At 47.7% G+C, this 104,043-nt stretch overlaps 2 protein-coding genes and 1 pseudogene across 24 annotated transcripts; all 3 read left to right on the forward strand.

The window, feature by feature from the left end:
* The first annotated feature begins 19,962 nt into the window (after positions 1 to 19,962).
* On the forward strand, positions 19,963 to 21,068 carry LOC100396393 (nucleophosmin pseudogene; annotated as a pseudogene).
* A 1,101-nt stretch (positions 21,069 to 22,169) lies between these two features.
* L3MBTL1 (L3MBTL histone methyl-lysine binding protein 1) lies at positions 22,170 to 79,031 on the forward strand. Of its 17 annotated transcripts, none has more exons than XM_078371710.1 (22): positions 22,170 to 22,236; positions 28,406 to 28,551; positions 28,747 to 28,970; positions 29,545 to 29,686; positions 29,925 to 30,075; positions 30,208 to 30,331; positions 30,992 to 31,076; positions 43,066 to 43,154; positions 43,670 to 43,774; positions 44,700 to 44,835; positions 45,220 to 45,311; positions 46,877 to 47,028; positions 47,442 to 47,518; positions 48,107 to 48,192; positions 48,384 to 48,494; positions 48,925 to 49,039; positions 49,911 to 50,010; positions 50,171 to 50,368; positions 50,444 to 50,514; positions 54,535 to 54,692; positions 55,141 to 55,203; positions 62,819 to 65,618. In XM_078371710.1, the coding sequence occupies exons 2-22, from the start codon at positions 28,416 to 28,418 to the stop codon at positions 62,951 to 62,953; spliced, it is 2,550 nt and encodes an 849-aa protein (XP_078227836.1). In that variant the 5' UTR covers positions 22,170 to 22,236; positions 28,406 to 28,415; the 3' UTR covers positions 62,954 to 65,618. The 17 variants fall into 17 exon arrangements, with proteins under 17 accessions (XP_078227836.1, XP_078227837.1, XP_008994202.3 ...); XM_078371711.1 differs by having other exon boundaries at positions 62,855 to 65,618; XM_008995954.5 differs by having other exon boundaries at positions 50,465 to 50,514.
* A 47-nt stretch (positions 79,032 to 79,078) lies between these two features.
* On the forward strand, positions 79,079 to 102,675 carry SGK2 (serum/glucocorticoid regulated kinase 2). Of its 7 annotated transcripts, none has more exons than XM_035298648.3 (14): positions 79,079 to 79,141; positions 80,545 to 80,603; positions 81,173 to 81,222; positions 81,753 to 81,810; positions 82,003 to 82,086; positions 83,461 to 83,592; positions 84,992 to 85,104; positions 85,390 to 85,426; positions 86,401 to 86,487; positions 89,163 to 89,258; positions 90,472 to 90,627; positions 93,490 to 93,579; positions 98,546 to 98,751; positions 102,477 to 102,675. In XM_035298648.3, the coding sequence occupies exons 2-13, from the start codon at positions 80,568 to 80,570 to the stop codon at positions 98,708 to 98,710; spliced, it is 1,104 nt and encodes a 367-aa protein (XP_035154539.1). In that variant the 5' UTR covers positions 79,079 to 79,141; positions 80,545 to 80,567; the 3' UTR covers positions 98,711 to 98,751; positions 102,477 to 102,675. The 7 variants fall into 7 exon arrangements, with proteins under 7 accessions (XP_035154539.1, XP_078227849.1, XP_035154540.1 ...); XM_078371723.1 differs by having other exon boundaries at positions 83,464 to 83,592; XM_035298649.3 differs by lacking the exon at positions 102,477 to 102,675 and adding an exon at positions 101,203 to 101,599.
* The last annotated feature ends 1,368 nt before the right edge of the window (positions 102,676 to 104,043 follow it).

The raw sequence follows: 104,043 nt of genomic DNA on the forward strand, positions 1-104,043 counted from the left end.
ATCAGAAACCTGTATTTAAGAGTGACTGTCAGGAAAAAAAAGTGCTCGTCAGGGTCTTTTTCACTTTTTCCATGAACCTCCTTGAAGACACAATACTTTAGGATTTTACTTGCTTGAGAAGAGTTTTCGTTTTATGTTTATTTTTTATTTTTTTGAGACAAGGTATCACTCCATCACCTAGGCTAGAACGCAGTGGTGTGATCACAGCTCACTGCATCCTTGACCTTCTGAGTTTAAGCCTCCCCAGTGGCTGGGACCCACAGGCATGCACCATCACACCTGGCTAATTTACTTCTATTTTTTGTAGAGAGGGGATTTTCTTTTCTTTTCTTTCTTTTTTTTTTTTTTTTTTTTTTTTTTGAGATGGAGTTTTGCTGTTGTTGCCCAGGCTGGAGTGCAGTGGCGCAATCTCAGCTCACCGCAACCTCCGCCTCCTGGGTTCAGGCAATTCTCCTTCCTCAGCCTCCCGAGTAGCTGGGACTACAGGCGCGCACCACCACGCCCAGCTAATTTTTGTATTTTTAGTAGAGACGGGTTTCACTTTGTTGACCAGGATGGTCTCAATCTCTTGACCTCGTGATCCACCCGCCTCGGCCTCCCAAAGTGCTGGGATTATAGGCGTGAGCCACTGCGCCCGACCGAGATGGGATTTTCCTATGTTACCCAGACTGGTCTGGAACTCCTGGGCTCAAGCGATCCTCAACCTTGGCCTCCCAAAGTGCTGGGATTGCAGGTGTGAGCCACCATGCAAGTCAAGAACTTTCAGAAACTGAATCAGAATTAAGCAATTAACTATAGAAATGAGTTAATTGTCATTGTAAAAGACACAATTGACAAATAAATTTGTTCATTTCTGACAGTAATTTAACATAATTATAATTATATATAAAACCATATATATATATATATGCAGTATATCAGAATTTGGGAAATCTTCCACAATTTTGGAACATATGTTAATAACACTCATAAAAACATAACTCAAAGAAAGTTAAACATCATTACTTTTTCCTTTTTATTTATTTATTTAAAATAGAGACAGGATTCCCCCATGTTGCCGAGGCTGATCTCATACTCCTGGGCTCAAGCAATCTGCCCGACTAGGCCTTGCAAAGTTCTGGGGTTGCAGGTGTGAGCCACCATGCATGGCCTAAACATTATTTCTATTTATTTATTTATTTATTTATTTTCAAGACAGAGTCTTGGTTACCCAGGCTGGAGTGCAATGGTGGGATCTCGGCTCACCACAACCTCCGCCACCTGGGTTCAGGCAATTCTCCTGCCTCAGCCTCCTGAGTAGCTGGGACTACAGGCACGCGCCACCATGCCCAGCTAATTTTTTGTATTTTTAGTAGAGACGAGGTTTCACCATATTGACCAGGATGGTCTCAATCTCTTGACCTCGTGATCCACCCGCCTTGGCCTCCCAAAGTGCTGGGATTATAGGCTTGAGCCACCGCGCCCAGCCTGACATTATTTCTTATTTGACAATGTTTCCCATGTAAAGTAGCATATGAAATAAGCCCTTGTGTTTTCTCTCTTCTGGATGCCACAAGGACCCTATGATGCTTCCCAAAGTTAAAGGTAAAAAAAAAAAAGACAACACTTTTTAATCAAAATATGCACCCAGCCATTTTTCTTTTTTTATAGAGACGGGGTCTTGCTATGTTACCCAGGCTGGAGTGCAGTGGCTATTCACAGGCGCGATCCCACTACTGATCAGCACGGGAGTTTTGACCTCCTCCGTTTCCAACCTGGGCCAGTTCACCCCTCCTTAGGCAACCTGGTGGTCCCCCGCTCCCGGGAGGTAACCATATCGATGCCGAACTTAGTGTGGACACCCAATCAGCATAGCGCACTACAGCCCAGAACTCCTGGACTCAAGTGATTCTCCTGCCTCAGCCTCCCGAGTAGCTGGGACTACAGGCACGCGGCGCCTGGCGAGACCCTGTTTTTATAAAGAATAAAAAAATTAGCCAGTGTGGTGTTGCATACCTGTAGTTCTAGTTACTCAGGAGGCTGAGGCAGGAGTATCACTTGAGCCTGGGAGTTCAAAGCTGCAGTGAGCTATGATCACACCACTGCATCCCAGTCTGAGTGACAGCATGAGACTCTGTCTCCAAGAGAGAAAAAAATCACATTTTTTCTTTTTTTTTTTTTGAGATGGAGTTTTGCTCTTGTTGCCAAGGCTGGAGTGCAATGGCATGATCTCTTCTCACCACAACCTTTGCCTCCTGGGTTCAAGCGATTCTCCTGCCTCAGCCTCCTGAGTAGCTGGGATTACAGGCATGCGCCACCATGCCTGGCTAATTTTGTATTTTTTGTAGAGACAAGGTTTCTCCATTGGTCAGACTGGTCTCGAACTCCCAACCTCAGGTGATCTGCCTGCCTTGGCCTCCCAAACTGCTGGAATTATAGGCATGAGCCACTGCCCAGCAAGCCTTATTTTTAAATGCACTTCTTCAAGTGCAGTGTTGAAACAGGAGAGTTCCCTGACACCCCTCACAGGATGTGCAACAGGAGTGTGGCTCTCTGTTCAGCCTCAGCAAGCTCAAACCCCTTATGGGATGGGGCGCACAGATGGGCAGATGCAGGACCTGGGGTGGACACTTTTGGGCTCTAGCCCCATGGCAGCGTCTAGGGGTGACTGTCTGCAATTCCCAAGGCCCAAGTGGGAGCATGTTACACTGCGCTCTTTTAGCCTTGCTGTCCACAGATGGCTTAAGTGTTAACCAGCTGAGTGGATCCTCTGCCTTTTTGCAGGGGCAGAGGGCCAGTGTGCCAGCTTTCTGTATCCTGAGCTCTTGTCCAGCTTCTTGGAAGAATCAGGCCATACATGGACTTAAAGGATGAATGCAGGGGTTATATTGAGCAGTGGTGGTGGCTCTCAGTAGGATGAATGGGGAGCTGGACAGGGGATGGAGTGGGAAGATGGTCTCCCCTGGAATTTGGCCATCCAGTGGCCAATTCTCTGAATGTCTGAAGCCAAACTCCTCCAGAGGTTCCTTCTCTTCTCTCCTTCTCTGCCACACTGTTCTGCTATTTGTCTGCTTGTCTCCTTGCCTCCTCGTCTCCTCCCAAGTAGCTGGGATTACAAGCATGTGCCACCACACCCAGATAAGTTTTGTATTTTTAGGAGAGACAGGGTTTCACCATTTTGGCCAGGCTGGTCTCAAGTGATCTGCCTGACTCAGCCTCCCAGACAACTGGAATGACAGACATGAGCTACCATGCCCAGCCCCCCAGTGCATTTTTAACAGACCTGAGTTATTCTAAAGAGCTTTGATGTACTGAGCGGTGGCTGTCACACCATCATCTGTTTCTTTGATTCCTCTGTTCCTCATTCATGTATCCTGTACTACACTAGGCAAGACAGATAAAGAGCAAAGATCTCAGGCTTCGCTTCAGCAGCCTGTGCTTTCAAACAAGGCAATACAGCATCTTTTTTTTTTTTTTTTTGAGATGGAGTTTCACTCTTGTTACCCAGGCTGGAGTGCAATGGTGGATCTCGGCTCACCGCAACCTCTGTCTCCTGGGTTGAAGCAATTCTCCTGCCTCCACCTCCCAAGTAGCTGGGACTACAGGCGAGCACCCCCATGCCCAGCTAATTTTTGTATTTTTAGTAGAGACGGGGTTTCACTATGTTGACCAGGATGGTCTCGATCTCTTGACCTTGTGATCCACCTGCCTTGGCCTCCCAAAGTTCTGGGATTATAGGCGTGAGCCACCGCGCCCGGCCGGCAATACAGCATCTTAAATTCGAGGGCAGGCTCTGGAGCTAAGGTCAGGTTTTACCACTCACAATGACTTAATCTCACTACTTTTTTTTCTGATACAGAATCCGGCTCTGTTGCCCAGACTGGAGTGCAATGGCACAATCTCGGCTCACTGCAACCTCTGACTCCCGGGTTTAAGCAATTCTCTTGCCTCAGCCTCCCGAGTATCTGGGATTACAGGCGACTGCCACAATTCCCAGCTAATCTTTTTGTATTCTTAGTAGAGATGGGGTTTCTCCATGTTGGCCAGGCTGGTCTCAAACTCTTGACCTCAGGTGATCAGCCCACCTCAGCCTCCCAAAGTGCTGGGATTATGGGCATGAGCCACTGTGCCCAGCCTTAATCTCATTATTAAATGAAGTTTGTGGGAAGCAATTATTTTGGACTCAGCTTCTGCACTAGGCCCCAACAGAAAAGATCAAACCAAAATGAAGTTACTCACGCGAGGTGGCTCACACCTGTAATCCTAGCACTTTGGGAGGTCAAAAGGCAGATCACTTGAGGACAGGAGTTCAAGTCCAGCCTGGCCAACCAGGTGAAACCCTGTCTCTACTAAAAATACAAAAATTAGGCTGGGCGCGGTGGTATGCGCTTGGTTTGTCACCAAACCAAACAACTAAATTGGTTTTATGATCTTCAGAGGAGTCGGGAGAGAAAGATGAAAGCCAAATCCCTAAACTGGCCAGTTTTATTCTACATGACAAGGAAATTCCCTATGCTTTAATCCTTATAAGGAAAGTAACCTGAAGTAACCTTACGGTAACCAATCTACTTTTTGTATTATGCTATTTCCTTGTTTCTGCTCAAACTATCTTATAAAAACTAATCTTTCATGCCCAATGGAGCATCTTTTCTAAATCTTTAGAGGAGACACTGCGCAATTTATGGTTCACTAATAAAAAGCCAATTCGATTTTTTTTTTGAGACACTCTTACTCTGTCACGCAGGCTGGAATGCAATGGTGCAATCTTGGCTCACTGCAAGCTTCACCTCCTGGGCTCAAGTGTTTCTCCAGGCTTCCAAGTAGCTGCGACTACAGGCATATACCACCATGCCCAGCTAGTTTTTGTATTTTTAGTAGAGACAGGGTTTCACCATGCTGGCCAGGCTGGTCTCGAACTCCTGTCCTCAAGTGATCTGCCTGACTTGGCCTCCTAAGGTGCTAGAATTACAGGAGTGAGCCACCACGCCTGACCACATCTTTAAACTAAATTTGTTGAAATTTTGTTTTTTAATATCACTAAACTGCAAGAAAGAGAAAACCAGGAGCTGGCCTGGCAGTCACTGCTAGGCCTTGGTGTTCTGTTGAACGTACACGTTTTCAGAGCATACCAACATCAGGCGAGACTGCCATAAGACGACAATGGAACAAGACAAAAGCAAGTGTCTTCTGCAGTCACATCTGAACACAAACAAAACCAAGAACGTGTCTAAATCTCAGAAGGACCAAATATACCCTTAGGTTGGCTAGTATGAGTCACAAGCTGTCTTTACCAATTATAGGTGTGTCTCTACTCTAGATTGCCTTCTAGCAAAAAACCTGTTATGATTCTACATCATAGTACTTGTACCTTTGCTTCCTGAGGCCACTCAATGCAGAGCAAAGCTCTGCTGCCTGGAACCCTCTCCAAAATCACCTTACAGAAGCCATATTTCCCATTTTTATTAATTTTTTTTTTTTTGAGACAGAGTTTCGCTGTTGTTACCCAGACTGGAGTGCAATGGCACGATCTCGGCTCACCGCAACCTCCGCTTCCTGGGTTCAAGCAATTCTCCTGCCTCAGCCTTCTGAATAGCTGGGACTACAGACGCGCACCACCATGCCCAGCTAATTTTTGTATTTTTAGTAGAGACGGGGTTTCACCATGTTGACCAGGATGGTCTCGATCTCTCTATCTCTTGACCTCGTGATCTACCTGCCTTGGCCTCCCAAAGTGCTGGGATTATAGGTGTGAGCCACTGCTCACCTATATTTATGAGACAGTCTCACTCTGTGGCCCATGCTATAGTACAGTGGCATGATCTTGGCTCACCGAAAACTCTGCCTCCTGGGTTCAAGTGATTCTCCTGCCTCAGCCTCCTGAGTAGCTAAGATTACAGGCACCCAACACCATACCTGAGTAATTTTTATATTTTTAGTAAAGACAGTGTTTCACCATGTTGGACAGGCTAATCGCGAACTCCCAACCTCAAGAGATCCCCCCATCTCGGCCTCCCAAAGTGCTGGGATTACAGGTGTGTGTCACCATACTGGCCAGTATTTGCCATTTTTAATACCTATATTTTGCTGGAATATGCCTCACACTGAGGGAGGAGACCCTTAATCATCTAAAACCATCCTCTCCTTGACTTCTACACTGCATTTCAGTAGAAGGCTGGCAGACCAGGCGCTACCGTAATTACCCTCCTACAGATCGCAGGTGTGATGTGGAGGAATCTTTCTGGAAGGCATTGTTTTTACTTAAACAGGATCAAACCCCCACCTAAGTCACTATACCCCACACCTATTCCTAAGCCCAAGCCCCTTTCACAAGTAAATTATAGAGTTGAAAGACCAAGACCTGTTCACCTGTAAATTCTAGAGCTGTAAGGCCAAGACCCTTTCACATGCAATTTCTAAAACTATAAACCCAAGACCCTTTCACATGTAGTATCTAGAGTTGTAAGCCTATATAAAGGCAGAGATTTGCCTTTATCACCCCTTCGTTCCCTGTTCTTTGTTCAAGAGGTCTGTTTCTGGAGGCTGCACCTGCTACAGCACCAGCTAACCCAGGATTTTCATGTTACTGGAAGTCCTTGAGAAGAACCTTCGATGTGCTGTAATCCTTTGGGTAACTCGTCTTCATTGCTCCCTAATGATCTCAGGTTTCAGCCGAGACAGTGAGGGTGGCGTCAGAAGGGTGTGATGGTGATGGAAACATACCTCCTGTAGATCAGAGGCAGCCGAAGAGGGCAGGGAGAGAGTTGAGTCCTGGCTTTGCCGTGTACTAGTTTGTAAGGCCCTGACCAAGGCTGGTGACTTCTCTGACCTTGTAGTTCTCAACTCTAAAATGGAGCTTCCGGGGACTAGTAAGAATTAGAAGCACAAGGTACATAAAATGCTTTGTAGAACTGGACTCTTTTCCCTGGATCCTGGTACCAAGGCAAGATCATGACTTTCCCAAGACCCTTAGCAAACTGTCCTATTTTACTTTTTAAAGAAAATTTAAACTGATTTTTAGGCAGGGTGTGGTGGCTCACGCCTATAATTCAAGCATTTCAGGAGGCCAATGTGGGAGGCTTACCTGAGTCCAGGAGTTCGAGACTAGCCTGGGCAATATGGCAAGACCCTATAAAAAGTGAAAAAATTGGCTGGACACGGTGGCTCATGCCTGTAATCCCAGCACTTGGGGAGGCTGAGGTGGGTGGATCATCTGAGGTCAGGAGTTCGAGACCAGCCTGGCCAATATGGTGAAACCCCATCTCCATAAAAAAAAAAAAAGAGAGAGAGAGAGAGATCAAGACCATCCTAGTCAACATGGTGAAACCCCATCTCTACTAAAAATACAGAAATTAGCTGGGTGTGGTGGCATGCACCTGTAGTCCCAGCTACTCAGGAGTCTGAGGCAGGAGAATCGCTTGAACCTGGGAGGTGGAGGTTATAGTGAGCTGAAATTGTACCACTGTACTTCAGCCCGGTGACAGAGCAAGACTCCGTCTCAAAAAAAAAGAAATGCTGCTTCAGTCCTTGCAGTGGCCCTGGCTGCCACAAGATTCAGCCTGCAATACAGGGTGGTCTGCAAAACCACTGAGCCTCCTGAGCTGCCAAGAGCTTCTGGGGCACATACTTCAGAAACATCCTGATGTGGTGCTTTGCACTCACTCCCTGCTTCTGTTGTTTTGGTGATTGCTGCACATACATTCCAAAAAGAATCACTTACATGAGTTACAGGAAAGGGATCCTGATCCAGACCCCCAAGAGATGGTTCTTGGATCTCACGCAAGAAGGAATTCAGAGCGAGTCCCTAGAGTAAAGTGAAAGCAAGTTTATTAAGAAAGGAATAAAAGAATGGCTGCTCCATAGACAGAGCAGCCCCGAGGGCTGCTGATTGCCCATTTTTCTGGTTATTTCCTGATGATATGCTAAACAAGTGGTGGATTATTCATGCCTCCCCAGTTTAGACCATAGAGGGTAACTTCCTGACCTTGCCATGGCATTTGTAAACTGTCATGGCGCTGGTGGGAGTGTGGCAGTGAGGAGACCGTCTTCTTTACTGCAAACTGTTTTATCAGCAGGGTCTTTATGATCTGTATATAGGCTGACCTATCTCATCTGTGACTTAGAATGCCTTAATGATCTAGGAATATAGACCAGTAGGTCTCAGAGGCATGTTACCCAGCCCATCCTCAAGATAGAGTTGCTCTGATTCAAATGCCTCTGACACGTGAATTTACCTCTCCCAGTTGCCATCTGTAACCCTAGGATCAGTATTATGACATTTACATGACCGACCTTCCCAATGCCTACACAATTTGCTTATTTTGGAAAAACTTATTTTAATCTTTTGTTTCCTGTGTGGTTTTTTTTCTTCCTTCTTTTTTTTTTGAGACAGAGTTTCGCTCTTGTTACCCAGGCTGGAGTGCAATGGCACGATCTCGGCTCACCTCAACCTCCACCTCCTAGGTTCAGGCAATTCTCCTGCCTCAGCCTCCTAAGTAGCTGGGATTACAGGCACACGCCACCATGCCCAGCTAATTTTTTTGTATTTTTAGTAGAGACGGGGTTTCACCATGTTGACCAGGACGGTCTCGATCTCTTGACCTCATGATCCACCCGCCTCAGCCTCCAAAAGTGCTGGGATTACAGGCGTGAGCCACCGCGCCCGGCTACCTTCTTTTTTTTTTAAGTGAGTGGTTACTTCTAATGTATATGTATCAATAACTTCTATCAGCTTATCTCAGTACACAGTGACACCATGAAAGTGTATGTGAAGCCGAGGCACTTCATCAGAGAATCAGTTACTTGACCAACTGTATTCGGGTTCTCCAGAGGGACAGGACCAATGGGATACATGTATATATAAAAAAGAGTTTATTAGGGAGAATTGGCTCATGTGATTACAAGGAAATCTACCATGGGCTGTCTGCAAGCTGAGGAAAAAGAGAAGCTGGTAGCATGACTCAGTCCAAATCTGAAAGCCTCAAAACCAGGGATGCCCAAGTGCAGCCTTCAGTCTGAGTCTGAAGGCCTGAGAGCCCCCAGGATGCTTGCTCGTGTAAGTCCCAGAGGCCGGTTAAGTTTTTCTCACATCATATCACTGCAACACTCACCCTTTGGCCTCTCTTTTCTTTTTTTATCTGTAGAAAGTGATTTATTTATTTATTTATTTTTTTTTTGAGACAGGGTTTCACCATGTTGGCCGGGTTGGTCTCAAACTCCTGACCTCAGGTGATCGATTACAGGCGAAAGTGATTTATTTAAAGGGAAAGAGAAACAGAAGAAGGAGAGAGAAAGAAACAACTAACTCTCACACTGAGTGAGATAATCCAGAAAGATGGAATCCAGGAGAGGAAAGCAGCTTCCACACTGAATGGAAGGGAATAGAGAGAGAGATGGAGTTTGGGAGGGGAAGACAGGCTTCCATGAGACAGTGTGGAAGGGGTTCTTTCTCTATTTTTTGAGACAAAGTCTTGCTTTTGTCTCTCAGGTTGGAGTGCAATGACTCAATCTCAGCTCACTACAACCCCCGCCTCCTGGATTCAAGTGATTCTCCTCCCTCAGCCTCCTGAGTATCTGGGATTACGGGTGCCTGCCACCATGGCCAGCTACTTTTCTTACTTTTAGTAGAGATGGGGTTCCACCATATTGTCCAGGCCATTGATAACTGAGACAATGGAGAAAGGGGCCACAAACCAATGAATGTAGACAGCCTCTAGAAGCCAGAACACACAAGAAACTGTATTCTCTCCTAGAGCCTTCAGAAAGGAATGCAGCCCTGCTGACACCTTACGGCCAAGTAAACCCATTTCGGACTTCTGACCTCCAGAACTATGGCATAATAAATGTATGTTAGGTGTTTTAAGGCACTAATTTTGTGGTAACTTGCTATAGCAGCAATAGAAAATTAATACAGCTCAATATTTTCCAACGGGTTCCTCAGCATCATCATAAGACATGAATTCTAAGGTTATATTGAGAGCAAGTTTCAGATATTTAGCAGGGTAGGGGAAAAGGAAATAATTGAGACTTTGGCCCTCACTGACGCAAATTCTCCTAGTGGATATAGACGTATTTTTTCACAAATGTAAGTGCAACAGTATATTTCCAAAGCCCAGTAGAAAATCTATCAGAGTTGCTGATGTTCTGGATAACATATAGCCATATCCACACTGTAAAGTTACTTATCTCCCTCCCCATCCCTTGCCATACTGTATACTCTTTCGAAGGAAGTCACTATGTGCAACCCACACTTGAGGAGTGGTGCTACGGTTTGAATGTCCCCTCCCAAACTCCTGTTGAAATTTCATTACCAATGTAATAAAGAGGCAGGACCTTCAAGAGGTGATTAGGTGAGGAGGATTATCACTGTTATCTCAGGAGTGGGTTAACTAACACAAGAGTGGGTTTCTGATAAAAAGGATGAAGCTGAGCATCAGTTGAGTAAGAACCTATAGTCCCAGCTACTTGGGAGGCTAGGGCAGGAGGGTTGCTTAAGCCTAGGAGATCAAGACTGTAATGTGCTGTGAATCTTGTGAACAGTAATTGCATTGCACTCCAGCCTGGGTAACATAGTGAGACCCTACCCTTTTTTTTAATTTGAGAGGAGTCTTGCTCTGTCGATTGTCCCCAGGCTGGAGTGCAGTGGTGTAATCTCGCCTCACTGCAACCTTCGCCTCCCAGGTTCAAGTGATTCTCCTGCCTCAGCCTCCCAGGGATTACAGGTGTCTGCCACCACACCTGGCTAATTTTTTTGTATTTTTAGTAGAGACGGGGGTTTTACTATTCCAGGCTGGTCTTGAACTCCTGACTTCAGATGATTCACCCAGCTTGGCCTCCCAAAGTGCTGGGATTACAGATGTGAGCCACCACGCCCAGCTGCAAGACCCTATCTTTTAAAAAATGTTTGTAAAAAGTTGAGTTCAGCCAAATGTCCTCTCTTTATCAGTGTTTGCTTTCCCTTCTGCCATGTTATGATGCCACACAAGGCCTTCACTAGATGCCCCTGGACTTCCCTGCCTCCAGAATCGTAAGCCAAATAACCGTCTACTGTTTATAAATTGTCCAGTCTGTGGTATTCTGTTACTGCACCACAGAACAGACTAAGACAAGTGGGGAATTATGCTTTCTTTTTTTTTTTTTTTTTTTTTTGAGACGGAGTTTCGCTCTTGTTACCCAGGCTGGAGTGCAATGGCACAATCTTGGCTCACCGCAACCTCCGCCTTCTGGGTTCAAGCAATTCTCCTGCCTCAGCCTCCTGAGTAGCTGGGACTACAGGCATGCACCACCATGCCCAGCTAATTTTTGTATTTTTAGTAGAGACAGGGTTTCACCTTGTTGACCAGGATGATCTCGATCTCTTGACCTCGTGATCCACCCGCCTCGGCCTCCCAAAGTGCTGGGATTATAGGCGTGAGCTACCGCGCCCGGTCTATGCTTTCTTTTCTTTAGGGTGGAGTATCTACTCTATTCGCTCTGCATGGGAATCCCTCTGGATGAGAATCCCTCTGAATGGAAAATTTGTCTCATCTCCCTGTTTATTAATTTATTCAATCAATCGTTGTTATATCAGTATAGACTCCTAGGTATTTATTTATTCTTTTTTTTTTTTTTTTTTTGAGACGCACTTTCACTCTTGTTACCCAGGCTCAAGTGCAATGGCGCGATCTCGGCTCACCGAAACCTCCGCCTCCTGGGTTCAGGCAATTCTCCTGCCTCAGCCTCCCGAGTAGCTGGGATTACAGGAATGCGCCACCATGCCCAGCTAATTTTTTGTATTTTTAGTAGAGACGGAGTTTCACCATGTTGACCAGGATAGTCTCGATCTCTTGACCTCGTGATCCACCTGTCTCGGCCTCCCAAAGTGCTGGGATTACAGGCGTGAGCCACCGCGCCCGGCCCTTATTTATTCTTTAGCTGATAATTTAATATCACTTTATTTTGTCGTGCAAATTATTCCAATGGTAGTCATTTGCAGCACATGTTTCCTTTGCCCTTTGATTAATGCCCATCAATGTGCTTTGCTTTGTTTTTCTTTTCATTTTTGGAACTATAAGATGAATCCTGTATATTTCTCATCTCAAACATTGTATTTTTTATCTCTATAAGTTCAATTTGGGTCTTTTAAAAATTATCTTCTGGCCAGGCGTGGTGGCTCACGCCTATAATCCCAGCACTTTGGGAGGCCCAGGCAGGTGGATCACGAGGTCAAGAAATCGAGACCATCCTGGTCAACATGGTGAAACCCCGTCTCTACTAAAAATACAAAAATTAGCTGGGCATGGTGGCGCATGCCTGTAATCCCAGCTACTTGGGAGGGTGAGGCAGGAGCATTGCTTGAATCCAGAATGCAGAGGTTGCTGTGAGCCGAGATCGAGATCGTGCCATTGCACTCCAGTCTGGGTAACGGCGAAACTCTGTCTCAAAAAAAAAAAAAATTATCTTCTATGTTTCTTTTTTTTTGTACTGACTTCTGAGTACAGATATCTTCTATGTTTCTGTTTAACATGTTCAATTCTTCCTCTAGCGTCTTGAGCATATGGAGTATAGTTATAATAACTGTTTCCATTTATTTATTTATTTTTGTTCATTTCCTTTTTGATTATATATAATAACTGTTTTTAAATCCTTATCTACCAATTCTTTTATCTCCTCCTTATAGATCATATTTTCCTGCTTCTTTGGAAGTCTGGTAATTTTTTTTTCACAGGGTCTCACTATGTTGACTAGTCTGGCTTTAAACTCCTGGGCTCAAATCATATTCTCAGCCTCCTGACTAGCTAGGATTATAGACATGTACCACCTCGCCCAATTTATGCCTGGTTATATTATTATTATTATTATTATTATTATTGTATTAGAGTCTAGCTCTGTTTCCTAGGCTGGAGTGCAGTGGTGACATTATGGCTCACTGCAGCCTCCACCTTCCAGCCTCAAGTAATCCTCTCACCTCAGTCTCTAAAGTAGCCTGGCTAATTTTTATAATATTTTTTAGACACAGGGTTTTACCATGTTGCTCAGGCTGGTCTTCAACTCCTGGGTTCAAGTGATCTGCCCACTTGGGCCTCCCAAAGGGTTGAGATTACAGGTGTGAGCCACCACCCCTGGCCAATTTTTTTTTATTTTTTGTGGAGACGGGGTCTTGCCATTTCCCAGGTCTGGTCTCAAACTCCTGGGCTCAAGCAATCCTTCTGCTTTGCCCTCCCAAAGTGGATTACAGGCATGAGCCACTGTGCTCTGCATGCCTGGTGATTTTTAATTGAATGCCAGATGTAATTTTTACCTTGTTAGGTGCTGAATATCTGTGTATTTCTAAATATTTTTAAGGTTTTTACCTGGGATGTGGTTAACATACTTGGAAATAGTTTGATTCTCTTGGGTCTTGTTTTGTTTTTCTTTTTGGTTTTTTTTTAAAAGATGGGGTTTTACCATATTGGTCAGGCTGGTCTCAAACTCCTAACCTCAGGTGATCCTTCCGCCTCAGCCTCCGAAAGTGCTGGGATTACAGGCGTGAGCCACCGCTCCCGACTGGGTCTTGTTTTAAAACTTTGTCTTTTTCAACTTTTTAACTAAGACTAAGACCAGAGTGGTGTTTTTTTGTGTAGGCTTAATTTTTTCCCTGCTAGCAAGCACTCAGAACTCCCTCTGATTGCTCATGAATCGAGATTTTTCACTGGGGTGGTGGAAGCTGTAGAAATTGTTTTCTCTAACCCTTTCGGCCTGTTCTTCCCTTAGGCTCAGGTATTTATGTCACATGTGCTGATTAGTACTTAACTGATACTCAAGGCCAGGGCTGTCTACAGTTCTCCAGCATCTTCTCGTACATTGCTTTCCTTTCCAGTACTCTTTCCTGTCAACTCCAGCTGTCTTGCCCCCACTGGACTTCTAGCTCCATCTCCTCAATTCAGTGAGGCTGCCAGGCTCCACCTGGATTGCCTCAGCTGCCAAAATTTCTCCAGCAATCATGGGGATCACCTTGATTATTTCCCATCTTTCAAGAATTTCTATTCTACCAGCCTAGGCAACATAAAATAATTTTAAAAAATAGTTGGGGGTGGTGGCAAATGCCTGTAGTCCCAGACATTTGGGATACTGAGATGGGAAGATCGCTTGAGCCCAGGTGGTCAAGGCTGCAGTGAGCTATGATCATGCCACTGGATTTCAGCCTGGGTAACAAAATGAGACTGTTTCTGGTATGGTTTGGCTATGCCCCCACCCAAAATATTATCTTAAATTGTAATCTCCATAATCCCCACAATCCCCATGTGTCGAGGGAGGAGAAGTAATTGAATCATAGGGGTGGTTTCCGCCATGCTGTTCTTATGATAGTGAGTCAATTTTCATGAGATCTGATGGTTTTATAAGGGGCTCTTTCCCCTTCACTTGGCATTTCTCCTTCCTGACACTTTGTGAAGAAGACCTTGCTCCCCCTTGCCTTCCACTGTGATTTTAAGTTTCCTGAGATGTCAGCCATGCTGCACTGTGAGTCAATGAAGACTCTTTCCTTTATAAATTAACGAGTCTTGGATATGTCTTCATAGCAGTATGAAAATGGACTAAGCCTCTAAAAAGAAAAGAAAGAAGAATATGTCTTTTGTTGGCCAGTGTCTTCAGATTGTTATGCGATTTCCCTTTTCTCAGTTTCAGTAGAAAGAGTAAATCTAGTCCCCTTTATTCCAGCTTTGCCAGAAGCTGAAGTTCTTGACCCCCAGTCCTTTTAAATGAGTGACTTCTTTTACATATACTAATCACTTTCACCTTTTACATATACTAATCATTTTTTATCTCTGTATATGTTAAACTATTAAGGTGACTACTAATTCTAGGCACTTTGTAAGAGGTCCCTCCACCACTACCTCCCATCGTGTTTTCCATAGCAGCTACATTTTACATTCTGACCAAAGTGCACGAGGGTTTCAGTTTCTCCAAATTCTTCTGTGATTCCCATTCCTTTTAAAATAGTTTTAACATATTTGCTTTTGTTTCTTGTTCTTGTTTTTGAAAGACAAGGTCTTGCTATGTTGTCCAGTCTGGTCTTCAACTCCTGGCCTCAAGTGATTCTCCTGCCTTGTGGTCTCCCAAGGTGCTAGGATTGCAGGCATGAGCCACTGCACCCAGCCCACATTCATTTTACAATCTCTATGAATTGTGCATATTGTCTTGAGTTATTGTGGGTGCTAATTTTCCTGTTTATTGGGTCTGCTGATGACTAAATATAGTAGATCATTTCCTTGACTACTTTATTTATTTATTTTTTTTGAGACGGAGTTTCGCTCTTGTAACCCAGGCTGGAGTGCGATGGCACGATCTCGGCTCACCGCGATCTCTGCCTCCTGGGTTCAGGCAATTCTCCTGCCTCAGCCTCCTGAGTAGCGGGATTACAGGCACGTGCCACCATTCCCAGCTAATTTTTTGTATTTTTAGTAGAGACGGGGTTTCACCATGTTGACCAGTATGGTCTTGATCTCTTGACCTCGTGATCCACCCACCTCAACCTCCCAAAGTGCTGGTTTGAGCCACTGTACCCGACCTCATTTCCTTGATCACTTTGTGTTTTTCTTTTTTGTTGTTGTTGTATGTTTGTTTGTTTAATACTTCGTATTTTTCTATTGTGAGCATCCCATTTGGCTTGGGTTGTAATGATGTCTTTATACAGGAGTTGTGCATGGCATGGGTATTACTTGCCCAGGACCAATTTTTGCATTGCTTTCTTAGCTGAAGATATCAATACCAGGAAGGCAGCACAAATCCCTACAAATCTAATCTACAAATAGGGTTCCCAAACCCATTCACAGTGTAGGCTTAGGGTTTTGATTTTTTCATTGACTAGTCCTGATCCTCACTTCTGTGCATCCCGGGCAGAGACAAGCTTCCTATTTCTCTGGACTGTTGTACTGAGTTTTTCAGGAACTCTCTTCAATGAATATATAGTTTGGGAAGAGTATGCAGTCTTTTATTTATTTTATTTATTTTTTGAGATGGAGTTTCACTGGTGTAGCTCAGGCTGGAGTGCAATGGCATGATCTCAGCACACTACAAACTCCACTTCCTGGGTTCAAGCGATTCTCCTGCCTCAGCCTCCCGAGTATCTGGGAATACAGGCATGAACCACCATGCCCAGCTAATTTATTGTATTTTTAGTAGAGACGAAATTTTTCCCTGTTGGTCAGGCTGGTATTGAACTCCCGACCTCAGGTAATCCTCCCACTTCGGCCTCCTAAATTGCTGGGATCACAGACATGCGCCACTGCACCTGGTCACCCTTTCCTTAAGACAGTGCCTCATTCTTTTGCCCAGGTTGGAGTGCAGAGGGGCAAACATGGCTCATTACAGGCTTAAGCGATCCTCCTGCCTCAACCTCCCAAGTGACTGGAACCACAGGAATGTCATCATGCCCGGCTAATATTTTTACTTTTTATAGAGACATGGTCTCACTTTGTTGCCAAGGCTGATCTCAAATTCCTGGACTCAAGCAATCCTCCCGCCTCAGCCTCTCTCAAAGTGCTGGGATTACAGGTGTGAGCCACTACACCTGGCCGTCCGGTGTTTATACACCAGCTTCAGTTCCGACTCTCAGGACCACATGGACCCAAGATTCCATTTGCCGTCATTATGTGTGTGGTAAAACCTAAGTCTCTAGCAGCTGGGTCCTGTCTGGATCCAACAACCACCTCCAGGACAAGAGAGAATCAGGCCACATCTTGTTGCTCTGGTTCCCTTTCTGTTTTTGACTCCTGATGATTCCTCTTACACTTTCAGCAATGAATTTACTGTCTTTCCCTGTGTGCTTGCTTGCTTCCTTTCTTGTAATATAATAGGGAGGGTTTTTGGTGTTTGTATTAGAAAAGGTTCCCAGCCAGGCATGGTGTCTCATGCCTGTAATCCTAGCACTTTGGGAGGCCAACGCAGGAGGATCCCTTGAGCTTAGGAGTTTGAGACCAGCCTGGGAAACATAGGGAGACCCTGTCTCTATTTTTTTGTAACTATATTTAAAAGATAAAAATAGTTATTATTAATTTTTTTTAAAAAGCTTCCATACTAGCTCAGTCTGACATTGTTGCAACCAGAAGTGTTTTTATACATAAAGAGCACATCCTGATAATTTCCCTAAAAATCTGTAGACAGTCTCAATGGTGAATTAAACTCTACTCTAGGAACAGAATGGTGTGAGTTCCTTAGAAACAACAGTTTTGTTTTGTTTTGTTTTGTTTGTTTGTTTGTTTTACAGAAAGGGTCTTGTTCTATTGCCCAGGTTGGAGTGCAGTGGTATGATCACAGTTCACTGCAGCCTTGACTTCCTGGGCTCAAGCAATCCTCCCATCTCAGCCTCAAATCCTCTCATTTCAGCCTCCCAAGTAGCCAAGACTACAGGCACATGCCATCACACCCAACTAATTTTTAAATTTTTTGTAGAGACAGGAGGAGGTGTCTCACTGATACAGGATGTTGGCAGGGAAGTGCTGGGTAGAGAAAGGCAGGGTCCCTGGCAAAGGCCCCACCCACAGACTTAGATGAAGACAAGCACTCCTGTTTTTGCACCCAAATGTTGCATTTTCCAAGACCACTCTAGCCCACCACACCCCCCATCCTGTGCCTGTAAAAACCCTAAGACCCTAGTGGGCACACATACGAGTGGCTGTATGTCAAGAGGAACACATCAGAAAAAGAACACACAGACCCTGACAGGCCATCAACTGCAGAATGACTCGGATGCCGAGGGAAATTCAGCCGAGGGTGGTCCAAGGAGAGCCTGGCCACTGAGTGGTGCAACTCCAGGGGAAGACCACCTTCCCACTCCAACCCCCTTCTTGCTCCCCATCCATCTGCTGAGAGCTACCTCCACCATTCAATAAACCTTGCACTCATTCTCCAAGCCCATGAGTAATCTGATTTTTCCAGCACCCTAGGGCAAGAACCCAGGATACACAACACCCTCTGTCCTTTCGATAAGGCAGAGGGTCTAACTGAGCTGATTAAAATAGCCAACGTCTAAACTGAAGAGCACACTGTAACACATTCCTGCTGGGGCTTCAGGAGCTGTAAACGCTCAACTCCAGATGCTGCTGTGGGGTTGGAGCTCAGGCTCCCTGACCTTCCTGTTTATATACTCCCCCTAGGGTTGGAGCTGCAGGGCATGAAAGAAGCCAGTCACTCTCCATGTCACACACCCTTCTAGGGTGATAAGGGAACTTTTTCTGTTACATCACTATGTTGACCAGGCTGGTCTTGAACTCCTGGCCTCAAGCAATCCTCCCACCTTGGCCTAACTGCTGGGATTACAGGTGTGAGCCATTATACCTGGCCCAAACAGCTTTCTCAGTGCTTTGACTCATCAGCATTTGAAAATTTTGGGTCCACGCAGGGGGTTAACATGGAGAAGACAATGGGGGCTGTTAACTTGTAAAAGAGGGGGCTGTCACTTGAGGGGAGGATTGGAATTGCTTACTTGCTCCTGAAGGCAGACTGGTACTGGAAGGGGAAACTGGCTACCTGAGGCAGAAACTTCCCCAGATCATATTAACGTGGGAGCAGCTCTTCACCCCAGTATTTGGTGGTCTTGGTATCTGATTCGTTTGCACGACTCCTGAAGGTATCCAAACAAATAAGCCAGGTATCAAGACCGCCAAATGCTGGCGTTGTTGTTGTTGTTTCTGGAGCGGGTGGGGATTGTTTGTTTGTTTGTTTAGACAGGATTTCTCTCTGTTGCCCAGACTGGAGTGCCGTGGTACACTCCTGGCTCATTGCAGGCTTGATCTCCTGGGCTCAAGCGATCCTCTCACCTCAGCCTCCCGAGTAGCTAGGGAGGACTACAGTTGTGCACTCAGTTAATTTTTTTTTTTTTTTTGTAGGGACAGGATTTTGCCATGTTGCCCCAGGCTGGTCTCAAACTCCTGGGCTCAAGCAATCCTCCCACCTCAGCCTCCCAAAGTGCTGGGATTGTAGGTGTCAGCCACAAAAATACTGTCAATAGGCAGAAAAATAATGTCTTAGTGACTCACATCCGTGTTAGTTTGTTTCTAGGTCTTGCTAGCTCAAATTCCACTTGTCTGTCTTAATCACCATCTAAAAGATGCCTTTGTTATTGAGAATCCATGTGTTTGTGCAGGTTCACTACTTTCTTTTAATCTTCTGAATACTTAAAATAAACCTTTGGAATCTAGATCAAACACAGTCTGGGTTGAAATAAGAGAAAAGTGAGCGGATGGTTGTGTGTGTATCAATGTGTAGAAAGAGGCATCCATTGTTATGGCAACCAGCATCCTTCACTGATGCAATCCTGTTCCCAATAATATGAGATGTGATTAAAAACTGACATTGCAGCAAGGAAGAACACATGCAATGCGTTGGCGTGGTAACCAGAATAGTTAAATTCTGCATAAATTTAAACCTGTTGATCACAGCAATTTGGAGAATTTGCCTACATTTCTTTAGGAACCCTTTTCTCACCTGGCCTGGGAGGGAGTCAGGAGCCTGAGGTCTGACCCCTGGCCATGACTTAAAGCCAAGTAGATCTCAATTTCCTTTTTTGTAAAAACAAGGGATTAGTTGGTGGGGTGGGGAGTGCCTGTAGTCCCAGCTACTCTGGAGGCTGAGGTAGGAGGATCGCTTGAGGCCAGGAGGACTGGGCTGTAGTGTGCTATGCTGATCAGGCGTTTGCTCTAAGTTTGGCATCAAAATGGTTACCTCCCGGGAGCGGGGGACCACCAGGTTGCCTAAGGAGGGGTGAACTGGCCCAGGTTGGAAACGGAGCAGGTCAAAACTCCCGTGCTGATCAGTAGTGGGATCGCACCTGTGAATAACCACTGCACTCCAGCCTGGGCAACATAGCCAGACCCCATCTCAAAAAAACAAAAAACCAAGGGATTAAATTAAGTCATTGGTGTGGGGAAGGGGGCTGGATGGTGGACTGTACCAAAAGTCGCCCATTTTCATCTACATACAGTGCATCATTTAGTCACTCAACAGATATTTATTAAGTATCCACTCTGTGCCCTGGTGTGAGTCCGTCCTGAGCGGCTGTTCTTTTGAGCAGTGGTCGTTTATCTCCGTCCGCCTTCTCTTCCACGTAAGTGCGTGTCGCCACCCGATGGAAGATTCGATGGACATGGACATGAGCCCCCTGAGGCCCCAGAACTATCTTTTCGGTTGTGAACTAAAGGCCGACAAAGATTATCACTTTAAGGTGGATAATGATAAAAATGAGCACCAGTTATCTTTAAGAACGGTCAGTTTAGGAGCTGGTGCAAAGGACGAATTGCACATTGTTGAAGCAGAGGCAATGAATTACGAAGGCAGTCCAATTAAAGTAACACTGGCAACTTTGAAAATGTCTGTACAGCCAATGGTTTCCCTTGGGGTCTTTGAAATCACACCACCGGTGGTCTTACGATTGAAGTGTGGTTCAGGGCCGGTGCATATCAGTGGACAGCACTTAGTAGCTGTGGAGGAAGATGCAGAGTCAGAAGATGAGGAGGAGGAGGATGTGAAACTCTTAAGTATGTCTGGAAAGCGGTCTGCCCGTGGAGGTGGTAGCAAGGTTCCACAGAAAAAAGTAAAACTTGCTGCTGATGAAGATGATGATGACGATGAAGATGATGATGATGATTTCGATGATGAGGAAACTGAAGAAAAAGTGCCAGTGAAGAAATCTATACGCGATACTCCAGTCAAAAATGCACAAAAGTCAAATCAGAATGGAAAAGACTCAAAACCATCATCAACACCAAGATCAAAAGGACAAGAATCCTTCAAAAAACAGGAAAAAACTCCTAAAACACCAAAAGGACCTAGTTCTGTAGAAGACATTAAAGCAAAAATGCAAGCAAGTATAGAAAAAGGTGGTTCTCTTCCCAAAGTGGAAGCCAAGTTCATCAATTATGTGAAGAATTGCTTCCGGATGACTGACCAGGAGGCTATTCAAGATCTCTGGCAGTGGAGGAAGTCTCTTTAAGAAAATAGTTTAAACAATTTGTTAAAAATTTTCCGTCTTATTTCATTTCTGTAACAGTTGATATCTGGCTGTCCTTTTTATAATGCAGAGTGAGAATTTTCCCTACCGCATTTGATAAATGTTGTCGAGATTCCATTGCCAAGAATGTGTTGTCCAAAATGCCTGTAGTTTTTAAAGATGGAACTCCACCCTTTGCTTGGTTTTAAGTATGTATGGAATGTTATGATAGGACATAGTAGTAGTGGTGGTCAGACATGGAAATGGTGGGGAGACAAAAATATACATGTGAAATAAAACTCAGTATTTTAATAAAGTAAGAAAAAAAAAAGTATCCACTCTGTGTCCGGCTCTGGGATAGATAGGTACTAGGAATACAAAAACTAATGTTTCCTTCCCTCTTGGAGCTTGAAACCTCTTAGCCTCATGAATTACTAAAATCTATGTGAAGTGATATGTGGTACATGTAAGTGAGACAGGTATCTTGTGTTACCAGAACCAATAACAAGGAGATTTGGTTAATTAGAGAGATCAGGTGGAGGCAAAGAGATCAGTCAAACTGAAGCAGAGAGGAGCAGTGACTGCACAGCACCCCAGGAACCCAAACTGAAAACGACCATACGCCATGAAGCAGGTGATGGTCTTGACACAGGTCGAAATGGAGGACCAAGGGGATAGTGGTGTTCCCCGGCCCGTGGCAGTGGGGTCACCCAAAAGCAGACACCGCTAACGCCGCCCTTGATGCCGGGCAGGGTCAGGTCCAGAGCCCTCGCACGAGGGTTCCTTCCCTCCGGGCGCAGGTGCCCTTCACCCTTCCTGAGGCAGTTTTCTGAGGCTCCTGAGCTCCCCTCCTTCAGGAGGAGGGCAGGCGCGGTGGGAAGGCGTTGGACAGAGCAGACACTCAGCTGGGGTGCGTGCCCGGGGGCAGCCTCGTCTTTGGTCACCAACCACTCAGCTCGGTAGCCCTCCTCGCTCTCTCTTAGAGCTCCGAGGTCCCTGCGCCCCCGCCCCCTCCGCGCTCTACTAGCTGTGATACAGGAGTTGCGGGGCAGGAAAAATCTCGACGCTCAAGGCCAGCGCAGCAAACCGGTCCTAGGGAGAGGGGGATGAGGCGTGCAAAACCAGGGCCTCGAAGGCAGGCAAGGGGGCGCGGGCGCACGCGAAGCTTGGGCCTGGGCCCGGCAGATGTGCCCGGCGCGCTGGCCTCGCGTTCTGCGTCCTGCAGGGAGGCGGACCCGCCCCCCCAAGCGCGCAGGCGCGCGGCGCCCGGCTCGGACCAGAGCTAGGCGCTGGGCGGCCACCGGCTGGCGGGACAGGTAAGCACCCCGCGGCGCGTGGGCTCGGACCCTGCGGTCCCTGGGCACCGCGCCACCCTGCTCCGCCCAGGGTGGCGAGGACTCGGGTCTGCAGCCCCGCGCCTCGATCCTTCCGAGCGCCTGGATCCTTCGGAGCGCCTCGGACAGGCAGCGCGGGCTGTGGAGGAGGTTCGGGAAACGCCGGAGGGAGCGGTCGGGGCGGGGCGGAGCGCGGAGGGGGCCGGGCGGGTGCGGAGCTCCCGGCCCAGCTGACCCTGCGGCGTGGCTTCGGGCTGCTATCCAGAGGGCCGAGGAGGGCGGAGGCTGCGTGTTTGGAGATCTGCAATCAATTAAGAGTTTTTCATTAATGGAAAGGAAGTGTGGAGGGCTGGGTTTGGTTTTCTTGTGAAGTGGGTTATTTGGCAAACTTTCCTGTCATTAATTTTCGGTTTTTATAATGGAATTTTTTTCTTTCTCTTTTTATTCCCCCCCTTTTTTGTCATAAAGAGAAAGAATAAAAAGAATTCCGCCATTTTGGCGTTTTAAAAAGTAACCGTTCTGCAGAGCTGTCGGATCAGTGACCGCCCTGCCCGCCTTTGCCTATACAGCCCCGGGAGGCGGGTGGTGGAGCCGGATCCAAGAACCCAGCCCTCAGGGCCTCTTCGGTCCCCTCCCACGTCCGGGCAGCAGCTGCGGCGAGGGGCGCGGCCGAGGTCCCACGTTTTTGGCGCTCAGCCTCGCAGTGTGTTGTTTTTTGGGTGTCTGTCGAGGGATCTACTCGCCACCCAACACCTATAGTGAGGGCATTTATTGGGCATTTTTGTACACAAGGCCTTGGAAGGCCAGGGATTGAGGAAACCTTGTCAGACAACAAGAGAAAATACAGATGGACACACTCAACCAATATTTATTGAGCATCTGCTATGTGCACAGCTCTGGGCCGGGGCTGCAATGGTTGTTTTAGGTCCAGTCCCCTGGAAACAGACTCCAACAGCAAGATTTGAGTAGGTTTTTTGGAGTGCTCTTGCGAATATCACCAGTAGGGGAATGAAGACGGGTTGGGCGGAGGAAGAAGCCAAACTGCTGATGTCGTCTCAGCAGAGGCCTCTGAGAACCTAGAGGCCTGAAACTGGAAGCTTTGGAACCGAGATAGCCCTGCAGAGGTGTTCCAAAGTAAGGCAAGGGCGGGGGGAGTCTTTATACCTCAGAGCAACTCGTCACTGGCTGGCTGTTTCCAGGAGAGCCTTCAAGTGAGGTAGCTCCCTCGGCTCAGAGCCAAGAGAGGCCGACAGCCTAAGACTGAAAACTTTCTTCAGTGTCCACCAGAAACCCAGGTTCTTCTGAGTCCCCTCTTACTTCATGGCAGACTCCTTCTCAGTTTCTTTTGCTAGACCCTCTTCCTCTTCCCAACCTGTAAATGTGGGTGTGCTCCAAGCTTCCCAGTTTTTTTTTTTTCCTCCTGCTCCCCACTGTTTTCTTTATACTCAGTTCTGTGGTTTCCTTCCCTCCCTCCCATCCTCCGTTCCTTTCTGCCTTCCTGCCTGCCTTCCTTTTTTCTTCCACCTTTCCTTTCCCACTGTTTTCTTTATACTCAGCTACATGGTTTTCTTTCCTTCATCCCTCCCTCCCTTCCTCCTTCCCTTCTCTCCTTTCCTTTCTTTCTTCCTTTCCTTTCCCTTCCTTTCCTACAAAATTTTTCCTTCTCTAAAAAATTTTTTGTAGAGGAAATGTCTTACTATGTTGCCCATGCTGGTCTCAAACTCCTGGGCTCAAGTGATCCTCCCACCTTGGCCTCCCAAAGTGCTAGGATTATAGGCATGAGCCACCAGACCTTGCCCCAGGTCTGTGGTTTTAAATGCCAGCTATACATGCTGGTCTTTAAATTTATACTTCCAGCCCCGATCTCATCCATTATCTCCAGAATATAAACTTTATGAGAGCACTTTGTCATGTTTGTGACTGTAACCACCCCAGAGCACAGAATGGTGCTGACACGTACTTGGTCCTCCAATGTTTGCTGGAAAAAAGGCAGCAAACCCAAACAGAAAGGCCATCTTCAAATCCAGCTTCTTCAAAAGACCTGAAATGTGATAGGTTTTGACCAGAGTAAAATTCTTTCAGAAGTAACCACATTCACTCTTAACTGCCAGTGTTTAGAATAAAAAGACTAACTTAACTCTATTTATTTTTTGAGACAGGCTGGAGTGCAGTGGCATGATCTTGGCTCACTAACCGCTGCCCCTTGGATTCAAGTGATTCTCCAGCCTCAGCCTCCTGAGTAGCTGGGATTGCAGGCATGTGCCACCGTGCCCGGCTTTTTTTTTTTTTTTTTTTTTTTTTTTTGAGACGGAGTTTCGCTCTTGTTACCCAGGCTGGAGTGCAATGGCGCGATCTCGGCTCACCGCAACCTCCGCCTCCTGGGTTCAGGCAATTCTCCTGCCTCAGCCTCCCTAGTAGCTGGGATTACAGGCACACGCCACCGTGCCCAGCTAATTTTTTGTATTTTTAGTAGAGACGGGGTCTCACCATGTTGACCAGGTTGGTCTCGATCTCTCGACCTCGTGATCCACCCGCCTCGGCCTCCCAAAGTGCTGGGATTACAGGCTTGAGCCACCGTGCCCGGCCGCTTGTTTTTTAGGACTCACTCTGTTGCTCATGTTGGAGTACAATGGTGCGATCTTGGCTCACTGCAACCTCCACCTCCTGGTTCAGTTGATTCTCCTGCCACAGCCTCCTGAGTAGCTGGGATAACAGGCGTGTGCTACCATGCCCAGCTAATTTTTTGTATTTTTGGTAGAGACAGAGATGGGGTTTCACCATGTTGCCCAGGCTGGTTTTGAACTCCTGGCCTCAACTGATTTGCCCACCTCAGCCTCCCAAAGTGTTGGGATTATAGGGGTGAACCATAGTGCCTGTCCTGCCCAGCTAACTTTTGTACTTTTTGTAGAGATGGGGTTTCACCATGTTGGCTGGTCTCCAACTCCTGAGCTTAAACTGATCCACCCACCTTGACCTCTTGAAGTGCTGGGAATTCAGGCATGAGCTACCACGCCTTGTCTAACTCTATGTAAAGGTATTTAAAATGGTACAAGTACCATTCAGCTGTGCAGAGCAAACAAATTGGAATTGATATTCAGGGAATTATGTTTTATAATTTTTACTTTTTTTTTTTGAGGTGGAATCTTGTTCTGTTGCTTTGTTACCCAGGCTGGAATGCAGTAGTGTGATCTTGGCTCACTGCAACCTCCACCTCCCGGGTTCAAGCGATTCTCTTGCCTCAGCCTCCCAAATAGCTGGGATTACAAGTGTCTGCCACCACGCCTGGCTAATTTTTTTGTATTTTTAGTAGCAATGGGGTTTCACCATGTTGGTCACACTGGTCTCGAACTCCTGACCTCAGGTGATCTACCCACCTCAGCCTCTCAAAGTTTTGGGATTACAGGCGTGAGCCACTGAACCCCGCTAATTTTTTTCTTTCTTTAGAGACAGTATCTTGCTCTGTCACCTAGACTGGAATACAATGGTGAGATCATGGCTCACTGCAACCTTGGCCTGCGCTCCAGCAATCTTCCTACCTCAGTCTCTGGAGTAGCTAGGACTACAGGCATGCACTGTAACACCTGGCTTCTTTTTATTTTTAATTTTTTTAATAGAGACAGGGTCTCCCTGTGTTGCCCAGGCTGGTCTTGAACTTCTGGGCTCAAGCAGTCCTCCCACCTCGGCCTCCAAAGTGCTGGGATTACAGGTGTGAGCCACTGCATTGGGCCTATACAGTGTTTTTTTGTTTGTTTTTTGAGATGGAGGCTTGCTCTGTCACCCAGGCTGGAGTGCAGTGGTGCGATCTCGGCTCACTGCAACCTCCATCTCCCGGGTTCACGCGATTCTCCTACCTCAGCCTCCCCAGTAGCTGGGATTACAGGCACATGCCACCAAGCTGGCCCCATGCAGTGTTTCTTATTAACAAGTTCAAGTTACTGAAATCCAACACAAGTACTTATTAAGCACCTACTATGTGCCAGGTACTAAGTGTTGGGGATATAGCAGTGAACAAGACAGTCAGCATTTATGTGAAGATGACTGATCAAACACAAAAATAAATGAAGATCACTGTTGATTATAGTGAAGGATGAGCAAGAAAGAAATATATAATAGTAATGAGACAGAGCGTAGTGGGATGGGGAAGGGGTGTGCTACTTTAAATTCTTTGGTCAGGCTGGGGTTGATGGCTCACGCCTGTAAACCCAGCACTTTGGGAGGCTGAGGTGGGTGGATCACCTGAAGTCAGGAGTTGCAGACCAGCCTGGCCAACGTGGTGAAACGCCATCTCTACTAAAATACAAAAATTAGCTGGGCTATGTGGTGTGCACCTGTAATCCCAGATAGCAAGCTGAGGTAGGAGAATTGCTTGAACCCAGGAGACAGGTTGTAGTGAACCAAGATGGCACCACTGCACTCCAGACTGGGCAACAGAGTGAGACTCTATCTCAAAAAAAAATTTTTTTAATTGCTTGGTCAGGAAAGATCTCTTCTGAGGTGACTATTGAGTTGAGGCCTGGAGGATGGGAAGGAGCCAGTCAAGCAGAGAGCCTGGGGAAGGGTATTCCAGGGGGACAAACAGCAAGGGCAAAGGCTGTGACATGGGAATGTTGGTAAAGCAACAGAAGGAAACCAGAGTCTGTTGAGTTGAGAGAACAGGGGAAGAATGATGAAGGATGAGACCAGAGATAAAAGCAGGGGTCAGATTTTCTAGGGCAAAGCACTTTAATTTTACTGTAAGGGCAATAGAGAGCCACTGAAGAATTTAGACAGGGAAATGATGTGATTTGGTTTATGTTTTTAAAGCCTTTTCTTACTGGAGAGTAGATTGTAGGGGTGCAGGAAAGGAAGCAGGGAGATGGGTTAGAAGGCAATTTCAGAAGTCCAAAGAGAGCTGACGTTGGCTGGGACTAGCATGGCAGCAATGGAGAGGGAGAGAAGTGGTTAGACCTTCAGTGTTTTGGAGGTAGCACCGACAGGCCAATTTTAATACGTATAAAGCTGTGCTGTCCAATACAACAGTCATGGCTACTGTCGTTATTTATTTATTTATTGTCAGAAACAGTGTCTCGCTATAGTCATGGCTACTGTTGCTATTTGTTTATTGTCAGAGACAGGGTCTTGTTGTGTTGCCCAGGCTAGCCTCAAACTCCTGGGCTCAAGCCGTCTTTCCATGTCAGCCTCCAGAGAACTGGGACTACAGTCCTCCACCATTGTACCTACCTACTGGTCACTATTTAAATTTAATTAAAATAAAATAAATTCACTTCCTCAATCATAGCCCATTTCAAGTGCTCAGTAGCCATATGTGACTAGTGCCTATTTTGTTGGACAGCTTAGGTATTAGACATTCTCATTATCACAGAAAATGCCAGACAGTGCTCAATACATTTTGACAGTGGTCAATACATTTTAGGCGCTGAATAAATAGATATTAAGTATATTCTTTGTATCTCTAGGTCTTTGTCTTTACCTATTGCATGAACTCTATTAAATGCTTCTTCTGCCTTTGCTTTATTAAAACAAAATCATATACTGACTTGACTGCATTGTCATACACTACATTTTTATGCTCTTCAGATGCATACATTTGTTCAACAGATGTTTGACTGCCCGCCCTGTGCTTGGGGTTGGAGGGAGTGGTGGACAGGGCCATAAAAGAACATGATCAGGAAAGATCCCACCTCCCAGGAAGATGAACACTGTAAGGATGAAGGAAAACCTGATACTTAAGGTCTCTGAATCCCCAGAGGGAGGATGGAGTGATTCTAGTGGGGAGAGAGGTGGGGTCAAGAAAAAGGTGAGTTTGGATGTGACCTGGGCTATGTTCTGAAGACAATTGCAGACAGAACCTTGACCTGAGTCATGCTTCCCAGAGTCGGTTCTGTACATCACAGTTTACTAAGTACCCTCACATATGCCACCCTGCCCATCCTTACAGACACTGGGGAGGTGCAGGGCCTGGCCAGAACAGCAGCCAGACCTGATGCTGGTCTCTGAAGGACCCTACTTCCCACAGGGCTGAGGCCTTTCTCTGCAGGTTACAGATTTGAAGGTAGCCAGCTTCTCGAAGAACCCCATCCCTTCATGTCACCATTGCTTCTATAACAAAAGTCCCCATCTGATCGCCCTGGGGGCTATGTTTGGCTTGTAGGCCTGACAGGATGGAGGGGCATGCTGAAATGGAGATGCTGAGGACACTGAAGGGGCCTTCTACAGGGGAGGTCAGCGTGCACTTGGTGGCCAGAGACAGCCCCGGTTCTGGTCCTCACCTGCCCGCAACTGCCTTCATCATTCCAGGTGGGTCAAGGTAGGGTAGGAGTCTAGGGAGGAAGAGCATGTCTGTACTTGTTCAAGCAAGTGTGGATCCTGGAGAAGGGATGACCGTTTTCACTCTCCACCTGCCTTCCTTCACATGCCTACACATGCATGGCAGGACTGAGGCAGGGCCACTAGACTCACCCGTGTCGTGTTTATTTGTATATCTGTTTACAGCCAGCTCGGCCACCCTCAGCCTGCCCAGCAGTGCCCTGGATGTGTCTTGCTTTCCCCGGGAGCCAATCCACGTGGGCGTCCCGGAGCAAGTGGCCGGCAGCGAACCAGTTCCTGCCACCGTCCTGCCGCAGCTTAGCGCTGGACCAGCCAGCTCCAGCGCCAGCACAGTGCGGCTTCTGGAATGGACAGAGGCTGTGGCCCCGCCCCCTGGGAGCGGCCTGCGGGTCAGTGTCTGTGGGGATTGGCTAAGCTTTGTAAACCACCGCCATGGGGCGGGGCTTGCAGGCCCGGAGGCAGGACCTAAGACGGAAGTTGGGGAAGCTGGCTAAGATGATGGACCCTAGGGCTGGGCTTTGAGTGAGGGACTCTAGGGGCAAGGCTTGAGTTGAAGCATTCCGAGGCCCTAGGGACCATGGGGGCGTGGCTTGGAGTGAGGTACTCTGGGACTGGGCCTGTGGGTGTCTGGGGGCGTGGCTTAGAATGGGGCACCCTGACTGGGCGTGTGGGAGTTTGGGGGTGTGGCTTAGAGTAGGGTACCATGGGACTGGGCCTGTGGAAGCCTGGGGGCATGGCCTAGAGTGGGGCACCCTGGGACTGGACTCAGCAGGTGCTTGGGGGCGTGGCCTGGAATGAGGGTTTGGCTAGTATAGCTCGGAGTGAGGCACCCTGGCTTGGAGTCTTGAGGCCTGCTGAGGGGCGTGAGCTGGCATGAGGCAGTGAGAGGACCATGACACCGACTCCGAGGTGGGTCAAGGACCCATACGGAAGTCGCGATCCTCAGACCTTCCCGTGCTCCAGTTCCGGATAAGCGAGTACAAGCCGCTGAACATGGCGGCAGTGGAGCAGCCTCCGACCCCCGAGCTGCGGCGGGAAGGCGTGACCGAATACAAAGATGGCGAGGCGCCGGCTGGAGATGGCGAGGAGGGTCCCCGGCAGCCGGGTAGGAGCCCTGCTCCCCAGGCCTTGAGCTGGGCCCTGTGCGGGTGGGGTGAGGCCTGAGCTCCATGAAGACCTGGGGCGGGGGCGGGGCCTGGGGTGGTCCTCGGGTGGAGGAGGTTGGAGAAGGCCATCTGGTGTGGAGACGGACCAAAGCGGAGGCAGGGCCTGAGGGGGCGTGGGCGGATCCTGAGTGTGGCTGTGATGAGGAGGGAGGCCTGAGGCCCATTTGGCCCCCGCAGAGGACCACCCCCAGAATCCTCCAGAAGATCCCTCTCAGGAACCCCCAGAGGATGATAGCACCTGTCAGTGCCAGGCGTGCGGGCCTCAGCAAGCCGCGGGTCCAGATCTTGGTTCCTCTAATGATGGCTGCCCTCAGCTGTTCCAGGAGCGGTAAGGGGAGGAGGTCGCAGCCCTACTTGCTCTGCCTTCAGCCCCCAAAGCCTCATTTCTGTTCAGGGGTTAGGAAAGGGGCTGGGTGGTGCAGGGCGGGTGGTTCCTTCCCTAAGGCTGGCCCTTCCTTAGGTCAGTCATAGTGGAGAACGCCTCAGGCTCCACCAGCGCTTCTGAGCTCCTCAAACCCATGAAGAAGAGGAAGCGCAGGGAATACCAGAGCCCATCAGATGAGGAGTCGGAATCAGAGGCTATGGTAGGAAGAGGGCAGTGGGGAAGGGAGAGGGAAGCTATAGCCTTGCCTTAATTCCCACTGTCCCCTCCATCAATCCAGGTTATGGAGCTGGGGCGGAGAAGACACTCATAATGACTCACTCATCGTATTTTGGGGTTCCATCCTGAGTCAGGTCCTAAACTTGATTGGAGAGAAATGAATTAATCACTCTCCTGATTTTCCAGAGCTCCCATCTCAGTCTAATGTCAAGGTTAAAACTTGGTCACGTGAACTAGCAACCAAAGTAGATATGCAGGCAGCTGGAATACTCCATAACTGGAGTCCAGTGGCTAGGCCAAAGGCCAGGGAGCACAGGGCTCTTGCTGCAGAAGCTGGAAGGGACAGAGCATGAATTCTGTTGGGCATGTAAGATCACAAAGCAGGTTTTTGTGTCCTCAGTTTCTCTACTGGATAACAAGGAGAGTGGTAGTCAGGCATTTTAATTAGGATGTGCATGCTCGCATGAGTCTGTGCTCAAGTGAAAAAGGGTTGTCTGCTGGAGCTGGTGGCCTGGAAGAAATTCTGCCTGTTTGGGGCAGAACACCACATGGCCAGAGAGCCAGGTCGGGGCCAGGATCAGAGGCTAAGACTTCATCCCAAACAATGAGGACAAGAAGCTGGTATCAGGCTTGCCTTCTACAGGAGAAGCGAGAAGAAGGAAAGGATCCAGAGGGACAGCCCACCACTAGCACCCCAGAGAGTGAGGAGTGGAGCAACAGCCAGCCTGGTACGGTGGCCTGTGTGTATGTATTCGTGTGAGGTGTGTATAGGGGCTTTGGAGGTGTGAGGCTGGGAGTGTGGATTATGATTATGATGGTAAGTTGTACATACATAAATGAGCATGAGTTAGTGTATGTGAAAGAGAGAGAGACAGTGAGAGACAGTTTTGGGTTTGTGTATTAGTGTATGAGTGTTCTTGGAGGTTATATCATTTGTTTGTTTATCCTCTATTATCCAGGCATGACTAGGCCCCACCACCAGGGAGATCTTGGCTCAGTTTTTGAAGACTTGAGTAGCTTTTACTGGCACCACATGTCATTGCTCCTTAGTGGTGGGACAAGCCTGCACTGGTCATTGGTCTGACATTCCTGTTTGGAACCCCATTCTGACTCTTTGATTCTAAGAAAAATGAAGCAGAGATCATTCATAGCTCCAACCCTCAGGCCTTCTCTATTACCATCTCCACATTCCATGTGACAACTGTCAACTGTAGCTAAGTAGCATTGTCACACTTGCAATCACATAGATACTATGTAGCAATTTGTTTAATGTCTCTTTTCATCCCTCAAAACCATCCACATAAGGATGGAATCTGTTTTTTTTTATTTTCTAGAATTTTTTAAATTAAAATTTTTAGAGGGTGACAGGGTCTTGCTCTGTTGCCCAGGCTGGAGTACAGGGATGCAAACACAGCTTACTGAAGGCTTGACCTCCTGGGCTCAAGCAATCTTCCCGCCTCAACATCCTGAGCTGCTGGGATGACAAGTGCATGCCACTATGCGTGACTAATTTTTAAAAAATTTTTAGAGATGTGGATCTTACTCAGGCTGGTCTCTCTCTCTCTCTCTCTCTCTTTTTTTTTTTAAGAGACAGGGTCTCGCTATGTTGCACAGGCTGGAGTGCAGTGGCTATTCACAGGCTCTGTCCCACTACTGATCAGCACCGGAGTTTTGACCTGCTCCGTTTCCGATCTGGGGCCAGTTCACCCCTCCTTTGGCAACCTGGTGGTGCTCAGGCTGGTCTCAAACTCCGGGCTTCCTAAAGTGCTGGGATTACAAGTGTGAGGGACCACACCTGGCCCTCTATTTTATTTTGTTTATTTATTTTTTGAGACGGAGTCCCACTCTATTGCCCAGGTTGGAGTGCAGTGGCACAATCTTGGCTCACTGCAACCTCCACCTCCTGGGTTCCAGCAATTCTCCTGCCTCAGTCTCCCGAGTAACTGGGACTACAGGGATGTGCCACCACACCTGGCTAATTTTTGTATTAATAGAGACATGGTTTCTCCATGTTGGCCAAGCTGGTCTTGAACTCTTGACCTCGGGTTATCCACCTGCCTCAGCCTCCCAACTGGTGGGATTACAGGCATAAGCCACTGCACCCAGCCTTTTTTTTCTTGCTTTTTTTTTTGAGACAGAGTCTCATTCTGTCACCCAGGCCGGAATGCAGTGGCTCATGCCTGTAATCCCATCATTCATGATCAGCCTACCTCAGCCTCCCAAAGTACTGGGATTATAGGTGTGGGTCATGACACCTGGCCTTATTTTTATTTTTATTTTATTTTTAATTTAAGAGATGGAGTCTTACTTGATTGCCCAAGCTGGAACTTAGGGCTATTCACAGACACACTACAGCCTTGCACTGCTGGGCTCAAGGCATCCTCTCACCCCAGCCTCCAGAGTAGCAGGGATTATGGGCATGTACCATTGTACTTGGTCCTTGTATCTGTTTTATTAATCATTGTATTCCTGGTGCTCAGCTACAGCCTGGTGTGGAATAGGTTCTCAATCGATGTTTGTGCAGATCACGAGGTCAGGAGTTTGAGACTAGCCAGTTTGAGACCAGCCTGGCCAACATAGTGAAACCTCATCTCTCCTAAAAATACAAAAAATAAAAAATAAAAATAAAGCCAGGCATGGTGGGTTGCACCTCTAATCTCAGCTGCTTGGGACTGAGGCAGGAGAATTGCTTGAACCTGGGAGGCAGAGGTTGCAGTGAGCCAAGATCATGCCACTGCACTCCAGCCTGGGTGACAGGGCAAGACTCTGTCTTGGGGAAAAAAAGTACACACACTTTAAGGCTGGGCACGGTGCCTATAATGACAGCACTTAGGGAGGCTGAGGTGGGAGGATCACTTGAGCTCAGGAGTTTGAGACCAGCCTGGCAACGTGGCAAAACCCTGTCTCTGCAAAAATTGCAAATATTAGCTAGGCATGGAGTAGCTGTGGTCCCAGCTACTCCGGAGACTGAGGCTGGAGAATCGCTTGAACCCAGGAGGCAGAGGTTGTAGTGAGCTGAGATTACATCACTGTGCTTCAGCCTGTGTGACAGAATGAAACCGTGACTCAAAAAGGTACTCAAAAAAAAAAAAAAAAAAAGAGACAGAGAGAGAGATGAAGTCTTGCTGTATTGTCCAGGCTGGAGTGCAATGGCAATTCACAATGCAGTCATAGCACATTGTAGCCTCAAGCTCCTGGACTCAAGGGATCCTTCTGCCTCAGCTTCCTGAGTAACTAGGACTACAGGCACCCTACTCTTGCTTTTTTTTGTTGTTTGTTTTTCTAAATGGTGTCATTTTTTTTTTTTTTTAAGACGGGGTTTCACCGTATTGGTGAGGCTGATTTTGAACTCCTGACCTCAGGTGATCTGCCTGCCTTGGCCTCCAAAGTGCTTGGATTACAGGCGTGAGCCACCATGCCTGGACCTGAATGGTGTCTTTTAAGGAGCAGAAAGCTCATTTTTATGATGTCCAATTTGTCCATTTTTTTAATGATTAGTGCTTTTTCCATACATTTTTATAAGGTACCTGTTCTTAATAGCTTTATTGAGATATATATCACATACTATATAATTCATCCATTTGAAGTGTAAATTCAGTGGTTTTTTTGGTGTACTCACAGAGTTGTATGATCATCTCCACGATAAATTTTAAAACATTTCCATCACTCCCAAAAGAAGTCCCGTAACTATTAGCCATCATTCCCCCTCACCTCCCTCCAGTCCTAGGCAACCAGCAGTCTGGTTTTTGTACACCAGATTTGCCTACTTTGGACATTTCATATAAATGGAATTAAATATGCAGTCTTTTATGACTGGCTCTTCACGTAGCACAGTGTTTTCAAGGTTTACATATTTTAGGCTGTCTATCATTCATTCCTTTTTATTGCTGAATAATATTCCATTGTATGGGCCTACCACACTTTGTTTATTCATCAGTTGATGGACATATGGGTTACTTCTACTTTTGTGCTATTATGAATAGTGCCAGTATGAACATTTGTATACAAGTTTTTGTGTGGACATATGTACTGATTTTTCTTGGGTATATTCTTAGGGGCAGAATTATTCAGCCATATGGTAACTTTATGTTTAGCCTTTTGAGGAACTGTCAGACTGTTTTTCAAAGTGTCTGCACCATTTTACATTCCCACCAGCAGTATATGAGGATTCCAGTTTATCCCCATCTTCACCAATGCTTGTTATTATCGTTTTTATTATGATCATTCTAGAGGTTATAAGATGGTATCTCATCATGGTTTTGATTTGCATTTCCCTAATGGCTAATGATGTTAGCATCTTTACATGTGCTTATTTGCCATTTATATATTTTCTTTGGAGAAATGTCTATTCATATCCCCGCCCATTTTTAAATTGAGTGTAAGAAACAGATTTTATATTGAAATACAAGGATTGCCATATGGAGTTGGTGAACAAGTTGAGATATGAATGTAAAATTCTTTACCAGACATTAATCAGTATGCCACTTAGAGCAACACTTTCTTAACTGTGGTCCTTAATCTAAGTTTACATGTGCAATTCTGTGACTTGTTTATGTGAATTGTCCATGGCTTTCATTACATTTTTAAAAAGGATCCATTTATATTTCCTAGAAACCAAAGGCAATTTTAATGGCTGACACCAGGTAAACAATAAACTATAGCATTTTGGAGCTCAGCCTCTTCAGTTTGTTGTTCCCAGGCATAGATCCCTATAAGGCACAGGTTAAACATAAATATCAGGCTCTTGATTAAACTTTCAGTGTCTTAAAATGAACTGATTATGAATTGGCTAACCATGTTGTATAGGAGAGAGGCAAACACACAAATATCTCTAGCAAATTGAAAGCAAAAAGACCCAGCACATGGTGGTACCCTGATGACTGCTTGTAATTGATTGGTTGGTCTTGAGTCTTGGCATTCCATTCTTCTCTCTGCATTTTCTGTCTTTTCTGTAGACATTGTAGTGAAAGATCTGACTAGAACCATTAACTTTTGAATTATCTGTACTGAAGTAACTGAAAGCATGCTGAATAAACTTCCCGAGGGAGTGAGAAGAAAGGAAAGAAGATGGGAGGGAAGTATCGTGTTGATTTTTAGGTTTGCATCATTGAGAAGCAGGGTTGAGGGAAGAGGAGGAAGAAATGGAATGGAAACAGAAGAGGAAGAAGAATAGAGCTAAGAGAATGTGGTAAGAAAGAAATGCCAAGATGGAATGGGTGGTTGGTAGCACATATGAAGATCAAGAGAGTTGAAGAATAAGAATAAGTCATTGATATAGACTTTAGTAACTGAAGAGAGCAGTTTCACTGCTTTGTAGAAGTAGGCATGAGACTAGGTGATTAAGAAAGGAATTGATCTAAAGGATGTAAAGTTCATAATATCCTCCTTTTAATTATTTCATTTATTTTTTATTATTTTTAGAGACAGGGTCTTACTATGTTGCCCATATAGGCTTTAAACTCCTGAGTGCAAGTGATCTTCCTGCCTCAGCCTTTTGAGTAGCTGGGACTGCAGGCATATACTGCTGCACCTGGCTCCCCTTTTTTATTTATAGCAAACTTAATCTTCATTGATACTCTACTTAACATATGTCAGAGTAGGTCTGTGCCCTAAGATGAGCAACAGAACAGGTATCCTAAATATCATAAGAGATTTTCTTCACACTGTTCCTCTGAGTACAGCATGCAGTTTCAGAGCCCCTAGTATTGCCACCTAACATTTTATTCCTTGATATTTTACCTATAAGATACAGAAAGAAGATATAGCATCAATAGACAAGAATTAAACTGTATTAGGGTATCTGTGGGGTTGTAATGGTAACTGACTTTTTCCCTGCCAAGTTTGGTATCTTTTTTTTTTAGACAAGGTCTGGCTCTATTGCCCAGGCTGGAGTATGGTGGTGAAGTGTCCACTCACTATGACCTCCACGGGCCAGGCTCAAGCCATCCTCCCTCCTTAGCTGCCTGAGTAGCTGAGACTACAGAAGCACACCACCACTCTCTGCTAATTTTTGTATTTTTTATAGAGATAGGGTTTCGCCATGTTGCCCAGGCTAGTCTCAAACTCGTGATCTCAAGCAATCCATCTGCCTTGGCCTCCCAAAGTGCTAGAATTACAGGCATGAGCCATTGTGCCTGGCCAATAGTATCTTGTCTTTTTTTTTCTAAAGTAAAATGTCAGATGGCCCAGCACAGTGGCCCACATCTATAATCGCAGCACTTTGGGATGCCAAGGCGGGTGGATCACTTGAGCCCAGGAGTTTGAGACCAGCCCAATCAACATGGTGAACCCCATCTTTAATAAAATTACACACACAAAAATTAGCTGGGTGTGGTGGTGCATGCCTGTAATCCCAGCTACTTAGGAGATTGAGGCAGGAGAATCGCTTGAGGCAGGAGAACCACTTGAGGCAGGAGAACCTGGGAAACAGAGCTGAGATCGCACCACTACCCTTCAGCTTGGGTGACAGAGTGAGACTCTATCTTAGAAAAATAATAATAGGCTGGGTGCGGTGGCTTACGCCTATAATCCCAGCACTTTGGGAGGCCAAGGCGGGCAGATCAAGAGGTCAAGAGATCGAGACCATCCTGGTCAACATGGTGAAACCCCATCTCTACTAAAACTACAAAAATTAGCTGGGCATGGTGGAGCATGCCTGTAGTCCCAGCTATTCGGGAGGCTGAGGCAGGAGAATTGCTTGAACCCAGGAGGCAGAGGTTACAGTGAGCCAAGATTACACCAATGCATTCCAGCCTGGATAACAGAGTGAGACTCCATCTCAGAAAAAAAAAAAAAAAAAAAAAGATAGAAACTGGATGTCACTATGTTGCCCAGGCTGGTCTCAAACTCCTGACCTCAAACAATCCTTCCACCTCAGCCTCCCAGAGTCTTTCTTTGTTTATTAATTAGTCTTTCCAGAAACTTACTAATTTTCTCTTTTTATTTTATTTTATTTATTTATTTTTTAAGATGGGGTTTCACCATGTTGGTCAGGCTGGTCTTGAACTCCCGACCTCAGGTGATCTGCCTGCCTTGGCCTCCAAAGGGCTTGGATTACAGGTGTGAGCCACTGCGCCTGGCCATTGTTTCCTGGTTTTTTTCTTTTTGAGACAGAGTCTTGCTTTGTCGCCAGGCGCCAGGCTAGAGTGCAGTGGTGCGATCTCAGCTCACTGCAACCTCTGCCTTCCAGGTTCAAGCAATTCCCCTGCCTCAGCCTCCTGAGTAGCTGGGACTACAGGCATGCATCACCACGCCCAGCTAATTTTTGTATTTTTTAGTAGAGAGGGGGTTTTACCATGTTGGCCAGGATGGTTTCGATCTCTTGACCTCGTGATCCACTTGCCTCTGCCTCCCAAAGTGCTGGGATTACAGGCGCGAGCTTTAAATTTTCTTTACCTCCACTTTCTTTGGGTTGATTTTACTTTTTCTAACTTCATGAGACAAATTTATTTTGATTTTAAAATTACATTAATTTTAGCCTTCCTCCTTTTCTAATATGTTCTTTTAAAGCTGTCATTTTCCTCTAAATATTGCTTTGGCTGCATCTCACAGTTTTTTTGTTTTTGTTTTGTTTTGTCTTGAGGTGGAGTTTCACTCTTGTTACCCAGGCTGGAGTGCAATGGTGCGATCTTGGCTCACCACAACCTCCGCCTCCTGGGTTCAGGCAATTCTCCTGCCTCAGCCTCCTGAGTAGCTGGGATTACAGGCACGCGCCACCATGCCCAGCTAATTTTTTGTATTTTTAGTAGAGACAGGGTTTCACCATGTTGACCAGGATGGTCTCAATCTCTTGACCTCGTGATCCACCCGCCTCAGCCTCCCAAAGTGCTGGGATTACAGGCTTGAGCCACTGTGCCCAGCACAGTTTTTGATATGTAGTTATTTTCATCATTGTTCTTTTATTTAGCAAATACTAATTGCCTCCTATGTACCAGATAGTGGGCGAGATGCTAAGAGTTTAGAGTAAGCAAAACACAGAACTAGCACTTAATGAGCTGATAGTCTAGTTGCAGAGATAGATATGTCAATAGATTATTATGTAACCATATAATAAGTGTTATATTTGAGGTATGTAAATACAAGGGACTGTCACAGAACAAACTCTGCCTCCTGGCATATAGGAAGGCTCCATGAGATGATATTTCATCCATCCATTCATTCATCCATCCATCCTTATAGTCATTTAACAAGCATTTATTGTACATCTATTTTACGTAAAGTCTTATGTGAGGTGCTGGAACTATGGCTAGGTCTTGAAGGATGTGAAAAAGATAGGATAATGGAACAAGGTGGGAGTAGGATTTTAAAGCAGAAGTATCAACCTATGCAGAGGCACAGAGGCACAGGGGAATGGAAATGCGTGACAAAGATGGAGTGATAGGGAGTAGCTAGTTACTGAGGGCTGTGTATAGTGTGGAAAGGTGTTTAGATTTTTGGGTTTTGGGTTGGAAATGAGAAGCCGTGGAACTAAAAGCAAAGAAAATAAGCAAGTTTTGTATTTGAGATGTATTCTGGCAGTAGAGTAAGTCTGAGACAGAGATGAGTTAAGAGGCTTTTGGACTAGGTTCAAAGCAAGCAAGGAGAGTAAATCTGGAGAGATAGAGATAGATTCAAGAGATACCTAGGAGTTGGAATCAGCAGAACAGAAGGATCCTGGGGAGTTTAAAAAAAGAAACAAAACAAAACAGAAAAGAGGCATAAAGGATCACTTCCAAGTTTCCAGCTTGACTGTATGACTGGATGAATGGATGGTGGTGCCATTGAGTAGGGTAACGAATACCGAAAGAGGCACAGGCTTTGGCAGAGAAGTTACAAGTTCGGTTTTAGATCAGGCTGAGCTTGCCAAAGAAAGTCCTAACCAAGAGCAACTGGTCTAAGGAAGCAGGAATAAGCAAAGGAGCATTTCTGGAAGTGGAGAGAGATCAGTGCCACCGCTAACCAATATGGTGCTTTCGAACAAGTTATAAAAAAGTACCTCTCCTCGGCCGGGCGCGGTGGCTCAAGCCTGTAATCCCAGCACTTTGGGAGGCTGAGGCAGGTGGATCACAAGGTCAAGACATCAAGACCATTCTGGTCAACATGGTGAAACCCCGTCTCTACTAAAAATACAAAAAATTAGCTGGGCATGGTGGCGCGTGCCTGTAATCCCAGCTACTCAGGAGGCTGAGGCAGAATTGCCTGAACCCAGGAAGTGGAGGTTGCCGTGAGCCGAGATCGTGCCATTGCACTCCAGCCTGGGTAACAAGAGCGAAACTCTGTCTCAAAAAAAAAAAAGTACCTCTCCTGGGCAGACCAGTTAGAAAAGGGCAACCTTTCTTCACAAGAGACTCAGCCACTTGGCATGGCAGGAAGCCCATGCTGGATTTCAGCCCATTCACCCCCTTGGCTGGGCATCTGTGTACAGTGCACAGATTGCACAACCATACACAGGAGCCTTGGGACTTATTTGGGTTTGGGGATGTGCCCTAAGGGCTCAGCCCATTGTTCACCAACAGAAAAAGGAGGCAGGAAACTGGGTTTGGCGCGGGGCTTGGTCAGGGAAGGAATCTAGTACTTGCCAAAGGATTTGGTGGTCAGGCCTCTTTCTAGTGGATTACGTTGAATCTCTGTCCTCACCTGTGAAAGGGGTTGCTATGAGCCCTCCCTATCACCTGAGGGCATTATGAGGACTCAGGGAGACCATGTATGTGAAGTCTTTCAGCCACCTCTGTGCCCCCAATTTCTAGTACCAGACATGGCACACAGGTTTAACCATTAAATGGTAAAAAGAATGGTTATGGTCAAATGAAGAGGTGCATGATGGTAAGCTGTGAATAATGTATACGTGGTAAGTGTTGTGACTAGTGAGAGAACATGAAGATAGTACAGGCAGGGAGGGACATCTTCAGGGGACCAGTGGTAAGAGATAATGGCAGATAAAGAGGGTGCTGGTCAGAGGTATCTGCTGTGGCATGGGGGTCTCAGAGCTTGGCCTTTGGAGTATGGTTAAAGAGAGGTGAACTGAGAATCAAAGCACCAAAGAACAGCAGAGGTGCCTGAGACAAGAAATCTGCTAGGTAGGCAGTCCCTTAGCTGATGTTACGGTTTGGGAAGAGTGAGGCAAAAAGAAGAATGTCATCCAAGGAGAAAGAAGTGGCTGTTGGGAAGGATTCTGTCATAGTGGTAGAGATTTGGAAAAAGCGAAGAGGTCTTATGCATGATGATGTGGAATCCCAGTGGCAAGAAACAGCAAGCTGATGGCATCCTGAAGTCTACTCTCCTCTTTCCTGTACTCCATAAGAATGGATGAAGACTGAGTGGGAGAACTGGAGGGTTTCTTGAGGGAACACAGCAGGTGATATATTCTAAGGGACACAGCAGGTGATATATTCCAGGTTTTACTCAGGACAAAGGATAGCCAGAAGAGATGAGCTCTAGATTGGTGTCCACATAGGTCTCTGAGAGTTTGATAGCTTGCTTGATCAATTGATGAACAAAATGCCTGCTATGGCCCAAATGGATCAGGTAGTTGAGGTCTCAAGGTTTGGTACAGTGACTGAGGAATGTAGGCGGCAAGACAGGTGTTTCTAAGCTGAGTGTGGTAGCTCATACCTCAAATCTCAGCACCGCGGGAGGCTGAGGCAGATGGATCACCTGAGGTCAGGAGTTCGAGACCAGCCTGGCCAACATGGTGAAACCCCACCTCTACTAAAGACAAAAAAAAATTAGCTGGGCGTAATGGTAGGCACCTATAATCCCTACTCGGAGGCTGAGGCAGGAGAATTGCTTGAACCCAGGAGGCAGAAGCTGCAGTGAGCTGAGATTGCGCTATTGCACTCCAGCCTGGGTAACAGAGTGACTCTGTCCCCCCCCAAAAAAAACAGACAAGTGATTGTAGTCACTTAGGCAACTTAGGTCTCAACTAAAGCAAAAAGGAAAAACGCATCTTCCTGAGAGACAGACCACTCCAAGCCCGAATTATCCAGGGCAGTAGCCGAGAGAAGCCGAGCAAGGCAGAGAATCTAGTCCCACAGACTCACAGACTTATTGAAGACCCAGGAAGCACTGGTAATAGAAGTTTGGCACTCTGTATTTCATAAGGACTTTTTATACATAGATCTAACTTAATCATCATAGTGATCCTCTGTGGTGGATATCTACATTTTAAAGATGACAAAATAGAGGCATAGAAGTTTCTAGAAGAAGCTGGAGTTACTTACCTAAGGGATATGAATTGATTTTTGTGAGTTGTTACCTTTTCAGCTGTCTGTAGTCTTCAGTTGGAGGCAGCTCGTGCTGACGTGGTTAGCCTCTATGTAACTGGCTATTCTAGCCTTTTAAAGAGCATTTGTCCTCTGTTAGAGACTAAGATTCCACCTCAGGTTAGATTGAAGATGCTGCAGAGGAATTTATCTCTTCCCCCAGACCCTGAGACTCAGAGGTATGGACAGGACCTGGGCTGTAGGCCCTGACCATAGTGTGTGTGTGTGTGTGTGTGTGTGTGTGTGTGTGTGTGTGAGAGAGTATATGTGTGTGTGCACACAGACTGTGTCTGGGAGGGTTGCAGAATCAGTGTGTCCACTCTGGGGGTGTCCACCAAGCACATATATGCACATTTGTGTATGTCTCTATAGGTGTTCATGGCAAGAAGAATCAAAAAAGTGTTTCTTCTTTTTCTTTTCTTTAATTTTTTTGAGACGGGCTCCTCTGTCACCTAGGTTGGAGTATAGTGGCATGTTCTCAACTCACTGCAACCTCTGCCTCCAAGGTTTAAGCAATTCTTCCACCTCAGACTCCCAAGTAGCTGGGACTACAGGCATGTGCTACCATGCCCAGATAATTTTTGTTTTTTTGTTTGTTTTTTGAGATGGACTCTTGCTCTGTCCCCCAGGCTGGAGTGCAGTGGTGCGATCTTGGCTCACTGCAACCTCCATCTCCCAGGTTCAAGCAATTCTCCTGCCTTAGCCTCTCGAGTAGCTAGGATTGCAGGCATGTACCACCATGCCCAATTAAGTTTTGTATTTTTAGTGGAGCAGGGTTTCACCATGTTTGCCAGGATGGTCTCAAACTCCTTACCTAAAATGATTCCCCTGCCTTGGCCTCCCAAAGTGCTGGGATTATAGGCACGAGCCGCCGTGCCAGGCCAGTTTTTGTATTTTGAGTAGAGAAGGGCTTTTATCATGTTGCTGAGGCTGGTCTAAAATTCCTGAGCTCAAGTGATTCACCTGCCTTGGCCTCCCAAAGTGCTGGAATTATAGGCATGAGCCACTGTGCCTAGCCATGTTTCTTACTTCTCCCAACTCTTCCATTTATTCCTATTTTCAGGTTTTCCCTATCATTTCTTTTTTTCTCTCCTTTCCTTGTGAATTTAGACGGCATTGTGATTAAGTCCTCTGGCATAGGCCTTGTCACTTAGCTTTGTCATGTCAGAGGATTGGGTCCCTTTGTGGCTGAGAGTTTGTAACTTCAGTCAGTTGCTGAATAATCCAGAGTACTTATGCTGACAGTGGCCTGGGGGTGGGGGAGTGACGGGCAGAATTTGATGTACCTCACCTGACACTGAGCTTCCCATCAGCTGCCTGTGTCTGGCACCATCATGGTGGGTGGGACCAGAGGGTACCTGTGACCGCAGACAAACGTTTTTGTGGGGGGTGAAGGTAGAGCTTGGTCAGGGGAAGCTGAAGAAAGTCATACATCAGGAGCAGCTCAAGAGTTAGCCTTTCTGTCCCCTCTCTACAGCAACAGGTGAGAAGAAGGAAAGCTGGTCGTGGGAGTCCTACCTAGAGGAGCAGAAGGCCATTACTGCTCCGGTCAGCCTCTTCCAGGACGTGAGTTGGACAATTTCCACCTAGGAAGAGCTTGCCTTCCTAGTCCAGGGACACACCACCAAACTCAGGCCTTCTGGTATTTTCTGTGTCAGGCATGCCTCAGTGGACTGGCAGAATGGAAGGGAGAGAGTGTTTAGGGGCCTAGAGTGAAAAAGGGGCCACCATAAGGGGCTGGCAGGGTAGGAAGAAATAGTGGTGGACGCCAGGCTCACCCGTCACTGGGCCTGCAGACTTTTGAATTCTGGTGACTTCTACTCAGTTCAGCATTGATCTTTCCATGACTCTGGTGAGAGGGAGTCCTTGAGTCCAGCCCTGACTCACCCACATTTTTCAAGGGACCTGGGAGATAGTCTCTCTCTCTCTCTCTAGATCCCTGCAGTAATGACCCCCAAATAAGCTGCCCCTTTGGAAATACCAGGCGGGTGGGGCCTAAAGGCAGCTCCTTCACCCCAAGCCCACTAGGCAAGGATAAGGCTGGATGGAAGCTGGGTCCTCTCCACTCTGTGCGTTGACAGTCCCAGGCAGTCACTCACAACAAGAATGGCTTCAAACTGGGCATGAAGTTGGAAGGCATTGATCCTCAACACCCGTCCATGTACTTCATCCTCACCGTGGCTGAGGTGAGCTGGGGCTTGGTCCCACCTTTCTGATGATGTCTCTCAGTGTAGACTGATGGATCTTTCTGGGGAGATAGAAGGAAACACCTCCCTCCCCTCAGAGCACACATAATCTAGTAGGGGATTAAGTTAGAACACACAGAAAGCTTAAAAGAACAAAAACCAAGATGGAGTGTCATGGGACAATCCTGTTACTGGATGAATGTATACTGTCCACAGTGGGGGAGCTTGAGGAGATCCCGAGAGCAAGGGATATTGGCATGAGTCAAACAAGGTCCTTGTCCTTTAGAAGCTCACTGTTGTCTGGGGAGTCAGCCAGATAAACATATCAGCAACATGCCACAGGGTGGCAACAGACTTGATCTGGGAGGCACAACTGGGTCGGTTCTGTCTGAGGAGCAGGAAAAGCATAGAGGAAGGGCCTCCTTTGCAGAGTCTTGAGAGAGAAAGCTGTGAATAAGGAGGGAGTTCCAGGCAGAAGGAGCAAAGTGGGCAAAAGCCCTGGGGCGTGGAATAGACTGTCACCTTCAAGCAATTGCATTAGCTCAGCAAGACTCGAAGCAGAGTGTGAGTGGGGAGCAGTGAGAGAAGGTAGCAGAGGGAAGGGTCATCAGGAGCCCTCAGCAGTCCTGAGCCTTGGTGGCTGCCCTCGAATTTCTGTCCAGGACTCAAAAGGGCAAGGGACTGTCATAAAGTCTACCTCTCTTGCACCCAGGGCTCGTGAGTACCTGACTGTCCTCACTGCAGAATGGGACAGCATGGGTCAGAGTATAGGATGGGGTATACCTGGGAGCAAAGAAAGGTGGAGTTGGGGAACCTGCTAGCATTAGAGCCCCTGAGACCACCAGGCTGGGCCAGGAGAGGTGAGGGAGATAGGGAATGGGGCATCTCCTGGCATTGGAGTCCCTGATTCCCCTCATGGCGCCAGGTATGTGGCTATCGCCTACGTCTGCACTTTGATGGGTATTCTGAGTGCCATGACTTCTGGGTCAATGCCAACTCCCCTGACATTCACCCTGCTGGCTGGTTCGAGAAGACAGGGCACAAGCTGCAGCCTCCCAAAGGTAAGGCCTAGCTGGGTTGGTCACATTGAAGCAGCAAGTCCTCAGACCCTTCACTTCTTCCCCTTGGGTCCCCCAGCTTCCAGCTCTTGTGTTTTCTGACCCTGTACCCTGTTCCAAAGCCAGCCTCTCTTCATCACATCCTGATATGACTCTGCCCTGTGGCCAGGTTGACTAGAAAGAAACCCTGGGACTTCCGCTTTGCCCTTGCCCTTTGAGTATCTACCAAAGTCATGTCCTGCTTCAGTATGGGGGGATCCCTGGGCAGGTTCTTGAGGGTTGGGAGGGGTCCTCAGGCATGCCTGATTCTGCTGCTTCAGTGTGGGGTGCCCTCGCCGTGACCCAGCCTCTGCACAGTGCTCTGTTCATCCCCCTCGAGGGGCCTAGGTTACAAGGAGGAGGAGTTCAGCTGGAGCCAGTACCTGCGCAGCACGAGAGCTCAGGCTGCCCCCAAGCACCTGTTTGTGAGCCAGAGCCACGTGAGTGCCCCTGAGTGAGAGTGGACATCACCCCTATGTGCCAGAGTCACTGCAGCTGGCCCAAGGTAGCTGACTCATCAGAAGGGAGCTCATCTACTTGTTCTCTCAGCTTTGCTCTGATCTCTCATATCAGATGGGAGGGGCACAGCTGGGCAGGGTTTAGGGCCAAAGGTGAGAAGCTTGTTATAGGTTTTTCTGACTTCCCTCCCTCCTCTACTGCAGATACCCTATCCTCAACCTCCTTTTGCAGCCCCTGGCCCACTACTGTTGTCTGTGCACTGAGATGTCATTGCTCATATATTCTTGCTTTTTGGTTTGCTCTGCAGTTCTTTGGTGTAAGGTCAATGCCTGTATTCTGGGAGCTTTTTCTTTTCCTTTTGCCCAACATTGAGACTCTTCCATTCATTTCCAGCAATTCACCCCATCCTTTCCTGTGTTCATGACAGCTGGCAGCTTATCCAGCAGTTAAAGTATCATATAATCCCAAGCAAAAGGCCTAAGAGATATAGGGAGCCCCCTTAAAAATACTGTACTAGCCAGGTGTGGTGGCTCACACCTGTAATTCCAGCACTTTGGGAGGCTGAGGCAGGAGAATCACTTGAGCTCAGGAGTTTGAGGCCAGCATAGGCAACAGTAAGACCTTATCTCTACAAAAAATGTCACTAAATTAGCTGGGCATGGTGGCACATGCCTGGAGTCCTAGCTACTACAGTAGCTAGCTGAGGTGGGAGGATTGTTTGATCCCAGGAATTTGAGGCTACAGCAAGCAATGATTGCACCACTCCACTCCAGCCCGGGTGACAGAGTGAGACCCTGTGTCTAAAAAACAAAATTAACCATATTGAATGTCTAGAGTCCGCATGGGCCTGGGACTCCATGCTCTTTAGGCAGGGACAGTTACTTCCCCACCCCATTCCAGCCCTAGAGTTCATACTTTCAAGTTCCCAGGTGACAGATGGGGTCCCACCTGCTGTTGTGACAACGAATACTGACTTTTAATTCAAACTGTTTAAATACTGGTCCCGCCATTGACTAGCATTTTGTTCTGGGCCAAGTTATTTAACTTCTTAAATGGTAATAGGGTTGTTTTAAAGATCCAGGAAGGTGATATCTTTTGAAGCTTATGCCTGGTACATGGCAGGTACTAAACTACTGGTTCCCTGTCTGCCTCCATGCCATAGATGTCAGCTGTTTCTTCCTGGCAACCCCACTGTTGCCACAACTGCCTCAGGACAAGCTGGGTGAGGCTTGTCCGGATACGGAAGACTTGTACTTGGTTTGCCAGGTTCTTTGGGTGAATGCATAGCCTCCTTCTGGGCACCTACCTTCTGGCACAAACCAGACCTCCTCTGAGTGCATCTGGGAGGCCAGAGGTTCCTGAGTGCCTCAGAGCTCAGGTTATGATTAGCCCTGGAGGGCCCTCTTTCCTAGCTTATTTCTCCTTCCTTCCTCACTGCCCACACCCCAGGCTGTCCTAGAGAAGCTACTCCTTTGTTTGCCAGTAGGCTCTGGGCTTGTGCTAGGCAGCTTGGCTCTGGCCATGGCAGCCCCTCTTTTTCCCCTAGAGTCCCCCACCCCTGGGCTTCCAGGTGGGCATGAAGCTGGAGGCTGTTGACCGCATGAACCCGTCCCTTGTCTGTGTGGCCAGTGTGACCGACGTGGTGGACAGCCGCTTCCTGGTGCACTTCGACAACTGGGATGATACTTACGACTACTGGTAGTGGGAGGGCCCAGACTTGGCCTGGGTGGGTGAGGGGATGGCAGGGGGCAACTGCCTTCATATCTCAGGCACCATGTGGCACCACTTAGTCTAGTTCTGACATTCAGATCTTCTTGGGGTGGAGGATAATTGAATTGAGCTTTATCATAAGAAATACAGCTCAATGTTAAATGTATCATCTAAAAATACCATGATTAAGATGAGCAAACCCCTATGAGTCATGATTTTCCCTTAGATATTATGGTGATAGAGTTTATAACTCATCTTGTGAGTTTCTAGCTTTGTCATTGCCATCTGTCTCCCTCTCACTAAGAAGTAGATGAGGGTGGGCCCTGAGCCATGCTGTCAGAGGATGGCAGGCTCAGGGCTTCAAGTTTCTCTTGGGACAGTGACATGTTCTTGGGTTTCAGGTGTGATCCCAGCAGCCCCTACATCCATCCAGTGGGCTGGTGCCAGAAGCAAGGAAAGCCCCTCACCCCTCCACAAGGTGACGCTGCCGCCTGAGCAAGCCCTCTTTCCTAAGCGTGGCTCTATTTCCCTCTCCATTGACCCCTTCCCAGTAGTGCCTCAGTAGCTGCCTCTCTATGGTCAGGGTGAGAGAACAGACATGTCCTGAAGCCTCAGCTTCTTGGCCTGGGAGTTGAGAACTCTTTGATTTTAGGAGAGTCCAGTCGAATCCTGACTGCATTTGGGTTTAGGGGAAGAAAGGTACATGAGCATCTCAGCAAGGGAGCAGGGAGTCAGAAGTAAAGAAAACGAGTCCTTCCTCCTGGGAATATTGCATTGGCCCAAATACAGTAGAGATTCAAATGGGGCTGGGTGGGAGCAACAGGCCGAGAGTGACAGATGTCAGGGTTCCCAGACAGCCCTGTGAACTATTAGGGTGGTGCTGTGCTTGGTTCTACTAGCACACATCTGCCTGAGGAGTCCAGTGCAAGGAGTTGGCTGTGATGATGGTGGGGGAGATTCTGCTTCAAGGGCCTCTGTCCTTTCCATGTTCCTGGTCCCGCTTGGGGGCAGAGGGCTTCCCCAGTCTATCTGGGAGGCTAGACATTGCTCTCATTCTCTCCTACAGACTACCCAGACCCTGATAACTTCTGTTGGGAGAAATATCTGGAAGAAACTGGAGCCTCTGCTGTGCCCACTTGGGCCTTCAAGGTGGTGAGTCAGTGCTCCTTGCCCCCAGAGCTGAGCTCAGGAAGACATGGAGCACTCAGCTAGCCAGGCTGGGGCCCTAACCTTCTCCTTTGCGCAGGCCCCAGTTTCCCCAAGCACAGCATTTGGGCTCCCCTTGTGGGGCCTCAGCTCTGCTGAGCCGGGCCTTGGCCTGAAGGCAGCTGTCCCCTCTACAGCGACCGCCTCACAGCTTCCTGGTCAACATGAAGCTGGAGGCTGTGGACCGCAGGAACCCAGCCCTGATTCGCGTGGCCAGCGTGGAAGATGTGGAGGACCATCGGATAAAGGTGGCTCTGGGACCCTGGGACTGGGACATGGGCAGGCCAGTTGGGCAGGAATTCTGTAGACTGCTTAGAGGTCAAGGGCATCATTGCACAAGATGAATGACGACAAAGATCTTGGATCTCATTCTTGCCTCATCTGTGGCTTATTTTAGTGGACTTGGACAAGTTATTTTCCCTCACTAAGCCTTAATCATCTGTAAAATGAGCCTAATAATCCTTGTCCCACCCAAGGATTGCTAGTGAGAGGTGCCAGTAACTTAATGAGTGAAGCCCTTGGGAAATGTAACCAAGGCTGATTATTGTAAGGTTGGCCCCCTGGTTCTTCCAGTCCAGGATCTTGCTTGTGACAGGTCCCAGGGGTGGGGGAGAGTCTCCTAGAGCTGAGCTTGGCTTCATGAGAAATGCCTGACTTCCAAGGGCCTTTCCTTCCCAGATCCACTTTGACGGCTGGAGTCACGGCTATGATTTCTGGATCGACGCTGACCACCCAGACATCCACCCTGCTGGCTGGTGCTCCAAGACAGGACATCCTCTGCAACCTCCTCTCCGTGTGTAACCCTAAGGCACTCTGATCTTTTCCTTTCCCCCTAGGTTCTGATAGTCCTATAGTTTACGGAGGTAAACCTCTGACCTCCCATGCCCAGGTATGACACAGAGGGCTCTAATACCTACCATGAGTTCTGAGATCCCCCAACCACCCCACCCAGGACTATGCTACACTAAGCGGTGCTTCTGGCTACCTCAGTTGTTGGCGTTTGGGGTGTCGAGGTTCGAAGGGGCAAGCTCACTTGGTTGCATGTGCTTCAGAGGTGGTTAGGCACCCGGAGATTTCTCATCTAGCAGAACCACACTGAGCATGCACTATGTTTGCTAAGGAAATGCTGGCTTCCTAAAGTAAATTTTGATTGTCTGTCCAGACAGAGGTTAGAGTTCAGGTTACTGGGCTGCTCAGCCCCATTTTCACCCTTAGGATTTCCCTTCTTTATTTCCTTGCTGCCACCATGTTTGTCTTACATGGGGTGTTGATCGCCTTGAATGTTCTCCAAACATGGGCAGAGCCTTAAAAAAGTTGCCAAAGTCTTGGGGATGAAAACAAGAAAAAGAACTGAGAGTAACATGAATCTGGCTGATGTGGCTTCTAAGGTACGGCTACAACCAACCAGCTCTGAATGTCTCTTCTCTCCAAGGGTTCTCTCAAAGACAGGGCATGGCCTGCAGGTTTCACCAAAGTATTAACATATGAGAGCTAAGCCTTCCTTCCCCAGAAAGGGGCAGATATCTAGTTGCGGAGAATGGTGTCACAGCTGACACAGGACCCTCGTCCGTGGGGAGCAGGTTTCTAGTGAAACTGCTCCTTCCCTGCCCTGCACTCCCCACTCCCAGGAGTCCATGAGGACCCTCTCCTTTCTGCTCTTCTAGGACCCAGAGAGCCCAGCTCTGCCTCCCCTGGGGGCTGTCCCCCTCTCAGCTATAGGAGTCTGCCCCACACTAGGACCTCCAAATACAGCTTTCACCATCGGTGAGTGAAGGCTTCTGCTGAGAGACCCTCAGTGTTGTTTTACATCTACTGCATGCAGCCAACTGGGGTCCACCAAGACACTCTTCAGATGGGGCCAGGGGTGGGGAGGGCTCAGTGGGACCAGTGGATTCAACCCAACTTAAGCCTTCTTCTTCTCCAGGAAGTGCCCCACTCCTGGTTGTGATGGCTCTGGCCATGTCACAGGCAAGTTCACAGCCCACCATTGCCTCTCAGGCTGCCCACTGGCTGAAAGGAACCAGAGCCGGCTGAAAGCAGAGCTGTCTGACTCGGAGGCCTCAGCCCGCAAGAAGAACCTCTCAGGCTTCTCCCCAAGGAAGAAGCCTCGCCATCATGGCCGGTATGGAGGCCAGGGACTCAGGGCCCGGGCTTCCTGGGAGTCTGGGCGGGGCCAGGCACTGATACCCTGCCACAGACCTGGTCCCTCTCTCTCCAGAATTGGACGCCCTCCAAAGTATCGGAAGATTCCGCAGGAAGATTTCCAGAGTAAGTCTAGTTATCTGCTCCTGTGTCCTCCTCTACGGACCGTTCACAGCGAGTGCTCTGTCACTGATGGATGAGACACCAGGATTTCCCAGAGTGGGAGAAGCTGGAAGGAGGGCTGTGCCTCTTCGTTTGAGATACTGAGAGCACAGAGCAGTGGCAGGAGCACTGCAGGGAACTTGAGTGACCTGGGGTTCCAGTCTCTTGTCCCCCATGGCCTTGCTCTGAGTCTGTGGGGAGGGCACAGAGCCTCTCGGGGCCTTTGGTTCTCACTGTGAGGCAGGATGATGCCCCTGCTCTTCTCTGATTCTAGGCTTCCTGGGAAGGAGGCCGTGACTATCACTTTACTTGTGTGACGTTAAGCAAGTCACTTAACATCTTTGAGCCTCAGTTTCCTCACTTGAAAAACTGGATAAAACCTGTCTTTCTTTTGTCAATACCTGAAATAACAGTGGTTACAACCACTACTTACCGAGCACCTACTATGGGCCAGACACTGTGCCAGATGCTTTACACATACTATGTCTAACTCTCACAAGAGTTCTCTAATATGTATATTGTTCTTTCTTTCTGTGAGAAGAGGAATGTGAAGCTCAGAGGGTGAAGTTACTTGCTCAAGGTCATTCATCTTGTAAGGGGCAGAGCTGGCATTCCAACTCGGATCTGACCTGACTCCTCCCGCTGCGTGCTACTGGTATAAGAGATATGAAGCACCTAACCCAAATGTCAGTTCACTTTGCGCTCCCTTGCATTAGTGTGCTTGCTACCATAACAAAATGCCATTGACTGGGTGGCTCAAACAATAGAAATTTATTGTTCACAGTTCTGGAGGCCAGAAGTCCAAGATCAAAGTGTTGGCAGGCTTGATTTCTTCTGAGGTCTCCCACCTTGGCTGGCAGATGACTGCCTTTTGCTGTGTTCTCACGTGGTCTTTCTTCTGTGCACGAGCATTCCTGGTGTCTCATGGTGTGTCCAAGTGTCTCTTCTTGTAAGGATACCAACACAATTGGATTAAGGCCCATCCTAATGACCTCATTTTAACTTAATCACTCTTTAAAGGCCCTTTCTCCAAATGCAGTTCCATTCTGAGGCACTGGGGGTTAGGGCTTCAGCATATGAATTTTGTAGGAACACATTTCAGCCCACCACATGCTTCAAGGGGTAGGCCATAGTGACTGAGCCCTCTCCTGGGTGGTGAATTTATCTTAAATCTTCATCCGCTAGTACAGGGCCTGATATACAGCAGGGTTACCAAATTGAATGGAATGCATGTCGGTTTTTTTTTTTTTTCTTGAGACAGAGTCTCCCTCTGTTGCCCAGGCTATAGTGCAATGGCACGATCTCAGCTCACTGCAACTTCCACCTCCTGGGTTCAAGTGATTCTCCTGCTTCAGCCTCCTGAGTAGCTGGGATTACAGGCATGTGTCACCATGCCCAGCTAATGTTTGTATTTTTAGTAGAGACAGGGTTTCACCATGTTGGTCAGACTGGTCTTGAACTCCTGACCTTGTGATCCACCTGCCTTGGCCTCCGAAAGTTCTGGGATTACAGGCGTGAGCCACCACGCCCAGCCTTCATGTTGTTTTAAGGCCAAAAGAGATCTTGAGAAATCACCTGGTTTAATGTGCCTTTGGCAAGACCCAAGCTGTTCCAGTTCTTCAAGAACAGTCTCTGTAACCTGGGAAGTAAGTCACATAGAGATGAAAAGCATAGCCCTGAAGTCAGACTACCTTTTACAGGCCGAGAGATCTTGGGCAAGTGGCACTGCTTCTCTGAGTCTCATCTTCCTTTTCTGTAAAATGCTGATGATAATTGTACCCACCTTATGATGTGGCGAGAGGCTTAATTGAGACGCTCTATGTGAGGTGCTTAGCAGAGCTCCCTGCCAGAATTATTAGTCTGAGTTTCTTGCCTCACTCCCTCTTGCTGTCATCTCATACTGTTTCCTCTTTGTGGGAACAGAATCAATTTCTTAAGCCTGAGGCCTGAGTGATGAGGGTCTTGGCCAGCGCCTAGACCCTCAGAGTAAGGACTCCTAAGGATCAAATTGCTGTGGGCACCTCTCGTATCCACCTGTGGTACCCATGGTCAGGTTCACTGCAGGACCAAGTTCTGTCCACCAGAGGGCACTTGCCTACTGTGCATCCCAGAATCCAGCTGCAGAATTCTCAGGAACCTAACATCTTTCCAGAGGTTGAGACCGTGGCTCAGAGCAGGCAAAGAAGGACTCACTCAGAGCCTTGAGGCACTTCAAGATTAGAGCAGGAGCCATTGCCCAGGTCTTACTTCTGCAGGGCTCTCCTGCTCTTCCAGCTGGCCTCTCACCCAGAAGAGCCACTGGTCTCTGTCAGTGTTCCAGAGGCAACTTTTTACACACTCGTGGGTAGAATTCCTTAGTGTAGGCTCTGGGGTTTGCTGGTGAACAGTTTCCTAGGAAGGGCAACCTGGAGAGGACAGGGCTTGGCTGGGCTTAGTTTTTAGGCCTCGTAGTATCAGCTACTTGAAGGAACCAAGGAGCCCTGTCTGAGGAGCCCTGTCTGACCTGCAGCTGGATAGTTTGCAGTTAGGTAAGACACTGTAACTGCCGTTGAACGCTCCTGGCCTGTGCTCTTCCCTGTGCCCTGGGGAAGAAAGATAAAGAGAGAAGCTTCCTACAAACTTGGTGTTATCTCCCAAACCCTATCCCACGGTATGAAGGGGACCAGATACAGGGTTTCAGAGAGGAAGTGCCTGGGTAGACCAGAGGTCAGACCTGTGGCCAGGTAGATGAGGTACCAGAGGGTAGTTCTCATGGGAGATGCTGCGTGTGCCCCAGACAGGCCATGAGAGGAGCTGGCTGGGCAGGGAAATGGGGTTGTCTGGGCTGTAGGCAGGTATTAGGGTTTCGCTGATGAACAGAGAGGGCAGCAGTGGCACAGGAAGAAGTGTGGTTGGTAGGGCTAGGGATAGAATCCCAGAAGCTCTGTGGGTGAATGAATGGGGGTGGAAGAGCCAGGCTGAAAGGCCAACACTAAGGGAGAGAAGCCAGGACAATCTGTGACCAACAGGGAGGGTCTTTGATAAAAGGGCACTGGAGGTGCTGCATTGATGAACATCTGGAATTCCAGCAGAATGAACACCAGTAGAATAAAAAGCCAATGCTCCTGGACCATGGGCAGAGGCTGGGAAAACCCCTTGGGAAAGTGGCCACATTGCACGAGGCCAGCCACAGCCAGTAGCAGTGAGTGGGGCCAGGTTTGTCAAAGCAGCCAGAGGGGGATGAAGTCCAAGTTGACAAGTGCCAGGAGGCCCACCAAAGAGGAAGCCAAACTGAGCAGTGTTGGTCACCAGCTCAGTAGAGCTGCTTGAGGCAAGAGGTTGGGGCCAGTGATCCCAGAGACAGACCAGGAAACAAAGAAACCACAGGCAACGTGGAGCTGGGGAGCTGGTCAGGGATCACCCCTAGTGCTGGCATGGGCAGTAGTGCAGACTAGGCTGGAGGAGGAGGAGGAACTGGAGCTTGAGGCAATGGCAGTGGCCCGAGGGGTGGTCTTCAGCGTGGTCAGAGGACTGTGATCCTGCAGCAGAATCACCCTGGCTCTGAGAAAGTTGGTTGTGGGCCAAAAGGACTCATGAAAAGAATAAACAGAATGGATTTCTGACATCGAGGCTGAGCGTGCTTGAATGTTAAGGACACTTTTGATGCATGGCATCTAGAAAACAACATCTTTAGAGATGCTGCAGCAGCTCTAAGAGAGTGTCCTTGCAAGGCGCAGGGTGGCACAGCCTCAGAGAGATGGGGTGAGGGTCATTCCAAATAGCTGACCTGAGATTCTCTAAAGTGAGAGGCCCACTGTACCAGCAGGAGTGAGCACTGGGTGAGGAGTGAGGAGATATGGCTCACCCTCTTGACTTTATAGGCTGTCAGGCGGGGTCTGGGGTCCTGTCTGCCAGCCAGTCTCCCAGGTAGCTTGGGTATGCACAGGCTTTGGGAACAGTTTAGTCCTCAGTGTTGGCCTGCCAGCCTCTGCCTCTGCTTTCCAGCCCTCACACCTGATGTTGTGCACCAGTCCCTCTTCATGTCAGCCCTGTCGGCCCACCCTGACCGCTCACTCTCTGTGTGCTGGGAGCAGCACTGCAAGCTCCTGCCAGGAGTAGCAGGCATCTCGGCCTCGACGGTTGCCAAGTGGACCATCGATGAGGTGAGGAGCAAGGGCCCTTCTTTATCCTCTTCCCCTCCTCCTCCCTCTCACCATACCCTGGTGAGAAGGCCCAGGAAAGGCCCAGGTCAGGTAGAACCTGGCACCATTCCTGATACAACCTCATGCTCGTCTGTCCTGTGTACAGTCCCTTCTAGCTGCCAGTGGGGGCTGACTGAAACACTTCCTGATAGGCCCATCATGGCAGAGGGGGAGGGGGCTGTGCTACTAGTTCAGCCAGAAATCCAGCAGGAGAGGCAGGCTTCAGTCCCAGGCCTCAGAAGCAAGAAGCCCAGCTTGTCCATCTGCCAGCATAGAAACCCTAGGATCCTTTTAGGCTGGTGAGAAAAAGCAGCATTGGCACAGCTCAGAGCACCTAGGCCATGGAGGCCAGCCCTCCCTTCATGCCCAAGCTCTGCCCCTGGTCAACATGTCATCTTTGGTTTCCAAGGTCTTCGGCTTTGTTCAGACCCTGACAGGTTGTGAGGACCAAGCACGTCTCTTCAAAGACGAGGTAAGGTGCAAGTGCAGAGTGGGAGACAGAGCCGGGGTCACTGTGTCCTTAAGACGGCAGGAAGCAGGTGCCTTCCCCAGCGCTGCCTCAGCTAGGGAGGGATCCTTGTTGCCCCACTGGGCAAGAATAGTCAGAGTGACCCACGTCTCTGGGAAGAATATTGTCTGGACTGTGGTCCAGCTTGGGGACCTTGTGTGCTCAGATCTTCAGGAAGGAAACGGCATCCTGGAGACAGGAGTCCATTCACTCCTCTGCTCTCTACCCACTTATTGGCTTGCCAAACTTAGCTTCACCTGTGATAGTAAATTAAAGTGTACTTTTTCCCCATTAATCCAATACACCCGATAATTAAAGTGTATTTTGAATGACACAGGTATTGTGATTTACTGCAAGGATCCTAACACACACTTAAAATCAAGACCCAAGGAGTAGTGAGTTGTAGATAAAAAAAGCATGTCAGCTTTGGAGACAGTCTGGTTTTAAATCCCAGTTCTCCCAATCTGAGCTGTTTACTATCTCTGAGCCTGCATCTTCTTGTCTGTAAAGCCGAGATAAAGTGGGTATAATGAGGTCTACCTTGCAGAGCCATTGTGAGCGTTGGAAATGATGAATGAATCATACCAGAATGTCTAGTATAATTACAGCCATGCATTGCTTAACGATGGGGATATATTCTTAGAAATGTGTCGCTAGGCAGTTTTGTCATTGTGTAAACATTATAGAGTGTACTTACACAAACCTAGATGTTATATATATTTTTATTTGTATATTTTCACACAAAAATGTCCCAGCATTATTACTGGATATCAGTCATTTCCCTTTTTGATCTGCAGTGTCAGTATCAAGGGCCGTGTATCAGGTTTCTATATTTATTCCATTGTAATCTTAGGGGACCATAGTTGTAAATGCGGAATCACGGACAGAAATGTCTTTATGTGGCCAATGGCTGTCTATCACTAGTTTATAATACAGCAATATTATGGAGGAATACATAGATCCAATCACTTTGCCTGTACAAAATGACTGATACAGTGGGGGTACAATAAACACCAGTTCTGACTTTTAATGCATACTTGCCCTTAAGTAAAGAACTTTGTTGGCCGGGTGTGGTGGCTCACACTTGTAAGCCCAGCACTTTGGGAGGCCGAGACAGGCAGATCACCGGAGGTCAGGAGTTCAAGACCAGCCGGGCCAACATGGTGAAACTTTAACTCTACTAAAAACACAAAGTTAGCCGGGTGTGGTGGTGTGTGCCTGTAGTCCCAGCTATTTGGGAGACTGAAGTAGGAGAATCGCTTGAACCCAGGAGGTGGAGGTTGCAGTGAGCTGAGATTGTGCCACTGCACTCCAGCCTGGGTGACAGAGCGAGACTTCATCTCAAAAAAAAAAAAAAAAGAACTTTCTCATGACTTCTCATTTGTAGAATTTGAAACTGGAAGGGACATTTGAGTTTGTTTAGGGTTTCCTTCCTTCCAAAGAATACAAACATCCCTCCCATACATCCCCTTTGCCCAGGAAAGTATGGTCTCAGTTGCCCATGGCTGCCCACTCCAGACCAGGTTCTTGTAAGAAAGTACTTGGCTCCTCTTTCCCTGGAAGAGTGTCTGTATCCAGGCCCAGCACAGCCAGTTTTCTTCTTTGAGCTGTGTGTGATGGAGCTCCCAGACTCCTCCTGTGCTGGGTACTTTCCTTGTCCTCTGGGTTGGGATCTTGTCTTCATGTGCATGTCCAAAGCTGAACTCCTGTTTTCAATGGCCTCTGGCTGACACAGAACATGCTGGGTTGCTGATTCCCTAGATGTGTTTTAATTGAGATTAAATGTCTATAGAGAGATAGGCACACATCTTAAAAGTACAATTCACATGTTTTATGACATGTCTGCCCTTGAATCCAAAACTTCAATCAAGATATAGACATTTCCTCTGGTGTTAAGAAGTCATACCAAAAAAATTAAAAAGAAAAAAACATACAGATATTTCCATCATACCAGAAAATTCTTTCTCAGCCCCTTTTAGTCAGTCCACACCCTAAAAGACAACCACTCCTCTAATTTCTAGCACCATAGATTAGTTTTGCCTGTTCTTGAACTTATATAAATGTAATCATACAGCATGTACTCTTCTAGGTCTGTCTCTGCTCAGTGTCATGTTTTTGAGGCTTCTCCATGTTGTTATCTCTACCTTTAGTTTGTTTAACGCTGACTGGTGCTCCATTTTATGCATATACCACAATTTGTTGTTAACAGACTTTAGGGTTATTTTCCCTTCCCCTAGATTTGAACCCTATTTTTTTGTTAGCAAAACTTAAGTTTGTCTTAGCTTAACTAGTTTGGGGTTCATAAAAGCCTCCAGGTGCTTTTAATGTCAACTATCGTCTAACCAAGTTTTCCAGTGAGTACTTGTACCACTGAGCTTTTTTTTTAAATTAACATAATGTAAAACTTTACATCTACCTATTAAATGTTACCTGGTTGGTTTCATAGCCTTGTTGTTTTAAATCTTGATTCTGTCATCTATGATGTTAATAAGGCTTTCCAACCTCATACAACTTGCACATTTGATGACTAAGCCTTCTGTGTCTTTGTCCGAGTCTTCACATGTTTTATGAGACAGCAGAACCATGTGGCACCCCGTTTGACCACAGGTCATAAATCAGCACTCTTCGAATGTAGTTGCTCAGCCAGCTGCAGAGCCACCCAAGCTTTTATCCTCCAGCCTATGCATGGCTTTGCATTTTCCTCTTACTGGGACAAGGGCTATGTTTCCCGAGAATATCTGCTGTATCTCTCAGTCCAACACAGTCTGTCATATAGAAAACTAGTGGCCAAAGGGGAGAAGGTGTACTGATAGACTGCCAGCATCACATAGAGACTTGGAGTGGAGCAGGACCTGTGTGGGTGTTGATCACCATCTCCAGGGTCTGGCCCATGTCATCAGTTTCTCCAGGTAGGATGATGCTCCAGCAGTGGGCTCTCTCTGGCTTAATTGATGATTCGGCATTCAGGGATGCCAGTCAAGATGCTCTCCATCTGGGACACAGACCAGCCAGTGGAGGGTTGCTTCATGAGCGAGGAATTAAAGCAGAGTGCATAGATGGTCTTATGGTTGTTCTGTACTGATGGCCCTAAGAGTAGTTTGTCCAAAATGTCTTACCAATAAGTGCAGAGTAGTTAAAAATAAAATAAAATAAAAAAGAGTAGTCTGTCCAGTCCTCTCTTCATTATCTTTATTGTAGTCATTGTGCATTTGTCTCATTCATCAGCAAATAATTATTGATGTCTACTTTGTGCCTGGCCCTGTATAAGGTGATGTGATACTGAGGCAAATGAGAACAGGTCCCTGCTCTTAAGGTTCCCTTCACGGTAGGGGAGATAAAATTGTAAGTTGTTGCTCCAATGGAGTGTGGTGAGGGCGCTGTGCTCCCAGGCCCTGACGTGTGCAGGTATCCTGGGAGCACAGAGGAAGGGGAGGACAGAGAGGGGCAGACGAGCTGTGCTAACAGTGCAGCTGGATGGACACAGGCAGCTTCCTGCTTCCCACATGTCCCATTGTCTTGGACTCCCGGTAGACCACACCTTTCTGCTGTGAAAGCATAGAAGTCCCAGTCAGGTTTTGAAAGTGCTAATTAGATTTTAGCTTGGCCTGTGTTAAACATTCCATGTGTGGCTCTCTTAAGATCCATCCAGATTACCTCAATTTTAGGAAATTCCCCGGACCTCTCTACAGCATTGCAGGCTATTGCTTAGGGTAGATTATTGCATGGCTTATTTTATCCATTTTTCTGTTGATTTCCTCTGCCTTCAAGGTCAGAACATGACCTTTTTCCTCATCATTTAGCTCAAAATTCCCCATACCCATCAGCACACAGACAGCATCTTAGATTTTCCGAGGTCATCCCATTGACCCCTTGCCTAGTCTCAAACCGCCAGACCACAGACTCTGGTCTTTGCTTTGAAGAACCTGGATCCTGGGCCTTGGCCATTACCATGGGTGAGAAATCTTGGACGATACACAAAGAACCATATACCAGTGGGCTCTCTGAATGATAAGAAATGAACTCCTAGCCGGGGCAGTGGTTCATGCCTGTAATCCCAGCAATTTGGGATGCTGAGATGGGCAGATTATTTGAGGTCAGGAGTTCGAGACCAGCCTGGCCAACATGATAAAACCCAGTCTCTAGTAAAAATACAAAAAAATTAGCCGAGTGTGATGGTGCATGCCTGTAGTCCAGCTACTCAGGAGGCTGAGGCAGGAGAATCGCTTGAACCTGGGAGGTGGAGGTTGCAGTGAGCCAAGATCATGCCACTGCACTCCTGCCTGGGCACAGAGCAAGACTCTGTATCAATAAAATAAAAAAGAAATGAACTCCTATGAGAATCCATACTTAACTCTGCCTAGGGCTCCTTTCCTTCATATTCTGAACTTCCAAGATCTCCCTGGCCAGGCTCTATGATTCAGTGGAACCATCAGGAGGGAGCCCCAGAGGCCAGGCACAGTGGCTCACATCTGTATTCCCAGATATCAGGAATTCGAGACCAGCCTGGCCAACATGGTGAAACCCTGTCTCTACAAAAAATACAAAAATTAGCCAGGCATGGTGGCACATGCCTGTGGTCCCAGCTACTTGGGAGTCTGAGGTAGAAGAGCCATTTGAACCCAGGAGGCAAAGGTTGCAGTGAGCCAAGATCAGGCCAGTGCACTCAAGCCTGGGTGACATAGCAAGACTCCATCCAAAAAAAAAAAAAAGAGGGGGAGCCCCAAAGCCAGACCAGCATGGGGTATCTGAATCTGAATCTGGATGTTTCTGCACAGATATATCTGCTGGGAGTCAGCAAAGAGAGCTCCTCAGGTCCAAGGGAGCTGCCTCCTGGGATGACCACGTGGCATCTCCCTCACAGCTCCCAGTGTCCAGGCAAACAGTATCTCCGGTGCGTCCCCATCAAGGAGGTCCTGGAGAGAGAATGGAATGGCAGACTCCTTGAGAGGGGGAAATGTGCTTTTTCACCAGACCCTGGTCTTAGACCTGGGAAGCTCCTTTTCACTTGAAGGGTCATGTTAGAGCATTAGAAAGGAAGCTCAATGCAGTTACTCTTATCTGGGTGTTTGGCTATTAGACTTTTCATTTTTTTGGAGGGGGAATAACAGAAGTGCCAGTTTTCAGAGCCTCTTTGGTTAGGGAATAGAGAAGGATCAGGTAACTGTTTTCTCAGAGCTGCTGTGGGGAGATATGTATGGGGTTCATTGTCCCACCCCGTCCTGCCTCCGTTTAACCTCTAAGGTTGCCAGCCTCTCTGAGATACAGCCCTGTTGTCACCACACCTCAGAGATCCTTTCATTCATTCTTTCTGGATTTACTGAGCACCTGACCCGTGTCAGGTAAGCAGCCCTCTGGTGCTCCTGGAAGACAAATGAAGAATTGTGTACCATTCAGGGGAGTTTGTGGAACTGAGCAAACTCCAGACAGGGCAGAAGTGGGCAGTTCTGACTGCTGGGAGAAGCACACTGACAGTGAACAGACCTGCCTGGCAGGGGTGGTGGAGGGAACAGAGCAGCAAGGCAGAAGACACCCAGTGATTGGGGAAGGGTCTGTAGTGGAGCTAGGTGTGAGGAGGGCTCACGTGGAACTGTAGGGCAAAGCCAGGCTTGGGCGGCATAGCCCCCTGGGCTACATGAGTCATGCCCATAGATATTCCTGCCCAGCTCTCACAGTGGTTAAGAACACAGGCCAGCACTTAAAAGCTAGGTGTATTTTGGGAAAATTCTGTAACCTGTCTGCCTCAGTTTCCTCATCTGGGCGGCATAGCCCCCTGGGCTACATGAGTCATGTCCATAGATATTCCTACCTAGCTCTCACAGTGGTTAAGAACACAGGCCAGCACTTAAAAGCTAGGTGTATTTTGGGCAAATTCTGTAACCTGTCTACCTCAGTTTCCTCATCTGTATAATGGGGATAATACTGGTATTGTTTCATAGGGTTATGTGAGGATTAACTGAGTTAATACGTGGCAAGTGCTTAGGAGCAGCGCCTGGCACATAAGAAACAACATAGAAATGTGCCGGCCAGGCACGGTGGCTCACGCCTGTAATCCCAGCACTTTGGGAGGCTGAGGCTGGCGGATCACAAGGTCAGAAGATCGAGACCATCCTGGCCAACATAGTGAAACCCCATCTCTACTAAAAATATAAAAATTAGCTGGGCATGGTGGCACATGCCTGTAATCCCAGCTACTCAGGAGGCTGAGGCAGGAGAATTGCTTGAACCCAGAAGGCAGAGGCTGCAGTGAGCCAAGATTGCGCCACTGCACTTCAGTCTGGCGCCTGGTGACAGAGTGAGATTCTGTCTCAAAAAAAAAAAGAAACAACAACATAGAAATGTTTTCTGTGCTATGATGCTTGAGGACTGAGCATAGGAGAGATGGCATCTCCTCAAAAACAAGGTCCTTCAGCTCAGTCTCTTGACCCCCACAGCCTGCCTCCCAGCTCTCTTCATTTCATCCCCTCTCCTACAACTGACTTCCTTCCTTGACTCTACCCACATACCTAGCTGCTAGAATTAACAATTACCAACATTTTCCATATTTGCTTCACCTATATTTGGAAGAAGTAATTTTAAGTGAATTTTAGGCATCATGGCATTTCACCCCTGAAGATATAACTTGCATCTCTAAAAACTAAGGACTTTCTTTACATAACCACCATACTGTTACCGCACTGCCAAATTGCCAGTAACGCCTTTATACCATCCAATACCCAGTCTCCATTCCTATTTCCCCAGTTCTCAGGATATTTTATGCAGTTTTTGAGCCAGAATCCAAACACCACCCATATAATTGGTTTTGTTTTTTATGTCTCTTAATTATCTTCTATTCTAGAAGAGCCTCCTCTCCTTGTTTTCCCCCTTTTTAAATGACATTTTTAAAAGTCTTTCAGAAGGTGGTTTTTTTTTGGATTTGTCTTGTTGCTATCCTGTGGTGTCACTTAACTTGTTCCTCTATCCTTTGTATTTCCCATGAACTGAAAGTTAGATCCAAAGGCTCATTTAGACTTAGGTTAAATTTCTGTCACCATCTCTGTTTCTCTCTCTCTGTCTCTCTCTCTATATCTCTCCTCCTGCCCCCTCTGCTTTTGGAAAGACTAGCTCCTAGGTGATACTGTGTACTTTATACTGCCTCGTGTCAGAATGCACACAATTTCTGCTCGTCTTGCTGTTAGCAGCACTAAGATTGGTCGATGAGGTCATGTGGGGACAACAACAGCAGGTTTCTCAAAGCCACTATCTGTGAGGACTCAAAAGACATTTTGCAAATACAAATGCTAAACCTCAGACCAGTTAGCAGAAAGAGAGAGAGAGAACATGTGTGTGAACACAGGGAAACCAGTGGCTGTCTTTCTTTCCTTCTCCGTCCCATTGCTGTCTTCCTTTTTTCCTTTCTTCCTCCCTTCTCCTTTCTCCCGGTCCTTTCTCTTCCCCTCTCTCCTCCTTCCCTTTCTCCCGCATATCCTTTACTCCTACTCCCCTCCCCGACTCCCCATGCATACCCCTGCCTTTCCTTCACCCCTGCCCCATGACCCTTTCCACCTTCTCCACTTTCCACCTCCCTTCCCCAACCCCTCAGATGATTGACGGCGAGGCCTTCCTTTTGCTGACACAGGCGGACATTGTGAAGATCATGAGCGTCAAGCTGGGCCCAGCCTTGAAGATCTATAACGCCATTCTCATGTTCAAAAACGCCGATGACACCTTAAAGTGACTGGCTCTGGGCTAGGCCCTCCTGCGGCCCCTGCTTGGCCTCCCTCCGCAGCTGATGCTTTCTTCCCAACCTGAGTTCCTCATTCCCTGACCCATCCCCATGCTCCACCTGTATCTGACCAGGGCTGGTCCTTCCTAGACGTTGCGTGGGAACTGAGGAGCCCTGGGGAGGGTGGGTGTCCAGCCCCAAGTCCTGGAGCTCATTCGCCAGGTGAGGTGAGGGTGTGACTTGTGGGGGCTTTACTCATGGAGTCAGTTGGACTGTGGCAGCCCCACGGCCCCAGCAGAATTTTATTTTATTACCAAAGGGTTGTCTTCTTAGCAGTTGAGGAGAGTCTAGTAGAGTAGCAGTCCTTCAGTCTGAGGCCCCTTTCCCTTTTTGGTGTCTCTGTGTACTTTTCTCTCCTTAGCTCCTTTCCTTCTGCCAAGAAGTGACCCTGCCACAAACGTATTACTCGTGGAGATACCTCCTCCCTTTCTGTCTGCTGGTTTTGCTGCCTTCATTCTGCTGCTCCATTTGCTGGGCCGTGCCCCCAGCCAGACCCCACCGGCTCTTCTCCCTGAGATATGTGAACCTTGGAAACATGTTTTCATAAGGTCCTTTGGAAGTCTTAGCTGCCTTTCTCTCTTTTGCCCAGAACTGGGAGATTCTGAGCCAAGATGCCTTCCTGAACTTGCCCAATTCTGGACCAGTTGGCATTTTAGTGTCCCACACCAAGTCCGAGTTCCAGCAAAATAAGGAGGTGGCTAGAGCCTATTTTATAGATGGCAGAGGTTGAGGTTCCACTGCTGTTCCCCATACACCCTTCCTGTGTTGAGTCTAGGGAGGACTAAGCCCAGTCTGGTCAGTAGCCTAGGTCAGGAGACCAGCATAGGGATTTGTTAGACAATCTTGGGTCTTTGGCCAGAGGGGCAGCTCCAGCAGGCATAGTGGTGCCCAAAGCTAGGAACAGTGTCCTTTCTGCAGCCTTGGACCTCAGCTAAGGTATTGCCCATGAGGTAATGGCACAGGCCTGCCAGGCCTTCTGCCATGAGAATGTAGCACACATCCCCATGACATCATTCGACCTGTCCATTAAATGTTTACCACTAGCTCTTGCAGTCTCACATCTTACAAAGATGACTTGAAGTTGGGAGTTAGGAAGGTGAACTCTTCTATCTGAATTCTCCAGATCCCTGAAGCCCTCCTTGCCGCTTTCCATCTGTCTTGCACTGCCAGCTGGGTCCCTGCTGGGGCTCTGGTACCTCCACTTCTCTGTCCACATAGGAACCCAGCTTCTACTGAGTCACTGCCAAACCTGCTTCCCAGCCTGGGTGGGAAGGGGAAGAGCTACTGGCAGGAGCCAGCCCCACATGGAGGCGAGGAGCCACTGCCAACTTTCTGTGCCCAGGTGCTGATATGGGCCTGCAGAGTGTGGGGCCGGTGCCTTCCCCCAGACCCCTTCTCTCGATCCTGAAGCGTGTGTGTGTATGTCACAGAAGTGTCTGACAGGGTGCAGATACGAGGCTCAGTGTTGGGAAAATGCCAAGGGCTATTATTAAAATATGAAGCTTTACTTTTCCCTTAGAAGTGGGAAACCCAGAGCTCTCTTGATTTCCTACCACAACTCATTAGGAGCCCCTCTCTCCCATGGGCTGGACAGCTTTTTGAGGAAGCCATTCAGCTCCCACATTGAGCTCCCACAGGGCTTCAGGTTTTCCTTCCCATTCAGCTGCTGAGAGGCAGCTCTGAGCACAGCCTTCCTGGGAGGAAGCTAGGCAAGCCCTGCCATGCAGTGAAGGTTGGGTCTACAAGGGTGACATTGGTATCCCCTTGGCCAAGAGTAAAGAGGAACAAGTCTAAGCTTTGCTTTTATCTTGGTTGTCTGGATGGTGGCAGAACTCATCAGCTCCTTGTCCTCAGTCTGTTCCTCTAAAAAATGAGAGATGTTCACTGACTTTATGCTGTGAGAAGGCAGCCAGTACTCACAGCTAGTGCTGTAGGACCTCACAGCTTCTAAGGAGAGGGGCTGGGAGGGCCTTTGCCATCGGATCTGCCAAGCACCTAATGCTTGCCTGTGGTAAAAGCAAGATGGACCAAGGGCCTTAGAGAAAAGGGCTCCCAGGCCTCTGAACTTTGAGGCCTCAGCACTTTCTGCACTATTGTCAAGCTCTTTGGAAAAAAAACAAATCATTAAAAAGTAGAAAGAAATCTGCCTCTTGTCTGCCCACTACCCCTTTATCCCCACTCTGTCCCCAAATGATATCATTGCACCTTGACCTGGGAGTGCAGAGAGGGGAGGGAGCTGGCAGAGATTCCTGGTGCCCTCTGCCCTCCTAGCAACAGGTGCCACTTACATTTTAGCCCCAGGCAGCCTCACCTAGCCACTGATCAGCCCAGGCCTAGGGCAGGTAGGACCTTTCTGTTTATTTTCTGAAGCAGAGAAAATGATCTCAGAGTTTGCAAATGAAGCCTTTTTTGCACTTTCATTCACATGCACTTTGGTGGGGTTACATTTTTGTACTTGCCTCTTGTGTGTGCACGTGTGTGTGTGTGTGTATTCTTTAAGAGAATCTTCTGGCTTAAGCTAAGGTGACTCTTGAGGGAGAAAAAGTTACAAACAAAATGTGTGATTTGTCAGTGTATGAAAACAACATAAATAAACTTGAACAACTGGTGATATGCAGCCAGCGTCTGTTTGTATTTTCATGATGAAACATCCAGAAAACACAAAATGATTATCAGCAGTGGCATTACTGAAGATACTAAAGTATTCTCTTTGTTGTTAGTTGAGGGGTCCTTGTAGTGTTTAAGGTAAGAAACAAAGGATAAGAATAAACGGGTATATCCAAATACATTGAAAGTGTAAACAGTGGGAACTCCCAAGGATCAGTGTGAAAAAGGGCCTGGTCCTTGACACTTGATAAATGATCAAGGGCAGAAATTTCAATGAAACCTCTAATTTTTAAAATATTAATAGTATCAGACCAGGCACAGTGGTTTAAGCCTGTAATTCTAGCCACTTTGGGAGGCCAAGCAGGGAGGATCACCTGAGGTCAGGAGTTCAAGCCCATCCTGGGTAACATAGCTAGATCCTGTCTATATAAAAAATAATAATTATTTTTAATGGTGGTGCGTGCCTATAGTCCCAGCTACTTAGGAGGCTGAGGTGGTAGGATCGCCTGAGCCCGGGAGTTCAAGGCTGCAGTGAGCTGTGATTGCACTACTGTGCTCTAGCCTGGTGCTCAAATAAAAAATGAAAACATCAGACTTTCAAATGGGGAAATGTCAACCTGAACAGTTTTTTTTTTTTTTCAAGGTGTGGTTTCACCATGTTGGTAAGGCTGGTCTTGAACTCCTGACCTCTGGTGATCCGCCCGCTTTGGCCTCCAAAGTGCTTGGATTACAGGCATGAGCCACCACGCCCGGCCCTGAACAGTTTTTTTTGGTTTTTTGTTTTTTTTTTTGAGACGGACTTTCGCTCTTGTTACCCAGACTGGAATGCAATGGTGCGATCTCGGCTCACCACAACCTCCACCTCCTGGGTTCAGGCAATTCTCCTGCCTCAGCCTCCTGAGTAGCTGGGATTACAGACACGCGCCACCATGCCCAGCTAATTTTTTGTATTTTTAGTAGAGACGGGGTTTCACCATGTTGACCAGGATGGTCTTGATCTCTTGACCTCGTGATCCACCTGCCTCGGCCTCCCAAAGTGCTGGGATTACAGGCGTGAGCCACCGCGCCCGGCCCCCTGAACAGTTTTTTAACAGATTTTGTTAAGCTTCTCAGAGACTGCGAGCAAGTGGGAAAGTGGCACCTTTCCTACCTTAAAGTGTTTGAGTATCAAACACTTGTCAGTATCCATAATTCCTTTGCCCTACTGCTGTTCCAGATCACTTGACTAGCAGCTCCACCATGGAGCTGTCCAAGAGTGCATCTTCTCCACACCACAACTGGGAACTTAACCTGACTGAGACTAGTGCCATGATAGATAGACTGATGGTCCCTGGCTTCAATGTGAACTCAACCCTCAGGGCTACCCAGGAAGCACCTGGGGTTTGGGAGCTTTAGCTCTGACTTCCCTTTTCATGCTTCTCAATCCTCCTACCCCATTGTCTTCTCCATTGTCTGGACAGATAATCCTCACCATCCATGTCACAGAGAAAGTGGAAGTCATCGGAAGAAACACCTTCGCCTTCCTGCCATCTCATCTGCATGTCTCCTCCCACCCACATTCATCCACTTTCTTTCCTATTACAGTGGAAGACTTGATACTTCCACTTGTCAGAAGCTAATCTTCTACCAGCCCTGCCTGCAATAAAAGGAAAAGAAACAAGAGAGGGCTTTTGGACATTTAAAATGGGATTGCAGACATAAAAATTCAATGCAAGGGTCAAAAGATAAAGTTGAAGACATTTCCCAGAAGGTAGAATAAAAAGAAAAAGGCCAGGCACGGTGACTCATGCCTGTAATCCCAGCACTTTGGGATCATGAGGTTAGGAGTTTGAGACCAGCCTGGGTGACAGAGCAAGACTCTGCCTCAAAAAAAAAAAAGAAAGAAAGAAATGGAAAGAAGAAAATATCAGAGGACTAGTTGGAGGCCCCATATATGATTAATAGAAATTCTAATAGAACCGGGAAAACAAATTTTGTCAATCAAAAACAAACTTAAGAAAGGATTTCTATACTGAAAACAACAAAACATTGCTGAAAGAAATTTAAGAACACCTAACTAAATGGAAAGAGATCTGTGTTCATGGGTAGGAAGACTTAATGTTGTTAAGATATTAATATTACCCAAAGAGATGTATAGTCAATACAATCCCTATCAGAATCCCAGTTGATTGTTTTTTCTTGCAGAAATGGAAAGGCAGATCCTTAAATTCCAATGGAATTGCATGGGACCTCAGCCCCATCTTGATAAAGTATAACAAAGTTGGAGAACGAACCAATTTCTTTCTTCATTTTCTTTTTTTTTTTTTGAGACGGAGTTTTGGTCTTGTTTCCCAGCCTGGAGTGCAATGGTGCAAACTTGGCTCACTGCTTCCCGGGTTCAAGCGATTCTTCTGCCTCAGCCTCCAGAGTAGCTGGGTTTACAGGCACCTGCCACCACGCCTAGCTAATTTTTGTATTTTTAGTAGAAACGGTTTTGCCATGTTGGCCAGGCTGGTCTCGAACTCCTGACCTCAGGTGATCCTTCTATCTTGGCCTCCCAAAGTGCTAGAATTATAGGTGTGAGCCACCACACCCAGCCAGAACAAACCCATTTTCAAAACTCAGTGCAAAGTCATAGTAATCAAAACAGTGTGTACTGGCATAAGGACAAATAGACCAATAGGATAGAATTGCAAGTCTAGAAATAAATCTATACATTTATAACCAATTGTTTTTCAATAAGAATGCCAAATCCATTAAATGGGGAAAAACAGTTTCTCCAACAAAGAGTCTGGGGCAACTGGATTTCTATGTGCAAAAGAATGAATTTGGATACCCAGCTCACCCCATATTCAAGAATTAACTCAAAATGGATTGATGACCTAAATATAAGAACTAAAACTATATGCAGAGAGGTACCTTGCAAGGAAAGAAAAAAGAGAAATTTAAAAAAAAAAAAGAACTAAAACTATAAAATATAAAACCCTGAGAAGAAAACAGAGAGTTGTATCTTTATGACCTTGCAATCGGCAATGAATTCTTAGCTATGACATCAAAACACAAGCAACAAAAGAAAAGTAAATGGAACTTCATCAAAATTAATACTTTTGCGCATCAAAGGACATTATCAAGAATGTGCAAAGCACCTACAGAATGGGAGAAGACATTTGCGAATTTTGTAAGGGTTTGATATCTTAAAATACATAAAGAACTCCTAAAACTGAACAACAAAAAGCCCAGTTAAAAGGGGCAAACCACTTGAACAGATATTTGTCCAGAAAAAGATATGCAAGTGGCCAGCGAAGCCATGAAAAGTTGCTCAGCATCATTAGGCCTTAGGGAAATGCAAATTAAAGCCACAGTGAGATATCTATCTATCTATTTATTTATTTATTTTGAGTCAAAATCTTGCTTCGTTGCCCAGGCTAGAGTGCAGTGGTGCAATCTCAGCTCACCGCAACCTCTGCCTCCCACGTTCAAACATTCTCCTGCCTCAGCCTCCTGAGTAGATGGAACTACAGGCATGCATCACTGTGCCTGGCTGATTTTTTGTATTTTCAGTAGAGACAGGATTTCACTATGTTGGCCAGGCTGGTCTTGAACACCTGACCTCAGGTGATCCATCCTCCTCAGCCTCCCAAAGTGCTGGTATTACAGGTGTGAGCCACCATACCTGGCCCAAATACCACTTTATACTCATGATAATTATCTTTTTTTTTGAGAGAGAGAGAGTCTCACCCTGTTACCAGGCTGGAGTGCAGTGGCGCAATTTTGGCTCACTGTAACCTCCACCTCCCAGGTTCAGGCGATTTTCCTGCCTCAGCCTCCCGAGTAGCTGGGACTACAGGCATGTGCCACCACGTCTAGCTAATTTTTGTATTTTTAGTAGAGACCATTTCACCATGTTGGCCAGAATGGTCTTGATCTTTTGACCCCGTGATCCACCTGCCTCAGCCTCCCAAAATGCTAAGATTACAGATGTGAGCCACCACGCCCGGCCAGATGGTTATAATTTTTTTTTTTTTAATGAAAGTAAAGGGCCAGGCGCGGCGGCTCATGCCTGTAATCCCAGCACTTTGGGAGGCCGAGGCGGGTGGATCACGAGGTCAAGAGATTGAGACTATCCTGGTCAACATAGTGAAACCCCGTCTCTACTAAAAATACAAAAATTAGCTGGGTATGGTGGCGTGTGCCTGTAATCCCAGCTACTCAGGAGGCTGAGGCAGGAGAATTGCCTGAACCTGGGAGGCGGAGGTTGTGGTGAGCCAAGATCGTGCCACTGTACTCCAGCCTGGGTAACAAGAGCAAAACTCCATCTCAAAAAAAAAAAAAAAAAGAAGAAGAAAGAAAGTAAAATGGTGATGTTGTGGAGAAATTGGAACCCCTTTATATTACTAGTGGAGATGTAAAATGGTGTTTGGCGTTCAAAGCATGATGTAGGCTGAAAAGGAGTTTAGCAGTTCCTTAAAAAGTTAAGCATAGAATTGTCATACGACTCAGCAATTCCACTCCTAGGTATAGACCCAAAAGATCTGAAAACAGATGCTTATATGCCATTGCTCATTGCAGCATTATTCACAGCAGCCGAAAGGTGGAAACAACCATGTCATCATCAATAGAAAACAAAATGTGGTCTATCCATTCTGTGCAATCTGAATTCCATCAAAAACAATAAAGTTCTGATACTTGCTACACCTGATGAACCTTGAAAACATACTAAGTTGGGGGCCGGGCACGGTGGCTCATGCCTGTAATCCCAGCACTTTGGGAGGCCGAGGCAGGTGGATCACGAGGTCAAGACATCCAGACCATCCTGGTCAACATGGTGAAACCCCGTCTCTACTAAAAATACAAAAAATTAGCTGGGCATGTTGGCACATGCCTGTAACCCCAGCTACTCAGGAGGCTGAGACAGGAGAATTGCCTGAACCCAGGAAGCGGAGGTTGCGGTGAGCTGAGATCGCGCCATTGCACTCCAGCCTGGGTAACAAGAGCGAAACACCGTCTCAAAAAAAAAAAGAGGAAGATGTAGGATCTAAGAAGCAGAACACCAAGGAAAGAGACGAAGGGGATTTCCAGGCCAGGTGCGGTGGCTCAAGCCTGTATTCCCAGCACTTTGGGAGGCCGAGGTGGGTGGATCACTTGAGGCAAGGGATTTGAGACCAGCCTAGCCAACATTGCAAAACGCGTCTCTACTAAAAATACAAAAAAAATTAACCGAGTGTGGTGGCATATGCCTGTAATCCCAGCTACTTGGGAGGCTGAAGCAGAAGAATCATTTGAAACCAGGAGTCGGAAGCTGCAGTGAGCCAAGGTTGTGCTGCTGCACTCCAGCCTGGGTGACAGAGAGACTCTTGTTTCAAATGAAAAAAAAAGTGGGAGTGGGGGGTGGGTTTCCAGAGTGATGGGAAAGGAAAGGTCAGTTTCATCTCTGGACAGCTGTCTAGGTGAGAGCAGGAGGATGAAAGGCTACACGAGAAATGGAAAAAAACAAACAAACTGAAACTGATATATTAATGTATCAAGAGGATATTTTAGGTCTATCAGAGAGTTATATACATATAATTATATATAATTCTCTAATAATTATATATATTGAATATGTTCAGTTTCTAAAACCATCAAATGAAGCAACCATAAATTCAAGAAAACTCGAAGTATGTGTTTGGATGGGGGTAATCTTAAGTATTCGTGTTCCATAGGAAGAAAGAAACCACTTGAAAATGTTTTGAGCTGAGAGATGAAAGAATAGAAGTATAAGCATACTATTTAGATGCGTGGAGGTAAATACCAATGAAAGTAGCTTAAAAAAGTGAGGGATGGGGCAAAGAACTTATCTTTTTTATTATTTGATTTTGCATTTTGTGCAATTATCACTCTCTAAAAATGTTTCCAAAAGCAAACTGGGGCCCACATCTGCCCTATGGATGAGCTCTGTGCCCAAGGGTCTTTCTCCCAGCCCACGTGGGTAACAGATTTTTCTCTAGTGGCCCTGTGTCTGTTATTCCCTTTGCCTATGGGTGAATTAGCAGGTGGGGGTTGGGTGGGAATAGGGCTGGAGCCAGACTAAGGACAGAAAAGTGGGCTGAGGAATGTCAGAGCGAAGGGAATATTTCTGGAGGTAGATTTCCATTGGTTCAGTCTCTTGCTTTTCCCTTATACCTGAGAACATGGCTTTGACCTTCATACCCAAACAACAAAATCCACCCAGGAAGGGTTGGAGGGGAAAGAAAGAAGAGAGGAAGATGGGAATATCTGCAGTGGCCCATCTGCACATATATGCATGAGTGACCTTGGCTGTTTCTTGTGGTATCATTGAGGGGGAAGGGCAAGTTCAGCACTGCTCTAGCCATGTTGGTTGGCACAACTTGGTACAGTAATTTGGTAGACAGTTCAGAATTAACCGAGCACTCCCCCTTAGAGGAGTTTACCTGTCAGAATACTATCAGAAGGCCACAGGATATTAAAGCCAAGATGTTCTCTGCAGCCTTGTTGGAAATATTGTGAAACTGCTAACAGCCTAAATGTCCCTCAGAAGAAACTTGAATAGGGAATAGAGGTAGTGAAAACCCCATGCTATGAAGTGTGGTGCAGCTGCTTAAAAGATGTATAAAAGGCCAGGTGCAGTGGCTCACACCTATAATCCCAGCACTTTGGGAGGCTAAGATGGGTAGATCACGAGGTCAAGAGATCAAGACCATTCTGGTCAACATGGTGAAACCCCGTCTCTACTAAAAATATAAAAATTAGCTGGGCATGGTGGCACACGCCTGTAGTCCGAGCCACTCAGGAGGCTGAGGCAGGAGAATTGCTTGAACCCAGGAGGTGGAGGTTGCAGTGAGCCGAGATTGTGCCATTGCACTCCAGCCTGGGTAACAAGAGCAAAACTCTGTCTCAAAAAAAAAAAAAAAAAAAAGATGTATACAAGAAAAAAAGTGAATTACTGATGGCCCACTTTCTGGAGAAAAAAATGGGTGCAGTTACATAGATTAAGACATAGACAAAAGTCTGCAAGGATTGTCACCCTTTAGTTAACAGCAGGTACCTCTGGAAATGAGACTGAACATGGGATGGAGGGAAAACTTTCCCTTTTTATTTGAAATTCTTCTGATAAGTGGGAATTTTTTGATACACTTTATGCAATCAATACCATTACGTGGGATGTTTGGGGGGTTTTTAACCAGCTCTGGGAGAGCCAGGGAGAGGGAGCTTGGTGGCGAAGCAGCAGCAGGAGCTCTGGAAAGGGGCAGAACCTTGTGTGCTGCGCTGATTTGCTCTATGCGCTTAGACCAGCTGCTTCCCCTATCTGGACCAGGGCCAGAGAGTGCTGCCATGTGTGTGTGGAGGTGGGGTGTGTGACCATGCAGGGCTCCTCCAGAGCACAGCAGAGCAGCCAGTGTTTGAGGCACTAGCATTACTGGAAAGTTGTTGACATTTTAATGAAAGGCAATGGAGGAAGCAGTGTGAGTCAGCCTGCTGAGGAGGGGTCACGGGGCAGTTTTCCTTACCTGTACAGGGGTCCAGGCCCTGCCTGTGCTTTGAGTTAGAACCCAGGGCCTGGGAAGCTTTGGGACAACCATGAGAAAACCTTCCCTTTTCTCCAGGGTGAACTAAGCTCTGGTTCCTGAGCCTCAAATCTCGGAAGGGCAGAGTGGGGCATAGGTTTCAACTCAGCTGTGATTCTCCCAGGGTGGTGCCAGGGCAGTGCTAGGGCGGGTAAGCCCTGGGTGGCAGTCTTTGGCTCAACACAAGAGAGTGCCAGAGGCTGGCCCAGCCCCGGAAGTTTCCATGAAAGGGCTGAGCACAGAGGCTGGTGGCCCCCATTAGGGAAGGGGTGAAGGAGAGGGTTGTGTGAGACCAGCCTTTCAGTTGCCACTTCACCAGATTCCAAGCAAAAGAGAAGACGACTCAGTGGAGGGAATGGGGAAGGCTGTGTAGGAGTCAGCATTTAATCTGGACCTTGAGAGTGTGCGGCAGTCCCAGTGTTGAAAGGGACTTCGGAGACCCACCCTCCAGCAGTACACACCATCCATCACCAAATCACATGAGGCTCAGGGAGCTGAAGTTAGTTGCCCATGGTCACATAATTTAAGTTGTGCTTTTAAAAATGCAGAAAGTCCCCCAGCCAGGGCCTGTCCAGGAGCCAGTGGGTGCAGCCAGCTTGGTAATTCAGTCCAGTGGTTAATTAGTAACTTGAAGGCCCCAAAGCCGGCTTCAGGCAGGCAGGGCTGGGAGGTTGAACTTGAGCCAGTTTGGGAACCAGGAGAGAGTGGGTGACAGGTCGCTCCCGACTGGGAAGGTTGCTGGGCAAGTCAGGATTGTGCCTCCTCTCAGAAGGACAATGTAGAGAGAGAAGAGGGCAGAGCCGTGCATGGGGCTGCTCCCCAGGACCTGAGCTGGAACCTGGAGTTTTCAGGTGAGAGGTTCACCTGTGATAAGGATACCTGCTTGCTGGCATGTTGGTCTCCAAATTGACTATTATCTAGCTAACATCCTTCCTAGTATCTTTTTTACTTTCTTTCCTTTCTTCCTTCCCAACTTCTTTCCCCTCTCCCTCCTTTCTTTCCTTCCTTCCCTCCCAACTAACTCTCTGCTTTTTCAGCTGCCTAATTTTCTTCCGCCTTAACTAACCAACTTACATTTTCAGTTCCTTTCGACTAACTTCATTTTTTCCTTTTCTAGCTTTCTAATGTCTTCCTGAAATTCCAGGCCATGGGCTCTGCAGTCTGATGGCCTGGGTTCAAATCCTGATTATATCATTTATTAACTGTCTTGATCATGTCACGTCCCTCTCCTTGCCTCGGTTTTATCCTCCTTAACACAGGGATGATGATAGTTCCTAACCCATGAGGTTGCGGGAACAAAATAATATCAAGCTGGCACTTGAACTGGGCAGGTGTGTAAATGAACAAGTTACAGTGAAGACAGAGACAGCAGCAGGTGCATGGGATCCGGGGGAGGGCTGCCTTCTAGGAAGGGCAATGAGAACAGATGAAAAGGTGAGCTGGAAAGACCAGGTTTGTTAGGGAATGTTCCAAGGAGAGAGAACTATGTGACACTGCCACCCCTCACCCCATTTGTCAGGGCCAGGGAGCTGTAAGCAGGTCCATGTAACAATGGGACAGAGGGAGGCAAGTCTGGGCTATGACATGCAAGGAAAGTGATAGGCTTGAGGACACGTGAAGGGGCTCGAGTGGGAGTTCATGGAGTCTGAAGAGTCAGGAGATTATACTGATGTCCAGCTTCTGCCCAGAAAATTAGAACATTATGGTGCAAGAGAGAAGAACTGAGGGCTCCTTAGGCATGGGGGTCACAGTCAAGGTGATGGGGAGGATGTGATGGGCCATGGGCATGCCAGAGTTGCCACCAGGTTCCCACCGGGAACTTAGTACTTGAGTATTAACTCAACAGCAATATCTTGAGAAGGTTTACACAATAGTAGAAAGATAAAAGTTAAAATAATCTGCGTGTGGTCGGGCATAGTGATTCACGCCTGTAATCCAAGCATTTTGGAGGCCAAGGTGGGCGGATCACCTGAGGTCAAGAGTTCAAGTCCAGCCTGACCAATATGGTGAAACCCTGTCTTTAAAAAAAGAAAAATAAAAATCCTGTGGGCACAGTGCCTCATGCCTATAATCCTAACAATTTGGGAGGCCAAGGTGGACTGATCACCTGAGGTCAGGAGTTTGAGACTAGCCTGGCCAACATGGTAAAACCTCATATCTACTAAAAATACAAAAATTAACCGGTGTCGTGTCATGTGCCTATAATCCCAGTTACTCGGAAGGCTGAGACAAGAGAATTGCTTGAACCCTGGAGGCAGAGGTTGCAGTGAGCCGAGATCCAGCCACTGCACTCCAGCCTGGGCAACAGAGCAAGTCTCTGTCTCAAAAAAAAAAAAAAGTTAAAATAACCTAAGCACCCTCTTTGACCTTGGGTCATGCCCCTCCAGTCTTTTTTCGGCGGCTGTATTCACAAACGTGTATTCGCATACATATCTTTTGTTTTTCTTTTACAAAATTGATGGTACCTACTATTTTGTGAAGCTTGCCTTTTTGCTTGATATTATATCACATATATGTTCCTGTTTTGGGTTATAGTTTTTGGTTGTGTAATTTTCCATTTTATACGTGTACCAAATTTTATCAATTCATTTATTGATTCATTAGTCAAATATGTACTGAGCACCTACTATATTCCAGGCCCTGTGCCCAGTGCTGAGGATTCAACAGTTGAACAAAGTCTCTGCCCTCCTGGAGCTGATGTTCTACGTTGAGTTAGAAAGTAAAAACCAATGGTTACATGCTAAGGTGTCAGTGCTACAAAGTAAACTATAAAGCAGAGTGTATAGGGAATGAGGAGGACTGGTATCAGAGTGACTAACCATCCTGGTTGGCCCAGGACTATAGCACTGAAACCCATCAGTCCCAGTCAAATCAGGATGACCCATCACCTGTAATCAGTACAAGCCCCTCCAAGAGGTGATGTTTAAGCAGAAACCTCTATGATGTTAGTGGAAAACGGCCATGCAGACACCTGGGGAAGAGCGTCATAGGCAGAGGGAAAAATAAGTGCAAGGGGCTGGAGGCCAGAGAGCGCTTTGTGTGTTTGAGGGGCAGCAAGAGAAAGCAGAGAGGCTGAGGGCAGTCAGGAAGGAGGGCAGTGGAGGCCAAGGAGGAGATGGAAACAGCAAGATAGCAGCCAAGTCATATGGATCTTGTAAACCTTGGTAGAGGCTTTGGATTTTAATTCCAGGTGTGATGGGAAGCCACTGGAGTTTTTGAGCAACTAAGGCACATGATCTGATTTACATTTTAAGACTCACCCCGGCTTTCCATGGAGAAAGATTGTTGTGGGTAAATGGAGTGGGCGGGTAAATGTCATGGGTAAAGGGAGTCAGTGGAGAAGCTGTTGCAATTATCCATGCGTGTGACGATGGGGCTCAGGCAGGGTGGCTGCAGCAATGATGGTGAGCAGCAGTGGTTTCTGGATAGATTTTGAATGGGATTTCATGACGAAGTGGAGGTAGAGTGCGGGTGCAAGGTTTCTAGAGTGAATCAAAGTTGCTGGCTTGAACTTTTGAGTATGTGGTAGGGCCATTATTGAGGCTGAAGACTGAGGGAAGAGCAGGGGCAGAGTGGAAGGAATGTGAATCAAGACCTATGTAAGTCCAGAGTTCAGGAGGGAATCAGAACTAGGCTGGGCATGGTGGCTCATGCCTGTAATCCCAGCACTTTGGGAGGCCAAGGCAGGCAGATCACTTGAAGTCAGGAGTTTGAGACCAGTCTGGCCAACATAGTGAAACCTCATCTCTACTTAAAAGAATTCAGAGATTTGCTAGACATGGTGGTGGGCGCCTGTAGTCCCAGCTACTCAGGAAGCTGAGGCAGGAGAATCACTTGAACCCAGAAGGCAGAGGTGGCAATGAGTTAAGATAGTGCCACTGCACTCCAGCCTGGGCGACAGAGAAAGACTCTCTCAAAAAAAAAAAAAAAAAAGGAAAAGAAAGAGAATCAGAACTAGAGAGAGAGATTTGGGAACTGACAAGTATAATTGGTTAAACCATTAAAATGGTAGCAATCAACTAAGGAACAAGTACATCTAGAAGAGGCCCAAAGACTAAGCCCTGGGATAGGCCTGTGTTCAAGGATCAAAAGAGGAGGAAAATCCAGCACAAGAGATGAAGGAAGAGCAGTCAGTGAGCTAGAAGGAAAACCAAGAGTTCCTGAGCCAAATGGGGAACATGAGAGCATCAAATCCTTCAGAGAAGTTGAGTAAGATGAGGAGGAACTCATCACGGGCTTTGGCACATAGAGGTCACTGGTCCACGGTTTCATGGAAGTGTTGGGATGAGAGCCTGTTTGGAACAGGCTCAAAAGAGGACAGGAAGAGGAGTGGAGACAAGGAGTCCAGACAACTCTTTCAAGGAGTTTAACCAAAAAGGGGTACAAAGAAATGGGATAGTGTCTGGACACAGTGTATGGTCAAGAGAGGGAGCTCTTGTAGCCGGCAAGTGTTCTGAAGTGCCCTGTGCTGGGACACTTAGGTGTCACTGTCAGCACAATTATTTTGCTGTTATAAATAATGCTGCTGATTGAAGGCCACATAAGGATCTTGTTTCTGAAAAGAAATGTCCTTGCTCTGAGTATGTGTTTTGTCAACACGACATCCTGCTGCTCATGAATTGGTTCCACATTTCTGTTTTGTTCAAAGATGGAAGGCCTTGATATCGTGCACTCGGGTTTTCTCCAGTCAACACTTTCAGATCCTCTGCATTTCGGAGCCCACAGAGAACTCCTGAGGCCACTGGCCCCAGTTCCCTCCCTGACCAACTTTCTAGGCTCTAGTGCCATATGTCCCTCCCCTGTAGTATACTGTAGCCACACAGAAAGTTTGAGAAGGGCAGGGCCTATGGGCCCATCGACGCCTTCATTCCCCAGAACATCTGCCCACCCCTTGAGCTCCTAGGGAGAGGAAGGGACCCTGTGAGTACCTAATGACCGCCCCAGGCAGTGAGGCCTCCGTGAGCCATGGTACTCTCTGCAACGGTTTCTCACACAGTAGGAGAGCCACACAGGCCCACTGGGCCTGCCCTGAGGACTGGGCTGGAGCCCTTGAGGAGCCTGCAGGGAAAAGCCCAAAAGACTAGGTGCTCAGCAAAGACCAAGACAGGCCAGACTGAGCCAGACACCCAGGCTCCAGGTTCCTTCCTCTGAAACACATGCAGGTTTTTGGTAGGCAGAGGGCTCTCAGCTGCCATGGCTGACGTCTGTGGAAGCACCTTTTCAGTTCCAGATGGTCTACACAGGGATCATATACACAGGCCCCCTACATGTGTGTGTGCACGCACACACACAGAGCAAATTTGTTGATATACACCAATATGAACACAAACACACAATGACTTACCTATAAACACAAATTAATAGACGCCCATACTGGTCTGAACACACACCTTCAGACATCCACATACAGACTCACACTCCACTGACATGTACTACACAGAGACACACTGAAACACATCCATATGCACACCAAACACATGATACACACAGTCACAGATGCACAGACACAGGCTGACATAAATGTACAAATATGGTCACACTGACACATACATGAGGTCATCTATGCAGACTCATACAGACACAAATGCCTGAAACACAGAGCCACAGACAGACACACACAAAAGCATTCTATGCACAAAACACTTGCACAGCACACACCCTGACCCACACAGTCTAACAAGCCCCAGGGGTCTCCAGGGCTCTCCTGGGTCTATTACCCACTCCTACCCCTCTCCCCTCCAGGGTGAGATGGTGTCCCCAGGGAAGAGAAGTCTCCAGTCCCATCTTAAGCTCTGCTGGATCCCACATGACATCAACCAGCCCCCTCGCTGCTGCTGCCGGGAGCTGTGAGCTCTGTGCTGGGGCGCGGCCGGCACCGGGCGCAGACACTTAGGCCCTTGTTGGGAGAACAGAGAGAGGCTCTCTTGTCCACTGCCTGTCTTCAGTTCCAGCTGCTGGTTCTCCTAAAGGCCTCTCCTCAGATTTACAGGTATGTGGGACCTGGGAGGCCAGGGCCTGTTAGAAGGGCCGTCAGAGTCAGCCTAGGAGAGGGAGTGGCAGTGTGGTGGGCCGTGTGGCATTGGCGAGGGGCAGCCTGCGCTTCCTTAGCCAGCAGTTCTGCAGCTTGCTCCAAGGGCTTGCTAGGGCTGGGCCTCTCAGAGCACCTGGGCTGGGGGAGCCTCTCAATTCAATTCCCCTTCACTTTCTCTGTTCCCACGAAGGCCATGAGGTTCGTGCCTCCAGGATCCCTCTTGTAAAGATGGGAAGTCTCTACTCAGAGAGGCTGGGCTGCAGCCCAGGCCCCATAGTGGGCTAGGACTAAGGTCTTGGGATGCACAGTGCTGGGAGATCTCTCAGGTGAGATCTCTGCTCTCAGTCTTTGCCAAGCAAGGATGAGGTTGTGGGGCCCCAAGCAATCTGTGCCAGGGCCTAGGCACCCTGGCCTCTTCTCCACTGCAGGGTGGAAGCAAGGAAGACACTACTCCTGGCTGCATAGATCAGCTGGTCACACCATCTGTTGTTTGCTCCAGGATAGATGCTAGCCAGTCTTGAGTCTCTCTGTAGCCCCAGCCCAAGGCTTCCAGGGCAGCTGCCATTCCTGAGGCATTGGGCAGAATTCCTTCTGGCAAGGAGGTAATAGCACAGAGCCCAGCTGGGAGTGCCCACAGTAATTCAGCATTGCCATTGTTCCTCTATGGGAGTCCGGAGAGCCCAGCCTGTGCTTCACAAACTGTGTAGCCTTAGGAAGGTCCTGTTTTAGGCCATAGGCCTTTCACCTGTGAAATGGGAGAAGGGTTCAGACTTCATGCCCTGAAAAGGTCCTTCCAGTGCTGGTCATCTTGGACTTCTGGAGCTACCCTGACTCACAGAGGTCTTATTGCCCTGGCTGACCCCGAATCTTGAAAAGACTCAGCCTGGGAGGGGCCACAGTCTTTAGCCTGGCAGAAGGGCCGTCAGAGTCAGCCTAGGAGAGGGAGTGGCAGTGTGGTGGGCCGTGTGGCATTGGCGAGGGGCCACAGTCTTCCTTAGCCAGCAGTTCTGCAGCTTGCTCCAAGGGCTTGCTAGGGCTGGGCCTCTCAGAGCACCTGGGCTGGGGGAGCCTCTCTGAGTAGAGACTCAGAAGTCTCCAGTCCCATCTTAAGCTCTGCTGGATTCCCTGACCATCCCCCTCTACCCACTCTGAGATGTTTGTTAGGAAGTCTGGGTCCAGGGATATCATGTCTTGTTCTGTCCACACAAGGGTTGCTTACCTCTGGGGTAGGAAACCCTCAGGCTGTGGCGGGTGCACAAGTAGTGGGGGCTGGAGAGGGTGCTGGTGCCTGAAGCCCTGGATGGGTGAAGCTGACCCCCCAACACCAGCTCTCTCATGTCTGTGCCTCCCTGTGCCCCCAGAGCAGCCTGATCATTGCTACAGAATGAACTCTAGCCCAGCTGGGACCCCCAGTCCACAGGTAAGTAGTTCTTGGTCCCCCACCCATCACTGGGGGCCCACTTCCTCCCGAGGCTAAGGAAATCCATGGAGACAGATAGCCCCATGGGCTGTCCCAGAGAATGTCAGGGCTGACAGGGTCACTTCGAGCACTTAGAAATGAGCCAGAGGAGAGATCTGAGCAAGGGCTTCGAGATAGAGTGGAAAAATTGTGGGATTTGTCATGAAGACACCTGGGTTCTATCCCAACTTGCTTGCCTGCGAGACCTTGGGTAACACCTCTCTGGGCTCAGTTTCCTCACCTACTCAATTCGCACAACAGCCAGCTGCCTCCCAAGGCTGTTTTGAGAAGTGAGTAAGACGGTGAATATGTGGATTAGTGGGCAGGTAGATAGGTAGAAAGAAGGAGGGAGGGAGGGAAGGAGGAATGAAGGGAAGGAAGGGAGGGAGGAGGGAAGGAAGGAGAAAAGAAGGAAAAAAGAAGGCAGGCAGGCCTAGAAGAGTTGGTAGAGGTGGCATCAGGGCCTGGGCCAGGAGAAAGGAAGGTGGCCAAGGACTAGGCCTGCTGATTGCAATCACTTCTTTCTGTAGCCCTCCAGGGCCAATGGGAACATCAACCTGGGGCCTTCGGCCAACCCAAAGTGAGTTCTGGTCCCTCAAACACCTTTCCTACTTGATTCCCCTCATACCTGGCTCCCCTTGCTTTGGGAATACAATCCAAATTCTCTGGTCTAGCATTCAAGCCTCTCTGCCGTCTGGGCCCAGGACCTCCCCCCAGCCTTATCTCCCACGAATCCCCAGCCTCTGCCCATGCTGAACCCTCTTCCTGCAATGTCCCCCAAATGTCTGCAGTGTTAGTAACTCCCCACACTGCAGGCCCTTCTTGGGGGCTTTGGCTCCAGATCCCCACCTCCTATGCAGGCCTTCTGTGCATTATGTCTGGTTTTATCTTCACCCTGCCTGTTTAACTTGCATTTGAGTTCCCCTGGGGCAAGAGTGAGTCTTACCAGCCCCCTCTTGGCTGGGAGAACATGAGGTTCTTGAGGGATGAGGAGGCATGTCTTCCGAAAGGCTTTCCCCACTCTAAAGTTCAAAAGAAGCCCAGGTTTGCTCTCAGGCACCAGGTTCCCAGAGCTTGCAAACGCTGTCCATGTTTTTTCCTTTCCCCCAGTGCCCGGCCCACGGACTTCGACTTCCTCAAAGTCATTGGCAAAGGGAACTACGGGAAAGTGAGTGACTTGGTGAGGGTGGGAAGCCTGGGTCTTCCCTTCGGCAGCCTCTTTCAGCCCCTGCTGCCACGTGGATGTGCAAAGAGAGAGCTCTCACACCTGCAGACAAAAGCAGGGGCAGGCAGGAGGCCCTGTACTGTTGTCGGAAATCCAAAGTCACCCATAGGGCCTCAGATTCGTGTTTCCGTTCAGGTCCTACTGGCCAAGCGCAAGTCCGATGGAACGTTCTATGCGGTGAAGGTGCTGCAGAAGAAGTCCATCTTAAAGAAGAAGGAGGTACTCAGGCACAGGCATTTCCTCTTCTGCTTCTCAAACCCCAGCCTAGGGTGGCTTTCAAAGATGGGTCCCACCTCTGACAGGTCCATGGGGCTGGATGCAGAGGTGGTCACAACACAGGGTAGAGGGGAGGTGGCACACAGGATGGTGGCCCTTCTCAAAGAAAGCAGGCCAAGCTACCTCACCATAGGGCTTTCAGGAAAACCAGCCTGGCTTTGGCTTCCCCTGGGAAATGCAGGCTCCACAATGGACAAGTCTTCTGCCTGCTCCTATGCCAGGCTCCTCATCTCTATAATGTGGAGTCCCACTTTATTCTCTCTGAAGGCCCTTCATGCCATCAGGCCATCTGGCTGGACTGCAGTAGTGCAATCACAGCTCACCGCTGCCTCAAACTCCTCCAGCCTTAGCCTCCCAAAGTGCTGGGATTAGAGCCATGAACTACTATGCACAGCACATCATGGATTTCTCTTTCTTTGTTGAGATGGAGTCTCGCTCTGTCACCCAGGCTGGAGTACAGTGGCACAAATCTCAGCTCACTGCAACCTCCACTTCCTGGGTTCAAGGGATCTCATGCCTCAGCCTCCTGAGTAGCTGAAATTAAAGGCACCTGCCACCACTCCCAGCTAATTTTTGTATCTTTAGTAGAGACAGGGTTTTGCCATGTTTGTCAGGCTGGTCTCAAACTCCTGGCCTCAAGAGATCTGCCAGCTTCAGTCTCCCAAAGTGCTGGGAATACAGGCATGAGCTACCATGCCCAGCCCCATCATGGATTTCTTGATGCCTCAGCTGATCTGAGTTCCTTTACCACCTGACTCCATTAGTGGGCCAGAGCAGGCCCAGAGAGAGGATTGCATAGGAGATCCAGGGACTCGGAAAGAGTGATTAATGTTAGCAAGGACTCTGTAGGGGGTGGGAATGGAAGATCTTCCTGGGGGAGGCAGCGGTGCAGCGGCCTTAATGGTGGGTTTCTGATGGCCTGAAAAGAGGGTGCAACATCCAGGAAGAGTAAATAGCACGAGCAAATGCATGAATATAGGTAGTGTATGGCTTCTTTCCCTTAGGGACTCATTTATGTAAGGCATCATACATGCTTTGCTTTTCACTCCAGGGGCAGAAACCATTGATCCAGAGGCTGGAGCTGCACCCACATGGATTAGCTTAGGATGAGCCTGACCACCCTGAGCCTTGAATCCTAAGCAAGGAACTTGGGCATGGCTCTGAGGGCCATAGGGAGCCACTGTAGGTGTTTGAGCAGGGGCAAGGGAAAGTCCTGGATAGGATGACCCCCCCCCCAGCAAGCTTATATGGGCTGTGCCAGGATAAAGGGGGCTGCTGTGGGCTGTGACATGGACCCTTGTCTTTGTGACTTCACAGCAGAGCCACATCATGGCAGAGCGCAGTGTGCTTCTGAAGAATGTACAGCACCCCTTCCTCGTGGGCCTGCGCTACTCCTTCCAGACACCTGAGAAGCTCTACTTTGTGCTCGACTATGTCAACGGGGGAGAGGTGGGTGGGCCCACTGGGAGGCTTCCCCAGGCTGGCTCTCGGTTGGGAGCTGTCCATCCCACATGTCCACTGCATGTCAAGTTCTGGAATGATCTCACCTTATCTTACATTAGACCCATTTTGAAGCTGAAGAAACTGAGGCTCAGGGAAATAATCATTTGCTTAAGGCCACCCAGCCCATACCTGGTGGAGTCAGGATTTGAATTCAGATCTGTTAGACTCCACACCATGATGCTTTCTTGCCTTGCTTGTTCAGAGTTGCCCACAGAATCGCACTTTAATAGACCCGGGAAAGGTCAATGCTAAGAGGAGCTCATGGTCTAGTGCTCCCATTTTACACCATAGGCCACAGGGTAGGACTGACTGGTCACTGTGGTAAACAGAGACCTGAGGCCACCTGGTGACCCAGAAGCACAACTGGGATAATTGGGGCTCCCTCCTGGGCTTCACTCTGTCTCTCTGGTCAAGATGGCAAAATGTAATAGGGCTCCTCCACTCAGTGACCCCAGATTCAACCTGCATGACCTCATGCCTTTCAGAATGATGCCAAGAGGGGAGTTTTGTTTTTGTTATTGTTTTGAGATGGATTCTCACTATGTCGCCCAGGCTGGAGTGCAGTGGTGCAATCCCAGCTCACTGCAACCTCCACCTCCCAGGTTCAAGCGATTCTTCTGCTTCAGCCTCATGAGTAGCTGGGATTATAGGCATATGCCACCACACCCGGCTAATTTTTGTATTTTTAGTAGAGATGAGGTTTCACCACACTGGTCAGGCTGGTCTCAAACTCCTGACCTCATGATCCACCTGCCTCAGCCTCCCAAAGTGCTGGGATTACAGGCATAAGCCACCACGCCCAGGTTGTCCTGCATCCCTAAGTGAAGGGCTTTCCATGCCAGCGAAATAGTCCAAAAACATTGGCCCATGGGTGGATCTAACCTGGGCTCAGTCTGACAGCCGTATCATCTTATCGCCTGGATTAATGGAAAAGCATATTTTTGAACCACGCAGGTTCAAATGCCAGCTCTGCCAATTATAAACGACATGACCTCAAGCAAGTTACCTAACCATTCCAACCCCTCCCAGCTTCCTCTTACATGAAACTAGCATAACATTTGTACCTTGAAGGTTGTCATGAGGATAAATAAGAGATGTGAAAGGGCCTGACTTGGAGCCTGGAACAAGGAGGTGCTTAAGCAATGCTAACTCATCTCTTTTTTTGCTGACTCTGGACACCCGGGACTGCTGTCTGGGGCAGGGGCCAGCATACACTCTTTTGGTAGGAAGACACTGCAGTTCAGAAAGGGAGTGAGCTGGGCAGCTGCACAGGGTGGGGAGCATGTAGGCCCTAGCCCTGCAGCACCCACCCAGTAGCTCCTCTCACACTCCTCCTCCCCTCCAGCTTTTCTTCCACCTGCAGCGGGAGCGCCGGTTCCTGGAGCCCCGGGCCAGGTTCTACGCTGCAGAGGTGGCCAGCGCCATTGGCTACCTGCACTCTCTCAACATCATTTACAGGTGAGGCCTGCCTGTGGCTCAGAGCCAGGACCAGGCCCTTCTTGCTCCAACAGCTAGGGGTTGTGTGGACCCAAAATCCTGATGAAATCCTGGTCGGCTTAGTCATTTGTGTTGGGTGGAGTGGGAGTCTCTGCCTCTGAGGTCCAAGTGCCCAGCCTGCCTGGGCTTTCCCTCTGCATCTCTGGGAACCTCCATAAATAGTTCTCCTGCCAGGACCTCAAGTCTCCAACTCTCCTCACTAAACGGCTGAGACACCTCAAGACTCTTTTCTCTTATTTTCTGCAGAGACCTGAAACCAGAGAACATTCTCTTGGACTGCCAGGTTTGTGTGTGTGTGTGTAGGGACATGGTTGGACAGGTACACTATCTGACTGTGAGTCTGTGTGCATGGGTACGCGTGCATTGTACATGCATGCATATAGGTAGAGGAGGCATTTGCACATATGTGTGCATGTGTGTGCCCATGTACATGTACACACATGCATATGTGCACATGAGACTGTACATGTGTGTTTGTGTGTGCATGCATGTATACAAGGTCTGTAGTGGGCCGGGTGGAGCCAGGTAGAGGCTGGTTGATTTTGTCTTAGACTGGGTTCCATGGAAACAGACTGTGAGACGGAGAGGAGGCAGAAGCTTTATTGGGGAACACTCTCAAGAGACAGCACTTTTAAAGGGGTGGAAAAAAAACAGGATTGGGCAGAGGAAGCAGCTCACCTGCATTGTGGTTGCAGGTGGGGCCTCAGCTGATCTTGCAGGGGTGGGGAGGGCCTGAGCCGGGAAGCTTTCTAGGATTATCCCAAACTAAGGGAAAGAGGATGGGCCCTTGTGTCCCTGGACGTGGATTGCTCCTAGGGAGGAGGCATAACTTGGGTTCGGGCAATGTCCTAGCAGCAGGGGGATGGGCATAGGCATGGTTCTTCAGTACCCTGGTTTCAGAAGACGGGATCCGGGCAGAACCCCACAATATCTACTCACTGTACTTTCCTGCCCAGCTGCCACAAAGTGTGGTTGCTTTCTGAGTCCCCAGCCTCTGCCTAGGGGGTTTCTGTCCAGAAGGACATCCTGGAACTGCCACTGTTGTAGGGGTAGGTCTGAGTCTGTGATGAGCTATGGGCAGACAGTGGAATGCCATGTGCCCACCTGGCCCCCTGTGGTCCTCCTGGCATCCAGCCCAGGAGCTCTGGGTCAGAGTGGAGCCGCTGCTCTGGGGTATGGCATCTGGGCTTTGGGGTTAGGCTTGGCCATATCCTTGGCCCATAGCACCCTCCAGCCCAGGCCCTCCCTCATTCTCAGGGACACGTGGTGCTGACGGATTTTGGCCTCTGCAAGGAAGGCGTAGAACCTGAAGAGACCACATCCACGTTCTGTGGTACCCCAGAGGTAAGTGCAAGCATCCCAGGAGAGAGCAGGTCATGAATGGGTGAGGCCACAGCTCCTGATTAGAGCAAACAGTTTCCAGTGGAGGGGACTCCCTCCAGTTGGCTGTACACAGAACCTTGGTTTCCTCATCTGTGTAATGGGGGCACCAGTTCTAGGACTGCTGAGACCCAGCCAGCTAGCCGCTGGTGAAGCTCTATCACAGTGCCATCCCGTAGAAATAGAGATAGAAATGCAGGCCGGGCATGGTGGCTCACACCTGTATTCACAGCACTTTGGGAGGCTGAGGCAGGTGGATCACCTGAGGTCAGGAGTTCTAGACAAGCCCTGGTCAATATGGTGAAACCCCATCTCTACTAAAAATTAGCCAGGTGTGGTGGCATGCACCTGTAGTCCCAGCTACTTGGGAGGCCAAGGCAGGAGAATCGCTTGAACCCAGGAGGCAGAGATTGTAGTGAGCCAAGATTGCACCACTGCATTCCAGCCTGGGCAACAAGAGTGAAACTCCATCTCCAGAAAAAAAAAAAAAAGAAAGAAAGAAATAGAAATGCAGACCACATATACAATTTAAAGTTTTCCAGCAGCCACATTTAAAAAGTAAGAAAGTCACAAGTATAGTTAATTTTAATGATATATTTTATTTAACCCAATATATCCAATATTCTCATTTCAGCATACCATCAATATAAAAATGGTTGAAATATTTTATTCCTTTCTTTTCTAACTAAGTCTTGGAAATCTGGTGTGAGTTTTACACTTCTCCTTCTGGAGCAGCCACATTTTCGGTGTTCGATAGCCACGTGTGGCTAGTGGCTGCTGTATTGGACAGCACTCATCTGCAGGGTGAAGTCCACATGCAACAAGAGGGCCTGGCCTGCGAATTAAGATAGGTCCATGTCCCTCTTCCAGCTGCCAAGAGCCTGGAAGTTTACAATTTGCAGATCTCTGCAGTCATTCAGACATGTCTATGTCCTGCCAAGATCTCACTGCAGCCGTGGAGTTAAAACCTTTCTTTGAACTCCCACCAATCTTGGACCTTGGACCTTGGACCTGAAAGGGTCCCCAGTGGCTAGACAGATGTCACGGTGAGGGTTGGAGGGCTGAGGCTACAGACTGGGAGGCTCCTCCCCACCTGGCATGAGACAGAACCTCAGCTGCTCTCTTTTTCTCCACATGCTGGAAAAGCTGGATCTTAGATCTAATGGCCTCTTCACTTTGGCTCTAGCATGGCTGATGGTCAAATGACCTCTCTGAGCAGGAGTCATTGTCTGTTTGTGTATAGGGGGTGGTATTTGCTGGATAAAGACTGACAGCCCAGCCATCCCTTCCTTGGACATTGCTAGGGATGGGAGCAGGGGATATGGAATCCCAGCTCATGTAGGAGACATGTGACCCCAAAATATCACCTTTACCATGACTCAGCCACTGCTGTGGTGTTGGGGAGCACGGGCAGGAGTAGACGTGGTTGGTCTGTCCCATTGTTGGTGGGCCAGCACGTATGTTAGCATCTTAGAACAATGCCTAAGAGGGATTCTGCATCCTCATTTTTTTTTTTTTTTTTGAGATGGAGTTTCGCTGTTGTTACCCAGACTGGAGTGCGATGGCACGGTCTCGGCTCACTGCAACCTCTGCCTTCTGGGTTCAAGCAAATCTCCTGCCTCAGCCTCCCAAGTAGCTAGGACTACAGGCGTGCACCACCATGCCCAGCTAATTTTTGTATTTTTAGTAGAGTCGGGGTTTCACCTCGTTGACCAGGATGGTCTCAATCTCTTGACCTCGTGATCCACCCGCCTTGGCCTCCCAAAGTGCTGGGATTATAGGCGTGAGCCACCTAGCCCAGCCTGCATCCTCATTTTTTGGATAAGGAAACCAAGCTTTTGAGAGATTTAATGACCTGCCCGAGACCACACACCAACTAGGGCTCAGGTCTGTATGACTCTGCCCTTCCCTAGACCCACACAATCTCTCAGGGTGGCTTTTCCTGTTGCTGAGACCTTACCCCCAACTCAGTGGCAAGGACATCAGGCTAAGAAGTCAGTAAGCCTTTTTTTGTCTCTTTGCATGCAAGGCATAGAGGCATGGTGTGCATTCACTTATCAATATGAGCTTAGGGGTCCCTGCTCCTTCCTGACCCTCTCCTCTGACCCTAGGGTTTCCAGCACAAGGATACACCACATTTACTTATACTCACATTAGTCTCCACACTGCACCTTGAGAGCACTCCCAGGGCCTTCCATTCCCAGGACACGGATAGCCTGTTGAATGCCTTTGCATAAATAGAAAAAGGCATCCCCTCCAGGCAGACTAATTAGAAGAAGCACCCCTTGAAACAAAAATAAAGTTGCCAGATGATACCTCTGAACTAGGGCTGCGGCTTCCTGAATGGATCAGCCACAATGGCAGCCCCCTTTACCCCTTTGGCTGGTGCTTTTGCGTGGTATGCAGCATGTGTATTGCACAAGGCAGTCCTGGCTGACCTCTACTATGTCCCCAACACATGGCAAAGGGCCCTGCACAAAGCAGGCCTTTGGTGAATGGCGGATGAATGAATACATGCACAGCCACAGAGTATCACAGCAGGGGCAGCTCCTGGTGATCTTCCTCCAAGTGCCTTATTTACAGATGGGGCAACTGAGGCTTAATGACTTATTTCAAATAAGTGTATTTCCTTCTCACAGTACTTGGCTCCTGAAGTGCTTCGGAAAGAGCCTTACGATCGGGCAGTGGACTGGTGGTGCTTGGGAGCAGTCCTCTACGAGATGCTCCATGGCCTGGTGAGTGGGGGTTAGCCATCTACAAGAGCCACCTGGATAGGAATGTGTCTGTGCCTCATGTGGTCTACACAAGCGCTGCCCAGGAACATGAGCAAGTCATCTCTTCATTCCAGATGAAAACAGTTAATGCCAAAGTGAATATGAGGATTTTTTTCCCCAATAATGTTAGTTTAGTCCATGGGCAGTGACTCACACCCATAATCCCAACACTTTGGGAGGCCAAGGCAGGAGGATCACTTGAGGTCAGAAATGTGAGACCAGCCTGGCTAACATGGTGAAACCCCATCTGTACTAAAAATACAAAAAAATAGCTAGGCATGGTGGCAGGCGCCTGTAATCCCATCTACTCAGGAAGCCGAGGCAGGAGAATCACTTGAACTTGGGAGGCAGAGGCTGCAGTGAACCAAGATTGTACCACTGCACTCCAGCCTGGGTGACAGAGTGAGACTCTGTCTCAAAAAAAAAAAAAAAAGGTAATTTAGCATTTTGTAGTTTACAACACACTATCTCACCTTGAGTGACTCAAAATAGCCTTTAGAGGCTGACACAGCAGGAAGTGGAGTTATTCATATTTTGCTGACAGAAAAATTGAGACCAAGAGAGATTACAGTCCCGATAGGTTGTGGAACCAACCCCCAAGCCCAGTCCTAGACTGCCTGCTTAGGTGGAGGCATGTGTAGATTTGCCCCAGGCCATGCTTTGCTTTGGAGTGGTTTCACCAACGTAGCTTATTCTCTAGAAAGGAACAGGCTCTGTGGAGTCCAGAAAAAGGAACAGCTGGAAGAGGAGTGGGAGGAAGAATAGTAAGAAAGAGAAGTAGACCCTGGATATGGTTTGGGGCCTGGCTTTCTCCCTAACTGTGCAGCATAATTGCTCTGAGCCTTGTTTTATTCTCTGAAAAATTATGGTTATGAGGCTGGGTTGAAATGATAAAGGTGAAAGTACAAACGTAACCAAGTGCAAAGTTGGTGCTCAAGCTAGATGAAAGATATAGGCCTCGCACTGGCGGGAAAAGACTTCTGGCCTTCCTAGCAACTCTCTCCATTGTGCTGGAAGCCTGGAGTCCTGTCTCTTTCCAATCTGCCGTGTGACCCATTGCACAAGACAGGGGTCATGCTGAATCCTCCCAGCCGCCCAGCTTGCTCCAAGTCTCCCCGAGCCCATGTCTACCTTTGCATGGGTGATCCTCCAGCTGCTCTCCCTCTCTCACCAGCCACCCTTCTACAGCCGAGATGTGTCCCAGATGTATGAGAACATTCTGCACCAGCCGCTAAAGATCCCTGGGGGCCGGACAGTGGCTGCCTGTGACCTCCTGCAAGGCCTTCTCCACAAGGACCAGAGGCAGCGGCTGGGCTCTAAAGGAGACATTGTAAGTGACCTGCCATGGGGCAGTGGCCCCATGGGGCTCGCAGCTTCCTGTAGAGTCAGCTCAGAAGCACATCAACATGCATCCTGCTGCCCTCTAAAACCAGCCGCTGCTCACTCGTTCACCTGGAAATTCACTACTGCTACTAGCGGACTACTTTCTCTAGTCTAGCTCTCTTAGTCAGTCAATATTTACTAAGCACCAACTATGTGCCAGTATTGAGCTAGGTGCTAGGGATTCAATAGGCTCAGTCTCTGCCCTTATTAAGCTTGGGGTGGGGGCCGAGGGCGGTGGTTCATGTCTGTAATCCCAGCACTTTGGGAGGCCAGAGCGGGTGGATCACATGAAGTCAGGAGTTCGAGACCAGCGCATGGTGAAACCCCGTCTCTACTAAAAATACAAAAAATTAGGTGGGTGTGGTGGTGGACGGACACCTGTAATCCCACCTACTCAGGAGGCTGAGGCAGGAGAATCACTTGAACCTGGGAGGTGGAGGTTGCAGTGAGCTGAGATCACGCCATTGCATTCCAGCCAGGGCAACAAGAGCAAAAATCCATCTCAAAAACAAAAACAAAAAAAGTTTGGAGTTGGGGGCAGGCAAAAAACACAAACATTATATACAATTATCACAATGTGTGACAAGTGTCAGGAAGAAAATGAACAATGAGCTGAGATAGACAATAATGGAAGGGGGGCAAATTCACATTGGCATGGTCAGGGAGTTCTCTCTGAGGAGGTGACAGTGAAGCTGAGGCTTCAAGGATGAGAAAGAGGCAGCTATGAAGACAGCTGGGGAAGGCTCCCCAGACACAGGGCACATTTGTCCAAGGCTACACAGTCAGTTAGAGGCAGAACTTGTCCTGACTGCAGGTTCAATCCTGAGTTTGCTTTCTTTTCTAGCATAGTGATTAAGATAAATGGAGTAGGCCAGGTGTGGTGGCTCACGCCTATAATCCCAGCACTTTGGGAGGCCAAGGCGGGCAGATCACCTGAGGTCAGGAGTTGGAGACCAGCCTGGCCAACATGGCGAAACCTGGTCTTTATTAAAGTACAAAAATTAGCCAGGCATGGTGGTGGGCACTGTAATCCCAGCTACTCAGGAGGCTGAGACACGAGAATTGCTTGAACCCGTGGGTGGGTGGAGGTTGCAGTGAGTTGAGATGGGCGCCACTGCACTCCAGCTTTGGCAACAGAGTGAGACTCTATCTCAAAAAAAGAAAAAAAAAGATGAAGGGACTGTGAGGCAGACTCCCCTGGTTCAGATCCCCACTTCACCACTTACTAGTTACAGGACCTTGGACATACTGCTTAATTTCTCTCTGCGAGCCTCAGTTTCTCCAGTGTAATAACAGCACCTAACATAGCTGTTTTGAAGATCAAATGGATTAGTATTAATGTATCAAAGCACTCTCACATCAGTGTCTGGCACAGTAAGTGCTTCTTAAGTGTTTGTGCCAAAAGCTTTACATTCCAGGCTGGGTGCGGTGGCTCACGCCTATAATCCCAGCACTTTGGGAGGCCGAGGTGGGTGGATCACGAGGTCAAGAGATCGAGACCATCCTAGTCAACATGGTGAAACCCCGTCTCTCCTAAAAATACAAAAATTAGCTGGGCATGGTGGTGCGCGCCTGTAATCCCAGCTACTCGGGAGGCTGAGGCAGGAGAATTGCTTGAACCCAGGAGGCAGAGGTTGCGGTGAGCCGAGATCATGCCATTGCACTCCAGTCTGGGTAACAATAGTGAAACTCGATCTCAAAAAAAAAAATATGTATAACTCTTAAAATAAGTTATACATTTATATAGATCAAAATTCAAAGGGTACAAAAGAGTATCCAGAAAAAGTCCTTCCAGCCACCCAGTTGCTCAATTCAGAGGCAATCAGTGTTGTCTATTGCTTGGGTATTCTTCTGGAGGCTTTTTTTTGTTTTGAGACACAGTCTTCTTCTGTCACCCAGGCTGGAGTGCAGTGGTGTGATCTCGGCTCACAGCAACATCCACCTCCCAGTTCAAGCGATTCTCCTGCCTTAGCCTCCCAAGTAGCTAGGATTATAGGCACACACCACCACGCCTAGCTAATTTTTCTATTTGTAGAGACAGAGTTTCACCATGTTGGCCAGGTTGGTCTTGAACTCCTGACCTCAGGTTATCCACCCACTTTGGCCTCCCAAAGTGCTGGGATTACAGGTGAGAACAACTGCACCCAGCCTCTTTTGGAGATATTTTGGATCTGGGTTGTTAACCAACCCACTGGGCTTTCTGATATAGGGAGGTAGAGAATAATTATTTGAGAAACACAGATAGAGGATGCGATAGAAAGAAGTTGGTGTCAGTGTTGATTTTGATTAGGAAAGGTGGTGAATCATGACCAGGGCTGAGTCCTAAAGTCTGGGTGTCTGAGAATCTGAAGGTTTCTTGGGGGTTTTATTTTTTAAACCTTCCCTAGTGAGTTGATTTAGTCTATTTCTCTGGTTTGCATATTGGACAACTCAAGATGTACACAGAGCAGAAGCGGAGGGGTCCCTAAGCTCCTGCTGGCACCCCCACCCTCACCCCCACAGCAGATTCTGCTATCTTATTCACTGACATGTCCCCAAAGCCTAGCAAGGCGTAAGTTCTCAGAGAAGGTGCTCAGTCAATAGTTTTGGAAGAAACATGCTGTAGTGGGGACAAGGGTTTGGAATCTGAATGAAGGGAGAGGCTTGGCTGCAAAACACTCTCTTGTCGCAGGAAACCAGCCAGAACTGCAAGTTAATTTCCAGTTGACAGCCAGTTGCTGGTGGAGCTCTGGAGGATGTGGGGGTGAGGGGAGAGCACCCATGGGGAGCGCTGCTTCTAACCAGCACCTTCTTTCTGCACTTCCTGCAGCTTGAGATTAAGAACCATGTATTCTTCAGTCCCATAAACTGGGACGACCTGTACCACAAGAGGCTAACTCCACCCTTCAACCCAAATGTGGTAAGAGGTCACAGCATTCTAGACTCTGGATTTCCAGGCTGGGGTAGCTTGCTGTGTGTGCCAACTCTCCTCATCTAGCTGGGAAAACTGGGGATCCAGGAAGCTCAGTCATTTGCCCAAGGCTACACAGTCAGAGGCAGAACTTGTCCTGACTGCAGGTTCAGCTTTTGGATAAAGGGCCATGTTGCTGCTCCTTTATCTTTAACACCAATAAATAACCCTCGCTGCAGAGCCTTTTACAATTTGTGAAGCGCTCTGTGTCATGGAGAACACCCACATAGGGACAAGCCCTTTAGAGACATTTTATCTTTTCCTATTTGTAGACTTTTTCCCGGTAATAAAAATGACATATATTCTTATAGAAAGTATGTAAAACACTGGCCAGGCGCGGTGGCACACAACTGTAATCTCAGTAATTTGGAAGGCCAAGGCCAGCGGATCACTTGATATCAGGAGTTCAAGACCAGTGTAGCCACCATGGTGAAATCCCATCTTTACTAAAAATACAAAAATTAGCCAGGCGCCGTGGCGCACACCTGTAATCCCAGCTACTCAGGAGGCTGAGGCAGGAGAATCACTTGAACCCGGGAGGTGAGGGTCACAGTGAGCCAAGATTGTGCCATTGCGCTCCAGCCTGGGCAACAGAAAGAAATTTTGTCTCAAAAAAAGAAAAAGCAAATAAAAAATAATATGTAAAACAGAAAAGTTTAAAGTAGCAGTGGGGAAATGCTTATTATCCCACTACTTAAGGAAAACCAATGGCATATTTCCTTCCAGTCACTTTTCTGTGTGTGTATGTGTGTGTGTGTGTGTGTGTGTGTGTGTGTATGTGTTTATCTACCTATTCATCTATCTATATATCTTCCTCCTGGTTTTTTTGTTGTTGTTGTTGTTTTTGGCTAAAAACTATGTTATAATTTCCTCATGTCCCAAAAAATTTTATAAATATAATTTTTTAAAATATAAAGACGGGGTTTCACCATATTGATCAGGCTGGTCTTGAACTCCTGACCTCAGGTGATCTGCCCACCTTGGCCTCCAAAGTGCTTGGATTACAGGCATGAGCCACCACGCCTGGCCATAAATATAATTTTTAGTGGCTGAATAATATTTCAATCTTATGTTGGTGGCATCGTTTACTCACCCATAATGGCAATCATATGGTTGTTACTGTTTTTTCTTTATCATGATGTGCTGAGGAACAGCTTTAAGTATATGTCTTAGCCCAGAATTCTGGTCATTTCCTTAAGATGGATTCCAGATGGGGAATTGTCAATGCTAACATTTTTGGATTTTTTTTTTTTTTTTTGAGACAGAGTCTTTCTCTGCCTCTCAGGTTGAAGTATAGTGGAGCAATCTCACATCAGGCAATTCTCATGTCTCAGCCTCCTGAGTAGCATAGCATGTGCCACCATGCCTGGCTAATTTTTGCATTTTTAGTAGAAACGGAGTTTCACCATTTTGACCAGGCTGGTCTTGAACCCCTGGTCCCAAGTGATGTACCCACCTCAGCCTCCCAAGTGCTGGGATTACAGGCATCAGCCACCGAGCCCAGCCATTTTTAGGTTCTTTTTTTTTTTATTAATTAATTTACTTTTTAGAGACGGGGTTTCACCATGGTTTCGATCTCTTGACCTCGTGATCCTCCCGCCTCAGCCTCCCAAAGAGCTGGGATTACAGGCGTGAGCCACCGCACCCAGCCCATTTTTAGGTTCTTGATTCGTACTGCCTGTTGACTGTGTGGAAAGGAGAACCATCTACTTCCTACCAGCGGCACCTGCTGGAGAGTTCTCATCTTATACTCGCACTCTGAGCATGTGTTGTTACTGTTTTTTTCTTTGCAAATTTGGTAAGTATAAAAAACAGCATCTCTTGTTTTAATTTATATTTGTTTTATAGTAAAGACGGTTAGTTTTATAAATTTATTTTTTGAGACAATCTCACTCTATCACCCAGGCGATAGTGCACTGGCATGATCTCAGCTTACTGCAACCTCCACCTCCTGGGCTCAAGCCATCCTCCTACTTCAGCCTCCTGAGTAGCTGGGAGGTGGGTGCCACCATACCTACCTAATTTTTATTTTTTGTAGAGATGAGGTTTTATTTATGTAACCTAGGCTGGTTTTGAACTCCTGGGCTCAAGTGATCCATCCCTCAGATTCCCAAAGTGCTGAGATAACAGGTGTTATTCACAGCACCTAGCCAGTTTTTATTTTCGTTTTTGTTTTTATTTTATTTGAGATGGAGTCTCACTCTGTTGCCCAGACTGGAGTGCAGTGACTCAATCTCGGCTCACGGCAACCTCTGTCTCCCTGGTTCAAGCAGTTCTCCTGCCTCAGCCTCCCAAGTAGCTGGGACTACAGGCATGCGTCACTACACCCAGCTAATTTTTGTATTTTTAGTAGAGATAGGGTTTCGCCATGTTGGCCAGGCTGGTCTTGAACTCCTGACCTCAAATCATCCACGCACCTCAGCCTCCCAAAGTGCTGGGATTATAGGCATGAGCCACTGAGCCTGGCTTTTTTATTTTTTTTGAGATGGAATCTTGCTCTGTTGCCCAGGCTGGAGTGCAGTGGCACGATCTTAGCTCACAGCAACCTCTGCCTCTCCAGGTTCAAGCAATTCTCATGCCCCAGCCTCCTGAGTAGCTACAGGTGCTCAGCACCACACTTGGTTAATTTTTTATTGTATTTTCAATAGAGATGGGGTTTCACTATGTTGGCTAGGCTAGTCTGGACTCCTGACCTCAAGTGATCTGTCTGCCTCAGTCTCCCAAAGTGTTAGTTTTACAATGTTAATTAGCAGTGGCAGTATGAATGAAAGGAGTCCTATTTGAGGTAGACATGTGAGATTGTGTTGTCAACCTGTAAAGTGAGGTGTCAAGCCTCTTTGATCGAAACACCCTGCATACCAAACACTGCCAATGTTTTTTTGCTTTGTTTTGTTTTTTGAGACGGAGTTTCACTCTTGTTACCCAGGCTGGAGTGCAATGGCGCGATCTCGGCTCACCGCAACCTCCGCCTCCTGGCTTCAGGCAATTCTCCTGCTTCAGCCTCCTGAGTAGCTGGGATTACAGGAACGAGCCACCATGCCCAGCTAATTTTTTGTATTTTTAGTAGAGATGGGGTTTCACCATGTTGACCAGGATGGTCTCGATCTCTTGACCTCGTGATCCACCCGCCTCGGCCTCCCAAAGTGCTGGGATTACAGGCATGAGCCACCGCGCCCGGCCAACACTGCCAATGTTAATTCACCATCTACGTCTCTTCTTTGGTGAATTACCTATTCATGAACGTGTCTTTGAGCACTGGATCAGATAGGATACACTCAGGTCGGGCACCAGAAAAGCTTCTTTTTCTTGGGATTTTAAAAAGACAGTAAAGATAATGTCAAATGTACACTCTTGAGAGAGAACCAGACATGGAATACTAGGCAGAGACGCATAGACTTTAGAATGAGACACTCTGGAGCTGTAGTCCTGATTCTGTCACTTAACACTTGTGAGGTCTTGAGTAAGTTGCTTTAGTATCATTTTCTTCTAAGGTCAGGATGCACATTCTGGTCTTGGAACTCTGAGTGCTGGGCTGGGACTGCCTTGTCTCATAGCCTTATTTACACCGACCAAGTGTATCCTATCTGATCCAGTGCTCAAATCTGCACACTAAAGCAGATTTACAAGCCCTTCCCCTTCCTTACCTGCTTACTTCATAAAACCCAGGCCTCCTCCACAGAGAGACTATATTGGTTAGCTTTTGCTGCGTAACAAGCCACTTCAAAGCTTGGTGGCTTAAAGCAACGATCTTTTGGCCAGAGATGGTGGCTCATACCTGTAACCGCAGCACTTTAGGAAGCCGAGGCATTAGCATCTCTTGAGGCCAGGAGTTCAAGATCAGCCTGGGCAACATGACGAGACTCCATCTTTACAGAAAAATAGAAAATTAGCCCGGTGTGGTACTGCATGCCTGTAGTTCCAGCTACTCAGGAGGCTGAAGTGGGAGGATCACTTGAGTCTGGAATGTCAAAGCCGTAGTGAGCTATGATCATGCCAGTGCACTCCAGCCTGGGTCCACTTCCCAGGTTCAAGGCTCCAGCCTTGTCTCTTAACAAAAATTTTGTTCAGATTCTATGTGGCTTTTAAAGTCTGAGCCAGGCCAGCTGGTCTCTGGAGCTCGCTCATATCTGTGATCAGCTGGCAGGACTGCTGGCAGTTGTTGATTGCCTCACTCACATGCCTGAGTTGGCAGGCAGGCAGCCAGGGCAACGGAGCTCTTCATGAAGACTCTCACGCTCCAGCAGGCTAGTCTGGGGCTGTTCACACGGTGGCTTCAGGGCTAGACGTACAGCCAGAGAGCAACTCCTGATGTGCGTTTTTCAACCCTCTGCTTGTGTCATATTTGGTAATGTCCTGTTGGCCTAACCAAGTCATATGGCTAACTTATATTAAAGGAATGGAGAAATAGACTCCACCTCTGGATGGGAAATGGAGAATTTGTGATCATTTTTGTGATCCCCCTCACGGGTCTTCCTCCAAAATAGCCAAAGCAGCCTCCGTTAATCTCTACCATATTACCCTATTTTATCTTCTTCATAGGACCTATAACCATCCTGTTTGTAAACATGCTTATTACCAATCCTCCTACTCCCCTACACAATGCAAGCTCCATGAACACAGGGGCTCACTTTGTCTTGTTCTCCTGTGTTCTCAGTGCCATAAACAGTGCCTGGTAGGCATTTACTAAGTGTATGTTGATTAACTGATTTATCTAAGGATTGGTGTGGACGCAGAATGCCAGGGGGTGAGAGGAATCAAATGATTAATGTAAATGCACAGGAAAGTGACAGTGAAGTATGGATGACTATGAAGCTTGAGGCACTCAGAGAGGCCTGACACCCCTCTTGGAGGATTTGGGCTCCTTTGGCAACTCTGACTCCAGTGTTGTCTTCTCATCGTTGGCTTTTATTGACAGGCAGGACCTGCTGACTTGAAGCATTTTGACCCAGAGTTCACCCAGGAAGCTGTGTCCAAGTCCATTGGCTGTACCCCTGACACTGTGGCCAGCAGCTCTGGGGCCTCAAGTGCATTCCTGGGATTTTCTTATGCACCAGAGGAGGATGACGTCTTGGATTGCTAGAAGAGAAGCACCTGTGAAACTACTGAGGCCGGCTGCTATTAGTAAGGAATTACCTTCAGCTGCTAGGAAGAGCCACTCAAAGTAACAATGGCTTGAATGAGAAGCAGGTTTATTTTTTCCACCACATAAAAGAAAAATAATGTTATGGGGTCCAGGGCTGGTAGGACAGATCATCAGATTCTCAGAGGCTGTATTTCTGCTCTGCCATCCTTAACAAATGATTTCCAATATTAGGTTTGCTACAATATGGTTATTGGAGCTCTAGCTACCAATTTTGTGTTTGAGGAAGAGAAAACAGAAGAAAGGGGAGAAGAGCAAATGGGCACTTTTTTTTGAGACGGAGTCTTGCTCTGTCACCAGGCTGGAGTGCAGTGGCGTGATCTCAGCTCACTGCAATGTCCACCTCCCAGGTTCAAGTGATTCTCCTGCCTCAGCCTCCCGAGTAGCTGGGACTGCAGGCGTGCGCCACCATGCCCAGCTAATTTTTGTATTTTTAGTAGAAACAGGGTTTCACTATGTTGGCTGGGATGGTCTCGGTTCCTTGACCTTGTGATCCACTCGCCTCGGCCTCCCAAAGTGCTGGGATTACAGGCATGAGCCACCACGCCCAGCCAGAAGGGCACTTTTAAATTGCTTTCCCCAAAAGCCCTACCCAATGACTTCTGCTTCCATCTCAGCAACCACCCTTCCCTACCTGGAACGGAGGCTGGGAGATGTGGCTTATTTGCTGGATATGTGTCTACCCCTAATAACAAAGGGGTTCTGACACTAAGGGAGAAGGGGAGAATGTTGGGTAGGCAGCCAGCACTCTTCATCAGAGGGCCTCTTGGTGTTTGGATTTTGATCTCAATGTGTAAAATGACAGAGCTGTCACAAGCTCATAGGCTGTCAATATATCTTATTGTTCTATGTCGATTATGTTTGTCTTTGTTGTGGGTAGTATTGGACAATCGTTATTGGGTCTGGCTGCCTGGTATCTGAATCCCTTCCTGTCTCCAGGGAATCCCCTATTTTATGAGACTTCATGAGGGGTAATAACTACCTTTATTTAGAGTAGCTGAAAATGCTAGACACTGACTTTCCCAGCCTCCCCTTAGCTAGGGTCAGGTATGGGGACCAGGGATGCACCTGTGCCAACCTTTGACTCAGGGAAGGGATCGGGAGTGCCCTTTTGTGTCGTAACTGGCAACAGTACCTGCAAAATTGAGTTCCTGTTATAGAAGTGGCAAGGATGCAAATTGTAGCAGTTGGTGCTCAGTGGCAGCAACACCGTCAGACCAGCCCAGCAATGTCATTCCTGGAAGCCTCAAGTCTTTTTTTTTTTTTTTTTTTTTGGAGATGGGGTTTCACTCTTTTTGCCCAGGCTGGAGTACAATGGTGTGATCTCGGCTCACTGCAACCTTTACCTCCTGGGTTCAAGCAATTCTGTCTCAGCCTCCCGAGTAGGTGGAACTACAGGTGTGTGCCACCACATCCGGCTAATTTTTCATATCCTTAGTAGAGACAGGGTTTCACTACTTTAGTCAGGCTGTTCTCCAACTCCTGACCTCAAGTGATCTTCCTGCCTCAGACTCCCAAAATGTTGGGATTACAGGCGTGAGCCACCATGCCCAGACAAGGCTCAAGTCTTGTAGCTTTCCAAATAATCTGAGAACTTCTGATCCTTTTTAACACACTCCTTTTTTGCTCAATTGGCCAAAGTTAACTTTAGATCACCTGCCTGTGCTGGGCTAGTTGCTGTGCTAGACTCTTTCATGTCTGTTACGAATTTTCCATCCAAACAACCCTGGGGTAGGAATTAATACTATCCTCTTTTTACCAATAACAATACAGAGTCAGAGAAGTTGTTCCTTGCCTGATGGTCATATAGCTAATAAGGGCCAGAGCTGGAACTTGGAGCCCTGCAAGCTGGCTCTAGGGCTCTCATACTGAACTTTTGTGCTGGTCTGCTCCTCACTCTGGCTGTTAGGTCCAAGCAGAATAACTGCCAAAATCTCTAGTAAGGAGCTAAGTCAAAAGTTGGCTGGAATAAGCCAAACATGAGAAATGAAGTCTTGAAGAGGAGACATTCAACGGGATGTCACTCCTGGTCTAAGCCTGGCTGTCAGGTTCATGCTGTGTTCCACCTCACATGGGGGAGCTCAGAGCTGGACAAAGCTGGAGGCTGCTGCAGACTTGATGCCTAGAGCTTCCTGGCCACCATGGAGCGCAATATGTTCAGATTAGTTATTTCTAAAGGTAATTCTGATCAGACAGAACATGAGTTCTGACACCTCATAAATTCAGGATACCCTGCACTTAGGGATGGACTGTGCTTCCTTACTTCAGCGGAAAAGTGGTTTATTTTTTACAAATGTATGGTTCATACTCCTGGATGGCCTTATTGGCTTTTTGGTTAGGAGACAAGGGAAGGAACTTTCTTGGATTAGTATATGCTGGTGATTTTATTGTCTTTTCCTCTTAATTCAATCCCACTCTTTCCCTTCCTCAAGTCCTGTCGCCCACCCAGTCCCCTGCCCCAGGAATCATGGAGGACAAGTCCGGGAGGCCGTGGAAAAAGCACCAATGACACTGACCTATTAGAGATCAAAACTGGGTCAGGAAGAGCTCATATTAAGCTTCCACATGTGCTAAGAACTCTGACAGAAACACACTGATTTCCATCTTAATAGGGCCAGTTAATTGGCAAATGTGGAACAAGATGAGGGAGAGGTCAAAATCCCAACTTCCCAAAGCAAAAAACAAGAGTATAATGATCAGAAACATGATAGTAGTGTCAGAAGTACACAATCAGCTATGGATGGTGAAACACATAATGGTTCTATCTTTTCTGAGATTGTAAAAGCACAATTGTCTTAATCAGGATAAAAAATAAAAATGAAGAAAAACTATGCTGTTGAATGGATCATGCTAAAACCTGTTTATTGAGCAAATTCCAAGTTTTATATGCATGATCTACAATCCTCACTACAAGCCAGCACTTAGAAATTATTAACTTTGGGCCAGAGCGGTGGATCACACCTGTAATCCCAGCACTTTGGGAGGCCAAGGTGGGCGGATCAAGAGGTCAAGAGTTTGAGACCAGTCTGGCCAACATGGTGAAACCCTGTCTCTACTAATAATACAAAAACTAGCTGGGCCTGATGGTGGGAACCTGTAATCCCAGCTACTTGGGAGGCAGAGGCAGGAGAATTGCTTGAACCCAGAAGGCAGAGATTGCAGTCAGTGGAGATCGGGCCACTGCACTCCAGCCTGGGCGACAGAGCAAGACTCTGTCTCAAAAAAAAAAAAAGAAATTATTAACTTCACTTTACAGACAGGGAACAATTGCTCAGAGACTATAAAAATTGTCCAAGGTCACCCAGCTGGTACAAGTCACAGCAATGAATTGAACTCGGTGACAACTGATTCTGAAACTCTTACTTTTTTGGGGGCGGTGGGGGGGGTGGGGGCCGGACAGAGTTATGCTCTTGTTACCCAGGCTGGAGTACAATGGCGCCATCTCGGCTCACTGCAACCTCTGCCTCCTGGCTTCAAGCAATTCTCCTGCCTTTGTCTCCCAAGCAGCTGGGATTACAGGCACCTGACATTACACCCAGCTTTTTTTTTTTTTTAGTAGAGATGGGGTTTCACCATGTTGGTCAGGCTGGTTTCAGACTCCTGACTTCAAGTGATCCACACGCCTCGGCCTCCAAAAGTGCTGGGATTACAGGCATGATCCACTGCGCCTGGCCAAAACTCATACTCTTTCTACAATCTCTAACAGCAGGAGAAATGCTCTGGGCAGGTGCTCTAGCAAACACTGACTGCACATCAGGCAGAAGGATCCCAAGATTTGTTTCAGCCTTCAAATGGGACAGCCTACACTCTCTCTCCAGTGAAAAGACTTCATTTCCATTGTTACCCTAAATCCAAACTGTATTCACCCAATTTTGCACCAGAATACAGAATCTCCAAGTCTCTCTCTCTCTCTGTGTGTGTTTATGTGTGTTTAAAGAGACAGGGTCTCACTCTGTTGCCCAGGCTGGGGTGCAGTGGAGTGATCATGGCTCACTGCAAACTCCTGGGCTCCAGCAATCTTCCTACCTCAGCCTCCCAAGCAGCTAAGACTACAGGTGTGTGCCATCATGCCTGGCTAATTTTCTTATCATTACCATTACTATTGTAGAGAAAAGGTCTCACTATGTTACTCAGGCTGGTCTCAAATTCCTGGTCTCAAGCAGCCCTCCCACCTCAGCCTCCCAAAATGCTGGGAGTACGGGCATGAGCCACTTCATCCGACCAAAGAGAATTCTCAAATCATCTTCTTCTCCATTTTCTTTATCTTTTCTTTGAGACAAGATCTTACTATGTTGCCTAGGCTAGAAGAGTTCAGTGGCACGCTGACGGCTCACTGCAGCCTTGACCTCCTGGTCAATCAATCCTTCCGCTTCAGCCTCTCAAGCAGCTGGGACTACAGGTGGGCACCACCATGCCCAGCTAATTTTTTGTATTTTTAGTAGAGACAGCGTTTCGCCATGTTGCCAGGCTGGTCTTGAACACCTAGGCTTATGAGAGCCACCTGCCTCGGCCTCCCAAAGTGCTGGGATTATAGGAGAGTGCCACTGCGCCTGGCTTGTCTCCACTTTTAAAATTTGCAGTGACAGAAATTGTGGAAAGCAAGACAAATTGTGTGTGTTTTAATATTCTAAACTCGAAGACAAACATAAACGTAAATAAAAACTGTCGAGGCCGGGCGCGGTGGCTCATGCCTGTAATCCCAGCACTTTGGGAGGCCGAGGCAGGCGGATCACAAGGTCAGTAGTTTGAGACCAGCCTGCTCAACATAGTGAAACCCCATCTCTATTAAAAATACAAAAATTAGCCGGGTGTGGTGGCAGGCGCCTGTAGTCCCAGCTACTCAGGAGGCTGAGACGGGAGAATAGCTTGAACCCGGGAGGCAGATTGCAGTGAGCCAAGACCATGCCATTGCACTCCAGCCTGGGTGACAGAGACTCCATCTCAAAAAACAAAACAAAACAAAAACTGTCAGAGCCGTCTGCACTCATCAGTTTGAGTCTTCCAGATTGCTGCAGCGTTGTTCACACATCCACACACCTCTCAAGGCAGGCACAGAGCGCTTTCCTGGGGAACCGGGAGGCCTATTGGTGGTTGTAGGCTTCTGGTTCCCACCTTAATGGTGATGACAGGGCAACTTGTATTGGTGATGCTCTTTGCAGAAGTAGTTCTTTCTGCCCGGAACGCCCTTCCCCAGCCCTTGCCTTAATGAATGCCACTCTTTCTTCAGATAATCTTCTCAAGGGGGGCGCTTTTTTGACCAGCTTAGCCGTCAG

This window comes from Callithrix jacchus, chromosome 5 (assembly GCF_049354715.1).
Source record: "Callithrix jacchus isolate 240 chromosome 5, calJac240_pri, whole genome shotgun sequence".
Lineage (NCBI taxonomy): Eukaryota > Metazoa > Chordata > Mammalia > Primates > Cebidae > Callithrix > Callithrix jacchus.

What these genes read in the sequence shown, in the direction of transcription:
- SGK2 (XM_035298648.3), top strand. Translation starts at nt 80,568, where the DNA reads ATGAACTCTAGCCCAGCTGGGACCCCCAGTCCACAG. An exon ending in GGGCCTTCGGCCAACCCAAA is followed by an intron (nt 81,223 to 81,752) that starts GTGAGTTCTGGT and finishes CCTTTCCCCCAG; the next exon opens with TGCCCGGCCCACGGACTTCG. An exon ending in ACATTCTCTTGGACTGCCAG is followed by an intron (nt 85,427 to 86,400) that starts GTTTGTGTGTGT and finishes CCTCATTCTCAG; the next exon opens with GGACACGTGGTGCTGACGGA.
- L3MBTL1 (XM_035298634.3), top strand. Translation starts at nt 28,416, where the DNA reads ATGGAGGGGCATGCTGAAATGGAGATGCTGAGGACACTGAAGGGGCCT. An exon ending in CCTCAGCTGTTCCAGGAGCG is followed by an intron (nt 30,076 to 30,207) that starts GTAAGGGGAGGA and finishes GCCCTTCCTTAG; the next exon opens with GTCAGTCATAGTGGAGAACG. An exon ending in AAATACAGCTTTCACCATCG is followed by an intron (nt 50,011 to 50,170) that starts GTGAGTGAAGGC and finishes CTTCTTCTCCAG; the next exon opens with GAAGTGCCCCACTCCTGGTT.